Source organism: Microcebus murinus, chromosome 4 (assembly GCF_040939455.1).
Source record: "Microcebus murinus isolate Inina chromosome 4, M.murinus_Inina_mat1.0, whole genome shotgun sequence".
In the NCBI taxonomy this organism is placed as follows: Eukaryota; Metazoa; Chordata; class Mammalia; order Primates; family Cheirogaleidae; genus Microcebus; species Microcebus murinus.
This window is the reverse complement of record NC_134107.1, coordinates 96852976-96994820: the sequence shown is the minus strand read 5'-3', so window position 1 is coordinate 96994820 and position 141845 is coordinate 96852976. Positions and strand designations below refer to the sequence as shown.

The 141845-nt window shown below is 44.4% G+C and overlaps 5 protein-coding genes and 1 pseudogene across 6 annotated transcripts in view; 5 read left to right on the top strand and 1 right to left on the bottom strand.

Annotated features, from left to right (window-relative positions):
• The window catches only part of CD3E (CD3 epsilon subunit of T-cell receptor complex), a 10279-nt gene extending 3161 nt beyond the window's left edge, over positions 1-7118 (bottom strand). Inside the window, exons 1-6 of one of the 2 annotated variants that reach the window (XM_012773628.3) lie at positions 6831-7118; positions 6609-6716; positions 3932-3952; positions 3132-3146; positions 1169-1186; positions 536-754 (exon numbers count right to left, since the gene is read on the bottom strand). In XM_012773628.3, the coding sequence (XP_012629082.2) occupies positions 536-754; positions 1169-1186; positions 3132-3146; positions 3932-3952; positions 6609-6657 (322 nt within the window). In that variant the 5' untranslated portion in view covers positions 6658-6716; positions 6831-7118. The remainder of the gene's footprint in view (positions 1-535; positions 755-1168; positions 1187-3131; positions 3147-3931; positions 3953-6608; positions 6717-6830) is intronic. The other variant, XM_076002556.1, reaches the window with a different exon arrangement.
• A 37746-nt stretch (positions 7119-44864) lies between these two features.
• Positions 44865-56765, top strand: MPZL2 (myelin protein zero like 2). Its single transcript, XM_076002555.1, has 6 exons — positions 44865-45102; positions 46125-46291; positions 46559-46769; positions 49994-50141; positions 52772-52847; positions 54922-56765. Exons 1-5 carry the CDS (start codon positions 45045-45047, stop codon positions 52833-52835), a joined length of 648 nt encoding a protein of 215 aa, XP_075858670.1. The 5' UTR covers positions 44865-45044; the 3' UTR covers positions 52836-52847; positions 54922-56765.
• Positions 56766-57888: 1123 nt separating this feature from the next.
• MPZL3 (myelin protein zero like 3) lies at positions 57889-83534 on the top strand. Its single transcript, XM_012773626.3, has 6 exons — positions 57889-58294; positions 69265-69431; positions 72686-72896; positions 74409-74574; positions 76542-76605; positions 80115-83534. The coding sequence occupies exons 1-6, from the start codon at positions 58222-58224 to the stop codon at positions 80139-80141; spliced, it is 708 nt and encodes a 235-aa protein (XP_012629080.2). The 5' UTR covers positions 57889-58221; the 3' UTR covers positions 80142-83534.
• A 1188-nt stretch (positions 83535-84722) lies between these two features.
• JAML (junction adhesion molecule like) lies at positions 84723-111444 on the top strand. The gene is made up of 10 exons (XM_012773631.3): positions 84723-84896; positions 89952-90014; positions 93957-94099; positions 95392-95617; positions 100042-100154; positions 102185-102440; positions 104593-104731; positions 107563-107623; positions 108788-108874; positions 110944-111444. Exons 2-10 carry the CDS (start codon positions 89972-89974, stop codon positions 111034-111036), a joined length of 1161 nt encoding a protein of 386 aa, XP_012629085.1. The 5' UTR covers positions 84723-84896; positions 89952-89971; the 3' UTR covers positions 111037-111444.
• LOC142870638 (10 kDa heat shock protein, mitochondrial pseudogene) lies at positions 96609-98473 on the top strand (annotated as a pseudogene).
• A 7187-nt stretch (positions 111445-118631) lies between the features above and the next one.
• SCN2B (sodium voltage-gated channel beta subunit 2) lies at positions 118632-132559 on the top strand. Its single transcript, XM_012773635.3, has 4 exons — positions 118632-118913; positions 128281-128447; positions 128667-128877; positions 129565-132559. The coding sequence occupies exons 1-4, from the start codon at positions 118844-118846 to the stop codon at positions 129762-129764; spliced, it is 648 nt and encodes a 215-aa protein (XP_012629089.1). The 5' UTR covers positions 118632-118843; the 3' UTR covers positions 129765-132559.
• Positions 132560-141845: the final 9286 nt, after the last annotated feature.

The window sequence follows — 141845 nt, the reverse complement described above, 5'->3', positions numbered from 1 at the left end:
TGGATTGCTCGAGGTCAGGAGTTCAAAACCAGCCTGAGCAAGAGCGAGACCCCGTCTCTACCATAAATAGAAAGAAATTAATTGACCAACTAAAAATATATATACAAAAAATTAGCTGGGCATGGTGGCGCATGCCTGTAGATCCAGCTACTTGGGAGGCTGAGACAGCAGGATCGCTTGAGCCCAGGAGTTTGAAGTTGCTGTGAGCTAGGCTGATGCCATGGCACTCACTCTAGCCTGGGCAACAAAGTGAGACTCTGTCTCAAAAAAAAAAAAAATAAAATAAGATAAAATAAAATAAAATATTAGATCTAGCACAGATTGAGGCTACCCAGACAGCCCCCATTGGTGTTCTATCATATTCCAGAAAACGCTGATGCTGTGTGGCTCCAGAGTGTCCCAGGGTTGAGCATAGGAGGAAGCACAAAGATGCTAGGGGACTGTGAGTTGGGTCAGGGGAAATCATTGAGAATTCCCCTTTGAAATGGTCCTCCCTAAGGGGCCTACTGGGGCCTTTTCTGGAGACCTGTATTACCTCTTGCTTTCAGGTAGAGATAGTGGTTCTTTTTCTTCGAGTCTGCGTAGCAGGTATAATAACCGCTGTCCTCCGTTTCTGAAAATTCCTTCCACAATAGCTGCTTTTCGTTCTGATACTCGGATAATGCTTTACCATTTTTTTCCCAGTGTATTTCAGATTCAAGATCCAGAGGGCATGTCAGTTCTACTGTGGTCCCTGAGATGGAGACTTGATATGCTGGGGAATAGGAGCAAAAGGAGGGAAATTGGAGGGAGAAACCAGGGAATTTTCAGAAAAGGCAAATTAGTGACAAAAGAACCAACCAAATGCAGGAAGACATCTGTCATGCAGGTCTTAGATTTGCTTGTCAGAAGGGTGTTTTACTTGCTGGAGAGTGTGAAAAGGGGATGTGTGGGGGAAAGAAAACTAGAGAACATTTTGAAGGTGGCTTCAGGGTTTAGGCAGGGACATGGGGACTTGGGAAGGGGAGGATGAACATTAGTATCTGGAAACTTTCTGAAATGGGTGATGAGCATGTAAAGTTGGGAGGACCTCAGTTCTTGGGGTTAATCTCTCTCAATCAGTTCTTTCTCCTTTACCCACCAATCTGTATCCTCAGACAGGGAGTAAACAAAAGATTGATAAACTCACGTTTCAGCATAAGACCATCTGAAAATGAAAAAAGGAAAGAGCGGTAAGAAAATATTCTGGTTTAAGTTTAAATAGTAGGTAAAATTTTTCTAGTGGGACTAGACACTGCCTCCAAGAATTCCCAAAGTGGGTCTCATCATTTAGGGACCCCTAAGTCTTGAAGGTGAGGTATGTACCTAGCCATGAGATTTAGCTCAGAGATGTAACTTAGCTTATAGATATAACTCAGGTACATCAAATTAAGACTATACCAGCATGTGCTTCTACACCCAAACCCTCTGAAGATCAGAAAGTCTTAAAGTCCTAAGGCTGAAAAATTCTAGAAGTCTCTTGCCTCTAGCATTAGCCAGAACTGTATTCCAGATATGAAACAGCCTTCTCAGGGACAAAGACCTCTACACCACTGCATCACTCATTCTTGGGCTTACCTATTTCTCGTAAGCCCAATAATAATTTCTCCGAAATTATTTCTTATAGCTAACAGAGTCCCTCATAATAGAGAACAAACATCTTCTTATTCCGTATAATTGTCTCTGTTATTGCCTTTAAATGATGTAAAGCACCTATACATTTTGAGGAAATGGTTCTTTCAATAAAAATTGGCTTTATATTATCTTTGAACATAATCAACTCTCAGTTATTTTTTGTCAGAGGGAAGGCCCATTGGTGTGGACGGATGAAATCAACTCATAATTCACTAATGCTATCTGGGGATCTAGCCAAATTCCGCACAGCAGCTAGTTTTGCGCTGGGAGGTAAAGCTGAGTCCATCTTTGTTTCCTGGAAACCTTGTGGCTGAAACACTGGGCCCTGAGGAGCCTGGGCATGGCCGCTGGAAGACGGGAGAGGTGGTGGTGCTCGGAGACAGCACGCTACTGCGGAAGGAGCACTGGACTCAGAGTCAGAAGCCTTGTGTTTGAATCCCAGCTCTGGGCAAATCATTTACCTTCTCTGAGCCTCAATTTCCTTATCAGGGAAGTGGAACTAAAACACCCACCTCACAAGGTTTTTGTGAGAATTAAAGGGATAAAGAGGGTGAACGTGAATGGCACATAGCATATGCTCAAGAAAGATGTCACTTCCTTTCCTCTTTTCCTTCTTGGGGTCTTGCTGCCATGGAAAACAGAACTGAGCTCTGACCCAGTTGCTCAGGCAGCCCTCTGGCCGAGGCGGAAGACAATGCAAATTATTCCCCAGGCTTTCTACTTGCTAATAATTGGGAGTTGAATATGATGACCATAGATACTTGATATTATTTTGACTCATAAGTAATTTTTCAGCACTGATGTTTCTTAGAAATGTTAAGTGAACTAGATATCATAAATAAAATGGCTTAAAAGCAAATAGACATTATATTCTGCTTGGTATGTTTGTTTGAAAAAAAGGAGTGTAAAGAAAATTGCTCACAACTTTAATTGGCATAAATTCAGTAGGAGAGCTTAGACTTTTTCATGCTCATACAAGAGTCTAGATGTCTATGCTTAGACATCAGTGTTCTTACACAAGACCATTGGCTTCTTGAGAGGAGGGAATTAGCAATGGGTTCATATGTTTTGTTCATTTATTCATTCAAAAATATTCATTGAACAGCTAATATGTGCCAGACCCTGGCCTAGGTATATGAGACATTGTCTCTGCCTTCAAGGATCTCATGGTTTATACAAAAACGCATGGTAGCTCCAACCCACACCTACATTTGTGTTCTCACCTGACTGACTGTGTGCTCAGGAATACATATACACATAGCTATAACAAGACATGACAGCAACAAATACAGGCATGTTTCATACAGATTCCATTGAAAGATAGCTGTATTTTCCTTTTACTAGTTCTAGTTCTCAGTGCTTATTACTGTTCCTGTCCTCTATGATCATTTTGTCTCCCATTTTTTTTTAATTGGCTGAATTTAAGTAAAATTGTTCCACATTTGAAAAGAGTTCATATAGAGTGAAAATCCTCTTACCAGTTTCTTCATTGTCTGAAAAGGAAAATGACAAGAGGCCATTAGTAATATTTCTATCAGCAGCTAAGATCAGACCCTCCTCCCATGGGTTAGGACTCTTCCCTCAACCTTTTGGAAACAATGGATCTTCAAATTTTCTTGGCTGTTCATGAAAAGCTGTTTTGAGCCTTATATCTTCTATTAAATATCTGAGGGCTATTTATAAAAATGGCTCCACAGTGCAATGTAGATGAGCAGTGTTTGCATTTAAATACACCATTGGTTCACTCAGTTTGGAAGAGCTGATTGGATAGAGAGGCTTCTTGTGTTGCAACACACGGAACTCTTACCGCTATGATTGAGAAAGTAAGTCCAGGGTAAGCACACTCACACATGTGCACACACATGAACACACATGGAGGCACATTCAGAGTATTCAGACATGTGATTCTGAGTATGTACCCAAATATTTCCCCAGAGGCGTATCCAGAGTAACCCTGTTCACGTATTCTTGCCACATAACCTCCACAAAACCTCACAGCAAATGTAAAATGCAGACAAACGAGAATGGTTGGCATTTTCAACTTAACAGTCGAGATTTTGCTTTTGAATAATTAAGACTTGTTATTTCCTGTGATCTCTGTTGCTTCACTTGGCTAGAAATATCTCTAGATTTATGAGAAAAAGGCAAAGGAAAAGATGGGAGCAATCCCTTTCACTGGTCTCTGTGGAAGTTCTGTGAGAGGCTGAGAGAAAGTTCCACTCATAAATACAAAGAATGTTGGGCTGATTTTATAGCAAAGAAAGAAAGGGTATCTTACCTTCCTGCCCCCAAGTGCCAACTAGAAAACAAATAATAATAATAAAAAGTTAGTAAATATTGTGGGTGCCTGCAATTCCAAACACAAAGAGGGCTGTGTTATGGCTCCTGAAGTCCCTCTCAACTACGGTTAGATCCTAGCCATTTCTATACCCCAGGAAAGTAAACTTATTGCTGGGTATTGACCAGGGGTTCCTGGGCAGTTTGGGAGGAAATAGAGCAAGAAAGCATCTAGCATTAAATATGAGATTAGAAGTGTTTGGCAAGCAGAAATCAGAAAAAGTTAGGACTGCTTTTTGGGTGACTGGAGAAATATCAAAAGAATTTTGCAACCAAGCCTCCATTTTGAAAGTTGGTCTCTGTGAAAGAAAAACAAGCCCTTGGTTGGGTATAAATGTTGGGATTCTTGTTTCATCTCTAGCTCCTGCTTGTCTGATGGTTCAGTTTTTCCATTTGTTTTCTGCTTGAGACAGAGGTGGAAATATTTGAAACCCTGATTACTCATCAACTAGAGCCCGTGCGTTGAAGAGCTCGATCACATTTCCACAGGGCCCTCCAAAGTCTCCTCACTCAGCATTAACTGAGGTTTCCCTGGCATTGCCTGAAAATTTTCTGTATACCTAAACTGTTCTTTTAGCAAAGCCTCTACTTTGGTGAGACACGCTCCCTACTGCCCTATCCCCAGAGCAGACTGGGTATGTTCTTTTTTTTTTTTGAATTTTTTTTTTTAATTTCGGCATATTATGGGGGTACAGATTTTAAGGTTTCAATAAATGCCCATTTCCCCCCTCCCCCCACAAGTCTGAGTCTCCATCATGACCATCCCCCAGATGGGTATGTTCTTATGATGTTAAAATTCTCGGGGTGCTGGGTCTTTGATATTCTACTTTTTCTTTTTTTAAGAAAAAGCATAGTTTTTCTTAAAACTGCCCCTGCTACTCAATATGTTCCTTGGACCAGTAGCAGATTAATAACTTTGAGAGCTTATTAGACATGTGGAATCTCAGTCCCTGCTGCAGGTTTCCTGAAACAGAAGCTGCATTTTTTTTTTTTTTTTTTTTTTTTTTTTTTTTTGAGACAGAGTCTCACTTTGTTGCCCGGGCTAGAGTGAGTGCCGTGGCGTCAGCCTAGCTCACAGCAACCTCAATCTCCTGGGCTCGAGTGATCCTTCTGCCTCAGCCTCCCGGGTAGCTGGGACTACAGGCATGCGCCACCATGCCCGGCTAATTTTTTTTTTTTTTATATATATATCAGTTGGCCAATTAATTCCTTTCTATTTATAGTAGAGACGGGGTCTCGCTCAGGCTGGTTTTGAACTCCTGACCTTGAGCAATCCGCCCGCCTCGGCCTCCCAAGAGCTAGGATTACAGGCGTGAGCCACAGCGCCCGGCCCAGAAGCTGCATTTTAACACGAACCCCAGGTGATTTGTGTGCACATTCAAGTTTGAGAAACCCAATGAGTTAGGGGCCCCTGTGATGGCCTTGTCTAGGTTTTTGAAATAAAACCCTCATGAGCCATTTTGCCTCATGTGATGCAGTCATTCAAAGCACAGGCCCTGCAGACACACAGTCCTGATTTCCCAGATCAGCTTTAGCACTTACTGTGTGGTTTTAAACAAGTTATTTAACATTTTTGAGTATCAATTTCTTCATTCGTACAATAGAGGATATAACACCTTCCTTCCAAGGTAGAAGTATGGTGTTATCAGTTAACACACATAAAGACTTTTTTCTTTTTTTTTTTTTTTTTTTTTTTTTTTTTTTTTTTTTTTTTTTGAGACAGAGTCTCGCTTTGTTGCCCAGGCTAGAGTGAGTGCCATGGCGTCAGCCTAGCTCACAGCAACCTCAAACTCCTGGGCTCGAGTGATCCTTCTGCCTCAGCCTCCCGGGCAGCTGGGACTACAGGCATGCGCCACCATGCCCGGCTAATTTTTTATATATATCAATTGGCCAATTAATTTCTTTCTATTTATAGTAGAGACGGGGTCTCGCTCTTGCTCAGGCTGGTTTTGAACTCCTGACCTTGAGCAATCCGCCCGCCTCGGCCTCCCAAGAGCTAGGATTACAGGCGTGAGCCACAGCGCCCGGCCTAAGACTTTTTTCTTAACATAGTACCTGGCACTCAGTAAATGGCAACTTTAAAAAAATATATTATTTATCTCATATGAAATATGTAAATGGTCTTAGTTATCTGTCAATTTATATCCCACCTTGATTCAAAAAGGACAAAACTAATTGAAAGCTCTTGATCACCTAAAAAGGCCTGAAAATTATGAGGCATTTTATTGTCTCAAAGATACTAAACTTGCTGTGTATACCCTGTGCAGTTTGGGTCCAACTAGCTGATCTCCCCAAAACAAGGAGTGGAGCTTTGCTCTCTAACCTCTTTTCTGTTAGTTCTTAAGGGCTCAGTAAATTCACCAACAGAATTTGGTCAATACATAGGATCATTCCCACCTCTTTTCTTTGACTGCTCTTGGAAGGCTCCCCCAGGCACCTGGGGCATATCTTTCTCGTTAGCCTCCGGCTCCAATTCCCCACCCTAATGTAGCACAAACAGTTCCTTACGTCTTCTGTTAGATTGAGGCTTCTTGGTGCCACTGGGCAGTGCCAGGTAATGCCGTGAGCCTTCCAGTGGTCTGGAGACACATCACCCTTTTTCATTCCCTCCTACTCACCTGATAAGAGGCAGAGTCCCAGAACTCTCCAGACAGTGCCCGACTGCATCTTCCTCTCACAGGACGCTCACTCTACTAAGATGGCGGAGACACGGCAGCTTATGACTGCTGAAAGAAGAAATCAGAGGATTTTTTCCAAGACATCTGCTGGAGATAAGGCCCCTGGGGCCGTTGTTTGCAACGCTAGCATGAAAAAGGGGTCTTCGTCAGAGGGAGACTCACCATTTTCCTAAGCAAGCACCGGAGGCTGGGAGGGGAGGCGGGTTTTTGAACCCCACACAGGAAGTGTCGAGGGGCCTGGTGGTTCTACCTCTCTTGGAAACGTTCAAGGCACAGGCCTCCACCTGGCTGGGCTGAGGAGAGCTGCTGGGCCCCACAGCCTTCCTATAAGGACAAGCAAGAGGATTCTGATGAAACCTGAAGGTGCCGTGAAAAACACCTGCCACTTAGCGGCCCAGGCCATGAACAATGCTCCTCCACACTGGGGCTCCTTTCTCAGATACCACCCCCATGCCCCCCCCCCCCCCTCCAAGCTGTAACAGGAAGAGAGAGGAGCATTGAATATTTGCTTTCTTTACGGTGTGCCCGGTGTGGAGCAGCAGGGTACAACCATCTTATTAGCAAAACCTGTTGGCTTGAAAATACATGTTGGCTTAAAACCATGAGATGTCATTCTTTTGGCCTATAAACTTTACAAAAATACTTAAAAACACAGTACTCAGGCCAGGTGTGGTGGCTCATGCCTGTAATCCTAGCACTCTGGGAGGCTGAAGTGGATGGATCATTTGAGATCAGGAGTTCGAGACCAGCCTGAGCAAGAGCGAGACCCCCCTCTTTACTACAAATAGAAAGAAATTAGCTGGAAAAGTAAAAATATATAGAAAAAATTAGCCAGGCATGGTGGTGCATGCCTGTAGTCCCAACTACTCGGGAGGCTAAGGCAGAAGGATTGCTTGAGCCGAGGAGTTTGAGGTTGCTGTGAGCTAGGCTGATGCCATGGCACTCTAGCCCGGGCAACAGAGTGAGAATCTGTCTCAAAAAACAAAAAACAACAACAACAAAAACAAACAAACAAAAACACCGTACTCAATGTTGGAAAGGTAAAGAGTGATGGTATCAAAGTCTACTGGTGTGAGTGCAAATTGATGCAGCGTTTGTTTTTAAGCATGCATGAATTGATGGGTATTATATGGGGTATTATAATAAATAATAATAATAATAAATATAATAAATGGGTATTATATCCAGGCACTGTGCTAAGGGCTTTACTGACATAACTCACTTAATCCTGAAAACAACCCTCTAAGGTAGGTAGCCTCATTTTATACTTGAGCAAACTAAAGTCCAGACAGTTATATAATTTGTTGCAGATCACAGAGCTCGGACTCTAGAATACATTTTGGCAAAATTCACTTATTTAGTAAATATTTTCCATCTACTATGCCGTTGTTATATGCTGGGTGCTAGTAATGGAGCCGTAACAAGAGAGAGAGCCCTCGTGCCCAAATAAAGGAAATGTAGACATTAAGCAGGTAACTTCAGGAGGCTAATGCTGGGAAAGAAGGTACACAGGTGCGGTGGCGGGAGTGACAGAAGGGGGTCTCAAGATAGTCTGGGGGTAGAGAAGGCCTCCCTGAGCAGGTGACATCTAAGCTGAAATTTGATTGAGGCACACAAGTGAGCCAGGTGGTGCGGAAGACAGGCAAAGGACTCCAGACAGAGGGAGCAGTGTGTTTAAAGCCCAGAGATGAGGAAGAGAAACAGAAACTCCAGATGAGCAGGTAACAGAGAGTGTGAGGAGCGGCAAGAAGTACGATAGGAAACTCAGCAGGGCCAGATGGGCAGGGATTGACAAGCCATGCTAAGGATTCTTAAGGACTGTTGAAGGGCCATAGGAAGCGATTGAAGGGTTTAAAAACAGAACAGTGACGGTATTAGATTCTTATAATTTTTAAATGAAAAAACTTTTAATTGTGGAAGTAACACATGAACATATTAAAAACAACAAAGACACAGAAGGGCTGTGTGACAACAGTCCCCTGCCCCACTTTGCCTCGCCCCATCCTCTCCCTAGAGAAAACCACTTTAAACTTTTTAAACTGCTCTTTTTTTTTTTCTGGCGGTTACCTTCATAGCTGTAAATGTGCATTGTCATCCGTTGGGCTTTCTGGGAAGCAAACTTTCAGATGGACATTTGTGCAGGTGGCTCGCTGAGGGAGGGCAGGAGCAGCACCTGTAAGGGAGGGAGGAAGCAGGATGGGGCAGAGAGAGAAGGTGAACCATGATGAGGTTGCAGCGGGAGCCTCAGCCAATGCCACAGGCAGTTCTCAGGCCTGGGCGACCCTCCAGGGTTGTCCTGAATGGAGGCAAAGGGCACATCATCCAGTCGTTGGATGTGAGCTGTTCCCACAGAGGAGAGGTGAAGGTGGGTGAGTTTGCTGCTTCCCCTGAGCACAATGCCTTTGACAGGGCTCAATTGTGAGTTTTTGGGGGATGAGAATCCCAATCCCCCAGAGGAGTGAGCAGTCCTTAAAGGGACCTGGGTGGTGCCACACAGCACCCCCGCAGCTCACCCCCTTGCACTGCTTGGATCCATTTGCTTCCTATAATAATTTCATCCCACCCTCGAATAGCCTATTCAGGATTCTGGTTGCTTTCTTTTCCTGCAGAAGCTTATAAAAGGAAAGTCAGCAGGACACACTGCAGGCCCACTGCCACTGCTGCCTGGGAGTTCCATCTTGTCGTCACCACCTCCCTCCTTTGTTACCCATTCTGGATGGCTCCCAGCCCCAGCTAGCACCTCTGCTGACATAGCTTGAGCAGTCTGAGCCCCTGGTCACCATGGCCTTTTCAGGTTGAGGCTGCTGTACTTGTCTGTTGACCATTAAAACTGCATGGTTAGCCGGGCGTGGTGGCTCACGCCTGTAATCCTAGCTCTCTGGGAGGCTGAGGCGGGCGGATCCTTTGAGCTCAGGAGTTCAAAACCAACCTGAGCAAGAGCGAGACCCCGTCTCTACTATAAATAGAAAGAAATTAATTGGCCAACTAATATATATAGAAAAAATTAGCCGGGCATGGTGGCGCATGCCTGTAGTCCCAGCTACTCAAGAGGCTGAGGCAGAAGGATCGCTTGAGCCCAGGAGTTTGAGGTTGCTGTGAGCCAGGCTGACGCCATGGCACTCACTCTAGCCTGGGCAACAAAGTGAGACTCTGTCTCAAAAACAAAACAAAACAAAACAAAACAAAAAAAAAACTGCATGGTGGGACAGTAAGAGGTGCCCTGGGGGGCCTTGGATTCTGTCTGTATTGTCCCAGCTCCCTGCAGCCCTGCCTCTTCCTTATCAACAGGTAAGGAGAGATTCTCTCTGCTGGGAAAGTGAATAGTGTTTTGTGCTTACTGGTCTCTTGGCAGTGGTGAGGCTTAAAGTTTAATAAGACTCTTGCTGTGGACTATGACGGAAACATTCTGCCTCTGGAAGCCATGGACTCTAGAAACTCAGAGCCTAGAGTGCTGGGGTAGGAAGGACAAGTGTCCTCAGTGGGCCACTGGGAGTAATGGTAAGCATGGGTACTGCTACTTCTAACCCTTAGTTCCTGGACACATGTATTCTACCTCTTGGGGACACAGTACCCCATAATGGTCATTAGTTTAAGATGTATCCCATGTCCTGAAGATACCATGCTATCGTGCCCAATCCTAGCAGGGTGTCATCTCTAAGTTGATACCTTACCTATGTCTTCAACAGACTATTCCATTGATCCATCAGGCTGGCAGCTTCAGGGTGGTGTGGTATATGCTAGGACCAGTGGATCTCACGGTCATATGTCCATTGACACACGTTTGTTGTAACGTGGGTCCTGTGGTCTGTTGTGATGCTGTGGAAAACCCAATGCCGATAGGACAGGTGGTATGGGAACTCTTGGATGGTGGGGCTAGCTGAGGCACTGCAGGCAAGAAAATCAAACTTCATAACCAGAACATGTCAAATTTGAATTGAGCCCTTTCCAGGTTTGGTTTGGAAAGGGTCTGAGGTAATCCACTTCCCAAGAAGCAACTGGTTGGTTTCTTTCAGGGATGAGGCCAGATCAGGGGCTTCGCACTGAACTCTGTTTAGGCCACTTCTCTTTCCACATAAAGTAGATGACCAGGTGCAACCCCAGGAGCCCTGCCCTTTGAGAGGATTTCCCTGCACTACTCCTTCAAGACCATCCCCGAGGGGAGCTGCAGGGCTGCAGCATTCTCTTTGGGGCTTACATCCACATACCAAGCTGGCATCTGCTAAGGAAGCTCAGGCGTTAGTCTCCTCTGTCAGGTCCTCAGGGATGGCCTACCATGCAGCCACAGGTTAAGCTGAAGGTGGAGTATTGGTGCCCCAGGGGTGGATGATGGAGGAGTCAGGGCCATTATTCCTGCAGTGGCAGCTTTATTCTCTGGTGCTGTTCATGCCTGACCCACATTGTATTCCTTCTGTCTTACAATAGATTGTTGTTGTGCCCACCCAACCTTAAGAGTTGGTGGGTCTGACAGTGCCTAGCTTATAATGGGCACTTCTGGATTAACGGTCAATTGATGTCCCATAGTCAGTCACTCAAATTCTACCAATGTATCTATCTACTCTAGTACATGCCAGGTGCTGTATTTTGTTGTTGTTGTTTTCATTGAACCAGGTAATAAAGAGATGTTTTTTGAAATATATATAATTCTCTGCTGTAGATGGGATGGTCTTGCTCCAGAAGCCTAGGAGTCAACATTAAGATTCTCCTTCTAGAGCTTGCATGAACTCCAAAAGGCATCTTTCACCACCACAGATACTTCTAACTGCCAGCAGGTATGCTGGTGTGTAGCAGAGCTGCCCCACTCAAAGCTTGACAAGTTTCATGTCACTTGGAAATGAAGAGGCCTATAAGGCATTTGCATTTCTTTCTTAATGGCGGGGATAGTTCAAAGTACAATAACATGTGCCCTACTTTTGGAAGGAATGGCCTGGCTGGCCCAAGACCCTGGACTCCTAAAAAGGTCACTAATGTAGCAGACCCCTGAGTCTTCATAGGGTTTATCTCTCATTCTCCAACGCCTCCAAGTACTTGCCATTTCTTGCTCATTTGATTTCATTAATGTGATGTCATTGATATAGGGGACCAATGTAATGTTTCACAGACTGTCCAGAGCCCTTCAGACTGTGACAGAGAATTGGCAAGTTAACACAGCCCCAGGAAAGACAAGGAAAGTGTATTGTGTATTACCTGTGTGTGAATGTTCAAATAAAGATATTATGTTTGACATAGCTGCTGCAATTGAGGCTACTATTGGTTAAGTTTGCAGTAGTCCACTCTCATCCACAGTGATTCCTCAATTTTTGCAAAGGCCAAATCAATGAATTAAATAGGTAATGTAATGCAACCACTATTCTTTAAGTCTCTGAAAGTGACGCTATCTCTACTATTCTCTTTAGGTTGCAGTATTATTTTTTTATTTACTATCTTGTCTGGGAGTCATGGAAACTTTCAAGGACTTTCACTGACTCTTCCTAATACAATAGCTCTTACCTGTAGGTCAAGCAGCTGAGGTGAGGGTTCTGCCAACTGCTATGTCCATTGTTACACATATAAGAACCAGGAAAATGGTGAGTGGGTGTGTTAGTGAGGGACTCGGGTAGAAACTCCATTTGTCACCTGACCTTCATGGGCCCCTCCTCTAACAGCCATAATAGCACTTTGGGACCCTGGTTATAACCATCAACTTGAGCCCTATATCTAACAGCTCCAGAAAGACCTGGGTATTCTCCTTTCCATAGTAAAATGGCTCTAGGTTCTTGTGAGGAAGGAGTGGGGGAATCACTACTTTGTGTACTTGCCATGGTGTTATAATGTCTGTTCTTATGAGAACCTGGCCTTTCTTTCAGTTGATGGCTTCTGGGTTCTGGGTATGAGGATTGGCTAAGATCTCAAACTCTGAAGGGAATTGTGACTTTCTGCTGGTGAAGCTCACTTCACCTGTCTGCCCACTCATTCTTGGATGTCTTTGGGTTAAACACACAGACATATACACACACACACACACACACACACACACACTCTCTCTCTCTCTCTCATACACACACAGAGCCAGATATGTATGAGACATACTTACACTAAAAAATTATTTGTTATTTATCTGAAATTAAAATTTACCTGGACAGGGAGGGCGCGCGAGGCGGCGGTGGCGCGCGGAAAAAAAAAAGAAAAAAAAAAAATTTACCTGGACAACCTATATTTTTATTTGCTAAATCTGGCAAGCCCGTCTTATGAATACCATTTTCTATTAGTCATTTCCACAGATCCCTGTGAATCAGGCCTACTGGCTGGTGGTTAGACTTTATAGCCAACTTGTTCCAGGGGTTAAGTGCTGCCAGCTGGCCTCTGCTGTCATTCCCATTACTAACTAGGAGCCAGGTCTGTGATCACATCTACCATCAGTCCAGGCTTACAGAAGATGACCAGTATTGAGCGTCTCAACAATGCTGGTGCCCACTCACCAGAAGGCACTTGGCAAGTCCTCTAGGTCCTCCTGAGGGACAGAGTCAACTGGAACTGGTGAGTTTTCTGCTACTCTGTAGGAGATTCATTCTGTTCACTTCTCTGAGCCTTTTCAATCCTGTCTCCATAGTCTGCCACAGCAGTTCTGATTGCCTACTTCATTTAATGTAGGCCACCAATTTCACCAAACTTTTAAGAGCTTTCTGAGCAGCATATTAAATCAATCTCCCAGGGCCCAATCCAGGTGTTAAATCCTGTGTCCTGAGAGAGTGCCCCCACATTGACAAGGCCCCCTCTACCCAGCTTTATATTCTACCCTACTTGAGCCATATGCCACTTGCAGGCAAATTCTCCCCGTTCTTGCCAGTACATTTCAGCCAGGTTGTGCAACTGCGTTGGCATGTTACTCTCTCTCTTCTTTTAGCAGGCCTAGCACTTCCTCCGTTGGGTCATCTTGATATTTGATCCTAGTGATTGATCTGATGGCCAGGAGGGGAGGTGGGGGCAGATCCTGAGGCAAGCTCACAGTGGCTTGGAAGGCACCTCCTTTCAGGAGGCCTCTGACAAGGGGGTCCATTCTGCAGGCCCAGAGGCTTCAGGTTAATCTGCAAATTCCAGGGTCTCAAGTCACATTTGCTCAGTCTTTGGGTCCTATTTTCTTCTTATCATGGCTCTTACTTTGACATCGGCAACTTGCCTAGGCTAAGAATTCATTCTTCTCTGAAATTCTTCCACTTTTACAATTGAGACCCATGCCTGAGCTTAGTCTGCCCTCTGGCTGCGGGACAAAAGATCTTTAAATGCTGCCCTCTGACTCACACTTTGCTTTTAATTAGTGAGTAACTGATCTGAGCCTGTCATTTTTCTCTAACCCATCAGTGGTTCTAAGCAACGACCAGCCAATTTCACAATCCTTTTTTTCTATCTTTTTTTTAAGATGAGGGTCTTAAAAAAAAGCCTGTTACCCAGGCTAGCCTTGAACTCCTGGGCTTGAGCAATCCTCCTGCCTCCTGAGTAGCTGGGACTGCAGGCACACCACTGTGTGCCCGGCTCATAATCCTCATAGAGACCATTTATCTGAACTTCTCACATGCCAGGGACATTTTACCAGCAAGTGTATCCCTTTCCACCTTAATCTTGTCCCAGTTCACCCCAGGGACTGTCACTCCACCTACCACTGTCGATAAGGTCTTTGTTGCCATCTGTTATTCAACTCCAGAATCCCATCCTTAAAATCTGCTTTTGAGGACTACTTCTGGTAGCAACTATTTTAGGATTGGTCTCCAGCCGCAGAGCTTGAGATGGCAATTCTTGTTCAAGTGACGTGGTGAGGAAGTGCCCTGGTGAATTCCTATAAGGGGGGCAGGGTGGCACTGGATGGCACTTTAGGAGAAGAGAAGTTAGTTCAAAATATGGGTTCAGCTGAAGTCTAGCCTCAATCTGGTCTCCAGGGGAGCTCTGGAGCAAGAATGCCTTCACGGAGTTGTCCCCCATTGAGGCAGGAGGCTGAAGTTTGATATTCCCATATTTGTCAGTCATAGGCTGCAGGATGCCTTGGGGACAGGGTGTAACCTCTCATAGCTACCTGTCAGTGGAGGGCAATTCTCAGGTGAAGACTTGCTGGGAAGCTATTAGCATTCAATGCTCTCAGAACCTGGGGATGGGTGCACTCACCAGGTGAATGAGATGGGGCAGGGCACCAACTGCATCTACTACAGCATGCCGTGTCTAAATACTTTCACACTTTGACACTTTCACAATACTGAGTCTTCCATTCCATGAACATGGTTTTTAGAACCTCCTTTTATTTCAAATGTCTTTCATATATTTCAAAAATGTTTTATAGCCGGCAGGCATAGTGGCATACGCCGGTAATGCTAGTACTTTGGGAGGCCAAGGCAGGGGGATCGCTTGAGGTCAGGAGTTCGAGACCAGCCTGAGCAACAAGTAAGAACCTGTCTGTACAAAAAAAAAAAAGCCAGGCTGGGCCCGGTGCCTCACGCCTGTAATCCTAGCACTCTGGGAGGCCAAGGTAGGTGGATTGCTTGAGGTCAGGAGTTCGAAACCACCCTGAGCAAGAGCAAGACCCCGTCTCTACTATAAATTGAAAGAAATTAATTGGCCAACTAACATATATAGAAAAAAATTAGCTGGGCATGGTGGCACATGCCTGTAGTCCCAGCTACTTGGGAGGCTGAGGCAGGAGGATCATTTGAGCCCGGGAGTTTGAGGTTGCTGTGAGCTAGGCTGACGCCACGGCACTCACTCTAGCCTGGGCAACAAAGTGAGACTCTGTCTCAAAAAAAAAAAAAAAAAAAAAAGCCAGGCACAACAGTGAGTGCCTATAGTCCCAGCCACTAGGGAGGCTGAAGTGGGAGGAACACTTGAGCACAGCCTGGATGACAGAGTGAGATCCTGTCTCAAAAAAGAAAAAAAAGTTTTATAGCTTTCTGTGTAGAATTTTCATATATCTTTCTTTTGTTAGAATTGGGCCTAGGCATATTAAGTTTTTGATGATATTATAAATTTTATTTAAAATTTTCCATTTCCTATTTGATACAACTGTGTAGAAATAAGTTGAAATTTTGTATATTGAGTGTAATGACTTCTGGTTAGGGCTAGCCATAGGAGAAGACTGTCCCAAATTTGGAAGGCAAAATAAAAGCAGTGGCCATGCTTACTCCCTAAAGACTGAGGTACGTCAGGCCTTTTTGTAGCTCTGCTGGCTTCCCCTGTTGGTGCGGGCAGTGGCTAGATCCACAGCTCCTTGGGTTCCTATGAGATCTTTTCCCTCAGCTTCTTCAAATACTGGGCCAAGTATGACTTTGGTTCCATGGCAAGTCCATGGCAGTGAAGCTGGAGGCTTGGTGATTGAATAAGGCCAGTGTGGGTTCTGGTGACAAAGAGATAAATAGGCTCCAGACTGATCCTCATGGGTTCTGGTTGTCCTTTTTCTTCCCCACTTCATGCTCATTTTTCCTCTCTGACCACTTGTCTTGTAAGTACTGGCTCAGCACCAGTTGTAGAAGCAGCGGCCAAACTGACAGTTTACTAGCTCACAATTATGTAAGGTCAAACCTCTAAATTAAATCCTTTATTCTATATCACTCCTGTGGTGCTGGTTCTCTGATCAAACTCCTTCTGATATATTGACCTTATATCCAGAACTTTGCTAAATCCATGTACTAATTCTCATAATTTATCTCAAAATTATTTTGAGTTTCTTAAATGAATAATCATATTATCTGAGAATCTTTCCAATCCTTACACTTTAATTTTTTTTCTTGCCTTATACTATAGGCCAGGACCTCCAATGTTGAAGAGAAATGATGACGGTGGGAATTTTTGTCTCATTTAATCATTAGATCTGATGCTTACTATAGGTTTTTCTCCCTTCTTTTTGTAAATATTCTTTATCACAGTAAGGAAGTTCCATTCCATTCCTGGTTGACTAAGAGTTTTCTCATAAGTACTTGAACTTATTAAATGCATTTTTCTGTACCAATTAAGATAATCAATGATATTTCTACTCTACTCTGTTAGTGAATTATATTGTTTGATCTTCTAATGTTGAACTAACCTTGTGGTCCTGCAATAAATTCACTTTGGGTGTTACCATATTGTTGTTTTAATGTATTACAGATTTTGTTTTTAATATTTTAAAAAATACTTTTCATGTACATTCATGTGTGAGACTGGCCTGTGATTTTTTTCCTTGAGTATCTTTATTAAGTTTGGTATCAAGGCTACACTAGCTTCATAAAGCTAGTGGAGAAATGTTTTCTCTTTTATTAAGGTCTGGAAGAGTTTTATGAGATTATTGCTTTTCCTGACTACTTGATTAACTAACTATCGAGGCCACTAAGCCCTGGGATTTCTCTATGTGAAGGTTGTTTCCTAATATATGCATTTGAACCTATAAATAAGTATTGCTTTGGTTACATTCCACAAATTTTAATATGTTATGTTTACTTATTCAATTAAAATACATTCTAATTTCCATTGATGTATCTTTGACCCATGGGATATTTTGAAGCATATTGCTGGAGTTAGCATAAGAATAGACATAATTCAACAGAACAGAGTAGATAACCCAGAAAAAGACCCTAAAATAACCAATTGATTTTCAAGGAAGGTGACAATAGGGGAAAGGATAGTCTTTTTAATACACGGTCTTGGAAAAACCAGATAGTTATCTGTAAGGAAAAAAAATGAATTTTCTCCTTGTAGAACTATTGGCCATGATTGTAAAAAAAAAAGAAAAGAAAATAAATAAGAAAAAAAAGAAAAAAAATGAATTTTCCTCCTTACCTCAAACCATGCAAAAAAACCCTAACTTGAAATGAGTCAGACCTAAATGTAAAAAGCTAAAGCTATAAAACATTTAGAAGAAAACATAGGATAATATCTCTATGACTTTGGAGTAGGCAAAGATATCTTAGGACACAAAAATAGTAATCATAAAAGGGTAAAAAAGAATAAATTAGACTTCATCAAAATTAACAATTTTCTGTTTTTTTAAAGACTCTGTTGAGAAAATAAAAAGATAAGCCACAGATGGGAAGAAAAAAGTCACAATGCCTGTATCTGACAAAGGACTTGTATTCAAAATATACAAATAACTCTTACAACTTAATAAGAACACAAATAAAACAAAAAAAATGGGCAAAGGATATAAATAGATACTTCACAAAAGAAGACATATAAATAGCCAATAAGCACATGAAAATATTCTCAACATCATTAATTAATTATCATGGAAATGCAAATTCAAATCACAGTGAGATACCAGTATATACTTACTAGAATGGCTAAAATTAGGATGACTGACAGTAGTAAGTGTTGAAGAGGATATGGAACAACTGGAACTTTTATACATTGATGGTGGGAATGTGGAATGGTACAACCACTTAAAATAATGGAAAAACTGTTTGGCAGTTTCTTACAAAGTTAACATACTCTTTTTTTTTTTTTTTTTTTGAGACAGAGTCACACTCTGTTGCCTGGGCTAGAGTGCCGTGGCACCAGCCTAGCTCATAGCAACCTCAAACTCCTGGGCTCAAGCAATCCTGCCTTAGCCTCCCAAGTAGCTGGGACTACAGACACGCACCACCATGCCTGGCTAATTTTTTCCATATATTTTTAGTTGACCAATTAATTTCTTTCTGTTTATAGTAGAGATGGGGTCTCGCTCTTTCTCAGACTGGTTTCGAACTCCTGACCTTGAGCGATCCTCCTGCCTCGGCCTCCCAGAGTGCTAGGATTACAGTCATGAGCCACTGTGCCTGGCCCAAAGTTAACATACTCTTACATTATAACTCAGCAATACTATACCGAGGTATCTGCAAGAGAAATGAAAACATGTATCCACAAAGAGACATACATGAGTGTTCATTGTAGTTTTTAATCATAATAACCAAAGCCTAGAAACAGCCTAAATGTCCAACAATAAATAAATGAATAAATAAATTGTAGTATACTCATATAATAGAATACTACTAAGCAATAAAAAGGAGCAAATCACTATTATGGATGATTCCATAAACTTTGTTTTAAGCAAAAGAAACCAGACAAAAGACTATGTGCAGTATGTTTTCTTTTATATGACATTTTAGAACAGCAAAATTTAATTTGTAGTGACAGAAAGAAGATTTTGGTTTTTTTTGAGACAGAGTCTCGCTTTGTTGCCCAGGCTAGAGTGAGTGCCATGGCATCAGCCTAGCTCACAGCAACCTCAAAATCCCCGGCTCAAGCAATCTTCCTGTCTCAGCCTCCTGAGTAGCTGGGATTACAGGCATGTGCCACCATGCCTGCCTAATTTTTTTAAATATATATATTAGTTGGCCAATTAATTTCTTTCTATTTTTATAGTAGAGACGGGGTCTCTCGCAGGCTGGTTTTGAACTCCTGACCTTGAGCAATCCGCCCGCCTCAGCCTCCCAGAGTGCTAGGATTACAGGCGTGAGCCACCTCTCCTGGCCAGAAAGGAGATTATTGGTTGGTTGGGCCTGGAGGCAGGTAGAAGATTGATGGCAAAGAGCCTTTAGGGAACTTTTAGGGTGATGGAAATATTCTCTACGTTAACTGGGGTGGCAGTTACATGAGTGTATATGTTTGTCAAAATTACCAAACTGTATACTTAAAAGGGTTCATTTTATGTATGTAAATCATATTTCCACAAATAAATGCACACACACATATACATATAAACATACACAGGGAAGTGACTATAAAACAATGTTAAAATAAAGAGGATAGAGTTGAAGGAAAGGGGCATGGTTTAGGTTTTGTTTTTGTTTCTTCTTTCTAAACCTTCAGCAAATTGATTTTTAAAAACCTTATATGTCTTTACTAAAAAAAACCATTAGGGGTGCAGAATCAGCCGTGGGGAAGAGTAGGAGAGGGCGAGTGGGAGAGATAATGGGAGAGCCAGACCTAGACTTTTACTCTGAGGGAGACAGAAAGCCCCCGGGGGGTTCTGAGCAGAGATGTGACGTAATCTGGTTTATGTCTTATAGATATCACTGACTGTCCCTTTGGGTACCATCTGTAGCAAGGACAATGGTGGAAGCAGGAGACCATTGATGAGAGGTGATGGAGGCTTGGACCAAGGTGACAGCAGGGCAAGTGAGGAATAGTGGTTGGATTATTGATACGTTTTGAAGTTACAGTCTACAGGACTTGATTATATACACAGGATATGGGGTAGGAGATAAAGAGAGTAGTCAGGAATGAATCCAAGTTTTTTTGGTTTAAGCAACTGGTAGGTTGGAACTGTGTTATTTGAGATGGGGAATCTATAGGAAGATGAAGTTTGGGAGGCAATTATCAGGAGCTCAGTTTTGGACATGCTAAGTTTGATATGCTTATTAGTCATTCAAGATGTTTCCCTAATGAGAATGCATTGTTTTTGAAATTAGGCAAATACAATAAAAATCATTTTAAGAAGCAAAAAAAAAAAACATTAGGCATAAATGAGAGGTAAGGAGGTAGATTCAGAATGTAGACAACTCTTTTGAGAAATTTAGCAGTGAAGGAGAGCAGAGAATTGGGCTTTGGTTGGAAAAAATGTGATTTCATGGGAACTCTTTTTAATGATAGATTCATAAAACTGAACATGAAGCTATTATGCTTATAGCTCTTATATAATTATAGAACCAAAAGGAATTAGCAAATTAAATCTAAACAAAATTCCCAAACCAATTCAATTTAATAATATAAAAAGACATAATTGCACACTATAATCTTTGCCATGTAAAATGTGAATATATATTTAGAAAAATGGCTAGAAAAAAACCGTAGCAAAATTCCTACAAAGATAGCACAGGAATATGAATAAAACAATTTAAATTTTCTTCCTATACTTTTCTACACATTTGAAATTTTCTGTAATGAATATTTATTACTTATATAACCAGCTAAAGACAAGTATTTTTAAAGAAGAGAATAATTGATGCTAATTTTCAAATAGGTATGAATCTAATGGGCATGTATTTTTACTATCTGCATATAGAAATACCCATCCTGCTTTTCCCATTGTTCATGCTTCTGTTCCCAGGTCCTCTCTTTCGCTTGGGGTCCTTTCCCTTCCAGCACCAAATAGTTCCCAGTCTGTTGAGATGGCACAGCCTAGAACAATAACTGGCCATCCTAGTGTAATGTAGTGCTTTTCAACTCATAAGACAGATGCCTCTTTTGTATAACAATTATTTTTGTCACATCCCCTTTGTGAAAGGAAATCATAGAAAATGATTCAGCCTTCCTTTCAAGGCTGAAAGGAAATCATAGAAAATAAAGCCTACCTGCACACACAATTTCCCCCCAAATTAATACAATGCTCTGTGTAAAGAAGAGATACAAGGAACGAAGCGTACAATAAAATAAATCCTTTGGAATGACTACATTAGAAGACAATAGGAGTCAGATGCTTGCCTATGTCTATGTCTATATAATCAATGTAAATGCTCAGCTTCAAATACAGACTAAAACCTCTCATTGGACAGTGCTAGTGAACCAACTCATCATTTTCTAAACTACTGTATCCTATATGGACTCTTTCAGTGAGTAACCATTTGGTAGATGAGGCAGTTTTTCTGCCTAGAAGTAGTCTAGCTCGTAAATAAAGTAGGAAGAATACGGTACCACCTTTGAGGCAGTACTGCTTTAAAAAACTTAAACCTGATTGAGCCTCAGTCTAGTCTACATCAATGGCTCTCAAGGGGTGGTCAGCATCACATGGGACTTGTCACAAATCCAAATTTTGGGGACTTATCCTAGCCAAGAATCAGAAACTCTGAGGGTGGGGCCTGACAGCCTATTGTAATAAGCCATTCAGGTGTTTTTGATGCCCACTGAAGACTGAAAACCACTGCTCTAAATCCAAAACCAATTTATAGGAAACACAGAGGAACATACTAAACAAGACCCTGGTGATGCAGGAGAAAAAAACATACCATGGGAAACTCTGTCAAACAATCCAGTTCCTTTAAATGTAAATTGCAAGGAAATAAAGAAGAAATGAAGGGGAAAGTCTCTTATCAACTGAGAGAGACTTAGGAAACATACCAACCAATTGCAAATTTTAGACCTTATTTGGGCCTTAATTAAAATAAACAAATTGTAAACACGTTTTATAACATTTTTGAGATAGTTGGAAATTTTAACACTGGTTATTTGATATTTAGGAAATGTTAGTTATTTTTAAATATGATAATGGCATTGAAGTGTTAAAATAATTAAATGGGAGACCATTAGACTGAGGTGGCTAACCCCTGAATTTCTGTAATATTAAGGAAACTGACACTTAACTCAGGTCATCTCCTATTAACAACTAATTTAAAAGACACTCATTCATTCAATCACAGGAGGCCAACTGGGTATTGGTTTGTCTTGAACTTTCCATTGGATAGTCCAAAAGGCAATCACTCAAACCTTAACCAATCAAGTAATTTCTTTGCTCTGCTTTCACATTCACCCTATTAAAACCTTCCTCTCTTGCTCTTTTGGCAGATCCTGAACTAACACCAGTTTGGAGCTGCCCTATTTATATTAATACATTGCTGTCTGCTCAAATAAACTCTCCAAAATTTTAATGTGCCAAATTTTCTCCTTTTTTTTTTTTTTTTTTTTTGAGACAGAGTCTCCCTTTTTTGCCAAGGCTAGAGTGAGTGCCGTGGCATCAGCCTAGCTCACAGCAACCTCAATCTCCTGGGCTCAAGCGATTCTCCTGCCTCAGCCTCCCGAGTAGCTGGGACTACAGGCATGCGCCACCATGCCCGGCTAATTTTTTCTATATATTTTTAGTTGGCCAATTAATTTCTATTTATAGTAGAGATGGGGTCTCACTCTTGCTCAGGCTGGTTTCGAACTCCTGACCTCGAGCAATCCACCCCCCTCGGCCTCCTAGAGTGCTAGGATTACAGGCATGAGCCACTGCGCCCGGCCCAAATTTTCTCTTTTAACGGAAGTTAAAGTTATTGGCAAAATGATAGGATATCTTCAATTTGCTTCAAAATTATATTGGGTGGGCCAGGCGCGGTGGCTCATGCTTGTAATCCTAGCACTCTGGGAGGCCGAGGCAGGCAGATTGCTCGAGGTAAGGAGTTCGAAACCAGCCTGAGCAAGAGTGATCCCCCATCTCTACTATAAATAGAAAGAAATTCATTGGCCAACTAATATATATAGAAAAAATTAGCCGGGCATGGTGGCACATGCCTGTAGACTCGGGAGGCTGAGGCAGGAAGATCACTTGAGCCGAGCAGTTTGAGGTTGCTGTGAGCTAGGCTGACACCATGGCACTCACTCTAGCCTGGGCAACAAAGCAAAACTCTATCTAAAAAAAAAAAAAAAAAAAAAAATTATATTGGGTGGGTGGACAAAGGTATAAATGAAAAAACTTTAGCCGGGAGAGGTGGCTCATGCCTATAATCCTAGCATTACAGGAGGTTGAGGCAGAAGGATTGCTTGAGCCCAGGAGTTGGAAGTTGCAGTGAGCTATGATGACACCACGGCACTCTAGCCTGGGCAACAGAGTGAGATTCTGTCTCTCTCACACACACACACAAAGTTGACCATGGAATGCTGGTAATTAGGGCTGCATGACAGATACATGGGGTCCATTATACTATTTTGCCTACATTTGTATATATTTGAAGTTTTCCACAGTAAAAAGCTAAAAAAGAAAGAAAGAAAACATTGAGGGGCTTTGTGAGAAGAGTTTTGCATTTAGAGACAGAACCCCCTGATTGATCCCTAATTTTTCTGTTTATTTTCTAGCCACAATGCGCTGGGGATCTGGATAAATTGCTTCATCTCTGTCATCCTCATTTTCCTCATCTGTGAAATAGAGTTTTGAGAATTAAATGATACAATGTACTCAAATGGTTTGCAAAGAGGTTTGCAGATAGAAAGTTCCATTATCCAGACTATGAGTTCCTTGAAGCCAAATATGATATCTTTGTGGGTTTTTTTCTTTGTTTTTTTTGAGTCAGAGTCTCACTCTGTTGCCCGGGCTAGAGTGCTGTAGCGTCAGCCTAGCTCACAGCAACCTCAAAGTCCTGGGCTCAAGCGATCCTACTGCCTCAGCCTCCCGAGTAGCTGGGACTACAGGCATGGGCCACCATGCCTGGCTAATTTTTTATGTATATACTTTTAGTTTTCCAGCTAATTTCTTTCTATTTTTTTTTTTTTTTTTTTTTAGTAGAGACAGGGTCTCACTCTTCCTTAGGCTGGTCTTGAACTCCTGAGCTCAAATAATCCTCCCACCTCAGCCTCCCAGAGTGCTAGGATTACAGGCGTGAGCCACCATGCCCAGCTTATCTTTCAATATTTTTTCAGCAAAGTGTTGGGCATATAACAGGTGCTCCATAAGTGTTTAGCACTTAAATTCAATTAGAACATTATTTATTAAATAGATAACTGAATGAATACATTCCAAATTCCAGGTTGCAGACTTCTACACAGTATCATCTTTATCATTCATTCAATGATTAAAACTTATAATGAATGAATAAAAGTAGGAGACATAATTTGACAATTATTATTTAGTTAATAATATATATTTAATAATATATTATATATTAATAGTTAATAATATATTATCAATTAGTTTAATTTGAACATGTTATATTCCTATTCAAATAAAATCTATCATAATATACTGTGGATTATATTTTCTTCTTTTCCTTCATGGTTGCTCCTAGGCTGAAAACAATGGAAGGTGGGAAGGCTGAAAACAATGGAAGGTGAGAAGCTCTTGTTCAGTGTAGATATCTCAGTCTTAGAGATATAAAAATAAGCCAAGTTAAAGCAGGGACTAAGTTTTAGGTCTTTACCCCACTTTTTTAGTAAATTCCTTTAGACTCCACCAGAGGGAGCGCCATAGTGCTCAGCCTCACTGAGGTGTGGGGTACACAGGAGATGATTCAGTAAGTATGTGTTCACTCAGTAAGCAAATGTGTATTGAGCACCTACTATGTGCATAGCAGTTTTAGGTGCTGGGGATACAGAGACAAATAAGACATGCACCCTGCCTTGAAGGGACTCAGTTTAGAGTGGAGGCAGACATGAAACAAAAAATGACCCTATAGTGTAGCAAGGGCTATAATGTGCCCCAAGCTACTAAGAGAACTATTAGCTCTGGCTCTAGGGGTCAGGGAAGGCTTCACAGAATGCGAGCTTAACTTCTTCTTCTTCTTTTTTTTTTTAGACAGGGACTGGCTCTGTCGCCCAGGCTGAAGTGCAGTGGGTACCATAGCTCACTGCAACCTCAAACTCCTGAGCTCAAGTGAACCTCCTGCCTCAGCCTTCCCAGTAGCTGGGACTACAGGCGTGCGCCACTATGCTGGGCTAATTTTTCTATTTTTTGTAGAGATGGAGTCTTGCTATATTCCTCAGGCTGGTCTTGAACTCTTTGGCCTCAAGTGATCCTCCCACCTTGGCCCCCCAAAGTGCTAGGATTATAGGACCCTGCCTGGTATGAACTTAATCTTGAAAGGCGATAAGAGTTCATCAAGTGGACAAAGTAGACAGAACAGTATGCAAAATACTTATGTGGAGGTAAGAATGAGCATTCAGTTAGTTTGTCGTGGTGAAGAATAAGGCTTAAGGGGCCTGGAAAATGGGGCACGAGGGGCTGGATAGTTGGCACGGGGTAGATCATGAAAGGCCTTAATCCATGAAAAGAGAAGAGCTGGTTAATATACATCTACAACTCACAAAGATGAGAGATGTAAAGTAAACTCTGTGGAGGACCATGCCCCTACCATAGTATGCACAAAATAGTTTTCCAGGGAATTTGTTTTTTAAGGGATCCTCAGGGACCATTTATGTACTTCACAGGATCTTCATGCTCATGATTTTATAATCTGTGCCCAGTTTGGTCATTCACTCTCTCATTTTCTTCGGATTTGATCTATGTGACTTTTACATGTGTCCAAAAATCAAGCCTACTGTCAAAAGCATGAAGACTTACCATCATTAAGGATCTCAAAAATATTATGATTCAAGTTTCTAAGGCAATTCTAAAAATGTTCTAGGAATGTTTGGAAATGTCAGCATCATTAAGAATAAAAGCCATACCCAAGGTGACAACTTTAAATGACACTTTTTTGTTCTGTCTTTCTTTAAAAATCTCCTTTCCAACCTTGGTACCTGCTAGTGTAGCTCAGCAGATCTTGACAGTCAGAGGGCGTATAACATTGGGGCAAACTGGAGGACCAGTGTTGCTCAGACATTTGCTCGAATCTTCCCCTTCCTGAAGCTGGCGGTAGACACCCCACTGAGCTAGGCGGGAGGGCTTTTTGGCTCTGACTCATATGAGAAGACTCACGTCCTGTTCTGTTCGCCTGGACAAGCAGCTAGCTGCCCTTTCCACCCAGAAAGGCTTCTGACCTGACAAGTCCAACCTGCTTGGTCCCTTGAAGGCATGAGGCCGCAATGGGACACAGAGGCGAAGCTAGGGAGGTGAAACGCCTGAGCTAACTCAGCGCCTTTCCTGCTTTTCAGCATTTGACAAATCTATGACGAAAAATGTGGCATCTGCAGGATTTCTGAGTATGACTGAGTTTCAAGGGTGCTATGGGTTTCTAGTCTATGAAGCATTTTAAATCAGAACAATAAACTCTTAGCATCTAAAGGGCTAGAGGGGTCCTTAGAAGTTACCTTGTCCAATCCCATCGTTTTATAAATATGGAAGCTGAGGATCTGAGAGTTTAAAATAGGGTGACCTTGGGACAGTCCTGGTTCGTGCTTGTTTTTCCAGTGTAAATATCAGTAATGCTACTTTCACTCTCAAAAGTGTCCCAGTTTGGAGAATAAATTGTATGGTCATCCACATCCTACCTTAGGAGAAAAGAAAGGGTATGAATATGTGGACAGCACTGAAGAAGGAATGTTAGAAGGAAGAAACAGTATGAAAAAAATACATAGCTACATATAGTGCAATATATATATTGCTTCTCAAGGTAAAATAGGGAACGATAAATGTACATATAAATATACATTTTAAAATCTTGGTTAATTTGGAGCTTCTTATTAATAGTACTATGGTTAAATTCTGTTTTGGCAGTTAAAAACAAATTATTACAAATCATTCATATAAAAATACTAAAGAAACAAAGTAGATTAGGGAAAAACTCAAAACGGTAGTAGTGTTTTGGGGAAAACCAAACCAGACTTTGGTTTTGTCAAGAAGATTTTTAGTCAAAACTTAACGCTTTCACCATTATCCTAAAAGTACTCACTCCTGCTAACCCCAAATCAGTTTCCTCACAAATGTTTACCGAATGCCTACTGTCTGTCAAATACTGTGTTCTGTCAATAAGACAGGGCGCCTCTTTTCTAAAAGCTGATAAAGTTTCAGTGACTGTAACTTTTTTTTTTTTTTTTTTTTTTTTAAGACAGAGTCTCGCTTTGTTGCCCAGGCTAGAGTGAGTGCCATGGCGTCAGCCTAGCTCACAGCAACCTCAAACTCCTGGGCTCAAGCGATCCTTCTGTCTCAGCCTCCCAAGTAGCTGGGACTACAGGCATGAGCCACCATGCCCGGCTAATTTTTTTTTTTATATATATTAGTTGGCCTATTAGTTTCTTTCTATTTTTAGTAGAGACGGGGTCTCGCTCTTGCTCAGGCTGGTTTCGAACTCCCGACCTCGAGCAATCCACCCGCCTCAGCCTCCCAGAGAGCTAGGATTACAGGCGTGAGCCACCGTGCCCGGCTGACTGTAACTGTTTTAGTGAACTATTACAGATATTTTAAAAGAATGTTGCATCTGTCTTATGGCTTGGAATTCTCTTTGTTCTAGTGTACTTTCAATTAAAATGTAAATCATTAATGTAGAGACTCCATCTTTTTTTGTTTCCAGTCAAATTTTCATTCACATACCTAAGAAAAGCGTACAAATCAGAAGCGTGCAGCCTGAACCATTTTCTCAAAGTGACCATACCTATGAAACAAGCACCAAGATCAAGAGATAGTAGTTCAAAAACCCCAGAAGCTATCCTGTGTCTCCTTCTGGTCACTGTCCTCACCCAAGGATAAACACTGTCCTAACCTTTTACCACCATAGATTAGTTTTGCCTGTTGTTGAACTCACTATAAATGAAATCGTATAGTGAATATTCATTGGGTTTTAAAAGCATGTGAATCATTGCCAATATTTAGAGTGGGATATTTCCCAGAAAAGTCCAGATTTTCTGTTTCTTTTTAAAATACCTGCTTGCAAATTGACCAAGGGGTTGACCAAAACAAAGCAGAAGAAGGAGATGGAGGAGGAGGAGGAGGAGGAGGAGGAGGAGGAGGAGGACGAGGAGGACGAGGAGGAGGAGGACAAGGAGGAGGAGGAGGAGGAGGAGAATTAAAATAGCTGCAACAGGATCCTTATGGTGCTGAAATTTTCTGTGTCTTGACTGAATCAATGTTAACACCTTGGTTGTGAAATTGCACTAGGGTTTTGCAGAATTGGGGGAAGATTGCTACTGGGGGAACTGGGAAAAGGATACAGAGAATCTCCCTGTATTATTTCTTGTAGATGCATGTAAATGTGTAAGTATCTCTAAATAAAAAGTTTAACTAAAAATAATTTACTAAAAAGTAAAAACAAAACAAAACAAAATGATGTGAAAATACTAGACTTGCCATTCTCATGGCAACAACTGGCTGGAGCTGGGGAGCGGATGGGCCTGTGGAGGCGGCCGTGCTCCCTCTCACTTGCAGCAGTCCTCACTCACTTTTTATTTATTTATTTATTTATTTTTTGAGACAGAGTCTCACTTTGTTGTCCAGGCTAGAGTGAGTGCCATGGCGTCAGCCTAGCTCACAGCAACCTCAAACTCCTGGGCTCGAGTGATCCTTCTGCCTCAGCCTCCCGAGTAGCTGGGACTACAGGCATGCGCCACCATGCCCGGCTAATTTTTTATATATATATCAGTTGGCCAATTGATTTCTTTCTATTTATAGTAGAGACGGGGTCTCGCTTTTGCTCAGGCTGGTTTTGAACTCCTGACCTTGAGCAATCCACCCGCCTCGGCCTCCCAAGAGCTAGGATTACAGGCGTGAGCCACAGCGCCCGGCCTCCTCACTCACTTTTTAACTGTCTCACACTTGGCTAGCTGCACTCATTTATTATCCGCCTACTCCCAGGTCTGAGTAAATGCCAGACAGAAGGGGGAGCTACAAACTGTTTTCCTACTTTTTTCAGGGATGTACGTTTTCAAGATTGAATTTTCTCAATTCAGCTCGCCATGGAGGGTCTCACAAGATTTTGGCATTAGCCTTGTCTATTGACTTAGTTTTCTTTTCTTTCTTTCCTTTTTCTTTTCAGAGACAAGGTCTTGCTCTGTCACCTAGGCTAGAGTGCAGTGGCATGTCATAGCTCACTGCAGCTTTGAACTCCCGCCTCAGGCTTCCCAAGAGCTAGGACTACAGGCATGCACAAGTGCCCCAGGCTAACTTTAAAATTTTTTGTAGAGACAGTCTTGCTATGTTGCCCAGGCTGGTCTCTAATTTCTGGCCTCACGTGATCCTCCCACCTTGGCCTCCCAATAATGCTGGGATTACAGATGTGAGCCACCATGCCCGGCCTGATTTCATTTTCATTTTACTTCTTTGTAGGGATCCTGGGAGGGGCCACATAGAGCTCTGCTAGTTGGATGACATTTAAAATCAAGATTATCATCATAAAATGATTTTCAGTAACATTATTCTCCTATTTTTAAATTTTTCTAGTTTCTTAACTGCCTCTTCTTCTATCTGGACCCCCAGTTGACAACCCTTAGGGTCAGTCCTTTGTTACTGACACTTTGTGACTTTGAACAAGTAACTTTCTCTCTCTCTGGGTGTCAACATGCCATTTGTACAATAAGAATTGGGGTCATCTGTGTTTCCTAAACCAGTGCTCAGTAAACTCTGGTGTAGGACTAAATTTTTTTGGTGTAGGACCAAATGGATTTTTTTCAAATCCATTGTGGTTTGATATGTAGTTTTACTGTGTGGGACTAGTACAAGGCCCATACTATACGCCTCCTGCTGTGCAATTTGCAACACCTGCACTGTTCTATACCCTGTCCAGTGAGTCCTCTGATCATGGCCTTGGATGTGGTGGCAATGCCAAATTATCTATAATAACTTTAAATGCTTACTGTCAGGTTTTTTAAAATTATCTCCTTGAGGACCAGTGACAGTTTCCAGATAGCCTTTGGAGATGTATTGTCCCAAATTTTTTCAGTAAACAGAAAGTTTTAGAAAGATTAACAGGTAAGGTATAAAAAACCTGGTTCCCTGTTAGCATGTTAAAGGCCCTGAGAAGTACTGTAGCTAAAAACAAAACAAAACAAAAATATGTTTCATCTTGTTTTCTATTTCAGCATATTATGGGGGTACAAATGTTAAGGTTACGTATATTGCCCATGCTGCCCTTCCCACCTGGAGTCAGAGCTTCAAGCGTGACCATCCCCCAAACTTTGCACATCTCACTCATTGTGCTTCTATATACCCAGCCCCTCCTACCCCCTCCCTCCCCACACCTGCCTGACACCCGATAAATGTTATTCCTATATGTCCACTTAGGTGTTGATCCGTTAATACCAATTTGCTGGTGAGTACGTGTGGTGTGTTTCATTTTGTTTAACCTAGCATTTCCTCTTGAATACAGAATCTTTTTTGTTGTTGTTGTTCGATACCTATTAATATCTTGAGGAGGGGTGTTTGCCCAGATGCCAATTTAGGGGATGTTAGTGTAACAGGTCTCCAAGCTTTCTCACAATTCTGAGTTTGACCCCCATATCCTGCGCACTCTTTCTTTCCACCTTTACCCCTTGGCATGGGCCAGCCCTTTCTATTGCTTGAGTTATACGTTCCATACTTTTCTTGCTTATGACGTCATCTGAAACTGAGTGTGTCTGCAATCCCTTTTTCTCCCAGGACTGCTGTGAAAAGAGCAAAGAAGGAGAAATAGAGTTAAAGTAAGTCAAGGACTCTGGACAGAAAGTTGCTGAGGGTGAGGCCAGGGCAAACAAGAATCGCTGATGAGGATTGCAAGTCAGGTCTTGCCTTGGGCTTCTAAGCCTGCACTTGCTGTTGTTCTACAAGCAGGTTAAGTGCAAGTTCAGCTTTCCTCCAAAAAGCTTATGTCTGGTTTCAAATGTAAGTGTGCTGTCTCAGTGGTGCTGCCGGAGCAAATGTTTGATAGTGTTGGAAAAGGTGAAGCCTTTGTCCACTCTGCCCAGCATGGCGCGCTCTGCAGACTCCATCCAACCATCAGGTTCTCCTCCATCCCTCTTCCTGTTCTATTCAGTGAATGCTTCCTGCAACCACTTTTGCTTATCTACGCTTAAATCCTTACACGTCTGTAAAACCCTTAATAATGCCTATTATTTAGGGGGGAAAAAGTAAAACCTTTTTAGCATTCCTGACAAGTCTCTGTTACCTTTCTCTTACTTAAAATTTCCATTACTTATTAGAATTTCCCTGACATTATTAGAATTTAATGAAAAACCCTTGGAACACAATGGAGACAAAAGAATCTCACCTTTAATAGCCCCTTTCCTGCTATTCTGCCTCTTCCATCTTAAGCTTGTTTTGTGGATGAAGGATCACAGAGTTTGGAATTAAAATCCAGTTATACGACTTACTAGCTATGTAATCTTGGGCAAATTACTAAATGTCCCAGTGTCATTTTCCTCATCTATGAAATGGAGATATTAATAAAGTACTTTCTAAGGTTGTTGTGAGATATAAAGACATTAGGAGAAAATTATTTGAAAAGTGGCAGTTATTTCCTACTCCCAGGCTCCAGCATCCTACGTGGAGTTCCTGCCTGGGCCACGCTGTTTCACCTCTAACTCCAGGACTTAGCTGGAGTACCCTGTTCTTTAGTCAACTGGTCTTCATTTTTCAGGATGCCATGTATATTTGGCCATTTCGGAGAAGGCTTCCTTAGTGCTCCCAGGCAGAGTCTGTCCTTCTTCTAGCGCTATCGCTTGTAGCTGCTATGTCCTTTACTATTGCACTTTGCCCTGTGTTGCTACTAATTTTATTTTTTTAGCCTGAGAGCTCCTTTGAGAGCTAAGATCTTATTTTCACTCTTGAATTCCTGAGGATAAGGCCTAACAATTGGTAGTTGCTCAGAAATATTTAAAAGAAAACAAGAGTAACAGGAGGCAGAAGGAACAAAATGATGAGTAACAGGAGGCAGAAAGAACAAAATGATGAGATTTGGGCATAATCCAAACCTCATTTTAGGTAAAATTTCCAAGTGTTTTGCCGTCGAAGCTTTTCTTTCAGGAGAGATGCTGATAAGAGGGTTCCTGATGTTTATTTCATTTACTTTTTTTTTTTTTTTTGAGACAGAGTCTCGCTTTGTTGCCCAGGCTAGAGTGAGTGCCATGGCGTCAGCCTAGCTCACAGCAACCTCAAACTCCTGGGCTCAAGCAATCCTCCTGCCTCAGCCTCCCAAGTAGCTGGGACTACAGGCATGCGCCAACATGCCTGTAGAGGCTAATTTTTTGTATATATTAGTTGGCCAATTAATTTCTTTCTATTTATAGTAGAGACGGGGTCTCGCTCTTGCTCAGGCTGGTTTCGAACTCCTGACCTTGAGCAATCCGCCCGCCTCGGCCTCCCAGAGAGCTAGGATTACAGGCGTGAGCCACCGCACCCGGCCTATTTCATTTACTTTTGCTTCGAAAGACTTCCTGAATGGTGGAGGCGGTAGTGGCGGGGAGGGAAGGAAGGTACTGCTGGTGAATGAGTGCCCTGTATGTACAGCTGAGGGCTGACCCTAGACACATCTGGCAGATTCTTTTTTTTTTTTTTTTCCCAAAGGTCCTGAGCTATCATCTGGCAGATTCTAATGAGGAAGGGAGACTGATGTTGTTGAAGGGGTTAAAGTTGGCTCTGGAGTTGACCTGTGAGTTAGGCAGGCCTGGTTTGGAATGTGACTGTGTCACTAGCTAGGTGACCTTGGTTATGCTGCTTGATCTTTAAGTCTTAGCCTTTGGCCAATTTCTTCTTTCCTTCCTGTCAACAACTGTGTCAGGTCTCCTCTTTCTTCAAGATTTCTGTTCCTCCTCTTCTCTCACAGTGGCCCTCCTTCCCTACTATACAAAAAAAGTAGAAATCACTAGATGAAAACTCCCTCATCGGGGAGGGGAAACCTCTATAAAATCACACAGAAACACACACACACACACAGAGGAAAACTCCAACTTTCTGCTCCAACCCTTTTATCTTCAAAGTAGTCACACCTCTGCCCATCCTGAGGTTCCTCTTTATATAGATTGAACATATGAATTATCTTCCAAACTGCAGCACTGGAGTGTGAAAGGGGTCCTATTAAGTATTACAGTGGACGAACAGGTATAAGCCTGGGCTGTCATAAGAAGTCCAGAACATTCTTTACCTCTTGTTAACAACAAAAGAGATACACTTCCTCCTGTCCATAGCCTCATTACTATAAACATTTTAACATGATAAAGTCTTTCCCTTCTTAAAATCAACAAATAGACCAAGCTCTCTGGGAGGCCAAGGCAGGTGGATTGCTTGAGGTCAGGAGTTCGAAACCACCCTGAGCAAGAGCAAGACCCCGTCTCTACTATAAATCGAAAGAAATTAATTGGCCAACTAATATATATAGAAAAAATTAGCCGGGCATGGTGGCGCATGCCTGTAGTCCCAGCCACTTGGGAGGCTGAGGCAGGAGGATTGCTTGAGCCCAGGAGTTTGAGGTTGCTGTGAGCTAGGCTGACACCACGGCACTCACTCTAGCCTAGGCAACAAAGCGAGACTCTGTCTCAAAAAAAAAAAAAAAAAAAAAAAAACCAAATAAACCAGAAACTGAAAATCCCCTTTCTACATGGGTTCCCTTCCAGCTGCCTGCCTCTCTGTTCCCCTTTATAAAGCCTGTCCCTTGAAGAGTAAGCCACTTCCTCAGCTCCCAAATACCCCTCAATCTACTGGGAAATGATATCTGTCTTCTCAACTTTTCTGGTAAAATTGCTTTTGCCAAGATCACCAATTGGGGGATCTGGTGGACACTTTCAGTCTTTATTTTATCTGACTTTAGCAGCATTTGATATTTTGTATATTTGCTCACTTTTGAAACAACTCCCTCCCTTGCCTTCCATGACACCACTCTCTCCTGATAATTTTTCCCTCTCTTGACCTTTCTTCTGCACACACTTATTCAGTGTCTTTAGACATCTCCTCTTCTCCTTGTCCCTTAGGCATTGCTCAGCCTGTGTTAGGACTTTGTCCTTTCCCACTCTACTGTGGTCTCAGGACATCTCATCTACTCTCATCCTGCAATTACCTTCTAGAAGGTCTAAAGACCTCAAACTGAAATCTCCAGTCCAGAACTCTCTTCAGAGTTTAGATCCATCTGTCCCATTGGGTCTTGTCAATAGACAAAATTATCACAAATTTAGTTGAAAAATCCAATTGGCTTTTACTTGAGATTCTAGAATCAGGCAGCACCTCATTCTACGAGATAGAAAGAGTGTTCTTATGAGCTGAGCAGAGAAGCTTGGCTTTATAGGCAGAAAAGGGCTGAAGAAAACAGAAACAGACCGCAGAAAGTAGATGGGCGATTTTAAAGTGACTTTCCTTACAGGGTTAAAACAGAGGGGACTTCCTTATCGTGCCAGCTCAGATGAACTGGGCCCCTTTTGATTGGTTGCTGTGAATACCTTTGGTCTTGTTTGTTTGTTTCTTTTAAATTGGCCCATTTCATAGCCCAGTTTGATAACAGCTCCATTCTGGTCTGGTCTGGTCTGGTCTGGTCTGCTGGGGCCCAGTTCAGGAGGCTAGACCAGAAGAATGGGCTCCCATAAGCTTTGTTTACTAGTATTGTGCTGAACATCTCTGCTTGGCTGTCCCGCAGGAACATCAGCTGTAACAACTCTTCAGCTATTTCAGAGAAAGGCAGCACCCTCCACCCAGTTACCTATGCTAGAAATTTGAGAATAATCTTCCAATACTCACTTGCTCTCACTTTCACGTCTAGTCATGTACCAGCCTCCTCCCATTCTCTTGAGCTCTCTGAGCTCCTCAACTTCTCTCCATTCCCTCTGCCACCGTTTCGGTTCAGGGCAATTCATCTCCTGCCTGGGTTCCCAGAAGCAGCCTCTCGCCTGGCCTTCCTCCTCTCCAGTGTCTTTCTCCACACTGTGGGAGCCGAGTGATCTTTTTAATACATAAATCTGATCAAGTCACCTTCTGCTTAAACATTTTCAGTGTTTTCTCTTTGCCCTCAGGACAAAGTCCAAACTCCTTAACCCTTATCAAGGGCCTTTACGTTCCGGCCCTTGATTAGATTTTTCAGCCTAATCTCTGGTCATTCTCTCTTCTTTGTATCCTTTCTCTCTATCCACAACTCAACTTTTTTTTTTTTTTTTTTTTTGAGACAGAGTCTCGCTTTGTTGCCCAGGCTAGAGTGAGTGCCATGGCGTCAGCCTAGCTCACAGCAACCTCAAACTCCTGGGCTCAAGCAATCCTCCTGCCTCAGCCTCCCAAGTAGCTGGGACTACAGGCATGCGCCACCATGCCCGGCTAAATTTTTTTTGTATATATATTTTTAGTTGGCCAATTAATTTCTTTCTATTTATAGTAGAGACGGGGTCTCACTCTTGCTCAGGCTGGTTTTGAACTCCTGACCTCGAGCAATCCGCCCGCCTCGGCCTCCCAGAGAGCTAGGATTACAGGCGTGAGCCACCAGGCCCGGCCCACAACTCAACTTTTTTAATTGCCAGAAAGGCCATGCTTTGTCTTCTTTCTTGGGCTCTGTACCTACTCTGTCCTCTACCTGGCATCACCTCACAACTGCCTACCTTGTATGTGCCTTCAGAATTGGACATAATAATTATTGCAAGAATCGGTAATATTGGGCCATTAAATATAAAATGTCCAATTTCAAATCAAAAGTGCAGTTTATTATCAAACAAGAAGCAGTACAATGAATCAATGTATGCGCCTAAACTATCGAGACAGTTTTTGCCATCTTAACAGTAGCTGTTTATGGCAGCAGTGAAGAAGCCTGCAGAGCGAGCAGCCAGGAAATCTCAAGAGGCCTTTTCCACAGCTTGTTGAGAAGTGAATATTTTTCCTTGCAAGAAATGGTCCGCAGCCTGGAAGGAGTGGTAGTCAGTAGGTGCAAGGTCTGGTGAATACAGTGGATGACGGAGAGTTTCCAAGTCCAGCCTCTGTAGTCTGGGCAGCGTTGTTTGTGTGACATGTGTTTGAGCATTGTCTTGCAAGAGGATGGGCCTGTCTCTATTGATCAGTCTCAGCTGCTTAATCACAAACATTCTCATCATTTCATCCAATTGGTTGCAGTAGACATCCGCTGTAATCAATTGACCAGGTTTCATGAGGCTATAAGTGAATAATACCAATGCTGGACTACCAAACGGACACCATTAGCTTTTTTGGATGAATATTTGGTTTGGGGCCATGTTTTGGCACTTCATCTTTATCCAACCATTGTGCTGAATGCTTGCGATTGCCAAAAAGAATCCATTTTTCCTCACATGTAACAATACAGTGTAGAAATGGTTTGTCTTTATGTCCTGATAGCAAATAAAGGCAAGCCACAAGAGGATTTTTCTTCTGTCACTCATTTAATTCATGCAGTACCCATCTGTCCAGTTTCTTTACCTTGTCCATTTGCTTCACATGGTCCAATATTGTCGGAATAGTAACGTCAAACCTTGCTGCTAATTCATGCGTAGGATGAGATGGATTCGCTTCCACTACAGTTTTCAGCTCATCATTATCCACCTTGGTCTCCACGTGGCTCATTTTCAAGATTAAAATCACCAGAATGGAACTTCTCAAACCACTGATGTACTACTGTGTGTTCCTTAGCCACATCCTTCCCAAACACTTCATTGATGTTTTGAGCTGTCTTATGCTTCATTGCTTCCATGTGGAACTCATATTCGAAAATAACACGAATTTTTTACTTATCCATGGTTTCAGAAAAATGCTCTAAAAAATTTTGAAAGATAACCATAAGCCAAACTGTGAGTTTGAAAGAATGAGGATGTACATTTACAATAAAAATAAAACAAGAAGTGTCAAGTGAAATGTGAGAGATAACAACTGTCAAATTTAGTACTTAAGAAAATTGGACATTTTGTTGATAAGTAATTTACTTGCATTGTTTTATTCAATCCTCACAAACACCCCATGAAGAAGGCTTCATTATTCTCATTGAATAGTTGAAAAGATTGAGACCCAGATACCCATGTAGTACTCAGATGACCATTTTAATCATGAGTCAGATAATTTTACTCCTTGTCCCATAACCTTTCTTTTTTACATTGTAATAATAAATATATACATGAAATTTACCATTTTAACTACTTTTTTTTTTTTTTTTGATACAGAATCTCACTCTGTTGCCCGGGCTAGAGTGCCATGGCATCAGCCTAGCTCACAGCAACCTCAATCTCCTGGGCTCCAGTGATCTTTCTGCCTCAGCCTCTAGAGTAGCTGGGACTACAGGCATGCGCCACCATGCCCAGCTGATTTTTTCTATGTATTTTTATTTGGCCAATTAATTTCTTTCATTTTTAGTAGAGATGGGGTCTCACTCTTGCTCAGGCTGGTTTCGAACTCCTGACCTTGAGCAATCTACCCGCCTCAGTCTCCCAGAATGCTAGGATTATAGGTGTGAGCCACTGCGCTCAGCTCATTTTAACTACTTTTTTTTTTTTTTTTTTTTGAGACAGAGTCTCGCTTTGTTGTCCAGGCTAGAGTGAGTGCCGTGGCGTCAGCCTCGCTCACAGCAACCTCAAACTCCTGGGCTTGAGCGATCCTTCTGCCTCAGCCTCCCAAGTAGCTGGGACTACAGGCATGCGCCACCATGCCCGGCTAATTTTTTTTATATACATATCAGTTGGCCAATTAATTTCTTTCTATTTATAGTAGAGACGGGGTCTCGCTCTTGCTCAGGCTGACCTTGAGCAATCCGCCCGCCTTGGCCTCCCAGAGAGCTAGGATTACAGGCGTGAGCCACCGCGCCCGGCCCATTTTAACTACTTTTAAGTGTACAGTTCAGTGGAATAAAGTCCATTCACATTCTTGTGCAACCATCACCACCATCGATCTCTACAACTTTTTCATCTTCCCAAGCTGAAACTCTGAACCCATTAAACAATACTTCCCATTTTCCCTTTCCCCATTCCCCCAGCCCCTGGCAACCACCATTCTACCTCTGTCTTTATGAATTTGACTATTCTTGCTGCCTTCATGTAAGTGGAATCATACAGTGCCTTTGTAACTGTCTTATTTCAGTTAGCATGTCTTCAAAGTTCATCCATATTCCTTTCTGAGGCTGAAAATATTACATTGCATGCATATACCACATTTTGTTTGATGGACATCTGAGTTATTTCCACCTTTTGGCCATTGCGATTAACGCTGCTATGAATATTGGTCTACAAATATCTGTTTGAGTCCCTCCTTCCAGTCCTTTTGTATATGTACCCAGAAGTGGAACTCCTGGGTCATATTGTAATTCTACGTTTAATTTTTTAAGGAATTGTCGTACTGTTTTCCATAGCAAGTGCATCATTTTACATTCTCCCAGCAATACACGATTCCAATTTCTTCACATTCTTGGCAACACTTCTTTCCTTCCTTCCTTCCTTCCTTCCTTCCTTCCTTCCTTCCTTCCTTCCTTCCTTCCTTCCTTCCTTCCTTCCTTCCTTCCTTCCTTCCTTCCTTCCTTCCTTCCTTCCTTCCTTCCTTCCTTCCTTCCTTCCTTCCTTCCTTCCTTCCTTCCTTCCTTCCTTCCTCTCCTTTTTCTTCTTGTACAATAGCCATCCTAATGGGTGTGAAGTAGTATTTCATGGTGGTTTTGATTTGTATTTCCCTAATGATTAGTGATGTTAAGCATCTTTTCTCTGTGCTTATTGGCCATTTTATATCTCTTTTGGAAAAATGTCTATTCAAGTCCTTTGCCCATTTTTAGTCAGGTTGTTTTTTGTTGTTGTTGAGTTGAAGGGATTCTTTATGTATTCTCTAGCAGAAATATGATTTACAGATATGAAATATGATTTTCTCCCATGCCATAGGTTGCCTTTCTTAACCTTTTCATGGCTGCCCTGAATAAAGGCAAAGTCCTTTCTGAGGCCCACAAGGTCTGGTGTGGCCTGGTCTTCCCTGTACTCCTCCCTCCTCAGCCCCTAGCCACTGTCCCTACATTCTGTTCTAGAAACACTGGCCACTTTGTGTTTCTTCAAACACTCCAAGCATGCTCTCACCTCAGGGCCTTTGCACTTAACCTTTAATCTGCCTGGAATGTTCTTCCTCCTGCTCCACATGCTTTTCTACTCTACTTCATTCAGATTTTTCTTTCTTCTTTTTTTTTGAGACAGAGTCTCACTTTGTTGCCCAGGCTAGAGTGAGTGCCATGGCGTCAGCCTAGCTCACAGCAGCCTCAAACTCCTGGGCTCAAGCAATCCTGCTGCCTCAAGCCTCCCAAGTAGCTGGGACTACAGGCATGCACTACCATGCCTGGATAATTTTTTCTATATATATTGGTTGGCCAATTAATTTCTTTCTATTTATAGTAGAGACGGGGTCTTGCTGTTGCTCAGGCTGTTTTTGAACTCCTGACCTCGAGCAATCCGCCCGCCTTGGCCTCCCAGAGTGCTAGGATTATAGGCATGAGCCACCACGCCCGGCCCAGATTTTTCTTAAGTGTCATCTTATCAGAAAGGTCTTCCCTGACCACCCCCTGCCCCTTTGTTCACTACTCTATTCCTTGTGCCTAGGAAAATGCCTGGCATGTCCAAAACATGCTTGTTGAATGAATGAATGATGTAGAACTGTGATCCACACTGATGTTTATCTGACTCCAGAGTGTATAGCTCCTAGCCAGCTATATGGGGTGTTTGGGGAAGGCTTCCTAAGGCCTGCAAGGCTGGCTGAAGGACCCTAGTTTCTGTGTTTCTCTTATCACAATTCATTTGTCACACTGTACTATAACTATTTATTTGACTGTGCTTCCCAACAGATACATAACAACTTGTGGGTACAAACTAATTTCTTGTTTAGCACCTAACACGCACGGTATCTAACAATAGGTCTCAATAGCTATTAGAATGAATCAATCTCTCTGAGCCTCAATTTTCTTATCTATAAAATGGAGATATCTGCTTATCTTATAGGTATGGAGATCAGAAATAATATACATGCCTACCACAGTGCTGGGTACATGGTAGTCATTTGATAAATGGTAATTTAAATTTATTAATGGTACTTTTTATTTGTTAACAACTATCAGTATTCTGAGGAATGATGTCTAAACTAGAAAGATATAAATCAATGAATTGTAATCACTTTATTATTAAGTTTGGTGGTGTTATTTCCTTAAAGCTGAAGAAACTTGATGAATGAGGGAGCAGATTTCCCTTCAATATTTTATTATGAAAACTTTCAAACATGCAGAAAAGTTGAAAGAATTTTATACTGAACACCTGTACACTTCACCTAGGCTCTTCAATTAACATTTTACTAAACTTGTTTTATAACATATCTATCCCTCCCTCCCTCCATCCATACATTTATCAATGCATCTTATTTTTGATACATTTTCAAATTAAATTGCAGACATCAGGATGCTTTCCCTTAAATACTTCAGCATTAGTGAGCATTCAGTATTTGTTTACAATTCTGTTTTTAAACTATTTAAGTAAAATTTATATTCATCAAAATGCATAAATCTTAAGTGCATACCATGTGAAGTGTTTTGCCAAATGCATAATCCAACCCCCTATCAAGATGCAGAACATTAACATCATTCTAGAAAGTTCTCTCCTGCCTCTCCTGTCAATGCCCACTTGCATTCCCCCAGGGGCTAACACTGTTTTTATGAGTTTTATACCAAAGAGTAATTTTGCCTGTTCTAGAAGCTCATATAAATGGAATCAAAGAGTTATACTATTTTGAGTGTATTTTTGCTCAAGATATTTTTAGGGTTCATCATGTGGTTGTATGTACCAGTAGCTTGTTCCTTTTTATTGCTGAGTATAGTATTCATTGTACGAATATTCTATAGAGTATTTATTCTTTTGTTTTCCCTAGGCTGTTTCCAGTTCAGGGCTATTATGAATAAAGCTTCCATGACTATTCTCCTACAAATATCTTTGTGTATATAATTTCATTTCTCTTGGAGTGGAATTACTAGGGTGGTTGTATGTTTACCTTTATTAGAAACTGCCAGACCTTTTTCCAAAGTGGTCATAGGAATAGTTTTTCAACATCTTAATTAATGTAGCCACAAACAACTAAAATTTACTGAGTTTTCTGTTTGTGCTGAGCACAGAGCTTTACTTGAATACCGTATTTCACCTGATTCTTATAGCAAGCCTATGAGGCAGATATTATGCTTCCTATTTTACATGGGAGATAATTGAGGCACAGAGAATTAAATAACTGCCCGACATCACACTGCTGGTAACTGGCTGAGCTTGGATTTGGATATAAGCAGGTTGGACTCCAGCTCCTATGCCTCATGCCTCCTAGAATATAGTAGTAAAAAAAAAGTGGCTATTTCTTTTATTAGTAAATGAATTAACTTTCTAAGAATGAAAATTGGTATGGTAACCAATTTTAACAAGAGATAACTGGAACAAGAGTAATGAGATACTGTGTTCATCAATAAACACAATATAAATGTAAATTCTTATCCATTATTTAGATGTGGTCTGTATGGTTAACAGGGAGTTAGAAATTTCATCTATGAAGGTCTCTTTATCCTCCTGAAAGATTTTCAAAGTTATCTTCGAAGAGGCCCCATCTCTCCAGCCCTGCACAATCTATGTAGCTTCCCTAGAGAACAAGTGAAGGGCTAAACTTCAGAGTCTCTTCTTTGGGCAGGTTAATAAGGGCGTGATGTCTCCTCTCTAATCAAGACAGGAGCCTGAGGCTTTACTGGAGAGGTGTCTGTAAGCTGTAATGAGGTGGGGAGGCGGAAAGCGTTCTCTCCCACACCTTTTCTAAACTCATAGCTCAGTCTTTGTTTTGGGCTGTCTCTAGGACACCTGAAGTGAGGAGGAGGACCAAAGGGAACACACATATTCTTTTGTGCTGAGGGTCCACCTCTCATCCAGGACTTTGACAACCTAACCTCCTTTTCTCATGTTTGAAACGCTCTCTACACCAGAGGAAGTTTCAAAAAAGGATGTGACAGATTGGAGTTGTTGGTTAGAGAAGGCGGGGAGTCCCTGAGTCTTCTGAAAACAGGTATTAGGTCTGTAATTTCATTCTGGCTCTTGAGTCAGGGGCCCATGAAAAAGCCAGGAGAATAAGTGGTGGTTGATCTCAAGGCTTTCCTCCTCCTTTTTAAAATGGTTCTGGGAAGTACCAAAGTAATTCCACTCTAGGGAGACTTTTCTCAGGTAACATGTTAGCCACCTTCAACTGGTATAGTTGTCAGGATCAAGTCCACACTTCTTAGGATGGCAAACGAGGTGGGCCCAGCCTCTCACCGGGCCTACCACCCCTCCCTGTGCTCCAGATTTGAGGACTTTCTTGCTGGCCCCTTGGATACCATATTCCCACCCATTTGCTCAATAGGAAGGCCTTTGTTTCTCCTCTCTCTTTCCAGAATTCCTATATATCTTTTAAGGACAGAATTTAAAAAATCACAAATATGGCAATTATTTATTTACAAAGACACTGCATCTCCCCATCCTCTTTAGATTATGATTTCCTCCCAGACAGAAATGTCTTATTTTACTTTGTATGTCTAAATTTTTTCCTAGGAAGACATATGGTCAGAAACTTTTGAGTAAACAAATGCCTTATTCTAACCACCCTAAAAGCTAAATTATTTGTTTTACTTGGTTCAGAGAATGCTGATTTCATCTTGTGGTAAAAACAACACATTTTTTGCCTAGGGTGTTGAGAAGGACAATTTTTACAAATGTTGATACAGGTCAGCTGTCCTCCTGAGCCCCCCAGTGAGTTTCTTACTGGCCAAGGTCTAGAAATGCACTAGAAATCTTTTTGGGAAATGTGTAAAGGGTTGGGACAGAGGAGGTGCTTTCAAAACTACTGGCGTGTCATAAATTTTTTTTTTTTTTTTTGAGACAGAGTCTCGCTTTGTTGCCCAGGCTAGAATGAGTGCCATGGCATCAGCCTAGCTCACAGCAACCTCAAACTCCTGGGTTCAAGTGATCCTTCTACCTCAGCCTCCTGAGTAGCTGGGACTACAGGCATGCGCCACCATGCCCGGCTAATTTTTTCTATATATATTATTTGGCCAATTAATTTCTTTCTATTTATAGTAGAGACGGGGTCTTGCTCTTGCTCAGGCTGGTTTCGAACTCCTGACCTCGAGCAATCCGCCCGCCTCGGCCTCCCAGAGAGCTAGGATTACAGGCGTGAGCCACCTCGCCCGGCCCATAAATTTTGATGCCAATCAGCATTTTTCTCTGGACAAGTTCAGAAAGAAAGTGGTGTCTCTGAAAACTTTACTTCTTGTGAATCTCTAGAACTCCTCTTCCTTTTCTCTCACCTGCCCAGACACAAACTATAACGCAGGCCTTACTGTAGATGCCTTCAGTTGTGATCAAAGTCCTGCTGGTCGGCATCCAGGGAATTCTTAGGGGCAAAGATCCTTTTTATTTTGTGTTTTCTCTTCGTAACAAGTTCTGCCCTTGGCCTCATTCCTCACCCAGGGAGGGGAACCGGTGACTCTGGAGCCACTCCTGCTAACTGGAAGGAATGGGGTGTTGCCCGGCACAAAGTCAGGAACTTGAACTCCGCTGAGGAATGGGATCTGGGCAGCGGCTGCCCCTCAGAGCGAGGCTGGCAGCCAGCTCTCGGGCGGACCGATGTCTGACTACCTGTGGAGGGATCCTTCTGCTCCTGACAACGGGCAGTTTATTCAGCTCTTCCTGCCCTCACTCCTCTCCTGCTACTTTTCCCTGTATCCCTGAGCTCTTTGGTAACTCTACCTCTCACCAAATTTTGCAATTTGTCCTAAACTTGAAAACCAACCCCAGGCCTCTACCTAGCATTCTTCTGGAGCTGCGCACCAAGATTGAGTTTCCTTAACTCTTTGTCCGCCAGGCTCCTGGAGCTGAACTCTCTGACCTACATACCAGGAAGGCTGTATCTTCTCCTCCCTCTCCACCGTTGGAAAGGTTCCCCCAGCAGTCTGATTTTAGGCTCCTCTCTGGCCTAGAAGCTGACAAGGAAGCCACACTGTTTTCAGAGACACGCATCATAGCAATAGGTTCGTGCTAACACACACAGCTTGTGTTCCCTTGGGGCACCTTCTAGGTTCCAACAACGGATTTTCGTGGCTGTCTCCTAGTTTTTGTTCCATGCCCTCGCAGTCTTTTTCTTGTTGCTTCTCTTTTGGTGGAATTTTCTCTTTTCTTCCCTATTTGCGATGGTTTTTTTTTCTACTCAGCCTGCCCCTTTCTCCCGCACCTGGTAACTTCTCTGATCCAGGGTTCTGCCATGAGATGTTATGAATCACTGGAGAGTTTCTAGGCTGCTAATTTGGGGATAAGGGCAATTCTTGGCCAAACCTACTTCTTAACTGCGTGTGTAATCTTCATCCTGCTCCTACTGCAGTCTGGCCCCAGTTTCAGTAATCCGTAAGGATGACCCACCCTCTTCAGGCAGGAAGGCACCTTTTCTCATTTAAATTCCTCTGCTCTTTAGACTTGTCAGACAGTAGGCTGCCCTAAAAAACAAAAACAAAGAAAACGGCAGATGAAGTCTTAGGCACCAAAAAGTTAAACGCTGAGATCTGATTTGGTTCGTTTGTTTCTGCTGGGTCTCTAGGAAAGGTGCGGAAATCCTTGTGGTAACCTGGCGCTAAAACTGAGGGCGTCAGCTGGAGGACTTTTTGTCACAGGAGGTCCTGGGGAGTTCCAATTCTCGTAGGGGAGTTGCAGTGAATCCAGTCCCAGGCCGATATGGCCCTGGGGCAGTGCTTTGGGAAGAATCACTGCAAGGTGGTTTCAACACTCACTTCCCAGGCAAGTCTAAAGCCTCTTTTAAAATGGGTGTGTGGGGGCCAAACCCAAAGCAGCCTGGGACATTTCAGGCTGGCACCACCTCCTCTGGCTGTTTCTGAGGCCATCTAGAGGCCAGAGCCCAGTTAGATTAACTGAAAAGTAAAGAGAGGACTGCAGAGTTTGGGACTTTGTGCAGAAGAGCTCCAGTGTAGAGGGCGGGAGGGAGGGAAAGAAGGAGGGCGTTGGGAGCTGAGGCCCCACCTTTCATTTCAGCAAAGCGCACCGGCAGAGCAGGATGAGTCACGGGCATAGGTGAGGGACTTGGACTCCTCTGTCTGGGAAAACGCTGCGCTCGCTCCTCCTGCAGTGGCCTTGGCAGGGTGTTGGAGCCCTTGGTCTGCCCGGTCTGGTCTCTGGGGCCAGGGCTGGGTTTCCCTCATGTATGGCAAGAGCCCGACTCGTGTGGTGCTGCTTCTCCTTGGCATACAGCTCACAGGTAAGAGCCGGCAGGCTTCTCTCAGCATTCCCCCCTGCATTTCCTACCCTGTAAAGTTAGCTAATTGTCTTAGAAGTTACAAAAGTTTTGTTTAGGAGCCTGAGCCATAGTTGCAGTTTGTTTTAGTTTGGATTTTACTGAAACCAAAGTTGGTGGGTTGTTTTGGGGGAACTGCTTTTGGACAAACAGGTTTAGGTGTGTTTGGCTGCCAGTGATTCAGGCACAGAGAGAGCTTTCTAATCTCAGGTTACACACATTTTTTTTTTTTTTTTTTTTTTTTGTGGCTGCTCTCAACCTCCCGCTACTGGCAGGGCTTGGAGCTTGTATTTCTGTGTGTGGGTCTTGTCTGGGACTCTTAGCAGTACTGGGAAGGCCAAGCTTGTTAAAGAGAGAGGCCCACTGTGGTTTTGAAACTGTCCCAACACACACATTCTAAATGAAAATATGGTAAAAAAAAAAAAAAAAAAAAAAAAAGCCACGCAGTATAAAAGTTCTGGGTGCAGGCAAGTATAAGCTGTCTGGAGTTGATTAATTCAATTTCTGCAGAAGACTAGTAACAGTATGAAATCCACAGAAGGACCCTTTATGGAAAACTTACCTGCTAGGAGACCATTTTCCATACAACACATAATGCTTAGTCTTAATACATAATGTCTGGTCAATGTTATGATTCATTTGAGTTTTTTGTTTCTGCTTTCAATTCTATTTGCTGATGTTTGTAGTTCATTATTACAGTTTTGAAGTTGGTACCATGAGGCTAGCAGATCATGCTGCGGAGAAAGTAAGAGAAGGCTGGCTGTGTGGTATTTTTAGTCACCGTATGGAATGGGAGGGTCAAGGTTGCATATGGGTAGGAGTATGCAGACTCTGGGTGAAGTCCGTTGGGAGCTGGGGCATCTCAGTTCCACTTTATGCTCTACTCAGATCTTTATTTTGGAAGTGTCAGCAAAAGTTCTCACAATACTCCATACCCTTAACCATGCCCTGTTAACCCTTCTTTTTCTTTTTCTTCTTCATTGCAGCTCTTTGGCCGATAGCAGCTGTGGAAATTTATACCCCCCGGGTGCTGGAGGCTGTTAATGGGACAGATGCTCGGTTAAAATGCACCTTCTCCAGCTTTGCCCCCGTGGGTGATGCTCTAACAGTGACCTGGAATTTCCGTCCTCTAGATGGAGGGCCTGAGCAGTTTGTAAGTAGATTATTGTCATTTCCAGGGGGCCCTTGGTTAGGAAAATAAGCCAGTCCATCTCTCTTTGTTCTTCCAGTATTATTCTTAGCAACAAGCCCAGAGTTAAGTGGGGAAACAATTCTAGGGACAGAGACTGGACAGAACTGAGTGGCCTGGCAAGGGGGAAGCAAGTGAGACAGCTGCAGACACGAAGTTAGGCTCACCCCATCTCAGCCTCCTTGCCCAGGGACTGAATAAGAAAGACCTTTTGCCGTTTCTCCTCTCTAGGTATTCTACTACCACGTGGATCCCTTCAAACCCATGAGTGGGCGGTTTAAGGACCGGGTGGTCTGGGATGGGAACCCTGAGCGGTATGATGTCTCCATCATCCTCTGGAAACTGCAGTTCGATGACAATGGGACATACACCTGCCAGGTGAAGAATCCACCCGATGTGGACGGGGTGATAGGGGAGATCCGGCTCAGCGTCGTGCACACTGGTAGGTTACGGGGAAAACGGTGGTTTGGGGAAGTGTGAGAGCTTATAGAGGAGAGAAGGGCAGTCTTTTGTGATGGCTGAAAGGGGTAGAGAGGGACTAGCCCTTCAATGCTAGGAGCCTCAGAGGGAGACTGAAAAGTCCTGGGGTAAAAAAGAAAGGCTTTGTTTGGTTGTGGAAAGAAACAGAGAGTAAAGCACAGGGACTCGGACTCTGTTACAAAAATGGCATTGAGATTGTGAAAGGGAAAGGAAGCAACTCTCTGATAAAAGGCTAACAATAGGTTTGTTCATTCACTTAATTATTCAAGGTACTGGTTGAGTACCTACTCAGAGCTAGGCACTGTCCAAAGTGCTTGACATGCACTATCTCATTTAATCCTCACACCACCAATAATGGTAGCTAATGTTTCCTGAGGACCTCCCAAATGTCAGGGCTCCATGTGGCAGGTTTAATCTTTACATATCTTATTAGTTTATCACTCATTTAGTGCCCTCCATTTTACCAACGAGGAAACTGAGGCTCACAGAGGTTAAGTCACTTGCCCAAAGTCATGGAGCTGTAAATGGAGTAACTTAGGACTTAAACCCAATCATCTTTGACTCTAAAACTGTTCTCCAAGCTGGTGCATTGCATTGTCTGCATCCCTTTAAAGGACAACCTGGAGGACTATGCCAGGTAACAGAGAGCAAAGTACGTGAAACTTAGGAGTTGTTGACTTAGCTTTGAGTCACTGTTACCATTTGCTAGCTATAAATAAACCTAAATTTTTCTCATCTGTAAAGTGAGAATAATATAGCAAGGAATATGGTGAGGAAAAAATAATACATGTGAAAATCCCCCAAGCTCTGAATTGTACTGAAAATTATAATAGCTACCATGTACTGTTTTTTTTTTTGTTTGTTTGTTTGTTTTTTTTGAGACAGAGTCTTGCTTTGTTGCCCAGGCTAGAGTGAGTGCCGTGGTGTCAGCCTAGCTCACAGCAACCTCAAACTCCTGGGCTCAAACAATCCTACTACCTCAGCCTCCCGAGTAGCTGGGACTATATAGGCATGCACCACCATGCCCGGCTGATTTTTTCTATATATTAGTTGGCCAATTAATTTCTATTTATAGTAGAGACAGGGTCTTGCTCTTGCTCAGGCTGTTTTTGAACTCCTGACCTCGAGCAATCTGCCCGCCTCGGCCTCCCAGAGTGCTAGGATTACAGGCGTGAGCCACCGTGCCCGGCTCCATATACTGTTTATGTACAGGCAGAGCCTGGAACAATTTACCTGAATTATTATTTTTAATAAGAACTCAAGAAATGAATATCATCATCTATTTCATACATGAGGAAACTGAGGCTCAAAAAAGTTAATTGTTCCAAATTACACAGCTAGTAAATGGTAGAGCTGATATTTCTTATTGCTCTTTTTAAAAATAAAACTATTTTATTCTATCCATTTCAACCTTTTTCTTTAATTTCAAAATATAAAAGGGGTACAAATGTTTTTGTTACATGGATATCTTGTACAATGCTTAAATCAGGGCTTTTAGTGTGTCCGTCACCAGAACAGTGTTCATTGTGCCTGATAGGAAAGTTTTTATCCCTCGCCCCTCAAAGTTCATATTTTAACCTAACACTCTCTGATGTGTACTCTTAACCAATGCAGTATTACGATCCCAAACGTATGGGCCTGTAATGTGGTATGATTTCCTCCTTTCATTCCTAGTACAGTTTAAAACTATTTCTCAAGGCCCTAATAATTGAGAATTGCGTGACCCTAGAGAAATCATTTGAGTTTTAAAGATGTAGGGAGCATGGGGGGCATGGGAAATATATGTAACCTTAACACTTGTATCCCCATAATACGCTAAAATAAAAAATAAAATATTAACTCAGTAAAGAAAAAATATTTCATACCAAAAAAAAAAAAATAAAGAAAGAAGTAATGTAATGTTTCTGGACCTTAGTTTTTTCATCTGCAAAATGAATAGGCTGGACAAAAAAAAAAAAAAAAAGGAAATCTTATGTGCAGATCATTATTCTTTGAGAATTGAAAGACATAGCTCTGCTTCCCATAAAAAATGGAGATACACACAATTAAGATGCGGATTTTGTGGGTTTGTGGACCACCCCCAATTCTTCCCCATCCTATTTCATGGACTCAAGGGTAAGAACTCTTGGTAGACATTCTCTAATGTCCTGACTCTGAGAGCTTACTGAAATTTAAATGAGAAATCAAGCTAACAGACAGGAGAGTCAGGGTCCAAAGACTCTAGTCTGGGTTTCCTCTTTCATTATTTATCCACTAGACTGCAGTTGCCCATTAACTTGCCTAAATTCCCAGGGGGAATGAGCTCCTTTTTTTTTTTTTTTTTTTTTTTTTTTTTTTTTAAGACAGAGTCTCGCTTTGTTGTCCAGGCTAGAGTGAATGCCGTGGCGTCAGCCTAGCTCACAGCAACCTCAAACTCCTGGGCTCGAGTGATCCTTCTGCCTCAGCCTCCCGGGTAGCTGGGACTACAGGCATGCGCCACCATGCCCGGCTAATTTTTTTATATATATATCAGTTGGCCAATTAATTTCTTTCTATTTGTAGTAGAGACGGGGTCTCGCTCTTGCTCAGGCTGGTTTTGAACTCCTGACCTTGAGCAATCCGCCCGCCTCGGCCTCCCAAGAGCTAGGATTACAGGCGTGAGCCACAGCGCCCGGCCGGGAATGAGCTCCTTGAGGATAGTGTTTTTGGTTTTGTATTTCTATCACAGTGCCTGGAACATAGTAGACCCTTAATAAATCTGAATAAATAACTAACTGACAGTGGTGAGAGGGAGTTAGGGAAAAATTGGCTGGGCACTAGGTTTGATGAGGTCAACTATAACCTTACCCCATAGATAGTTCGACCCACCCAGTGGTTTTCAAAACTGCATCAGAATCACCTGGATGAAATGTTAAAACACAGATTGCTGGGCCCCACCCCTAGTGTTTCCAATTCAGTAGGTTTCAGGTGGAGCCTGAGAATTTACGTGATATTACTATTGCTACTTCTAGGACCACACTTTGAAAATCAGTAAAGTATCTGTACAGTTTTCCTACGGCTTCTAGGGTTTACAAGGTAATATAGTGTTCTATGCATAGAGGTAGGAGAAAGTAAGATTCCATCTACTGATGAAATGCATCCCTATTATGCCTGATTTCATCATAGTCCTCTTTTTAGAATCATAACTTGATCTTTTTCTCCTTACAGTTCGCTTCTCTGAGATCTACTTCCTGGCTCTGGCCATTGGCTCTGCCTGTGCAATAATGGTCATAATAGTAATTGTGGTGGTCCTCTTCCAGCATTTCCGGAAAAAGCGATGGGCTGAAAGAGCTCATAAAGTGGTGGAGATAAAATCGTAAGGCTGGGCAGTTCTGGGAAAGTCTTCCAATACTCTGATGGTGACACTTAGTGTTATGCAATGGGGCTAAATAGTTGTTGAACAGATGTTCTTTCCTCTGAGTAAATCCTATATAAAAGAATTCAAATTCACAGGATAAATTAGGCATGAATTAGTAATTTTACAAAAGATTTAATTACAGGACTTCTTTGTGGGATTTGATTTTATAAAAATCTGCTTATGTAAAGTTTTTCTAAAATATCCCTTAATACATTTTAAGTGAAGCACATATTTGTAAGAACCACTGGGCTAGGAGCCAGCAGGGCCACTATGAATCAGTGACTAGAAAAGTCTGCTGTACTGATAGTAAGTGCCCATGAAATATATTTTAAAATTAAGATAAAATTTACATACCATAAAATTCATTCCTTTTAATAGTCACAAAGTTGTGCAATAGTCATCATTAATTCCAGAACCTTTTTAACCTCCCTTCCTCAAAAGATACCCCTAGGGAGCCATCACTCCATATTTTCCCCTCCCACCAGCCCCTGACAACTATTTAACCATTATTCTGGACATTTCATTTAAATGAAATCATATAATATGTGGCCTTCTATGTCCAGTTTCTTTTATTTAGTATAATGTTTTCAAGGTTCATCCCCACTGTAGCATGCATTAGCACTTCGTTCCTTTCTATGGTTGCATAATATTCCATTGTATGAGTACACTACATATTTAACCATGCATTAATTGATGGGCATTTAGGTTTTTTCTACTTTTTGGTTATTATGACTAGTGCTGCTACGAACTTCATATACAAGTTTTTGTGTAGACATATGTCTTCAATTCTCCTAGGAGTGGAGTATTGAGTCATATGGTAACTCTGCTTAAGTTTGGGAGGAATTGCCAAACTGTTTCCCAAAATAGCTGGACCCATTTTACACTGCCATCAGCAATGTAGGAGGGTTCCAATTTCTCCACATCCTCCTCAACACTTGTTATTGTCTGTCTTTTTTATTATAGCCATCTAGTGGATATGAAGTGGTATTATCACTGAGGTTTTGATTTGCATTTTCCTAATGACTAATGATGTTGAGCACCTCTCCATGTGTTTATTGGCCATTTGTATATCTTATTTGGAGATTTTTCTATTCAGATTGTTTCTCCATTTTAAACTAGGGTTGTTGTCTTTTTATTGTTAACTTGTAAGAGTTTTTTAAGGGATGCTAGTCCCTTATCAGATATACAACTTGCAATTATTTTCTCCCATTGTATGGGTTGTTCTTAATGTTCTTTGAAGAACAAAAGTTTTAAATTTTGATAAAGTCCAATTTATTTTTTTCTTTTGTTGCTACTGCTTTTGTATCTTAGCTAAAAAAAACTCCACTGTCTAATCCCCAAAGTCATGAAGATTTATGCCTATGTTTTTTTTCTAAAAGTCTTATAGTTTTAGTTCATATATTTAGGTCTTTGATTCATTTTGAGCTTTTGTGTATGGTTGCCCAGGCTAGAGTGAGTGCTGTGGCATCAGCCTAGCTCACAGCAACCTCAAACTCCTGGGCTCGAGCAATCCTTCTGCCTCAGCCTCCCAAGTAGCTGGGACTACAGGCACGTGCCACCATGCCCGGCTAATTTTTTCTATATATATTAGTTGGCCAATTAATTTCTTTCTATTTATAGTAGAGATGGGGTCTCACTCTTGCTCAGGCTGTTTTTGAACTTCTGACCTCGAGCAATCCACCTGCCTCAGCCTCCCAGAGTGCTAGGATTACAGGCATGAGCCACCGTGCCCGGCCCAAAGTCATTATTTTGCACATGGATATCTAGTTGTCCCAGCACCATTTGTTTCTTTTCCTTAATAAATATTTACTAAAATAAATTGAATTGATTTTAAGAAGTCTAAACAAACCCAACTCTGAGGTTCTGGTGTGAATAGACTATAATCAAAACAGATGGGCCGGGCGCGGTGGCTCACGCCTGTAATCCTAGCACTCTGGGAGGCCGAGGCGGGCGGATTGCTCAAGGTCAGGAGTTCAAAACCAGCCTGAGCGAGACCCCGTCTCTACCATAAAAATAGAAAGAATTTAATTGGCCAACTAATATATATAATATAAAAATCAGCCGGGCATGGTGGCTCGTGCCTGTAGTCCCAGCTACTCGGGAGGCTGAGGCAGTAGGATCGCTGAGCCCAGGAGTCTGAGGTTGCTGTGAGCTAGGCTGACGCCACGGCACTCACTCTAGCCTAGGCAAGAAAGCGAGACTCTGTCTCAAAAAAAAAAAAAAAAAAAAAAAAAAAAACCAGATGAATTCTAGGTCAACACAAAACTTTTTTTTTGAATAAAGAGTGGACATTAGAGGTAGGATACTAATGGTAAAGTATCTGCTTTAAGCCTTTGGAGTTCCCAAATCAGAACCTTTACATTTTGAAACTGTCTGAAGTTCAGATAGCCAGGGTCATGTAGTGGAGGCCTATTATTAGTTAGATGGTACTAGTTTAGCTCTCTGTAAGCTTCAATCTACTCCCAGGTACGTGTAATTATTCCCAAAATATAGGGAAGAAAATACCTTACCTGAAACTCCTGTAGGATTTGCCTCCTTTGCTTCTTGTCTTGTTCACCTGACATTTGGTTTCTGCTTTTTTGTTACAGAAAAGAGGAGGAAAGGCTCAACCAAGAAAAAAAGGTCTCTGTTTATTTAGAAGACACAGACTAACATTTTTAGATGGTAAGATGCAAAAATAGGTTGATTTCTTTCTTCAGCTTCCTGACCTGTCTGGTCCATCTCTAAAGTGAATCTGGATCTCTCAGATTATAAGGTTGAGAGTTTCCTATTTGAAATTAGAGGAGCTGGGTCAGGGAGATAAAAGACTTCTATTAGTCTTATGAAGCTAGATTCTACTGCCATTAAAGCTGAGAGAATTCTAAGGTTATTTGTGGCTTTGTGGTTATATTTATCACCACCAATAATGATAAATGTTTGACATGTAAATAAATCTTTTTTTAAGTGAAAAGATTAATATCTGCTTGTTTTGTTTTTTTATTTTAAGCAAATCATAGCATTAGGAGAGTGACTCAATTGATATGCTGACATTTTGACAGAATTTTTGTATTATCTGGAATTGATTTCAATTCTCCTGTCACTTGTTATTGGGACTGTGAATCCAGTTTTAGCAGTGTATAAGTTTATTTTTCCAGTTTTCAGGTTCATCAGGCTTAAAAGGTAGGATGATTTATTTTTCATATGCTCAGGATTTCTCCCATTCTCTGTAGTAGGTTCACACATTTAATTTCTAGATGTTGTAAATCAAGACATGCAAACTTAAACTTTATACTGATTATAGAGAATGTAAGAAAATTCTTGACATTAATGACTTTTACCTGTAAAATTCTCTTTGACTCTTCTAAATGGGAGGATTTTTATAGACTACTGCTAGTTGCAAAGAGGGTCACTTTTTTTTGGCTTATAAACACTGGAAAGTTATTTCTCACAGTTCCAGAGCCTGGGAAGTCCTAGATCAAAGCATCAGCAGATTCAGTATCTGCTGAGAGCTAGATTCTTGGTTCTAAATGGCTCTCTTCTCACTGTGTCCTCACATGGTGGAAGGGATCAAGGGTCACATTTTTATAGGCTAAAGTGACAGTGAAAGATCTCAAGGATTTATAAAATAGACTATGGAGAAAAATGATCATATTGTAAAACCAAAAACCAAAATTTGGTATTAAGGAGTTTTTACCAAGGGTCATTGTCTTTTAAAAAATAAGTGGATTCTCTAACAAACTGGGGTCCTACCAAATAAAGATGGGAGCTGTTTCAGATTGAAAGAAACTTAAGAGACTAACACAATCAAAATGCAATGTGTGATCTCTGACTGGATGGATAGCAGTTTGAAAAAAAACTATTTGTTAAAAAACTTGGAGGGGGGCTGGGTGCTGTGGCTCATGCCTGTAATCCTAGCACTCTGGGAGGCCGAGGCAGGAGGATCGCTCAAGGTCAGGAAACCAGCCTGAGCAAGAGGTAGACCCCCCGTCTCTACTAAAAATAGAAAGAAATTAATTGCCCAACTAAAAATATATAGAAAAAATTAGCCGGGTATGGTGACATGTGCCTGTAGTCCCAGCTACTTGGGAGGCTAAGGCAGGAGGATTGCTTGAGCTCAGGAATCTGAGGTTGCTGTGAGCTAGGCTGATGCCACGACACTCTAGCCTGGGCAACAGAGTGAGACCCTGTCTTTAAAAAAAAAACTTGGAGGGGCAATTATGAAAGTCTTGAATGTGAAAATGTTGAATATATGAATATAGTAGGGAATTACTGATAATTTTGATTATGTGTAAGGAAAATGTCCCTATTTTAAAAATGTACACTGGAGTATTTCAGGGGTAAATGTCAGCAATTTGCTTTAAAAACTTTAGCCAAAAACAAAAAGTTTCAAAATTAGGTGATGGGTGAATTCTATACACTCTTCTCTATTTTTCTGTATGTTTGATTTTGTTTATACTAAGAGAGAGAAGTGGGAAGGATATGGAATGTATGTATGCAATCAAGTTGTGGTCATCCAAGTGTCTATGCAAGGCACTTGGAGGCTATGAAATAAGGATATTGACACTGAGAACTATGTAATAAGAGTTTGGAAACTTCTTTTAAAAATTAAATTGGGGGAGAATAAGTTTAGGAATATTTTCCTTTAGAATCTGAAACAGATCTAATAATACATATATGCAATTCATAATGCCAAATAAGTACTCCTTATTGCACTCTTCCCAAATATATCATCCATTTAAACTTTTGTTTTGTGTTTTAGGAAGCTGAAGATTTCCAAGAACAAGAACTCTAATATTTCTTGAAGTTAATGGAAGCTTTTCTTTGGCTTTTCCATTTGTGACCTGTCTTCCAACCAATTCTGCAGCACATATCCACCTAGATAAGCAACATTCCTCTAGAGCCAGGGTAGAGTTATTCTCGGGCAGGTACCGCCAGATTCACACACAACCTCATTATTAAGGTTTTGTTTAATTTCAGAGTGCAGATATTTTTCAAATGCTCATTAGCTTTTGTAAACTAAGAAACTACATTTTTGCCCTTAAACACTCCTTATAGATTATGACTTGTATATACATGTATTGGCATTAAAAGGGATAGAAGCCAAATTGTCTGTCATGACATTTCCTTTCACATATTAGTTTCTTTAGAGCAGCACTCTTATTGCTAAAGTTAATGTGTTTACTCATTTCTTCCTACATTTGCAAATAAAAGGTGAGCTAAGTCTCCCAGCTGTTTTTGATTAACAGTAAATTTTAAATTCAAACTGTTAAACAACATTTTGATTTTTATGGCTCCCCTTAAGTATGGTACGCATCTTGTATTGAATTTCTTTTAATATCCCAGGTGATAGGTTTTGCTGCTGTTGTCAATTAATCCAAGGTTTACAATAGTACAAGGCTAAATCATAAGTAACTACAAAAGGTCACATAAATGCTAAAAGACTGGCAAATGCCACCTCAGGATGTTACCTTTTTTCTATGTTGCAAAAAATAATCAACAGTGTATGTCTTCCATGAGCAGTGATTGACTGTTTAGCTTACTATATTTTCCCCCCAATTCAATGATCTATAACAACAGAGCAAAGTCTATGCTCATTTTCAGACTGGAATCATTAAGCAGTTTACCGTAAGGATTCTGAAATAGCACATTACAATTTTGAAAATTTAGGGTTGGTGAAAAAAAATCAACCCTAAATGATAGCTTTGTACAGTATTATATAAAGCTCTGAGAACTGAAAGACATTAAGTTTTTTCTTCTTTATTTTTTTGGTTGTAATTCACTTGCTTATTTTGCGGGGAGGGGGAGAATTTGGTATGCAGTAAAGAAATACCAAAACTACTTAAACTGAATGAAACCAACTTTATTCTTTCCTCCCTTATACTGGTAGATAAAGCAAACTCTATAAGTAAATATGGAAGGAGTGTCTTTTAAAAATTGTGTTTTCTAGCGTCTTTCCAAATTTAAGCTACAGTAGCATTTGTTCAAAGGATAGAAAATGTCTAAAAGTTTAGGCTCAAGATCAGTCTTCACAACCTGATATCTTCAGACCCATCAACTGGGCTGCAGATGTTACTTCTTTTAACAAACTGGAATTTTCAAATAGATTATCTGTATTTAAAGTTAATGGACCTTAATATTTTTCCAGTACTATTTTTTAAAAGTTGTTATTATTTACATAGAAACCTTGATTCTGAAATTCATTGCATACCTGTCTCATTCTGACTTTTATACTGTCTAAAAAAGTAAAGTTTCAATATTCAGTTTTAAAACTAAAAATTAGATTTGAAGTCTGTATTACCTTTAATCCACATCTTGTATTTTTCTTCAAAATTCAACCTTTGAAAATATAATAACTGGATATTTCTTCAAACAGATGGCCTGGAGGATGTTCCATAAATATAATGAAGAATTAGTTAAAACTCATGGACAGTTTTTCCAGGAAAACCTGTACTCTGTGTCTTGGCTAAATACTCAAGGGATAATACAGTTTGTTGTTTAGTGTATCCTTCCTAAAGAACACTTTTGTATTGTAATTTATTTTTTATTATGCCTTAAACATTATGTAAATAAACCTTCGGTAATAAAGAATTATCAATTATATAACTTGCTTACATACAAATCTAAAAATTCCACACAGCAGGTAACAGAAAACAGATGGATATATATTTTATCTTCCCTGAAAAGGTTTTTTAGTAGAGACAACCTGGAAGTCAATAATGGATACCATTAGTTTCTACTGGATAAATAAATGTATAGGGATTTCCACAGAATTTTCACATCACTTTGGATAGCTGGGAATTGGGCATACCAACACCACTTAAATTTGGGGACTCTTTCAATAGAATGTATCAAAGATTCTATTCGGTACTCTTGCATTACAGTTTGAATAGGGAAAACTACCAGCTTTTTAGTCCAGTCAAGAGGTGGGAGTTGAAAAATGGATAGTTATTAATTCTTCCAAAAAGCTGAAGCATACTTTTCATCATGCTTTCATTAAATATGTGGCAATCCTGGAGAACAGGCTTCCTAATGACTAAAGCAAGGTACTGTACCATTTCTTTTCCAGAAAAATGTGACACCATCTCATTTCACTTCAAGTACTGTGATGACTTTCTTACTTTTCCAACCAAAAGCTACACAAATCCCAGTTCTTTTTCCTTTATTATAGGCTGTAATGATTTGATCATTATTGCCACTGTCAATAACAATTTAATAAACACCCAATTCTGGATGTTATAATAGCTACACCAAAGAAGACAGGAATCAAAGACTTGTGGCACGCATCACCACCTAATACATATTTATCTACTGATTGAGTGTTCCGTATGACTTCCTAGGTATCTTTGAACTCTAAATTTATGTAAATCTATTCTGAGAGCATAATCTCTAGAGATAAAAGCAATGTCTGGGCCGGGCGTGGTGGCTCACGCCTGTAATCCTAGCACTCTGGGAGGCCGAGGCGGGAGGATTGCTCAAGGTCAGGTGTTTGAAACCAGCCTGAGCAAGAGCGAGACCCCGTCTCTACTATAAATAGAAAGAAATTAATTGGCCAACTAATATATATAGAAAAAATTAGCCGGGCATGGTGGCACATGCCTGTAGTCTCAGCTACTCGGGAGGCTGAGGCAGAAGGATTGCTTGAGCCCAGGAGTTTGAGGTTGCTGTGAGCTAGGCTGACGCCATGGCACTCACTCTAGCCTGGGCAACAAAGTGAGACTTTGTCTCAAAAAAAAAACAAACAAAAAAACAATGTCTGGAATACAGAGGATAAAGATCATCTAGTCCTGCAGAATTCCATAAAAACAAAATTAAAAATTTTCCAAGTCTGTAGCTTACGTCTTTTCAAGCAAAAGAGAATAATTAGCTCCCACTTGAGAGTTAAGAAATCGATGGTCAGTGAAACCAGGTGCGGTTCTGGAAAGAAGCCATGTTTCTATGGCAACTTCGGATCGCCATTTACTTTTCTGGCTACCTCCCGCCCCGACGTCACTTCCGGTGTTACCTGTGTCGTTACTGGGGCTCGTAAACAAGGTGTGCAAGCATCTACAAAGTTGTCGGGATGCAGCAGAGCGGAGCAGCTGGAAGCCGTGGCTGCGCTCTCTTCCCACTGCTGAGCGTTCTGTTCTTCCAGGGTGAGTGAGCCGGCTGGCTAGGCTCCACTTCCGGCTGGCGGGGGGGGGGGTGTTAGGGAAGATGGTCGCTTTTCCGGTTCCGGGTGGGGGGTCTCCGGAAAGCCCCTGCTCGGCTCAGGGAAGGAAGGAGGGGTAAGTTGTGGGGAGGATGTTACCTTCCTGTCATCACCACCCACTGGGGAACTGGTAGCACGTCGGGCCTTTGCTAAACCTTGGGAGCTCGACCACCTTGCGTGACTTGGCATTATATTCTGGTGATGGCATACCTTGATGGAACCACAAGAGCTCTGGCTTTGGGGGCACCTGGTGTTGTTAACTTGTGATGAGATAGTGGTTGACTCTGCTGTGGTTTTGTGTGCTGTATTCTAGTGTTCAGTAGTTTGTCCCAGTGACTTTGGGTAACAAAATCATGACTGTTGGTAATTTTGGTTTTTGTAGGTGATTATCGGGGGCTGTGAAATAAAACGTTCTTTAGTCACAGAAGGGATGTGATATGATTTTGTTATAATAGAGAAGCATAATGTGGAGCAAAAAGCAAAAGAGTGAATTGTTAACTTTATGAAATTTCTCTGTGAGTAATGGGGGTTTCTGAAGGGACTTTTAATATTATATAAAGACTTTAGGGCCGGACGCGGCGGCTCACGCCTTAATACTAGCACCTTGGGAGGCCGAGGCAGGAGGATTGCTCAAGGTCAGGAATTCGAAACCAGCCTGAGCAAGAGCGAGACCCCATCTCTACTAAAAATAGAAAGAAATTAATTGGTCAACTAAAAATATATGGAAAAACTTAGCCGGGCATGGTGGCACATGCCTGTAGTCCCAGCTACTCGGGAGGCTAAGGCAGAAGAATTGCTTGAGCCGAGGAGTTTGAGGTTGCTGTGAGCTAGGCTGACACCATGGGACTCTAGCCCAGGCAACAGAGTGAGACTATGTCTCAGAAAAAAAAAAAAAGACTTTAAAGACTTCAAGTGTCCTAAATCTCAGCAGGTAAGGCTGGGGAGTTTTTATTTAACCAGTGACTAATATGCTGCTGGCACACTCCCTGATCCCTCCCAGGTGCCTGTGTCATTATAAGTGTCCAGTTTTTTAGCTAAATTATTTTGCAATATAGTATTTAGACTGGCCTACTGTCACTCCAGATAAACTAGTTCTCTCTCTATCTTTGTCTGTTTCACTCTTGTGGGCACTGCACACACATATATGTGGGAAATGTTCAAATATTGTCCTATTGAGAAAAAATTTCTAGAAATAGTGAATGTTTTCTTAAACCTAATGTTATTTTGCATTGGAGTATCTGTCAAATCCAGCAGTCCAAATCATCCAAACATTAAAAGCTGATTTTATGATCTCCATGTACTAGTTGAATAGATCTTTTGCCTTTTAAAAAATAACAGCTTTATTGAGATATAATTTACATGCCACACAATTTACCCATTTAAAGTATATACTTAATTGGTTTTTCGTATATTCAGAGTTATACAATTATTACCACAATCAATTTTAGAACATTTTCATCACTCCAAAGAGAAGTCCCATACCGATTAACAGTCACTCCCACTCCCCATTTTCCCCCGCCCCTGGCAACTACCAATCTACTTTCTGTCCCTACAGATTTGCCTATTCTGGACATTTCTTACAAATGGAATCATGCAATTATGTGCTTCTTTGTGACTGGCTTCTTTCACTTAGCAAGTTTGCAAGGTTCATCCATTTTTTGGTTTTACTTTTGAATCTATTAGGTGATAGACTGTGGTTTCATACCAGTGTGTAATTGCTTTTCACTTTCAAAGATAGGCCCCCCCCCCCTTTTTTATTTTTTGAGACAGAGTCTCACTTTGTTTCCCAGTCTAGAGTGAGTGCCCTGGTGTCAGCCTAGCTCATAGCAACCTCAAACTCCTGGGCTCAGGCAATCCTTCTGCCTCAGCCTCCCGAGTAGCTGGGACTACAGGCATGCGCCACCATGCCTGGCTAATTTTTTCTATATATATTAGTTGGCCAATTAATTTCTTTCTATTTATAGTAGAGACAGAGTCTCGCTCTTGCTCAGGCTGGTTTCGAACTCCTGACCTCAAGCAATCCGCCCGCCTCGGCCTCCCAGAGTGCTAGGATTACAGGCGTGAGCCACCGCGCCCGGCCTGATTTTCTTGTTTTTCCAAAGATTAAAAATTTTTTTGTTAATTACTATGAATATTTCTGTAGCTGGCTGTTTTTATCTGGCAAGAATGCTTTTTTATTCAGATGAAAAGATAAATGTGTATAGGGACATTAGGCCTACCATGGACATTTCTGAATGAATTAACACTGGAATGGTATTTTTTTCTTCTGTTTTGTTTTTGTGAGTGGTGGAGACAAACTGTCTTATATCTATTGATTTTAAAACACTTTAATTTCTGTATACTATATATAGAGAAAAGTGTACATATTGTAAGTATATATAGCTGAATGAATTTTCAGAAACTGAACACACCTGGGTAACCAGCGCCCAAATCAGGACATATAAAATATTCCTGACATCCTAGAAGCCTTCCTTGTGCTTCTTTCCAGGCATTATCCCTTCTCCTCCAAGAGGGCCAAAATCCTGATGTCTAACAGCGTAGATTAGTTTAATCTGTGGATCTCACTTTTTTGCTACTGTACATTTAAGACCCACTTATCCAGTGTTTAGATTTCAACAAAATGATTTTGAATATTGATTACTTTGTGGCATAATCATGCTCATAAATATGGAGTTGAGATATATTGACAAGGGCGACGTTGGTAGGTAGTGGCTTAACTGATGATACTTGCTATAATTCAGCAACCAAAATTTGCTCTGAATGTATAATTCTTATGATTATTTTGTGACAATTTTTATTTTATTTTTGTTGGTTTTGTCTTGTTGAATAAATATTGCTAAGCATCTGCAATGTGCTAGGCTCTGTTTTGATGAGCTTAGGTTCTATTGGAGAGGATAGATAAGTCAACAGATAATTTTAGAATTTGGTACTAAGAAATGAAGGTGCTAGAAACCACGGGCATGTGGAGGAGGTGCCCTTGATCTGCCATGAGGATAAAGGATAGATTTCCTGGAGGTGTAACCAAAGTTAAATCTTGAAAGAGGAATAAGAGTTCATGAGAGGTAGGGAGAGAGGAAAATTCTAGATAGAGAGGAGCATACATGAGGCCTAGAAGCATTAAAAACTTTCTAAGCAAGTTTTCTGAAACTTGCTTTGATTGAATTAGCTTAGAGCACATATTGACCCCAAACCTATCTCTTTGATCAGGAGAATGTGTGCTGGAGCCAGTTCCTCTGACTCTCAAGGGCCAATTAAGTGCATTCCTTCCTAATTCAGCATTCAGGGACTTTATCTTTGTAGCTGGAAAATAAACATGGTAGGTGTATTTGCACCATAGAAATTGTCCAACTCTACATATTTGGGCTTTTTTGGTGGGGGGCAGGGGGTAAAACTTTTTAGCTGTTTACCAGGAGACTACTGGATGTAATGATTGGTTTAGGTCAAGCTCTCTTAGCTTCAGCTGTAAGTAGGATCAGTTGCTAGTTATTCACAGTTTGCTTCCCCCCACCCCCCAGCAGGTTCATTCATTTTTTCCCCTCTGGTCTTCTTTACTCTCTGGTAAGCTGACTCTGCAGAGTGTCATTTAGCCTCTCTTCCTCTGGCTTCCAGTTAGGTTTGGCCAATGGGAGGCATTGGCAGGAGACTGGAGAGCAGGAGGAGAGGAGAGAGAGGCAGGTATTTCTTCCTTACTCCCTCCCTGTCTTAATGCCATGGTCTGTTGTGCCTATATCCATCTAAGACTATAGCTCCTACTCTCACCAGGATCCACTAACACCATTTCTTCCCTTTGCCCCTTCAGGCCTGGGGTTGGTAAAGGTTTTGAGCCTTTATTGGTTCCCTTGACCCTGGGAAAAGTCCCTTTGAAAAATGACCCATGCACTTTTCAAAATCTCAGCTGATTGTGCCTTTGATTGTACCTGGACCCTGATTATAGGGTTATTTTCCCTCTTGCTTGGTCTACATGGGAAAGGATAGATATGGTAACCATCTAAAGAAAATATTGATATTGTTAGGAAAAGAGATGAGGGGAAATGGACATTGAGCTGGCAACAAACAAATGTTTACTACATTCAATTTGAGGTTCTGTGGTGGTGATGTTCAAGTGGATATATCCAGTGACATTTGGGCACTCAGGGGCAGGTCGTGGCTAGCAATATAGATTGGGAAATCATTAGCCTATTAGTGGTTGCTAAATCTATTTTTAATTATTATGGATATATAATGGTTGTATATTTTTATAGAGTACAGGTGATGTTTTGATAAGGCATACAATGTGAATTAATCAAATCAGAGTAATTGAGGTATCCATCACCTTCAGCAGTGGTTGCTAAATTTATAAAAGTGGATAAGATTGTCCAAGGAGAACACGTATAATGACCATGGGCTTAGGATGGAGCTCTAAGGAATACCAGTGTTTAAAAGATAGGTAGGAAAGGAGAAACCTTGAAAAGAGATTTGCTTGAAACTGTCAAAGATATGGAATTTGCGTGTGTGTGTAATACAATCAGTATGGAGAGTTGGTTGGAGGGAGACTAAGGAGATTCTGATTTATAACTCTAACCCAGATCTCTTCTTTTCTGTAAATCAGAAGTTGGCAAATCTTTTCCATAAGGGACCAGAAAGTAAATTAGGCTTAGTGGGCCACATAGTCTCTGTTGCAAATACTCAATTATACAAAAAGTACAAAAACAGCCATAGATAATAACATAAACAAATGAACATGAGATGTTCTAATAAAACTTTATTTACAAAAAGATGATGTACATTTTTTTAGCTGTTTGCCAGGAGACCACTCGATTTAATGATCTTTTTAGGCCCATGGTTACTGGCAGAGCTGAGAGTAGGGTCAGTTGCTAGTTATTTTTAGTTTGCTCCCCTCCTACCAGATCCATTTGCTTCCATTTGGCCTGTGGGCCATAGTTTTCTGGCCCCTACCCTAAACCACTTGCTTCCTTGTTCTTAGCCCTTGGGTCTCTCAAAGGCATCTTAACCTCATCCAGAATCAAACTCATGTTCCCTTGCCAAGCCTGCTACTTTTTTAGTCTCCCTCTCTCAGTGAATGGCATCGCCAAGTAAGTAACCTGGGAATCATCCTTGACACCCCCTTTTCCCAACATTCCACATCTATCTGCTCTATCACCAATGCTTGTTGATTTTACTTTGTAATTATTGTTGCCTTCTTAGTTCTCTCCATGTCCACTGTCACCAACTTAGTGCAAGTTTCCCTTCTTTCTCACGTGACTATTGTAGCAGCCTCCTAAGTAGTCTTCCCATATTCACTCTTGACTCCTCAGTGTCTTCCCTAAAGTGATATTTTAAAAATGCAAATTTCATAATTTCATCCTGTCTTTTCTTTCCTTTTTTTTTTTTTTTTGAGACAAAGTCTCACTTTGTTGCCCAAGCTAGAGTGAGTGCCGTGGCGTCAGCCTAGCTCACAGCAACCTCAGACTCCTGGGCTCAAGGAATCCTGCTGCCTCAGCCTCCCGAGTAGCTGGGACTACAGGCATGTGCCACCATGCCCGGCTAATTTTTTCTCTATATATTAGTTGGTCAATTAATTCTTTCTATTTATAGTAGAGACGGGGGTCTCACTCTTGCTCAGGTTGGTTTCAAACTCCTGAGCTCAAATGATCTGCCCGCCTCAGCCTCCCAGAGTGCTAGGATTACAGGCGTGAGCCACCGCGCCCGGCCCTTCTGTGTGTTCAGAGGCCAAGAGAGAGAGCCCCTCCTAAAAGGGAGCAGTTGAAGATGGGAGAGGATTTTTCTGCTGAAGCAGGGCTTGGAGGGGTCGGATCAAGGGGAGAGTGAAGAGGTTGGCCTTGCATTGGAAAAGGGACGTCACATCCTTTCAGATTGGAAGTAAGGATGGGTGCAGGTGCAGGAAGGTGTATAGCTGGGCAGTGTTTGTATGGCCACAAGTTTCTTAAAGAAATAAAAGGTGACATTTTCTTCTGACAATGAGGAGTTTGGAGGTTGCATAGACTGAGAGAGAATGACAAGAGCTTGAGGCATCATGGAATGGAAGCTAAGCAAGACCAGTTAAAGATTTGCCAGGTCTCCTTGAGGACTTGGCTGTGGGCAAAATTCATGAATTTCTGATGGTCACTTTCTGTGCAGTTGTGTGATTTTTCTCCTTCAGGATATAGCAGCCCAGTGTAGGAGCAGTCACCTAGAGCTGAGCACTGCCTGAATGGATGCGATGGAAAGAGGAGTGTAGGGGAGTTAAGAGTGTCGAAATACTGTAACAAAGGTGATAGGAAGAGAGTGGGTGGCTAATGAGCACACTTTGTTTCTATACTGGAATTTTTGGTGACCTGTCCACCTTTCTTACTTCTCAGTCTCTCTCTGCCTGTTCCCCTCCCTCTGAATTTTTGCTCTGAAAGTGTTTGCATTTAATGGAGAAAATAGCCCTTAAAAATTAGGTGCAATTGATGGCATGTGTGCTTGAGTAACGTCATGTACTTAGGAGAAGAAAAGCAAAGAACTGTATCAGGGAATTTGGGAAGGCTGAGTTGCAAAGGGGGCTGATATTTGAGCTGAAATTTGAAGATGTATGAGCACCAGACGTGTGCCGTGGTGGGGAACAACCCAGGCAGGATTGGTAAGGATAGGAAGGACCTTCCAGGCAAAGCCATATTCAAGGAAGGCACAATGGCATGGAAGAACAGTACATTTGGGAAATGGCAGGACATTCCAGGCACAGGAAGGAGATGGGATGAGTAGGTGGGCAGAGTGGCGGAAGTTTGGAGCCATATTGTCACTGTTTGGATTTTATTTCATAGCCCAATAGGGAATTATTGAAGGCTTTTGAATACGTAGTGTTCATTTTAATAATAATAGCTAACATTTATTGAAAGTGTTTATTCTAGGTGCTGTGTTAAGCTTTCATTTGTTATCTTTTTGAATTATAGTGGATCTTCACAGTGATCCAAGGAAGTAGGTCTTGTTATTATTCCCATTTACCAAGTGTGGAAATTGAAGCTCAAACAGGCTAGGTAAGAGCAATCGAGGACTCACAGCCAAAAACTGGCTGAGCTAGAACTCAAGTCCAGGTCTGGCAAATACTAAATCTTTACTTTAAATCTCTTTAAATTCACTTCCACCTTCCAGTTTTTAGAGCTGGATCTTGAGTGATGAATAATGATTTTTTTTTTTTCACATTGATGGCTTAGGAGTGAGGGCTTAAGAGAATGGGGACTGGGGGACAAAGGCTTTTCAGGCAGAGGAACAGTGTTTGGGAAGATGTAGAAGGAATGTCAAGTTTAGCATGGCAAACTCAGAAAGGGTGTGATGGATGAACCAGAAGTAATCCTTGTCTTTGGGATGGGTCAGATTCTTATGAGTTCTTATTAGTGAGTTCAATCTTGGGATCCTCCTTTTAAGAGGAATGTGAACAGACTAGATTATCTAGACAGGAGCTGGAAAAATAATTCAAAGCAGGCAGAGGTAAAGGCAGTAGAACTAATGACTCATAACTGCCGGAGACAGGAAAGGTTTGAAAGAGTGTAGGCAGAACTGAAGAGGTGGCAATGATGATGATGCTATCTACCATGTTTCCCCAAAAATAAGACAGGGTCTTATATTAATTTTTCCTCAAGAAGACACCCTAGGGCTTATTTTCAGGGGATGTGTTATTTTTTTTAAGTACGGTACAACAATCTACATTTATTCAAATATAGTTAAGTCGTCTTCTTCTGGAACATCATCATAACTCACCAAACCCTGAATTCCATCCTGAATTTCTTTCGACTCTATTTCGTTTAGAACCATTGGCCCCGATCTCTCATGTCGAGCAATAGAGCTCTCATGGGGCAGGTGAGAAGGGCTGCTCATCGTCTTTACCGCTCGGCAACGAAATGCATGGGTTGTGCAGATACGCTGCGTAGCCACGCCCATCACTAGGTCTTATTTTCAGGATAGGGCTTCTATTGCGCAAATGCTTAGAAATCCTGCTAGGGCTTATTTTATGGGTAGGTCTTATTTTTGGGGAGACATGGTAACATGCATTGAGAACTTACTCTGGGTTAGGTAGGCTTCTCCATGTTGTCCGTGTTTTAACTCTTTTAATCCTCACAGTGACCTTGTGAGGTAAATACTATTATTGCCGTGAGGGAGAGGAAACTGAAGAAGTACAGTAACTTGCTAAGGCTGCAGAGCCAGCGGGTCATGGCGCTGGGATTTGAATCCAGACTCCCTGTCTTAGGGGGCTGTGTGCTCAATCACTACACCATCTTGTCTGTGCCAGAGGGACTACTGGTTTTCAGGACAGTATGTGGGTTTGCTCTTTTCAGAAACCTGGCTGCTTTGTTTGCTTTTGGCAACAGAAGGCACCAGAAAAATTGTGGCTTACTGAGGTGGATAGGAAGCAGGAAAACAAATATGGTTCCTTAGTGGAAGATAAGGTTCTGTTTATTGTTCTCTGAAAGCAGAAGAGATTGGTCAGAAGAAAGTGCCAGTGACACAGGAAAGTGACTCCCAATGCTGGGAGCTACTTGAGGTCCAAGTGAGTCCTTGGCTTCATGCAAGAAAGAATTCAGGAGCGAGCCAACGGTATAAAGTGAAAATGAGATTTATTCAGAAACTATGGAAAGTCTACTCCACAGACAGAGTATAGGCAAGTTCTCTTTGCAGAAGAGAACCTGCCCCCAAGTTCCTGTTGCCCCTCTGTTTAAGCTAAGAGGAGGGATATTCATGAAAGGGGCAGTGCTTTCCTGAAATCAGGGGGACACACTCTATTCCTCCACCATCTTGGTTCTAACCAGTTGGGACTTGCCCTGCCTCCATCCTCCATCAGGGCAATTTGAAACTTTGTTTTGAGACTTCATGACTCAGTTAGGCAATGCTGCAGCAAGGCCCAAAGCAATGCCTAAAGCAGTGCCTGCCAGTGTCTCACTAGCTCTTTTGGGAGAGATGGAGTGTCAAGTTGGATATATCAGTGGTTTTGGAAAGAATAAGTCTAGAGATGTACTTGTAAATGCTCTAGAGAGGTTTAAAAGTGATGTCTTATTTTTTACATCGTAGAATGCATTTATTCTATTTTCCTTCCCATGATTTAATGGATGAGTGATTCATTAACCAGCTTTAAGAAAGTGAGGAACTCTGGCCCGGTGCGGTGGCTCACGCTTGTAATCCTAGCACTCTGGGAGGCCGAGGCGGGTGGATTGCTCAAGGTCAGGAGTTCAAAATCAGCCTGAGCGAGACCTCATCTCTACTATATAAATAGAAAGAAATTAATTGGCCAACTAATATATATATATATATACATATACATACATATATATATATAAATATAAATATAAATTAGCCAGGCATGGTGGCACATGCCTGTAGTCCCAGCTACTCGGGAGCCTGAGGCAGTAGGATTGCTTGAGCCCAGGAGTTTGAGGTTGCTGTGAGCTAGGCTGACGCCACAGCACTCACTCTAGCCTGGGCAACAAAGCGAAACTCTGTCTCAAAAAAAAAAAAAAAAAGAAAGAAAGTGAGGAACTCTATAAAGATATACAACTACCATGTTTCCCCGAAAATAAGACCTACCCCAAAAATAAGCCCTAGCAGGATTTCTAAGCATTTGTGCAATAGAAGCCCTACCCTGAAAATAAGACCTAGTGATGGGTATGGCTACGCAGCGTATCTGCACAACCCATGCATTTCATTGCCCAGTGGTAAAGAAGATGAGCAGCCCTTCTCATCTGCCCCATGAGAGCTCTATTGCTCGACATGAGAGATTGGGGCCAATGGTTCTAAATGAAATAGAGTCGCAAGAAATTCAGAATGGAATTCAGGGTTTGGTGAGTTATGATGATGTTCCAGAAAAAGACGACTTAACTATATTTGAATAAATGTAGATTGTTGTACCATACTTAAATAACACATCCCCTGAAAATAAGCTCTAGGATGTGTTCTTGAGGAAAAATTAATATAAGACCCTTTCTTATTTTCGGGGAAAACATGGTATTATGTACCCATAATAATTAAAAAGAGGAAAACTATTACCACTTAGGATGCTATTTTAGCCTAATAAATAAATAAATAAATAAACAAATAAATAAATAAATAAATGAGGAAAACTAGATAGAACCTTGGGGTAGTTTAAAAAATTCTTTGAAAAATATTTTGCCATTCTTATTTCCTATTCTCATTTTGCTGGTGATTGAGGCAGTGGTAGCTTCATGTTGCAAGCATCCTGTACTTAGGGTAAGTCCCTTAGGCCTGTGTGAGGTCCCCAGGCCTGCGACCGGTACTGGTCTGTGGCCTGTTAGGAACCGGCCGCATCACTGCCTGAGCTCCAATTCCCAGCCCTCCCACCTCACCCCCACTCATCCCCACCATGAAGAAATTATCTTCCGTGAAACTTAGGAACTCGGCCACACAGCAGGAGCCAAGCTTCATCTGTATCTGCAACTGCTCCCTATCGCCATGCTCCCTCCCCTCCCCATCCGTGGAAAAATTGTCTTCTATGAAACTGGTCCTTGGTGCCAAAAAGGTTGGGGACTGCTGCCTTAGACGACTTCAAAAGCTGACAGATCCCCAAGTGTGTGTGTGGGTGTATGTGTCTGTGGGAGGTAGAAGAGGGTGGGTGACGTTGCCTTTTAGCTTGCCGTGGGCAGACCCACTTGCTTGTACTTAATTGAACCACAAGTCTGTATTTGGAAAAATGCTGGTATGACCAGGTTTTAAATTTCTATCCCAGCATTCAGTCTGTGATTTATGATTGCAAAATGATAAAAATACTATCCCTGATTAATGCATATATCAGCTCCTTGTTCTTTGTGGGCTTCGCTCAGAAATATTTATTTCTCTGGCTCTTTGATGAGGGTCCTAAAAATGATAAATAGCATCTCTGTATTGTTCACTCACGTCTGTATATTCCACCCAAATGAATGCATTTTAAGCGTCCGGGCTTGCTTTTATTAGGTGTTTATATCGTCCTTTCCTTGGAGATCAAAGCAGATGCCCACGTCCGAGGTTATGTGGGAGAAAAGGTCAAGTTGAAGTGTACCTTCAAGTCGGCTTCAGCCGTCACTGACAAGCTTACCATAGACTGGACGTACCGCCCTCCCAGCAGCAGTCGCACAGAATCGGTAAGTGTGTACTTGTCAGAAAGTTCGAGTCTCCTGTGGTCAACAGTTGCAGAATCCTTTTATTGGAAGTCACGTGAGGCTTTCTCATCTTAGAGTAGAAGATGGGCTTCAATCTAAAGAGAAGGAGCTGAGCTTTTACCCCATGTGACATTTTTTGGGTCACGCATGGCTTTTCATTCTTCTATGTTAGAAGCTTGCATATAAGCTGTAAAAAAAATTGTCAGAAACTCAGAGGAAATGTGTTCTAATTTTGTTTCCTCTTTGCCATTGCTTTACATGGTTTCATAGATTCATTTTCAGATTTGATGTGCTAAAAAGGGCACCTCCAGGACTGTTAGATAGGAAAATTCTATAGGTCTCCGTGACAGACATCCTTTCTCTTAAGGCTGCTCGTTTTCTGTTATAAGTAGTCTCAGTGGGTGTGTCTGTTTGTATATCTGTTCTCTGTAGATTTATCTTGGCATCTTTTCCTGTGTGTAAACATCTGCATTGATTTATACAGCTGCTTTTGAAGGGAATGGGGGCACTTTGTGTTGGCATCAGATGTTGTTGGTGACAGATGGCCTTGCAATATACTTTAGTCATACATATAAAACACATTTATAGCCGGGCGCGGTGGCTCACGCCTGTAATCCTAGCACTCTGGGAGGCTGAGGCGGGCGGATTGCTCGAGGTCAGGAGTTCGAAACCAGCCTGAGCAAGAGCAAGACCCCGTCTCTACTATAAATAGAAAGAAATTAATTGGCCAACTAATGTATATATATATAAAATTAGCCGGGCATGGTGGTGCATGCCTGTAGTCCCAGCTACTCGGGAGGCTGAGGCAGAAGGATTGCTTGAGCCCAGGAGTTTGAGGTTGCTGTGAGCTAGGCTGACGCCACGGCACTCACTCTAGCCTGGGCAACAAGGGAGACTGTCTCAAAAAAAAAAACAACAACAAAAAAACAACACATTTATGGTCCACATCCCATTGTGGGCTTCTAATTGAAGATTACAATGCTATAAAAAACTCTTTCTCTTTATGCTTCCAGTGGTATCCTTAGCTCAGGACAGATGTTATTCAAGAATGTGAACCTCAACACTGTGTATAAGATTATATTTTTGAAAGTAACCTTCATTTATTTATCCTGTTTCCTTCATTGGAAAAACTTTGTCTTTGATTGTAATGTGTAAGCTTTGAATTCTCTTTTAGGAACCATTATGGGATGCCACATAGCTCGGAGCTAGGTAGGCAACTCCAGGGAAGGAAGCTAGGTTGTATTCATGGTCCCTTTTTCATTAGGCTTGAAATAGTTCACTTTATTCTGAGTGGTCAGGAAACTGTGGCCTTATTTGGCTCTGCCTCCTTGGTCCAAAGTAGGACACAGCAAGCACTGGGGGCACTTGTTGTGTCAGAAACCTTAAATGCAAACAGTAGTTCTCTTCTGGTGCTACTCTCTGTGAGGCTGGTCAGAGAATCAGCAAACTCACCCGAGTTGGAATGAAAGTCACATAACACGATGTTGTAGTTCTGTGGTTCGTCAGTCAGGATTCTGTCAGATTAATCAATTAGCAAGGACTTGAGTATCATGAATTTAACATTAAACTTACAGGTTTAGATTCATTTTAAAGATACACAATAGGCTTTGTTTTGTCAACAAGGAGTTTCAAACCCTTTTACATTGATGCTGATCACAATGGTAGGCTTTCTTCACCTTCCTCTTTGGAACAATTATCACACATATTATTTCTTATTATCTGTATTTACCACAAGAATGTAAGTTCTGTGAGTGTAGGGGACTGTGCCTGCGTGGCTCCCACTATATTCTTTTGCTTAACACGGTGCCTAGCACATTATGGGTGTGTAGCAAATATTTGTTGAATGAATTCATGAACAACTCAACCAATAAGTGATTCAGCATCCTCTCTGGGAAGTGGCTCTTCAAAATTGAGCAATTCAGTGGTTATAAATGCCTGGGTTTTTAAGTGGGAAGGTCCCAAGTAAACAAAGAAAGAGGAAAGCCTGTATCTTGCATAAGAGAAAAGTCATTGTTTTCCGTATCTGCCCAGCCTATCTCCAGATATAATTAGGTGCTTTTGGTGATGAAGTGTCTGAGGTCACCAAGTCTGAAGCAGCTTTGTTTTAATTCAACATACATTCATTGAGTACTTATCATGCATTTGACTTAGGGTTTATATTAATTGCCAACATAGATCACTTGAGAAAGGCTGAATTGTATTATACCCTCTTGATTATTCTAAGAATAAAAAAAATCTCCCATTTGACACTCACTAGTTGTGTACCTTTGAGTGATTCACTTAGGTTTTCATTTTGAGCTTGTTTCCCTTTCTACGAATTTGGAATAATCATACCTGTCTCGTGTATTTCGCTGTTGTTATGCGGCTCAAGCAAGTAGACATGTGGAAGTCATTGCAGACTCTAAAGTGCTATACAAATATTAGATGTTACTTTAAAACAAAGTTTCCCCACCTTGGCACTGTTGACATTTGGAGCCAGGTGACTCTTGTTGTGGGGAGTTGTCCTCTGCATTGCAGGACACTAGATGCCAGAAGCTCATCTCCCTAGTTGTGACAACCAAAAATGTCTCCAGATATTTCCAGATGTCTCCTGGTAGGTGAAACTGCCTCTGGGTGAGAACTAGTGCTTTAGGACTTCAGGGAGAACTTAGAAGAGATTCAAAGGTTAGGATCCCAGGATTCTCTCCTTAGGCCTTTTTCTGATGCCAGTCTTATTGAGTTGTCATTTTACCTGTAGGATGGAGGTGGAAAAAGCATTAAAAAATTGCCCAAATGGGGCCGGGCGCGGTGGCTCACGCCTGTAATCCTAGCTCTCTGGGAGGCCGAGGCGGGTGGATTGCTCGAGGTCAGGAGTTCGAAACCAGCCTGAGCAAGAGCGAGACCCCGTCTCCACTATAAATAGAAAGAAATTAATTGGCCAACTAATATATATACGAAAAATTAGCCGGGCATGGTGGCGCATGCCTGTAGTCCCAGCTACTTGGGAGGCTGAGGCAGGAGGATTGCTTGAGCCAGGAGTTTGAGGTTGCTGTGAGCTAGGCTGATGCCACGGCACTCACTCTAGCCTGGTCAACAAGCGAGACTCTGTCTCAAAAAAAAAAAAAGAAAAAAAAAATTGCCCAAATGAAAAAGAAAAAACGATGATACAGTTGTATTTTTTTTTTGGACCTGCTTAGCTTTACTTTTTCATTGCATTCTTCAAATTAACGTTTGCTGTCATGGTGTTGCTTTCTTAGATTTTTCATTACCAGTCTTTCCAGTACCCAAGCACAGCGGGCACGTTTCGGGATCGGATTTCCTGGGTTGGAAATGTATACAAAGGGGATGCGTCTATAAGCATAAGCAACCCAACCATCAAGGATAATGGGACATTCAGCTGTGCTGTGAAGAATCCCCCAGATGTGCACCATAACATTCCCATGACAGAGCTAACAGTCACAGAAAGGGGTAAGCTACCTGCCAACAGCCTTCTTCTGCAGTGCTCTGTGTCTATTAGGGAGCTTTCTGGAGAGCCCGGTGATAAGCAAAGCTATCTGTCTTTGTAAGCCACTTGGGTCATTGGATCATTGTGTCAGAATAATTTTTCTGCCATCCTGATATGTCTATTAGGATGAATTATTTTTATTCTTATTTTGAAAACTGAATTTTACCTTCAAATATTGTCATAGTTTTTCCATTACCCTTTTTTCATTTTATCTTTAGGTGACCAAATGTCTTGTGGAATGTATGGCAAATGCCTGAGTAAGTGTAGGGTTGTTGTCTCTGTGAAATAGACGTCATTCCAGTTTCCCAGCTTTGAGACAGTGTTCTTGCCTATGTCTTAGAAGGATATCCCTCTAAGATGGAGGTAGTGCATTGCTTTTATGCTACAAAGAGCAGCAGATTCCTTTTCGAGTGAAACAGGAGGCAAATACGTTAAGGACTGACTTTTTTTCCTGCATTATTCCCTGGTGGCTATTAAGTGGTCATTCTAGTGCTTAATTGGCTTTGAACCAAAGATTTAGAGATACACTATGGTTCCTTATAGATGTCTTTTTTTTTTTTTTTTTAACCTTGGTCACTCTTTGATAGATGTCTTATCAGTTCTCAAGTCTTGAAAGTTTTCATCCCTCCCTCCTTCCCTCGTGCCCGCCCGCCCGCCCGCCCTCCCTCCCTCCCTCCCTCCCTCCCTTCCTTCCTTCCTTCCTTCCTTCCTTCCTTCCTTCCTTCCTTCCTTCCTTCCTTCCTTCCTTCCTTCCTTCCTTCCTTCCTTCCTTCCTTCCCCTCTTTGTCTTCCTCCTTCCCTCTCTTTCTTCCCTCTTTCTTTTTTTTAAAGACAGTAACTCATAGGTTTCAAAGACATGGGCGATTCATACAGCTTGCAGGAATAGAAACTGATACAGTTTCTCTGGAAGACAGTTTGTTAGTGTATGTCCTTTGATCCAGTAATTCCATTTTAAATTTTATCTTAAAGAAGTAGGGCTAAACATAAAGATTTATGTACAAGGATTGTCATCCTAATATGACTTATAGATTCAAAGAATTCGAAACAACACGAATGTCCAGCATTAGGGGATTGATTCAATAAATTATTCAATATAGTAGAATGATATGCAGCCATCCTATCTGAAGGAATCATTAAAATATTTATCATATCATAAGTTTAAAAGGTTAAAAATAGTGTATAAAATATGATCCGTATTTCCAAAAATACACACCCCACCCCCACATGCACACCCACACCCAATACCCCTTGAGAGAAAATCAAACAGGTACATGCCAAAGTGATATTCTTGGATAGTGAGATTATGGGTAAACTTTTATTCGTCATTGTACTTTTGTGTTCTTCTGTCCTTTCCAGAATGAATACATTCCTTCTGTAATCAGAAGAAATACAAATGCAAAAGTAGAACATAGCTCATGTTGCAGGAAGCACTTGGACATGTCCCCCTCCTTCACCTTCTGTCTCCCCACTCCCAGGTTTTGGCACCATGCTCTCCTCTGTGGCCCTCCTTTCCATCCTCGTCTTTGTGCCCTCAGCAGTGGTGGTCGTTCTGCTGCTGGTGAGAATGGGGCGGAAGGCCGCCGGGCTCAAGAAGAGAAGCAAGTCTGGCTATAAGAAATCATCTATTGAGGTTTCAGATGAGTAAGTACAGCTGGTGCCCGAAGCGGTGAGCCCAGTTCCTCTTCAGAGCACTGCTTTGTACCCAGTACCCAGACCCGGACATCCATGCTTCCTTTCTTCCAGGACAAGCTTAGTTCTGCTGGTGAAATTTCCTTTTAAAAAGAATAGTTCTGCCAAGGAGTAAGAAAAAGGAAGATTGAAAGTGAAACTGTGGCTATTAATTTGGAGAGAGAAGGAGGAGTTGATAGTATGGTCCTCATCTTCTTCTTTGGAAATCAAATTATACAATGTCATGGTTCTGAATATAAATTCTGAAGTAGATATTTCATTCTTTCAAGATTAAAAGGAAATTCCAACTCAGTTATTTTCCTTTTCTCTTTGCTCTTGGCATTGAGCTGATATCTCCTGACAGAAAATGCCTAAGCAATGAGAGAGGCTTTAAGAATAGCTGTGGAGGGCAAAAAACGATTTGAATAGCAGGATCTATTCTTGTTCAGCATATGTTCTGAAGGGAGGGGCGAAATGGATTGTGGTTATCAAAAGGATTTATTGAGTGTTGTTCTGCCAGTGAGCAGGCATGATCCAGTGTATTCTCTAAAAACAAACATACTTAAAATAGTAACAAAAATCTATGTAAAACCCCTGTTGGTTCTCCATTGTTTATATCAGGGGTTTTTGACCTGGAGAGGAAAGGTCTACATTGAGAGATTGCAACATTTCTTTTGTTTGTGTGTGTGTGTGTGTGTGTGTGTGTGTGTGTGTGTGTGTGTGTGTGTACAGCCATTTATTTAATGGAAAGAGTGCCCTGTACCCTTTACAAGGAATCTGTGGCCTAAAAAAGGTGAAGAACTCTTGATAAAAATACTAATGTCTATTTGTAAGCATGGTTCACAAAACTTTTATGGTCTTATCCTAAGTCACATTGTTTCCTGATATTTCTTTTTGTTTATCCCACATTCTAGTTAACAGTTATTTCCCCCCCTAAAATCATATTATACTCATTCAAATCATTCCCCCCTCCCCCCACCATACTTTTCTCTTGCTTGGAATGCCCTCACACCCTCTCTTGCTTGCCTGGAAACTCTTCCTTATTCTTTAAGCCCCAGCTGAAATAGCCCCTTCTCTTGAGTTTCCCTGAGTCTTCCAGGGAGAATTAGTCACTCCCTGCTCTTTGCTGCCACAGAGGCTTGACCTTAACTCTATTAAAACATTTATCACATTGTATTATAATGTACTGGTTAGATTTTTTTTTTTTTTTTTTTTTTTGAGACAGAGTCTTGCTTGTTGACCAGGCTAGAGTGAGTGCCGTGGCGTCAGCCTAGCTCACAGCAACCTCAAACTCCTGGGCTCAAGCAATCCTTCTGCCTCAGCCTCCCGAGTAGCTGGGACTACAGGCATGCACCACCATGCCCAGCTGATTTTTTCTGTATATTAGTTGGCCAATTAATTTCTTTCTATTTATGGTAGAGACAGGGTCTTGCTCTTGCTCAGGCTGGTTTCGAACTCCTGACCTCGAGCAATCCGCCCGCCTCGGCCTCCCAGAGAGCTGGGATTACAGGCGTGAGCCACCGCGCCCGGCTTTACTGGTTAGATTTTAACAGGTCTCATGAGATTGTGAGCTCTAAACAGGCCCAAGTTGATCTATCTCTTTAGCTCCAGCCTAGCACAGTGCCTCAGACATTGTTGGTGCTCAGTACCTTTCTGAAGGAAGGAGTATGGCTAGCTCCTATTTATTGAGCACTTACTATGTGCTGGGCACTATGGTCTGTGTTTCACGCGTGTTTATTTTTCACTTACTCCTAACAACTATGCTTTAAGGGTAGGTAGTAGTATATGCATTTTATAGATGAGGAAACAGGCTCTGGGAACTTAGGTAATTTGCCCAGTCACCTAGCTACTAAGTGGCAGAACTGGAATCTAAAACCAAACCTGCCTATACTATACTGAGGACAGTGATGGTTCAGATTTGGTTTGTCCTCTTTCTACAGCACTGACCAGGAGGAAGAAGATGCGTGCATGGGAAGGCTTTGTGTCCGTTGTGCTGAGTGCCTGGTAAGTCCATGCCATTCCTTCTGTTTGATGTTGATATCTCACTTTCCTGCTTGCTTAAGGGGATTGATCTTTTGCCCTCCAAGGCAGCAGAGGATATGCAGGTAGCTCTCAGCAACGTATGAACCAATGTCTTCCCCTAAAGCATTTTGGTCTCAGGGGATCCCTACTGGTTCTAACCATGACTTTGTTTTCTGTCCCATGGGCATAGAGTGGTGTTCTTAGGTTAGGGAAGGGGGCTATGTAGAGCAGTCCATGCTGGGTAATGGAAAATCCTGAAAGAGTAGAGTCTTCTGCAACTGAATTCATACCAGGAGACTTCGACTGGCTGGACCCAGACCACAAATTTAATTTTTCTGCTGAGCCTTGGTATTTTCCAGGGAGTTAGAATGATATAACCTTTTAGGTAACTTGATATCTTTTATCAGTAAGAAATACCACATTGGAAGGCCCAAGTTTTGACTTAAATGTCCGAAAGGCTATCATTCCTCCCCCTTTGAGCACCTGCTGTGACTAATAGGCTTGTGTGGCTGTCCTAGGATCCTAGGAGGAGGAAAAACTCTCTGATGTGGTGAAGTTGGAAACAGGTCAAAAGCAACTTATGATCTAATATGAAGTATACCTGTCATTGCAGGGTTTGAACTTGAGCCCCCTTTGTACTTACTGCCAAGCTCAGCACTGGCCAGATGACCCCAGCCCAATTACTCATTGCAATGTTCTTTCTTTCTTTTTCTCTCATGCACTTGAGCATCATAGGTAAGAGGAGAGAAAGGTTGATAGTGCCAGTGGAGAGGGCCTAATGCCAACCCTTTGGGGTTTGAATATATTGGTAACACAAAACAAGTTAATGTTCATGTGTCTATTATTCACATTTCAGACATTAATTCATCCAACGGCTATTTATTGAGCATCTGACATGTGCCATAGTCACTGTTCTAGGTACTTAGGAAACAGCAATGAACAAAACTGACAAAAATGTCTACCCTCAAAGAACTTAACATTCTTTGCCTGGGATACTCTTTCTCATCTTTTAAGAACCATTTTAAATGTCACCTTCTCTTAAATTGAAGTACAAGTACTAACCAAATTTTAAAAAATAAGTAAAATATATAGTGTTGATATATCAGATTGTGCTTAATGCTGTGGAGAAAAATAAAACCAAAGGGGGAAGGGATTGCTGGGTAGAGGGGGTATGATATTAAATAGGATGGTTAGAGACCTCAGTGAGATGATATTTGAGCAAGCAGCTAAAAGAAGCAAGCCATATGGTTATTGTGGAAGAGGATTCTAGGCAGAAAAAATGGCAGGTGCAAAGGCTTTGAGGAGGGGCCATGATTGGCATGTTCTAGGAATAGCAAGGAGCCAGGCAGTGTGATGGGAATGAAGAGAGCAAGTCAAAGAATAGTCTTTGTTGAAGTCAGAGCGATAATGAAGCATCTAGATGTTATAGAACCTTATAGAAGATGGTAATGAGCTGGGCCTTTACTCTTAATGAAGTGGAATCCATTGGAGGCTTTGAGAAGAGAAGCACTGTGAACTGATGTATATTTTAAAAGTATTATTCTGGCTTTTGTGTTGAGAATGAGTGGTAAGGAACAATGACAGAGACAGCCCAATTAGGAGGTGTTTGCAATTATCTAGGTGGGAGAAGATGCTGGCATTTTGGACCAGGGTGGTGGTGATGGTGTTGGTAGAAGTAGTAAGAACTGGTTGTAGGTAAAGCCAGAAGGATTTACTGATGTTGCATGTATATGTGAAAGAATGAGAGGAGTCAAGGATAATTCCAAGATTCTTGACTTGAGCCATTGGTAGAAGGGAGTTGCCACTTTCTAATATGTGGAATTCTATGGTAGAACAAGTTTTAGGAGGAAGATCAGGAGTTGGATTTGGACATGCTAAGTTTGAAATACTTATTAAACTTCCAAGTGGAGATGTGTAGTAGACAGTTGTGGGTGTAGAATTCAGAAGAGAGGTATAGGCTGGAGATATAAATCTAGGAGCCATTAGCAGATAAAGGCTGATAGAGACATTTCCACCAAGGAAATGAGCGAAGATAGAGAAGAGGTCAAAAGACTGAGCCTGGAGCTTTCCAAGGTTTCTAGGATGGGAGGCGAAGAGGAATGAGTGAAGGAGGCTGAAAAGGAATGGTCAGTGAGTTAGGAGGAAAATCAGGGAGTTTGGTATTCCGGGAGCCAAGTGAAGGAGTATTTCAAGGAAAAGACAGTGATTAACTGTCAGTTGCTGCTGAGTCAGGTGACGTAAAACGAGAGCTGAGAATGGATTACTGCGTGATCTGGTGATGTGGCAGTCACCAGTGACCTTGGCAAAAGGAGCTTCGGTGGAGTAGTGGAGATTAAACCCTGACTGGGGAGGGTCAAAAAGATTGCAGAACGATACTTTGGAGACATTGGGTATAAACAGCTCTTCCAGAGTTTTGCTGTGGAGAGATGCAGAGAAATAGGGTGACAGGCAGAGGGGAGTGTGTATCAAGAGTAACTTTTCTTTTTAAGATGAGAGAAGTTGAGCACATTTGTATGCTAATGGGAATGATCCAGTAAAGAAGGAAAAATGGATGCTGCAGGAGAGAGGGGAGGATTGCAGGGGCGACACCAGGCTCTAGTGCACAAGAGGAGACGGCCTTAGGTAAAGGCAGTGTGAGTGCGTAAGAACAGTAGGGAAGGCCAAGTAGATGGGCCCAGACGCATATGAGTGGGCAGAAATGATGATGGAACTCGTGCAAATTCTCTACCGACTGCTTCTCTGTTCTCAGTGATGGGAGAGAAGCAGGGCCATCAACTGAGAATGATGGGAAGAGGAGGTGCTGGAAGTTTGGGGAAAGAGGGGAAGGTATGAAATAGTCATCTAGGAGAATAGCAGAATGAATGGACTAGAGAAATGTGGTATGCCAGGTAGAGCTACTAGCCCACTTGAAGTTAGAAATAATGAATATGGGTTTGAATAAGAATAACGGTAATAGGAGATAATCTTAAATGAGTGCTTATAAAGTACCAGGCACAGTGCTAAATAATTTACATATATTGTCTCATTTAATTCTCATAACAGTTCTATGAGACATATTTCTATTATCCCCATTTTATAGATGAGGAAACTGAGGCTTAAAGAAGTAAATAACTTTACCTAAGGTCACACAGCCAGCAAGAGGTGGAACTAAGAGGCAGACTGACTCCTAGCCTAAACTCCTAACCACGATCCTGCACATTCTGTCGTAGACAGTTACCCTTTCTTGTGTGTTGAGGTTTTAAAAAACATTCACCAAGGAAAAGGAAACCACTAGGGCTTCAAAGCAGAAATTCGCCCAATATGCACTGATTATATTGAGGTCCTGTGATGCTTCATGGGAATTCAGATGTGTTGAGCCAGTGGCATTTCACTGTTGTTGTCCCCCAAGCCAAGTTCCATTTGGAGGATCCTAACATGTGGTCTTTGCCTAAATTCTGACTATGGTATTGTACTTCTCATACACACCACACCTGCTGTTCTTTCCCCTCCAGGATTCAGACTATGAAGAGACATATTGATGAAAGTCTGCGTGGTATAAGAAGAATCACATAAGAACAGAAAACATCCCATTCCACTGGCAGCTAAAGCCTCTCAGAGAAGTGAAGTTGGCCTGGACAGCAGTGATGGAGGATTCTGGAGGTCATCAGTAAAGACTTTAGGAACCTTTTTTTTTTTTTTTTTAATAGGGCTAGAATGTAGTGGTGTCATCATAGCTCACTGCAACCTCAAACTCTTGGGCTTAAGTGATCCTTCTGCATCAGCCTCCTGAGTAGCTGGGACTACAGGCATGCACCACCATGCCCAGCTAATTTTTAAATTTTTTTGTAGAGACAGGGGTCTTGCTATGTTGCTCAGGCTGGTCTCCAACTCCTGGCCTCAAGCAATCCTTCTGCCTTGGCCTCTCAAAGTGCTAGGATTACAGACGTGAGCCACTGTACCCAGCAGGAACCATTTATTTATTGAAGAAATGTTCTCGTATTTATAAACTGTTCAAAAACTCTCAGAAGAGACTCATGACTTCCCCTTTTAATAAGTTATGATCTGACTGAATGAAGTTACTCTCTTCCTGAGCAAAAAGATACTTTTTGGTTCGCCTTGCTCTTGAATGTATTATATGTTTTCTTCCAATTATTTGAAGGAGAATTCCAAATGTTTGCCACACTACTGATGCCAAAATAATTTTTTTTTTTTTTAATAAAGTGGAGCTTGTATAGCTTCTGGATATGCTACTGAACAAAATGTTTGTTTGGGGATGGATGTTCTTTGTTTTTTGCTCCATGTACATTTTCAATTGTGAGTTAGTATAAAACATATACTTGTTGGTTTCATGGTCTCATCCTCAATTGTATTTGGATGACTTGGAGTGTATAACCTTAACACATTGACTGCCATATGAGTTGTATTTAACTCAGGCTGGTTTTGAGCCAGGGGCTGCATGAAGCAAAACCCTGCAGTTGGTTTGTGAAAGTCTTACTCATTGATCTTCTTATTGTTATGATTAATATTGACAATTTAATTCTAAAAACGTGGATTGGATTGCATGTAACTCACACACAGAAAACAATAAAATATAACCAATTAGAAAGGATCGTTTTGTTAATAAAACACCAGGGCCCCAGGGGAAAAATTTTTTTTTCTAGTGTGGCAGTCAATGTGTTAATTTCCTTACACTTGGTGAGATCAGGAGTCATTGATTTGCTTTGACTAGGTTTTTAAAGTATTAAATAAATGTCATCAATTTACAATTAGGGAAAGGAATGATTAGGTAGAGGAATTATTTTCTCTTGTTATGTGCAATTTGGGCAAAGGAATCTTTGTTATTTTACTTTCTTATAGCTGAAAAATTTGTGGTTTCCTTCTTCACTTTTCAGGTTAGAGGCAAGAAAAATTCTTCAAAAGGTTTTTAGTGGGGGCTTATGGAATACTTTAGCAATTCGTTGCAATTAAATCATCGTTTTACTTGTTCTTCAAAACTTTTTTTTATTTCTAAAATGTACCAGTTATGAGTAAACTATGATATGTGCAAGCTATTTTTACATAATATTTGAGATGAGGAAGTGAGGTCATACATAACCTATACTTCTCCCTTCTGTTCTCTCAATGCTTACAATAGGTTCTTTCATTCTGCTACATTAACCTAGCTCAAATTTTAATTTCTATAGGATTTTCTATAAGCCCATTAAGACACAGGTATGACATGTCAGGAAGGATTGACAGTCTGTACTTAAGAAGTCCTCTGTAATAGTGAGAGGGTTCACATCTCAATGGTGAGAGACAAAAACTACCCCTCTCCCATCTTTATTTTTTCAACAGGATGGTCCCTTTCTACGGTTCTTCGTTAGGTGGCTCAAGAGGTTTCCATATTACAGCAGTATAGACTACATATATTATTTTAAGAATCGCTTTTCTTTTATATTTTTTGCCAAGATCCACTTTTTAAAATTTGGGTTGTTAGATCTGTGTGGTAGATTTGGCCTGGCCTCTTTGCTAACCTAGTCCACAGATCAGAGAATCTGGTTAGTTGCTAGACATTGTCATTTACCTCTGGTGACATAAGGAGGCAGAGGAGGCAGAGACAGGATCAGCAGTTTACATTTTCCAGTGGTTAGACCTCACAGTTCTTTGTGCCCCTTGTGATATATGTGGTTGTCTGAGGCCAATCTAACACAGCCAGTGCTCACACCTGAACTGAGAGAAGAAAACAATTTGAGCAATGACAGTAAATAATTTGAGCTCTCAGAGATTTGAAGATAGAGATCGAATTGTGAGGGTGGCTTTTTGTGGGTCCTTGTTTCTCTGAGAAAAGGATATTCCGGGAACCCATTGAAAGCCACATCCCATTAATTTAGGAACCAGTTTTGGCCAGGCCTTCTTGTAATTTCCTCACAGTGTGCTCTGAGGATTAGTGCAGTGTGGTATGTTTGTCATTTTAGGTAAATGGTGCTCTGTGGATACTCAGTCATGTTAGTGATTTGAACCAGTCCCTTCCTTTTTAAATGACGGAACAATAGAGTCCTTCATGATAAGGGCAAAGTTGATAACTTATTAATAGTGTCTTCCATGGGTTTGTGGTCACATCCCAGTCATAGGCTGATGTCAGTTTCCTTCTTGATCCCTTATATTGGGGTTTGGGTGACAGTTTTTCCTTCAAAGGAGCACAAAGCAGTGTGTGGACACCTGCATTCTTAAAGGACAGAAGGAAGAGAGAGTGTTTTTTTTTTTATTTGTTTGTTTAACCTACTGTTTTAATATCTTCTAAGGTGCTAGTCTCTTTCTCTTTCTTTTTGCTACTCCATGAGCTCTTGTCACACCATATGGAGATCAGCCTTGTCTAGAAAGGGAATTTAATTCATAAGGGGTTAGGGGTTAAAAACCTTTCAGAATTTTTCTTTGGCTGCTGAAGTCTTTACTTTTGGTTACATTCCCTTATGAGCTTTATGCATTAGGCTCTTAATTCTGTTACAAAATGTGAGCTTATAAAGTGCTTTGTGTTTCTCATGTAACCTCTTCTGGCTACTTGGGGAACATTTTAGTCCTCTGCAGCTTCTGAATTGGTCACTGACACTTCAAGAGGGAAGAGGAATTTTTAAAAATTTTTGTTTAAAAGAATTCTGGAGCCCAAATCCTGAATATGAATGTTCTACTGTGTCACTGAGTTATGGTTCTAAAGGGAAGCTGTAAGAAGACCCTTAAGGAGTGGAACAAGACTGTTATTTAATTGCACAACTCAAAACTTCGCTGCCAGATGAGGCAGCTCCGTTCCTTTGACACCAGTGTTGGACTGCTAACTGCTGCATCTCGTTGATTTTTTGTTTTTTGTAGGAGGGTATGTGCTATTGGGCCATGTACACAGACACTGTAACTCTTGTATCTTTACTACAGTTAATAAACTTCCTTGCATCTTCTGGCTACCTTTTGATGTATACTTATTTACATATAAGATGGGAGTTGTCATGTGAGAGAGGGGGATTGTGGTTTTCAGCTCACCCAACTAGTCATGTCTGAGCTGTACCCCAGCAAGAACCTGCGTAGATTCGGTGGTATGCTGGAGCCAGCACACACGTAGAGATAGCTGATTACAGGTTGAGTAGCCCGCATCTGAAAACCCAAACTCTGAAATGCTCTGAAATCCCAAACTTTTCCAGTGACAACATGACACTGAAAGGAATTGCTCGTTGGAACATTTCAGAGTTCGGATTTTTCAGATTAGGAATACTGAACTGTTATGTACTCTGCAAATATTCCAAAATCTGAAAACATCTGAAATCCGAAATAGTTCTGGTCCCAAGCATTTTAGATAAGGGATACTCAACTTGTATTAAATTTTTAGGAGTTTTGGGAGCTAGTTGTTAAACTGTCGATAGCTCAAAATAGGCCATGATGGGAGTATTTACATGGAAATTGCTGATTTACCAGCATGCCACTTCTCAAGGACAATGCAGCATAGTCCTTGGGGACAGCAAACATTCCACAGCTTTTCAAATGATACAGGCAAGTTCCATAGGACTAGTCTGTCCATGCCTGTGTCTAGCCAGTGTTGAAGGCTAGACTTAGTGCTGAGAGCACTTATTTTGAAGTTGTGACTTAAGACCGAATGGTATCATGAAGTGAAGAAGCTATGAGTTCTTATCTAGGATGTCCAAGTCTCCCAAGGGTTTCTCTAGGGGGAGTAAAGTGCTGGATACATTCTGGAAATGCTGATGTCACACAGTCAGAGGAAATCTACACATCTAGTGATGAGTTGGAGGACGGGGCAGGCGTCTTTGGAAGCAGGGATTGGGTGGTTGCCTGGCTATATTGTACCTCTGCATTGAGAGAAAAAGTAAGAGAAGTTCCTATATCTTAAACACAGAGCCAAATGTTTTGTGTTAATCTTGAATTTATTGTATTTTGTTTGCATGATGCTGACTTCTTTCTCAGCAAATGTTTGCCTGATGCCATTCAAGATCCTACCCTCAGAGAGCTTGCAATCTAGAACGGGAGATGATACCTGCAGAGGTCTGGAGTGTGAGGCTTGCCCCAGTAATTTGAATTTGTTACCTCTTTTTAGAATGAAAGTATAAATAAAATTGGGTAACGGGGCCAGACCACTGAAACGAGAACCTTGATTTCGAGGTTCCTGTTTGCATCTCTGCAGCCACCTCAGAAGGCACGCATTCCGCTTGCTCTGAGCCTGACCCAGCCTGCTGGCAGAAGTCTCTTCAGCTGGGCTTGGGGACTGCAGCTGAGGAAGATTTCAGCACATTGCCCCTCCTGGGCACTCTTCATTGTGGGTAAGTAATTGCTTTTATTTCTCAAGCCATTGTTTGGACTTTTCTTGCTCAGAAGAAGGCTGGTTCTGAAGCCTGGGTCTCACTCAGAGGAAGGCTGCTTTCATTGGCAATCCTTTAGGAGTGTGAGGGCACAGTCTCTGCAGGGGGCCTGTCACAAGGTGGTCCAGTGTGTGCAGTTCTAGTTTCTGTAGAGTAGGTTAAAAACAGAGAAAAGAGGAGCCAAGGTTTGCTCATAATAAGAGTATGTGATGACAGGAGGATGAGCTTTAGCTTTTAAGTCTACTGTGGCTTTTGGTAGAGTGGTGACTGGCTGCCCTTGAGCTTGTGGCAGAACCTGTTTCTTCGCTGTGCTTCTTTTTTATTTTTAGAGAGTATTTTGTTTTATTTTTAAGTAAGTTTTATTGTATATATGTAAGGTATAAAACATGATGTTATAGGTACATATAGATAGTCAAAAGCAGATCGACATATCCATTGTCTCACATAGTTAGTTACCCTGCTGTTTTCCTTCTCCTCGTTCTAGACAAGCCAACATTTAACGTTTAGAAGCCAGGAACTTAAGTCTCCCAAGAGAACTAGGCTATTGTCCATACTCGGTACACCTGGACAATAGCCCTGACCTCAGGAAAAACCGATTCAGGGCTGGGGAACCTGCGGCCTTGGGGCCACATGTGGCCTTTTGCATCCTTGAGTGTGGACTTTTGACTGAATCCAAATTTTATAGAACAAATGCTTTTAATAAAGGATCCCCCTACATTATTATTTAATTGACACATTAATTGTACACATTTATAGGGTACAGAGTGATGTTTCATTACATACGATGTGTACTGATCAAATCACGGTAATTAGCATATCCATCATCTCAAACATTTATCATTTCTTTGGGAAACATTCAATATCCTCCTCCTGGCTATCCTCCTTCTAGCTACCTCCTATCTAACTGTAATTGTGTGTCTTTTGACAAATCTCTCTCTAGTCCCCCCCCCCAGCCTCTAGTATCCTATGTTGTGTTTTTTTTTTACTTCTGGGAGATAAACTTTTTTTTAGCTTTCACATATGAGTGAGACCTACAGTGTTTAACTTTCTGTTCTCAGCTTATTTCACTTAGCAGAATGTCTTCTAGTTCCATCCCCATTGCCACGAATGACAGGATATCATTCTTTTTTAGTGGCTGAATAGTATTACATTGTGTGTGTGTGTGTGTGTGTGTGTGTGTGTGTGTGTGTGTATGTATCACATTTTCTTTATCCAGTCTTTTGTTGGTAGACATTTGGGTTGATTCTATATCTTGGTTGTTATGAATAGTGCTGTAATAAACATGTGGGTGCAGAGGTCTCTTTGCTATACTGATTTCCTTTCCTTTGGATAAATGTCAAGTAGTGGGATTGCTGGATCCTATGGGGCTTTTACTTGTAGTTTTTCAAGGAATCTCCATACTGCTCTCCATAGTGGCTGTACTAGTTTATATTCCCACCAGCAGTGTATAAGAGTTCCCTTTTCTCTGCATCCCCACCAGCATTTGTTACTTTTTTCTGTTGGATCATAGCCATCCTAACTGGGGTGAGATGATATTTCATTGTGGTTTTGATTTGCATTTCCCTGATTAGTGATATTGAGCATTTCTTCATATATTTCTTGGGCATTTGTGGGTGTTCTTTTGAGAAATGTTTGTTCAGATCATTTGCCCATTTTTAATCCGCTACACTATTAATTATAGGATAGTTACAAACCCCCAGAAGTGATAGTTACAAACCCCCATCCTGATAGTTACAAACCCCAGAAGTGAGAGAAGATATTTGCCAGGAGTTATATTATAAAAGAACCACAAGCTCACATCAAAACATTTGGCCAACATAGGAGATAATTTACTATGCAGTATCATCTCAAGAACATCTACTGATGAGATTAAATCAGGATCTTTTGGAAAGAGAAGGAAGCAGGGTAGAAATTGAGAATTTAAATGATGTCTATTTTCAAGATGCTTAAAGTCCTTCTGAAAGCTTTTGTTGGATTTTTAAAAATAGAGATTCATTTTAATTACAGATATGAAACCACAATTTTATTATTCAGACATATATATACATATAAAGTTCAGAATTTGTGTGTCTGTGTGAATAGATATATAGATAGGAATTTCCAAATATTTGCCAACTAACTAGGAAATTTAAACTTGACTAGTGTTCTTGGTAAATGTCCAAGGTATTATGAACTCAGCTGACAAGTAGTTGCTGAGTGCTTTCTGTACCTTTTCCCATGCTGACCATGGAGATGTGGTGGCCCATTGGCACCCACCCCTCTTGGCCTCCTGGAGCGTGTAGTCTTGGGGGTGGGGGTGGGGAGCAGGACCTTAATCAAATGAGCACACACAAAAAATAAATAGATAATTAGAAGTCTAGAAGTCTTGACAAATGGCCTAAAGGAAAGGAGGACAGTACTATTAAGACGTGTGGCTAGGGGACCTGACTTGGGATGAATGGGTGAGGACAGGTTTCCTGAGGACAGGACATTTAACTTGAGACCTGAGTGATCAGTAGGAGTTAACTGGGCGAAGGCATGAGCAATGGGGATCGGAAGAACGTTCGGTCAGGTGGAGCAGATTTATTTTGTTTTGACAGAGTCCAGAGAAGCTTTGCTGTAAAATATTGATTACTTTCACAAACATGGAGAAACAGTATGGTATGGCAAAGACCCAGGCTCGGATCCAGAATGTCTGGGTCTAATATCCCGGCTCTGCCACTTGCTATGTGTTCTTAGGCAAGTCACTCTGCCAATCTGTGCCTCGGTTTCTTCATCTGTAAAACTTCACAGGGTTACTGTGAGGATTAAATGAGTTAATGTGTAGAGCACTCAGACAGTGTCTGGCACATGGACACCTCTGGTTTATCACGTATCAACTGCTGATTTTCTAGTGTGCCGCTTTATTAACTAGGGGGGAAAAACAGTCTGATCCTTTAATGTTAAAAACAAGGCCCAGAGATGTTGAGCAGTTTTCCCAAAGATCAAACAAAGAGTTAGTTAATGAAAGATTGGAATCCGGAAGTGAATTTTTTTAAAACTCCAATTCAGTGCTTTTTCTGCTAAAATCATTGTTTCTCTTTTCATTCACAGAGTTCTAATGGTGCATTTGACTATTCAGGGCAGAAAATGGGTACTTTCAATTCATCAGATTGCACATTTCTTAGAATTTGTTTGAAGATGGTTTGGGTGTGGCTCTGAGCAACTCGGGTTTCGTGCTGAGATTCAGAATCTTTTAAGAGTCACTGGTTTCCCCTTAGAATGAAGCGGCGGAGTTGCAGGGTGACTTTAAGTTGATTTTAATTTAATGGTCACATTGGCAGCTATGAGCATTCATCTAGTATGTGCCAGGCACTTTGTAGGTACTGTAGCAGAGGAATGGGACACAAATATAAAGAAGACACATCTGGTGCTGCCCTTGAGCACATGCAGACTTGAGCAGGGGCTGATGGCAGACATGTAAGTCAGTGGTTACCCTTCCATGCAGGTGGCAAGCTGCTGGGGGGAATGCCCCAGTGCTATGTGCCATTTGCAGGCAGAGAAGGGAGCACAGCCAACTCCCTGGAGGTGTTATCATCCTCATGTTATAGACGAGGAAACTGAGGCCAGCAAGCTCAACTGACCTCTTTGCATAAGTGGGAACCGTTTGACCCCAATTTCCAGGTGAAAGATTTTGTTGATTTGAACACAGGTAAAGAATCTCTCAGGTGATCAATTTTTACAAATTCGAATGGCCACCATATGTACCAGATGTCCCAACAGAGCCAGGTGGGGTACCTTGATGTTAATGCAATAAAGAGACCTTTCCTCTTAGCAGATTCTGAGGTGGAATTCCTCCAGTGGCAGGGTGGCTAGGGGTGCAGGGATGGTGGCTGAGAGCAGCACAGTAGTAGGTAGGAACCTAAGACTGGTTGAATTGTAACTGCCAGAGCTACGGTTCTTCTGTTGGGCTAAGAAAATGTGGGGTCATTGTGTAGATCAGTGAACCCCTTTCCAGGAGCCAGTGAATGCAATGAAATTAATACCACAGAGATAATATAGACCTTAAAGAAATACTTTTGCCCCCACACAGCCAAATTCTCATTCTCCCCATACTGCCCTTCCCTAAAAAAGTTAAAAAAAAAAAAAACCCGAAAGTTCACTATGGACCTTTCATGTGGCTTTCTGTGTCATGGATCTTGGTTAATACCTTAATTGAGTTTAAAAATTTCCACTTATCGGCTTGGCGAGTGGCTCACACCTGTAATCCTAGCACTCTGGGAGGCTGAGGTGGGAGGATCACTTGAGGTCAGAAGTTCAAGACCAGTCCGAGCAAGAGTAAGACCCCGTCTCTACTAAAAACAGAAAAATTAGTTGGGTCTATAGTTCCAGCTACTAGGGAGGCTGCGGCAGGAGGATCACTTGAACCCAGGAGTTTGTGGTTGAAGTGAGCTATGATGATGCCGCTACACTCTACCCAGTGTGATAGAGCGAGACTCTGTCTCAAAAAATAAATAAATAAAAATTAAAAATGTCTCCTTATTTGTTATATCTCCTTTCCAACATGGCCTGAGCATTCTTTATGTGTTTAAAGTAGTAATTCTAATGTAGTTGGAGAGATGGGTGAAAATTTCAGGCTCGGTTTCCGTGATTTTTTGTTTGTGTGAAATGTGGAGGTTGTGGAGAGTCTAGGGTTGTCCTCTCAAGGGTATCCTGTAATCATTTGCTATTTTTTTCTCTTGAAAAGCAGTTTTTACCTAATCTTCCCTTATGGCCAGTCTAAATTGGAGCCCCCAAGCGCCTTTCTGAACACCACTGTTTTGTTTCGTCATAGCACTTACTGACATCTAGTATTTTCGTATTCATTCATTCGCTTGCTTTTTTTCCCATCTCCCCCTACATGTGAACTGCAAGTGAGCCAGGACCTAGTCTTCCTTGTTCAGGGCCGCAGCCTAATGCTCAGACAGAGGCTGGCCCACATAGACCCTCACTGTTGGTTCGTTAAATTAATGAACTCATCTTGACATGATTTTCTGATTGCTTTTCTTTTATCTTAAGATTGAAAAGTGGAGAACAGCATGTTTTGCCCACTGAAACTCATCCTGATTCCAGTGTTACTGGGTAAGTAGAAGCCAAGGGACCGAGGGGGGTATATGATTTCTTGTAAGTCTTATGTGTTTTTAAAAGCCAAGTTCACATATTTTCAATTCCCCTGAGTTTGTTGAAAATGGAAACCCTAACGTGGAACTTCACAGTTTTGCCGAAACAGCTATTTTAGAAGCCAGTTAACATACATGTTCTTGGACAGCCGAATCTTCCTCTGTTTCTATTGGAAATAAAATGCTTTTGGGTCCTTATCAGGTATTCTGGGACCCTCTTCTGTGACACAAAGGAAGTTTCTCTATGGCGTTCCTGCAGTTTAAATTGCTGTCTTTAAAACCACAGCTGGTTTCAGATCAGGAACTGGAATTGCCAAAGAGAGAAAGAGAGGCCCAGAGCCCCTTTCATTGTTTTTAGGCTGTAGTCACGTGGGCCTTCTTGCGGTTCCTCAAACGCACTGAGCTCTTTCCCAATTTGTGATGGTTTGCCTGGAAACTTCCTTCCGACACCTCACCCCAGCAAGCCTGCCCAGGGCTTCCTTATCCTTCGGTTTCCCCTCGCACTCACTTCCTCCTGGGCAGCCTCTCCTGGCTGCCGGCTCAGACCAGGTTGCAGTCTCTTGTTCGCACCTGACCTGAGGGTTCAGGCCGCTCGCTACAGCTCATCTCCACTCCTTCCTAACTCTTTCATCCTTTCCCTGCCTTGTCTTTCTCACTATTCCATGGACATAGCTCTGTGGGGAGAAGAAATTAGTAGGTGCTTTGCTCACAGCCTTTTATTTTTCCTCTTTATTATTATTTTCTGAACTGTGGATGGGGACCGAAACACTGACTCAGCAAAGTACACAAAAGGCTTGCCTTTGCTCCAATTCCAGGAGCAAAACACACACACACGAAAATGGTACGTATTGGAGAACTTTTCCCACACAAGCAGGGGAATGATGATCTCAGGGTATTTAGACATTTTCCCAGAGGTCTGGGAAGCAGCTGGCAGGGTTCTGCAATCTCTCTTCTATCCAGAGAGCTAGCCCACCTGTGTCTACAGCAGCGTAGTGGCATCGGGGGTTTTGTGCTTCTTTGTGGAGAGATTTTCCTTTTCTGTAGAAAGTCTCGTGTTCTTCAGCCATATCTCTGTTGAGGTTGCCCTTCAGACATCAGGTTTTCTTCACTGAGGTTACTGCTGTTGCTTTCTGGCTGTCCTCCGTTTAATTTTTTTTTTTTTTTCTTTTTCTTTTTTGAGACAGAGTCTCACTCTGTTGCCCGGGCTAGAGTGCCATGGCGTGAGCCTAGCTCACAGCAACCTCAAACTCCTGGGCTCAAGCGATCCTCCTGCCTCAGCCTCCTGAGTAGCTGGGACTACAGTCATATGCCACCATGCCGGCTAATTTTTGCTATATATTTTTAGTTGGCCAGTTAATTTCTTTCTATTTTTAGTAGAGACAGGGTGTTACTCTTGCTCAGGCTGGTCTGGAACTCCTGAGCTCAAACGATCCTCCTGCCTCGGCCTCCCAGAGTGCTAAGATTACAGGCGTGAGCCACCACACCCGACCCTGTTTCATTCTACATACGGTGCTCTTAACGTTAAAATAAATTTGCTTCTTCTACTTTTAACTACTTTCACTCACTTGTTTCTCATGGAAAATTCCAAAGAGTTGTTGGAGCTAATTTTGATTTCTTTGAAAATAATTCCCTCCAAAGGCTTTAGAGTTCATGTTTTCTTTTGCGTCCTCCCTGCTGGGTGAGCCTGCTGTTGGGCAGGAAGTGAACTCGCTTCTCTCTGGGAAACAGCTTGGATGAAAATTCGGGCACATTTTCTGTTCATTCCTAAATGCCTTCCCTTGGCTATTCTTTGATATGAACTGGGCAGCATCTAAATGTGTCTTTCTTGATTTTATTGTCTCTTTGCATGAAAACAGAAATGGAATGGTTTGCTCTTTTAGTGACCTCTTGAAATTGATTGGGCAACATACAGATAAGGACGGAGGTCCCTGTGTGAGCTGCCCGAGGCTGGAAAGCTGCAGACTGTTGGCAAAGCTAGAGGGGAACTAGGCAGGAGAGGGACAACACAAAAGAAATTCACGGAGAAAGCTGCACTCTATGTTGACCTAATAATTACAGGGAACTGTACCACAGCCAGAAGCAGCCAGCAAATGCAGAGATAAGCTTTTTTAACATTTTTATTTTTTATTTTTTTTAAATTTCAGAATATTATGGGGGTATAAACATTTTGATTACATATATTGCCTTTGCAAGCTTTTGTAAAGGAACTAAAGAAAGGAAAAGGAGGAAGTAAACAAAAGGTACCATGAATTGGCTTTTCAAATAGGGAACCAGTGGGAAAATTAAGAGCAAGAAACACCTCATTTCCTGTTTATGGTGAGAAGATGTGGGTATCTAAATTGATGAGCAGAAAGGAGGGACTTCAGAGTTTCCCTTCTTTCTTTAGAAAGGTTGGGAGGAGGAATTCTGGAAAAGGGGAAGGGTTTGGATAGGAGAAGGGAGACAGACAGCATTTATTGCAGGATGAAGATTGCAGAACCCTCTGACTTGAGCCAAATAAATAACTAGAGGATGTTTCTCTTAGCCTGGGGGATGTCACGTTGGTTTGAGTGAATGGCCTCTGAGTACTTTGTCTATGTTAGATTCTCGAGGGAAGAGGGTGTTTAGTACTTGGTGATTGATTTATATTGTTGAAGGTATTTGTCTAAATGATATGTGTTTTTTTTTTGTTTGTTTTTTTTTTGAGACAGAGTCTCGCTTTGTTGTCCAGGCTAGAGTGAGTGCCGTGGCGTCAGCCTAGCTCACAGCAACCTCAAACTCCTGGGCTCGAGCGATCCTTCTGCCTCAGCCTCCCGAGTAGCTGGGACTACAGGCATGCGCCACCATGCCCGGCTAATTTTTTATATATATATCAGTTGGCCAATTAATTTCTTTCTATTTATAGTAGAGACGGGGTCTCGCTCTTGCTCAGGCTGGTTTTGAACTGATATTTGTTTTTGACTTTGACTTCTATAGATTATTCCTTGGGTCTGTGAACTAAAATAAAATCTTTTTTTTTTTTTTTGACAAATTCTTACTCTGTTGCCCGGGCTAGAGTGCCGTGGCGTCAGCCTAGCTCACAGCAACCTCAAACTCCTGGGCTCAAGCAATCCTTCTGCCTCAGCCTCCCGAGTAGCTGGGACTACAGGCATGCGCCACCATGCCCGGCTAATTTTTTCTATATATATTTTTAGTTGGCCAATTAATTTCTTTCTATTTTTAATAGAGACTGGGTCTTGCTCTTGCTCAGGCTAGTTTCAAACTCCTGACCTTGAGTGATCCTCCTGCTTCGCCTCAGCCTCCCAGAGAGCTAGGGTTACATAAAATAAAATCTTAAGGCTCCTCGTCACTGGCCGACTGAATGGACCCCCTCTTGGCCAAGGGGATATCCTAAAACTAAATTGCCTGCCATGTGAGAAGGGAGATCAGACATGCCACATCATGCCCCTCTCCCTTCTTGGAGGTATCCTCTGTAACCTATTAACAGGCCTAAGGGTATGCAAGACAAACCCGCAGGTCCTCAATTTACACACCAAATATGTGCTACCTGGTTTGTCTCTAATTATGGAAGCTGCTAATCTTAAAACACTCCAAGCCTTTAGACAAAGCTTCTTGTCTTTAACCAATTATAAGTCAAAGAATCTTTAAACCCGCCTATAACCTGTAAGTTCCCCGCTTGGAGATGGCCCATCTTTTTGGGCCAACATATGTACGCCTTCCAATGTGTGTCTTCCACGTATTGATTTATGACTTTACCTGTAATCCTTGTCTCCCTGAAATGTATAAAACCAGACTGTAACCAAACCTTAGTGAGCCCACTTGCTCAAGGCTTCTTGGATGTGGCTCCGGGTCATGGTCCTCAAGTTTGGCTCAGAATAAATCTCTAAAATTATTTTACAGAGTTTGGCTTCTTTTCCGTTGACAGGCCTGAATGACTTGACTGTTTCCTCCTCTGAGCTAACAGTCCACGTGGGTGATTCGGCTCTGATGGGATGTGTTTTGGGGAGCACAGAAGAGAAACGCGTGACCAAGGTAGACTGGATGCTGTCATCGGGAGAGCCTGCCAAGGTAACGAGGAGGAAACACCGCTGTGCAGTAGAAGCCCCTGGCCTATGGTGTCAGGACAGAGGGGAGAGAGAGAACCAGGCATCAGGTGCCATGGGGAGGGTGGTGTTGCAAGAGTCTGGGCTTTGGAGCATGTCAACTGGGCCTCCTCCTGGCTCAGCCACTTGGCTGCCTGATCAGCCCGGCAAGTTACTCAACCTTGCTGAGCTTCAGCTTCCTGATTTGCAAAGAGAAAGGTAATAGTAATGCTGTTGCTGCTTCACTTTCAGGAAGCTGGGGACCTAGGGACATGCACATGAAGTCCCCTTAGTTTCCTTCCTCCATCTCCTGCCCTTTCTAGGGTAGCATAGGTGGGTGAAGGGGGTGATTACCAGGGTCTAGACAGAAGAGCTCTCACCTAGGCATAAGAACAATGTCACAATTATCTACTTTTGGATGGGGAGGAGGATGGGTTTTCCCAGCATTCTACTGCCCCATGTATGTGCTGGAGAATCATCTTTTTCTCTTTTGTGGCTGCTTGAATTGTCTGGATTAGCAGATGCAGCGTGGCTGGGGGAGGTTCTTTCATAGAGCTCTTTGGAGTAGGAAACAACGTAGTCAGCCTCATCAGAGATTCTGTGAAGATATGTGTATATCAGGATCGTTTGTGAAATATGTTGCAAGTACTTTGTTACTAACAATAAAGTCCAACATTTGCAAATAAAATATTGTTTTTGTAGTTTAGAGCATATTCCATGTTATCCCTCTAATGCTATTCTCACTCAAATTTTTATTTCTATTTATTATTATAAGAGGAATAGGCCTGTGGTGCAAGTAGACATAAGAATTGCCCAGGACTCCCCTCCCAGCCTGGAGCCATTTCCTGTCGATGACTCCTTCTTTCATGGTAATGACACACTGCCAGCAGGCCATGCCAGGGGTAGATCAAGCATTTGAATGCCATCTGAGCTGGGGCCATGGCAGAAAACAGGGCGAAGACTAGAGTTGGTTTTCAAAGGCTGTGAATTTGAAATCCCAGAGTGATCTTCAGAGTGGGTATTGCACTGAACCTTAAAATGTCAGAAATAAAAATGTGTGGGCCATATTTCACCATTTGTCTTTGTAGAAAATGAGTCACAGACCTTGTGCAAATGAGAATACTGCCTGGCACATTATTACTATCAACTGAGTACTGACTATTTTTGATCGCGATGACGATGATAGCTATGCTGCCTCCGCAGAACAGGGTCTCTTGGATCCACACTCCTAGGTGTGGCACCTCTTTTGATTTTCTCCAATGTCGTGTTGCCCTCCAGGATGAATATGTGCTATACTATTATGCCAACCTCAGCGTGCCTGTGGGGCGCTTCCAGAACCGTGCGTCGTTGGCGGGCAACATCTTGCGCCATGATGGTTCTCTCCTGCTCCAAGACGTGCAAGAGGCCGACCAGGGCAACTACACCTGTGAGATGCGTGTCGACAGGGAGAGCTCGGTGTTCAAGAAAGCAGTGGTGCTGCACGTGCTGCCAGAGGAGCCCAGAGGTGCGCATGCTGCCTTAGACAGGGGCCGGGGGGCAAGAGGGTGGATGTGCAGGAGCAAGGGGGCTGGTTCCTTAAGCACGTGCCAGCCTTTGGGCTAAGTGCTCACCACAGAGCGAGACGATAATTATTTTATTATTTTATTTTTTGAGACAGAATCTCACCCTGTTGCCTGGGCTAGAGTGCCGTGGCGTCAGCCTAGCTCACGGCAACCTCAAACTCCTGGGCTCAAGTGATCCTCCCGCCTCAGCCTCCCGAGTAGCTGGGACTACAGGCATGCGCCACCATGCCCGGCTAATTTTTTCTGTATATTTTTAGTTGGCCAATTAATTTCTTTCTATTTTTAGTAGAGACGGGGTCTCGCTCTTGCTCAGGCTGGTTTTGAACTCCTGACCTTGAGCAATCCTCCTGCCTCAGCCTCCCAGAGTGCTAGGATTACAGGTGTGAGCCACCACGCCTGGCCTATTATATTAAATAACAAGAATAATTACTATTTCAGTATTACTTTAAACATACTTCCTCCTCACGAAAGCCCTGTGCTGTGAAGGGTGCATTGTTCTTTCCATTTTACAGATGAGGTAATTGAGGCTTGGAGAGGTTAAGTGACTTGCTTAGGGACACGTATTTATTAAATGGCATAACCAGTACTGGCAGCCTGGCTCCTCTGACTGCAAAGTCCATGGTTCTTTTTGCTATACCCTGATACTGCCATCAGTTGTTCACACTGATGCCGCATCCATGTTTTACGCCACATACCTGTGTTAGATGTTCTGGGGGTTATGAAAGAAATGAGCAGATCTTTCTAACTTCTTTGCACCTCACTTTCCCATTTGTGAATGGAGGGTGTGGCGCTGGTAGATGGTTGGTTTTAGCATTGTGCTCTGCACCACCCTTGAGCTCCAAGGAACCTCAGGGGGCAAAGGGTAGGTAGGGCAGAGTGGGTAGAAGACTCAGATAGGACCCCACGCTCCCACCTCCATTGCAGCCAAAGTCCTTTTCCTTTTTCCTGTTTAATTCACTGGGGTATCAGTTGAGATTCTGTTTGAAGAAAGGATTCGTGCTGCTTTACAACAGTTTAAAAGTGAGCGTATGAGCTGTGGTGGCCTAAGTCATGGCAGGGCAGGATAGGCCCAAGTTCTTTGCTCTCTTTGAGCATTAGTTGAAGGGAATGCAGCTGAGACTGTAACCAAAAGGGGTGTGATGCTTCCAGAAAAATCTCAAGGAAGAGTATTACAAGCCACAGTAGGAGCTGTTGGATCAGGCTCTAAAGGAAAGGGTGGGGAGATTCAAACGGTTAGTGTGGAAGTTGGAGATCAAATTCTTCTCTCAGAATCCAGACTATGGAGGTACCAAAGTAGTTCTAGGTGACAGTGATCATTTCTTATTTAGAGATGGTGACATTCTTGGGAAGTATGTAGACTGAAATAAATCACTATTGAAATGGCCTCATGTGAAGCCCTCCATTCCACTGAAGTTCTGAAATCTTTCATCATGTAAATATTTCCATGTCTGTCTTTTATAATCAACTAGTGACATCCAAATTAATGACATCCAGTGTCTCTAAAGTTTAGTTTTGCCTTATTGATATAAACATTTATAATAAAGATATTATAACTGAAAAAAGGGTTTGCAAGCCACAGAACTAGATGCATTCTTTTTATTTTTTTCCCCCTGAGACAGAGTCTCTATTGCCTGGGCTAGAGCGCTATGGCATCAGCCTAGCTCACAGCAACGTCAAACTCCTGGGCTCAAGTGATCCTCCTGTCTCAGCCTCTCGAGTAGCTGGGACTACAGATGTGCACCACCACACCCGGCTAATTTTTTCTGTTTTTAGTAGAGACAGGGTCTCGCTCTTTCTCAGGCTGGTCTTCAACTCCTGACCTCAAGCGATCCTCCCGCCTTAGCCTCCCAGAGTGCTAGGATTACAGGTGTGAGCCAAGGCACGCCCAGCCTAGATGTATTCTTTAAGGGTGTGGAATAGAAGGAATGGTCCATGGCCTCAGCAAAGCTTTTAGTCTAGTTAGGGAGCTAGAATCTGGGGCCTCCTCTTCCCAGCTAGCTTAGGGCCTCAGCCTCTCAGCTCGATTGCTGAGGCCCCCCTGGAGCAGCCTGACCTCCTCTTCTATGACACTCCTCACATGTTCGCAGTTGTGTCTTCTCTGCTTGCCTAGAGCTATGTTCTTGTCCCTTGGCCAGCTCTGGCTACAGTGCCTGGTACAGAGTAAGCAATCGATAAACATTTGTCTAATGAATGAAATTCTTGAATCATCATCCTTCACTTGAATCTGATTTCTAAAAAATGAGGTATAGAGGGTAGCCTTGGCCCTCTCTGAATCTTTCCTTTTTTTTTTTTTTTGTTGCCATTTTTCTCTTAATTCCAAAGCTGTGGTTCTCCAAGAAGAGGAATGAGATCGGATGCCTTTGTTCTCCCAGGGAGTGTCGTTATGCTTCCTTTTTCTGCCTTTGTTGGTGCCTGAACACCTGTCTTTACAAGCATAGCCTTTTCTTGCTTAGAAGTGACACAGAAGAAACCAAAAGGAGCCACTTTTAAGAGTGGAAGAATTCATGGAAGCAGTCTAGAACAATGTTAGGGGTAATTAGACATTTCCTCAGTAGGCTAGTGAGCGATCTGTATTTATTTTTTTCTTCCAGCCGGAATGGGAATAGATCTTACCCCTGACAATTCTGCCACATGGCCCAGCACAAAGTTGTTCAACCTCCTTTATGTAGATAGTCTCCGTCCTTGTGGAAACTCCATTTTTACAGTCATCTATAATTTTCTCTGCAAAGTTTACCCTTCAGTGTATAATTCTCCTGTGATTCTACTACTTTAATTTCTTTTTCTTAGTTCTTATTTTAAATGCCATAGATAATAATAATAATAATATTAACTTCCTATACTTTTGCTCTGCAATCAGCCATCCTTCTGCTTATGTGGCATGGTACATTATAGCGAGTGAGCAAACTTGGGCTTTGTTTTTACTTGGGCCTGGGTTTGAGTGCTGGCTGGCTCTACCTTTTACTGACCACGTCGCTTTGGGCTTTTTCACTTTCTTATTCTGTAAAATGGGAGAGTAGTAGTGCATACCTCAAAATATTGTGATGACTAACTGATATACTGTGGGTAAGGTGTCTAGCACGTGCCTGGTGCTTTGAAAGCACTCAGAATGTTCAGTTATCATTATTGCATTTTAAAAATAGAGATTAGTTCTTAACGTGCTGGTGGATTTAGAAGGATTTCTTTCCTTCCTTGTATTCTTTGGAGTAAATTTTTATTACTTTCAAAGTAATTCCCTTCATAGAATTTAGAGTTCATAATATTTTCTTTTGCTTTCCTCTCATTTTACATCTTTCCTGCTGGGCAGGAAGTTAATGTTCTCTCAGGGAAACAGGTTGGGGGAAAGCCTGGCTTATGTACTCTGTTTTTTCCCTCATGAGCTTTGCTGCATGCTCTTTTGAAGGAAGTCTGTCCAGGTAAGACCTAGGCCTGTATCTCCCTATACACCATTCTTTCCTCTCTTAATCAACTTTAGGGTTGATTTGTGCAGAGCATTACTGAGAAGTCAGAACCCTCTTTCTATTTCTTTTTGTTTTCAGGGACCTCCAAGTTATGCATTAAATACACGATGGGTCAGCAGCTTATACAAATGGGCAGCGGGAGAGGCTAGGAGTTGGGAAGCCAGAAGTAAGCAAGGGGTCATGTGGGGAGGGTGCAGCAGGAGAGGGAAGGGTTGGAACAGAAAGAAGAGTCAGGAGAGAGCTGTCTGCCTTCTTGGCCTAATTAGCAGAGAGTCTTATGACCTGTACCGAAGCCAGAACTAAGTCTTAAGCAAGTCCTAAGACAACTTGTAAAAGGAATAAAAGAAGTCCAAGAAAGTTACCCATGATTCATTATTTTCAGTTAGGAGAATTGGTGAGTTATATATAAGAATGAGAGTTCTATAACTTTCCACTTCCTGTTTATGCTAAGCGGATATGGGTATCTAAGTTGATGAACAGAAAGTGGGGGCTTTGAGATTTTTCATACTTCCTTTAGTACAAACGGGATATGGAATTGGGGTTCATGAGAGGAATTCCGAAGAAGAGGAAAGAGGAGGGAATTAAAGGGGATCAGAAAATGTTTATTGCAGTATGAAGACTGCAGAAACCCTCAGGCTTGGCATGTGTGGGCATTTAAGGGTATTCTGGATCCTTTGGGATGGTGCCATGTTGGTTTGAGTGAGGAGCCTCTGAGTACTTTGTCCACATGGATTCATCTGGATCATCTACGGAGGGAATATGTGCAGTGTTTGGCAGCAACGGTGATTTTTGCTGCTGAGGGTCTTTGGCTAAATTATCTTTTATAGAAATTATTATCTTTTATAGAAATTCTTTGACTTCTCTAGATTACACCTTGGGCCTCACTTGATTTTCTCTTTTATCCTCAGAGTTCACGGTCCATGTGGGTGATTCGACTCCGATGGGATGTGTTTTCCGGAGCACAGATGAGAAACAAGTGACCAAGGTAGACTGGATGTTCTCATCGGGAGAGCCTGCCAAGGTAACGAGGAGGAAACATCACTGTGTCGTCGAAGCCCTTGGCTGGTGGTGTCAGGACAGGTGGGAGGAAGAATCAGGCATCGGTGCCATGAGGGGTGTTGCAAGAGCCTGGGCCTTGGAGCTTGTCAGGACTCGGTTTTCTCCTAGCTCAGCCACTTAGCTGGGCACCTTCAGCACCTGGTTAGAAAGATGACTCTAATAAAGATGATGATGATGATGATGATACTTAACTTCTAGATGCTGATATGAGATTGTACATGTAAAACATTTTGTTCATGACTTGGCCACTGCCTTTTAGTTTCCTTCTTTCTCCCTTTTCTCTTTATAGAGTCCTTGGAAGAATGAGGGGAATGATTTTTGTGGCCTAGCCAGGACAGCAACGGGCGAGGCGGAAGAATTTCTATATGCTCTCCGAGTGGGTCAGAAAGGGTGGCGTGATGGTGGAATCTGGGGAATTATATGCAGTTCCAAGTTCACCCCTAAGAGCTTGTCATGTATTTAAATGTCAGCCATCAAGTGATTCACAGCAGAAAATAGGATGAGGGTTGACATTTTGAGGTTTTGAATTTGAATCACAGGAGACAAAAGGTTAGGGGTGAGGTCTCCCCACTTGGGTTTGCATCTGCATCTGCAGTACCTTATCTTAAAAGCCGTTTTATTTATTTTTTATGTCTTTTTAGAGATGAGGTTGCGTTGTGTTGCCCAGGTTGACCTTGAACTCCTGGGCTCAAATGATTCTCCTGCCCAAGTTTTCCCAGTAGCTGGGATTGCAGGTGCATGCTGCTGCCACTGCACCTAGCTACAGCTTTTTTTTTTTTTTTTAATCTGCATACCTTTATAAAAATTCCAATACTCATTCATTTGGCGAGTATTTTTTTTTAAGCATCTGTGATATGAATGACTACTCAAAGCCCCTGTCCTGATAGGAGGCTTACACTCAAAATGCAGGGAGATACACAGTAAAATAATAAAGAAATAAACACACTATTACATTGGGTAATAGTCAGAGATGTGGAGAACAACAGGCAGGGCTTTGTGGTTGTTATTTTATATAGGTGGTCAGGGAGGCCTCGCTGAGGTGACACTGATCAGAGGTGTGGAGGGAGTGAGGGGGTGAACCTGTGTATGTCTGGGGGGAAGAGCGTCCCAGTCACAGGGAGTAGCAGGTGCAAAGGTCCTCAGGCCAGTATTTAAGGAGCAGCAAGGAGGTCGGCGTGGCTGGAGGGAAGTGACCCGAGCAGTGAGAGAAGAGCAAGTAGAAGATACGATGGAGTCAGAGAGGAAAAGGAGCCTGGGGTGGATCAGTAGGGCCTTGTACTTTTAGTAGAAATGGGGGGCATTGAAGGGTTTTGAGTGAGGAGTAACATGATGTAAGTGACATCTTTAAAGGCTCGTCAGCTGAGAACAGGCTGGGGCAGAGCGAAGGCAGGAGACAGTCAGCAAGCTGTTGCAGGGCCCCAGGTGTGAGAAGAGGCGGCTCGGACCAGAATGCTGACAGCAGAGGAGGGAGAGGTGGCTGGATTTGGGACGCATTTTGAAGGTAGAGGTGATAGGATCTGCTGAGGGGTTAGATGTGAGTTGCTCAAGAGAGGGAAAAATTAAGGATGTCTTGGCATTGCCATTTACTAAAATGGGATGGACAGGAAAGAACTGGTCTGGGGGATAATGAGTTCAGTTTTAGACATGTTTCAGGTGCCTGTGGAACTCCAACTGGAAATGTCATAAAAAGTAAAAGTGTACTTTTCCTTTTTTTTATTGGAGAAGCGCAAAAAGTGAAAGCCCCTCATTTCCACTTTTCACTCCTCTCTCCAGATGGAACAGTTGTTCATGGCTTGGTGATGTCCTTCACAAGTACACGTGCATGCACACACGTGTGCGTGGTGACCGTGTGTCACCTAATGCTTTCTGATGACACCGTTCCTGCCTTCACACAACAGGCCCTTGTGCATCCTGAGATCTCCCCTCCGCCCTCTCTTCCCTGCTCCCCCGTCTGGTCATCACCATCGCATACCTTTTGCCTTTCCCTTCTAGGAGGAGGTAGTGTTACGCTACCACCCCAAACTCAAGATACCCATGGGGTCCCCCCAGAACTGGGGCAACTTCCAGAACCAAGGCCGCTTCCAGAACCGTGTAAACCTGCTGGGGGACGTCTCCCACAATGACGGTTCCATCATGCTTCAAGGAGTGAAGGAGTCTGACAGGGGGACCTACACCTGCAGCATTCACCTGGGGAACCTGGTGTTCAAGAAAACTGTTGTGCTGCATGTGATTCAGGACAGGCATCACAGTATGTACATTTGGTTGCGGAGGGCTCAGGGACCTCCTAGCTGGTAAGCAGGGCCAGGACTAGAGTGAGGCCAGAGATGCTTCTAGGATATAGAACGGAAGGGGGCAGCACTCAGATGCACAACCCTGAGAGTGAGGCCTGCTTATATTTGGCTCCGTAGGTGCCTTGCCTGCCTCCCTAGTTCTGGCCCTGCTGCTAGGCCAAGGCAAAGGGAGCTAATATTTAGTGAACACCAACCCTCTGCCAGATGCCACTCATTGCCAGCGTAGACAACTGATGTGAAGACACAGGAGCTCAGAGATGGACTGGAGTTGATGTCCAAAGTCATTTTACTCGGCATTAAGGGAGGCACTGTATGCTCTGTAGTGGAAGGGAAAACGATCCTGGTGAGAGACAGCAAAGAACAGAGAGAAAACTGGAAGGTACCAGAACCAAAAATGGAGGGGTTTTCTGGCCAAAGGTTCTGTATTCTGGCAAACAGTGTGCATCAAGGCCAGTAGCATGTGGGAGAATAGACTCAACTGTGTTGACAGAGAGAGGTTGATAAGTGAGGGGTTAAAGTTAAACCACAACCCAGTTAGCAGTCAGGATGTGGCCTGTGGACTTTGCCTCTCTCTAGGGCCTTCAGGGGTTGGCTGTGCTTGGCTGGGGGCCGGGGAGATGGGGGTGAGGATGGAACATACCTCGGTCCCCCAGGCCAGAGACTGAAGTCTATGGAGGCACCTTCTTGTTAATAGCAGAGGGAAGCAGGACAGGCGGATATCTTAAAGAACTGTCGTCTCTGTGTGTGCTTTACTCTCAGGAATCCTCCCCTCACTCCACAGAGAAAATACTCCACCCACAAACATATCCACACCTCTCCCATTCCTACCTCTGTCCCTTCTGCCCTGGGCTTATCTGGTCCCCGTGCTCAGATGGCATCATTCTCAGGAACCTCACAACTTCATTCCTGCTACTCACTCTTGAAGCTGTCTTCCTTCCAGTCTGCTGCTCCTACCTCGGTTCTGTCTGTCTTTGTCTCTGTCCTGGACTGTAGGCCTCTAACAAATCTCTGCCTTCATTCTCAGCCACTGCCCCTCGTTCTTCCTGCCATTCATCCTGGCTCTTGGTGCCATCTTTCCAAATCACAAATCAGAACTTTCTGTTCCACAGCTTATAATCTTTCAATGGTTTTCCCTTTGCCTACAGAGAGAAAGCCAAACTCTAGGTTGAGATAATCAAGGTCCTTTCTAACCTGGATCCTGTCATCTCTTCAGCCTAATTCCCCATCCACCATACCCGCAGACGCAGCCTTTGTGCCAAACGCACTGAACTATTTCTCATTCCTAAAAGCGCCACCCATCAGGCCTCCAGTCCTTGTTTATAACATCCCCTCTGTCCTTCCCCATATTGTCCGCCAAAAAAACTGGATGTTCCCTTTGAGATTCAGGTTAAACTTTAAAATCTTTGCTGGCAAATTCTCATCTTCTGCTCCATGTAGAATTGGGCACCCTTTTCTCCGTGTCCCTCTGTGCCCCATATGGACCTTTGTCATACCTATGGCAGCCTGTGGTTTTCTGTTCACATGTTTGTCTCCCTCCTTGGAGGCAGGGACCAGGCATCATTCATCTTTGAATCCTCTGTGCCTAGTGCTGTCTGCCACTGAGGAGGCGTCATATATATATATATATATATATATATATATATATATATATTTAGAGTGAACAGAGGAGATGAGTAAAGGGTACCATATGGGCAGAAGTGCCTCTGAAGGCTTTACTTGGTATCATGACTACGGGGCTGAGAGTTGTAGCACATGTTCTTTTGAATACAATCACTTGCCTATAGAAAGATCAGCAGCCTCTAAGAGGCCTGTTATTTCTAGGCCATTTGGTAAACCAAATTTTAAAACAGAATTGTTGATGTCAAAAGAGGCTCTAGTATAGATGAAGGGCTAGCCTCTTCTCCCATCCACCTTAGTCTACATTTTAGGGTAAGCAAGGGAGTCAGACTTTTGGTTCTCAAGGTAATGAAGACAGTGTCCCCACTGTCCTGATACAAGGTGGAGTCTGGCCTTTTGACCTGGTTGTTGCTACTTGGTGTAGAATTAATGGGGCTCCCAGCTCTTTTCTGGGATATTGAGACCCTCTTGTTGCTTTTCTCCTTTCCCAAGCATTGGTGACCCCAGCAGCCCTTGGACCCGTGGTTCTGGGTGGTGATCAGATGGTGATTATCGTGGGGATCCTCTGCGGCACCATCCTGCTGCTCACTGTTTTGATCCTGATCGTGAAGAGGACCCATGGGAATAAGAGGTACAGGGCTGCCCTTGCCCCTTGGGTTGGGAGGCTGGGGGTACAGGGCTGCCTCTAACGCTAAGTAGAAGAGAGTATAGGGTCCTAACTGTGCCATCCTCACAGAATGGAGATTTTTAAATGGAATCATCTGTGGTTGTCACATTAGATGTCATTGTATAGTAACCCCACCCTCTTTGCTCACTGTGCCCCTGAAAATACTTGGACGTTCCTCCACCAACCTCATTCACTTTGGTGTTATGCAAAGATTACAAACTCCCTTACAAGTGGGGCTATATGTAGAACATAATTAAGATATAAATCTTATGCAAGAACTATCATGGAGTTCATGTAAGAACTTCATTGCCTGAGAGAAATGATATTTGAATTATCCACACTGTATGTTTCACATAGAAGCTAAGATCTTGAGGGTTGCCAGTGGTTTGATTTAAAGCACCACATTCCAATTATGAGAGGCTATTTTTGAATGGATACCCTCATGTTCTAAATGAATTATTGCTCAAATGTGGTGTTGTTTTTTTTTTGAGACAGAGTCTCACTTTGTTGCCCAGGTTAGAGTGAGTGCCATGGTGTCAGCCTAGCTCACACCAACCTCAAACTCCTAGGCTCAAGCCATCCTCCTGCCTCAGCCTCCCGAGTAGCTGGGACTACAGGCATGTGCCACCATGCTCGGCTAATTTTTTCTATATATATTAGTTGGGCAATTAATTTCTTTCTATTTATAGTAGAGACAGGGTCTCCCTCTTGCTCAGGCTGGTTTCGAACTCCTGACTTCAAGCAATCCACCCACTTCGGCCTCCCAGAGAGCTAGGATTACCGGCGTGAGCCACCACGCCTGGCCAGCTCAAATATGTTTTTAAAGGCCTGAATTTCATCAATAGTTCTCCCAGGGTCTTGGAGACACCCAGATGCTCTGACATGGACACTAGTATTTCACTGGCTGTTGGCAGATCCTTGTCCCTCAGTTGACCCAACTGTTGATGACATATGCCGGTAGGGGGGATTGACCCTCTTGTTGAAATGTGTCAATGGGAAAGGAACTCCATGAAATAATGCTGACCTTTGAGTGTCCTGATTTGCTCTTGGGTTTGGTTTTGAACTTGGTTGGCCTCTCTGAGGGATCTTTGTTCTGGGCATGCTGAGAGCCCTGAATGGAGAGCTGGAAAACTTGGTTCCATTATTAGCTTACTTGCCCTCTCTGGGCCTCAGTTTCCCTCAAAAGAAATGGCAGCATTTCCATGTCTGGTAGGTTATACTAAAGAAATAATCAGCCGGGCACGGTGGCTCACGCCTGTAATCCTAGCTCTCTGGGAGGCTGAGATGGACGGATCGTTTGAGTTCAGGAGTTCGAAACCAGCCTGAGCAAGAGCGAGACCCCGTCTCTACTATAAATAGAAAGAAATTAATTGGCCAACTAATATATATAGAAAAAATTAGCCGGGCATGGTGGCGCATGCCTGTAGTCCCAGCTACTCGGGAGGCTGAGGCAACAGGATCGCTTGACCCCAGGAGTCTGAGGTTGCTGTGAGCTAGGTTGACGCAACAGCACTCACTCTAGCCTGGGCAACAAAGTGAGACTCTGTCTCAAAAAAAAATAAAAATAAAATAAAATAAATCAGATAGATACACTGAGATTTGTGCATAAACATGGTCACTGCAGCATCGTTTACAATTAAAAATTGGAATCGTCCTCAGTGCCTGTCAGAGAGGCAGTGATTCAGTGAATCAGTGTCTCACTCGATGAAACACTGCACAACCCTGTACGTAATGACATGGCAAGATACCCAAGGGGTAATAATATAGAATATACAGTATGATCTCATTTTTATAAAGGAGAAAAATAACATAGTGCTCACTTCAGCAACATAGATACTAAATATATTTCATGTGAGTTTACTTATGCTTGCATTGAGAGAGGATTTAGAAGGATAATTCTAAAATACGAAGAGTGGTATTTGAGATAAAGGAGAAGGTGGATGCCATGAGGTGAGGGGTTTAGTGGGAGCTTCAACTTCCAACATTTCTGTGTTATCTAGATTATCTTACAATGAGAATATACAACTTTATAATCAGAAAATATGGGGAAAAAGTCCACTTTGAGACCCAAAATAATATGGTTTCTTTTCTAAGCTTTAACCCTGATTTTTCCTCCCCTCCCCTCCCCTCCCCTCCCCTCCCCTCCCCTCCCCTCCCCTCCCCTCCCCTCCCCTCCCCTCCCCTCCCCTTCCCTTCCCTCTCCTCTTCTTTCTCTTCCCTCCTCTCCTCTCTTTTCCTCTCCATTCCTTTCCTGTTTTTTCCTAGCTTTGCCTTAGGCCAAAAGCTGGCCTATGCAGAAGGTGGCATATGGACAAGAGATCAAAGGCCAAGGGCCCCAGGCGGAGAAGGGGCCAGACTTCCAGTTAGGGGGGTGTTTGTAGGGATAACTCCGCTTGGCCCCAGGAGAGGCCAGGAGCTCTTTGGACTGGGGTCCTGCTGAGCCTCTGCTGCCCCCTGCTGGTTCGGCCATATCTCCTCATCCTCATAAATGCTTCTCTACTCGTTCACTTAAAATGACGTCTTCCTCTATGGACTAAAGGTTGTTAGAGCAGTAACAGAGAACTGGAAGCTGTTTTTCAGCCTAAACTATCACCAGAATGGCTTCTTGTTCTTCACTAGAAGAGATGCACTTCTCAGGTTTCAAGGTGAGCCAGGCAGCACTGGCTGTAGGAGTCTGGCGAGAACAGTTCCTTTTCTGGGACCACTCTTCACAAAGCCAGGTAGGGGTCTCAGGTAGGCGCCCTCGAATAAGCAGAGCCGGCTGGTTAATTCCATATACTTTCCACGCCTTGCAGGTCAGTATATTCTACAACCTCGCTGAATAGCCTGGAGAACACGAAGAAGGCTAATCCAGAGGTAGGTGGCAACTCTGCCCTCTTGCTGCGGTGCCCAGTGTGGGAGAGGCGGACACATGCCCCAGCACCAAACTCTCAGTAGATGCAGGCCTGGGCCGTCAGCATTCCCTGGGAACTGTGTCTTCCTCAAAGTATGTCTCAGCTCGTAGGCCAGTGCCGGGCACAGAGCAGGGACGGAGGAAGGCTTTACCACTGAAATGAGAGCCTCTGAGGAGTAGAGGGGTGGCAATGGGCGGGGCCAGCCCAGCCCCGGGCAGCAGGTCCTGGTAGTGGGCTGCAGAAAGAGCACTGGACTAGGAGTCAGAAAGCTCAGCCACCTCCCTGAGCCTCGCCAACAAAATGTGAGTGAGGACAAGCATATTTGCCCAGCCTGCCTCACAGGGTTGTTGTAAGGTTCAAATAAAATGATACGCAAATGCTTTGTAATCTATGAGGCACTGTGTAAATATAATGAAGAATCATGCTACATTGAGGAGTTAAGAAGTTAATGGTTAAGATTTAATATTCAGGGACTTTGCAACTAGTGACTGAGAAATGGATTAATTTCCTTTAACTCCGATTCCCTTTACTTTTTGTAATTTTTTAAAAACTCCTCTGTGAATATTTCCCTATCTTTTGGGCTATGTTTGTCCCAAGAGTAGGATTTTCTCCCAACATGGTGTGGGGGCCTCCAGAAGCCTGAGAATTGGGCACTGAATAATATTTCTTTCCCAAAGAGTGACAGAACCATGAATCACAAAATGCCACCGACCTCAGACATGCCAGGTTCAGCCCAGACATGTAAACCCTCTGAGGGGAATGATGACAATTAGCTGCTGATTAATGCCATCCTGCCATGACTCCAATTAGAAGGAAATAACCACAGAATACAAGTAATTTAGCAAGATAAGGATTTCCTGCTGCTACCTAAACACCCATCTAAACAAAGATATTTGGCTTTTGAAGCACCAACTTTGATTCTTAAAATAGTGCTCTTTGCTGACAGTTAATTTTCAAGAAGACTGAAGGCTGAATTATCATTATTGATGATAATTCTGTAGCTCTCAGTAACCCTCTGAACTCACCAGTTTTGGTGGTTGATGCCCAGTGAATAGGAGGAGCCTTTTCTCCAGTGTGTAAGATTCACTTGATTTTTAGGAACTTTCGTACCATTTTTTCCCTCTAGAAACACATTTATACCTCGATAACTACACGGGAGGTGATCGAGGCAGAAGACGAAAGCGGAAAATCAGAGGCCACCTACATGACCATGGTGAGGATGATTCTGGCCCCAGCTGAGCCAGGTGTCTAGAGGTGGGGGAAGGAGGTGGAAAGGACATGGCAAAGTCATTGGTAGTGGATGTGGCCAGGCCACCTGGGGAGGCGGCTGAGGGCAGAGATCTTCCTAAGTAGTAGGAAAGTCTGAGAAACGGAAGCTCTGCTGGAGAGAGGAGTACTTCTCTCAAACTTGTTGCCTTCATACCCAATCTTGAGGATTAAAGGTCGTCTGCAGAGATTATTGACTTTAATGGTGAAAGAGGTGAACAGTGGCTTTCCCACGGGGAGGAGGAACACCTCTGCCTCTCCAGTTAGTTCAACCCTGATTAAACAAAACCTAATACAGAGAGTACGATGAGATCCTGGGGCAAGTGTTGTGTTGCCAGGGATTGTTTTCCCTCCCGTCAAAAGGTCAAAGTAAAGTTCCTTCCAATTCTTAGATCTTTTAGAATCTGTGACTTGTTTTTTTGAGACAGAGTCTCACTCTGCTGCCCGGGCTAGAGTGCCGTGGCATCAGCCTAGCTCACAGGAACCTCAAACTTCTGGGCTCAAGCGATCCTCCTGCCTTAGCCTCCCGAGTAGCTGGAACTACAGGCGTGGGCTACCATGCCTGGCTAATTTTTTTTCTATATATTTTTTAGTTGGCCAATTAATTTCTTTGTATTTTTAGTAGAGACGGAGTCTCACTCTTGCTCAGGCTGATCTCAAACTCCTGAGCTCAAACGATCCGCCTGCCTCGGCCTCCCAGAGTGCTGGGATTACAGGTGTGAGCCACTGCCTAGAATCTGTGACTTTTTATATCCTCATATAATCTAACTGCGGGGCAGGGCTCATGCTAGATTTCATACCATAATAGGGAGTCTGATTCCTACTTTCACTTTGTTCCGACTTCTGTAGCTCCCCAGGGAAGTACAGCACCTCGCAGCCGTGCAGTGAGTAGGGGTAGGGACAAAAGGAGTGAGCTGGCAATGAGCTCGATGCTATTTGTAGACTAATTATAGGCACGCAGCCCACTAAGGAGCAGCGTTCCGCTGGGTTCAGGAAGGCTGTCTCCTCTACTTGTGGAGGGATGGGCTGTGTTTGTTCCTATTGCACCAGGGACACATGACTCCCAGCTGATGGCAGCAGCGGAGAAAGGTCTGCCAGGGAGGTGTGAGCTCAGAGACCTGGCCTGGAGCCACCAAGTGAAACATGAGCTCCACTCTGAGGTTGCAGTTGAATAGAGTCATTTCCCCCCTGCATCCCTCTCTCATCATTGCCATGTGATGCTGCAGTCACCTGGTAGGCCTCATCCTGGCTTCTAGAAACCTGCTGATACAGCTGCCTTGTGGCTACTCCTGAGTGTGTCACCAGCCAGGGTGACACTGTTTACAGAAAGTCTCTGAGCTAGATATGACATAGGAGTAACACTTGTCTTCCCAGCTACCTCTCCCGGGTTCAGTGCTAGGTGCTTGTGGTTTAGACTCTGAGGGAAACAATATCTCTGTCCTCTTGAACTGGATCCAATAGAGTGAGTGTGGTAAGAGGCCCAGGCCACAAACTCAAAGGCCTTCAGGGGCTGGCCAGATTATTTTAAAACATTCTGTGCAAAGTTAAATAAGCCTATGGGTGAATTCGAGACTGCAGGCTGCTTGAGACTTCGGGTATAGGAAGTCTCTGGTAGGGAGCAGGGGTAACAAAGGACCTTTCATCTTTTTTGTGGTTGAATTGATTGAATAAATATAATAATAAATTACATAAATGTAGCGAGCACCTTGCTGTTTCTCCTTTCTGAAGCTGTATATGCAATGGCTGAGAACACAAGCTTTGCAGCTGGGCAGACCTGGGTCCAAATCCTTAGTCTGTGACTTGGCAGCTAGATGGTCTTGGGCAGGTAGCTGAGCCTCTCTGAGCCTCAGTTTCTTTATCTTTAAAATGGGAATAATAATACCTGCAAATGAGACAGTGCATGTGAAATTCAGAACTGGGCCAGGCTCATGAACAGAGCTCAGTGAATGGCGCTGCTGTTACCGTTGCACTGCTTCTTACAAGTGTGTTTTGTTTCTTTCTCCTCTTCCCCCACAGCACCCAGTTTGGCATTCTCGGAGGTCAGATCTGAACAACCCACTTGAAAATAAGTCAGCTGGGGGAGTGCCAAAAACAGAGCGAGCATTTTGAGAAGAAAGGAGAGTTCCCTTCATCGTAGTAGTAGCAGAGACTCTCTCCTCTGTGTGTCCTGAGCTGCTCTGCCCATTACTCTAGACTCTCTGCCCTCCCAGCTGTCCTCCTGTCTCCTTGCTTGGTCAGAGGGCTGAAGATGGAGAGTTCGGAGCCTGCAGGAAGACTGGACGGCCCTGGAGGAACAGGCCCTGATGAGGGGAGGGGAACACAGACGTGGCCCCTCTGGAATGGGACACTAGCCTGGGGGGACCTGGCTGACGGTGGCCTCAAGCACTCCATCTGATCAGACCCTCTGTGTGGGTGGTGTTCGCTGTGTATGCGTTGCTGGGAAGAGTCACGGATGTAGCAACCAATCCAAACAATTCCTTCCGTATATTATCCCTAAATAAATGTGGTTCGTGGAAATGTTTATGCCCACTTTTATGCCCTGGCTGAGGGGCAGATGGAGTCCTGGTGAGGAATTTGCAGTCAGGCACTCCTGGAACAACTGAAGTTCCTGGAGGAAAGCCGGACGGTGACTCGATACACTCGAGGCCGGTTTGGGTCCTGGGAAAGGTCCGGGGGTGAATGGGTTGGAAGTGGGGTGTGAATACGGCTCTGGGATTTAACCCGGTGGCCCTTCATTCCGGGGATTGGTTGGCATCGCTGGGGGCCCCTTGCAGGGCCTCCCCACAGCCTCCTGATTTGGAATTTCTAGGTGGAGGTTAGGCATCTGTCTTTTTCAAAGGTGGTGTTCATGGGTTGTCAGAGTGGACAGCCACTGATTTAGTTCTTGGGTCTGAAATGTGAGGCTGCTAAACTTTCTGGTTACTAGTTTAAGATTTGATAAGGTTAGTCTTAAAAATCTTTTGGTTCTAAATGACTTCTAGCCTGCAGGGTTCAGCCTGGACTCAGCGCCAGCCTCCTTTCCCTGACTGCTACAGCTCGCTCTCATCTTCCGCAGCCCTGTCTTCCCACTTAGCCATTTGGGGCCACATGGACAGGAGGTCTTTTCTGGTTCTCTGATTTCTTATCCGGCCTCAAGTGGGGCTACAGTTTTGAACAATTCCCTTAGCTCTCAGAAACCTTAGACATCAGAAACCTCTCATAACACACCCATTATGAACTCTTTCTCTTTTACCAACTCTTCTGGTTTAGCCATGGGTAAGAGTCATGAAATGTTTCCTTCTAGAACCTGTTCACTTTAAATGAGGAGCATGTGTCTTGAAGGCAGTATCCTATCTCAGACACACCAGGGACACATACTGGTGTGATAAGTAGAGGGGGAGGAGGGCTCTTTCATATCCTAAGTGTTTGTGGAGAGGAAGTGGTTTTATTTCTGGGCTATTAAGTAACATTCTCTCCTGGATAAGGGGCACTGCCTTTCTACTTCCTCAAATATATACATTGGAGGATGGCCTTCAGGGTACAGCGTTGAGTGGATGGATGGTGATTTCACATCTGTTCTTCCGGGTCTAAGAAATTAGGTGGGATAAGAGCCGGAGGGGGTGCTGGACAGCTTACCCTCATGATCCTCAGAGGGCCCTGTGGCCATGGAAATGTAGGCATGCACAAATTTGAACTTGATTCCTTCAGCGTTGAGTTCCCATTCTGGGTTCAGCAGTTGTGACTGAGGAGGGGGAGGAGGAAGCCTGCCTCTCCGCTCCAACCCTGCCTCCCCACAAACCTTCCTCTTACATACAGGTGTGAAGTCAAGGTTGAGGGTGCACAGCTGTTAAATACCAGCTGTGGCTAAAGGCAGAACAGCCCTGCAAGGGACCATGAAAAAGACCTGCTTGCCCTCTCCCACCCTCGTTCTGGAGATGGTTGTCTATGAAATCCAGCAGTGTGCAGGTGTATGGTGTAGGCAATGGGCTTCAAGGTCAAACAGGCCTGGTTCAAAGCCTGGCTCTGCCTCTTACTCTTCACTAGTGCAGTTTACTTAAATTCTTTGAGGCTCTTTTCCCTATACATAAAATGGAGATTTAAAGGCTTTTTTTTTTGCAAGGACTAAATGAGGCAGTTTGAGGAATAGTGCCTGGTCTGAGTCCTCCATCCCTTTCCAATGTGTTTTCCCAGTTGGATTTATCTTCTCAGCTCTTGGCACTGCCACTCAGGAACTGGTTCTTTTATCTTCTGTTTAATGCTAGCCGGTTTGTGCTATTCAATCTTAATAACATAATTAAGCAGTATGGGGGACAATATCTTCTGGTGAGTCAGTCCCCATCTCTTGTTAGTTTTGACTTCTATGGGCAGGAAGCCCTTTACCAAAATACCTAAGTCCCTCTTCCCATCCAAAGAGAGAGGGAGTTAGGAAGCTGAGCTTAGACAAGGGCTTTGCAGGACTCTGAGGGTTGAGAAAGCTGCTGGGGATTCTTGTAGTAGATCTTTCAGCAAGCAGTTTTGGTACTTGCATTTGCAATATTTTAGGTCTCTTGAAAACCAGATTTGAAGGTTTCCAGAAATGCACAGGCCTTTGCCAACAGAAAGCAGCCCCAAGGGTGGAGGGAGTGGGGCTGCCCATGAATAATGGAGACTCTAGTAGCTTCCAAATTTGGCTATTGGAATTGAAAACAGTTCAGCCTGTCCACTGGGGACCAGTAGAAGATGAGTCCCCTTTAATTTAGGGTGCAGGCTTCTGCCAGCCCTTTAGTCATTTGGTGCTTATTGCCACTCCATTTGTAGCCCTCTTGACTAGTGATTTGGCAAATTTCTTTCATAAGACACTAGCTGTGTGTGTGCGTGTGTGCGAGGAGGTCATGCTGCCACTGAATTAGCTCAGTTAGAGCTAAAGAGCTTTGGTTGTAAGTTTTACTTCAACACAGACCCGTTATCTTCTTACTAAGCACAAACAAAGTTTCTCAGGACCACTGACCTTCTGATCTGGCCAGCTGGTTTGCAGATGTGATCCGGTCTTCTTCAAGGGTGGTCAGACAACCCATTACCACTTCTGTAAAACTCAACTCTCAAAACATCTCTTCTTCATCAAAAAATAAAGGAACTTAGAGTTTTCTCAGAGAGCTAAGACGTTTCCTCTTTTATAGATGGTGAGAGCAATAGTGACTTACCTGTCCTAGAACTTTCAACTTTCTGAACTCTGTGTCATATGTTCATGGCCTTCCATTTGCTGGTGCTATCTTGTCTGCCCATCCATATTCCCCTTTTCTTTTTTTTTTTTTTGAGACAGAGTCTCGCTTTGTTGTCCAGGCTAGAGTGAGTGCCATGGCGTCAGCCTAGCTCACAGCAACCTCAAACTTCTGGGCTCGAGCAATCCTTCTGCCTCAGCCTCCCGAGTAGCTGGGACTACAGGCATGCGCCACCATGCTCGGCTAATTTTTTTTTTATATATATATCAGTTGGCCAATTAATTTCTTTCTATTTATAGTAGAGACGGGGTCTCGCTCTTGCTCAGGCTGGTTTTGAACTCCTGACCTTGAGCAATCCGCCCGCCTCGGCCTCCCAAGAGCTAGGATTACAGGCGTGAGCCACCGCGCCCGGCCTCCTTTTCTTTTTTTTTTTCATGACAGGAACACTGTACTCCATATATTTTTGTCTTTCCTGCTTTGGCGCCTTTGCTCTTGGTGCATTCTTGCCTGGGATGCCCCTTCCCTTCTTACCTGCCCAGTTGACATTCCTTGAAGGCCCTTCTTGAGTAGTCCCTCCTGGGTAAGCTCCTATTTCTCACATCTTCCTAGATGTCTCTACACTTGATCAGATTTTATCTTCCATTGCTCTCTAATTATTTTATGGGTATGATGCTTTATTTTCTCTCAGAGATCTTAAGCTCTTAGAAATCTTGCTTTAGGCCTTTTATGTAATCCTTGCAGCATCTGACCCATATGAGTTAATTTCTTGTTGAATGAAATTCCCAGGGAGTGGAGTGGAACAGTATGCACAGGGAGCTGCTAGACCTGGCTCCCTCTTCCAGTTCTACCACACCTTGGCTGGGGAAGGTCAGGCTGATGGAATTTCTACCCTTTCCCTGGATATAAAATAGACATTCATCAGTCTCCTCCACTCAGGACCAGTAGAGGCCCAGCACATGCTCAGAAGAATAAGATCCAATCTCTGTCCTTAGAGAGTTACAGTTTAGTAGGAGAGATCAGGTGTATAAATAATGACAACACTGTCTGACTCTGTTAGCGCAGAGACCCAAGCAATACTGGGTGCACCTTTGTTCCCATACCTCCTGTAGGTGGGATTGTGCTCATGATGTTGTATTGTGTATTTATCTCCCTATCTAGAATGTGAGCTCTCAGTGGGTTAGCTGCATCTCACTTATTTCTGGGTCTCTAGTTTCTAGCCCAGTGTCTGGCACATAGGGGGCTGCTAAACAGATATTTGAGTTTGTTGGAGGAGAGACTTGACTGATAAATGAGTGAATGTTCCCAGGGTTACAGGTGCACAGAGAGAAGAGACATTTAGATCAGGAATAGGTGGCTTTGTAGCAGACTTTTGAAGAAAGACTACGAGCTTGCTGAGCAGGCCAGAGAGGAAGGGCCTTCCTAGAAAAGGAAACTGCAGAGGCAAAGGCACAGAGATGTGAAGCTGCACGTGAGGTCAGAGAAACCTCGCCTGGTATGGAATGGCTTGAAAAGGATACAGGGCAGAGCAGAGAGGTGCGTGCCCTGAATCCCTGCCTTGCAACCCATGAGCAGGCTGCTGTGTGCTCTGCTGACCACTCCCCTCTCCCTGAGTCCCTGAACCTGGCTTCTGTTGCCTCTTGCTCATGTATGCAAAGCCTTTTAATATTGGCTGAAGGCAGTGCTTCTCAAACTTTAATTGCTCAAGAATCACCTGAAGATCTTGTTAAAAATGCAAATTCTGATTCCTTGGGACTGGGGTGGGGCCTGCAACTATAATTCCCACCAGCTCCCAGGTGACACCTATGATGCTGGTCTGGGGACCACAATTTGAGAAGTGATGCTCTAAAAGGCAAATAACTGTAACTAAGGAAGCCCTCTACAGCCTCAGCTAGGCATTCCAAAGGCAAAAGGAAACTACCTTCTGTTGGGTTATCTGGGTTATCCGGAACACTGCTTCTCCCAGCGGCATAGGTAACTGAGAGTTGTCTAATAACATCTTCAGTGATCAATGGCACTGGGCAGAAATGCCAAAACCACAGGGCTTCCCTCCCCAAAAAGCCCAGCTTTGATGTTGGTGGTGTCTTCATTCTACAAAACACCTCTGAGTTTCTGCTTCCCAGACTTTTGTTGGCTCCTGGCAAAGAAGGCTTACTCTTTCATAGTAAATAGTCATCTGGAGGTCCAAGTGGATTATGGGGAGGTTTCCGGGTGGCTCTCCCCTTGTCTCCCCCTGCCCTCTCCCCACTGCCTCACCCTGCCAGGGCCCTGGCCTTGACCTGGCTCCTCCTGACTCTTGCTTCTGAGGGCTGAATTGGACAAAAGCTGTTCTAAGTCAGGATACCTAGTTTCTCTTAGCTGAATTCTGGATAGAAGCGGAACTTCTGGATCCATTTCTTTATTCAGATGCCTCCAAATTAGAAGCTTCTGGATCCAGTATGAGACCAAATGAGAAAGGTAGGCAGCTTCCTTCAGTTTCTGGGCCTCACAGGCAATCCTTAGCTGCATTAAGAAAAAAGGAGGAGGCCGGCTACGTCAAACCAAAAATCCCTGGCAACAGGCCTGGGCTGACATGTGTCTGCCGCAGCATGGATGGCTGTGCTGCAGCCTGGGACTTGGCAGCAGGGCTGGAGCAGGAGCGGAGGCCTGGCTTGTGCTAGTCTATCCCTCTGGGCACACCTATGAGCTGCTGACAGTGGAGGAGGCCTCAGAGCCCCAGGGGTGGGGGCCTGGGAGTGGATACTTTTCTCCCCAGGCAGCCCCTCTCCTTCCCTGCAATTCCATCCTGTGGGCCCTGTGCTCTCTGCTGTCTGGATAAGCCAGCCGGAGCCAAACCCTAGCAATGTGACAGAGGCACTGGGGCACAGAGTCTGCATGACCTGGGCATGGATGACCACAGAGGGCTCCTAGACTATCCACACCCTAGACTACCCACCCTGCCTTCTGGCTACTCTCCCCAGAAGCTCTGGCCCCTCTGCTCTTCCCCAGCCTAGAACAGCTTCAGAGGCCTCAGCTAGAGTTCACTACACTCCCCGTGTCTACTTTCCCCCACTCCCTCTCCAAATTCACTAACTCATTCAGGCATGCCCCATGCAGTCATTCACTGCCTGTTTATGGGGTGTCTGCTCTGAGCAGGCACTGTGCTGGACTCCCTTCTTGTTCCTGCCCCTTAGCACCTTCTTTTCTGTCTTCCCAGAAGCTGATGGCTTTACCTGTCTAGCTAATCTCCTCTTCCTAGTGCCTCTCTAACTGACCTGAGGGTAGGTAGGCTCCATGTCTCCTTCCCTAGGTGGTAAGCAACACGGAATACTGGAGACACCCAGGGTTTCATGAAAACCTGGGTTTGAATCCTGACACTGACTCTGCCCTTAACTACCATATATAAAATAAACTCGGGCAGAATGAACTCTAAGGGCCTCTGTTTCCTTATCTGCAATTAAAAAAAAAAAAAAACAAAGAAAGAAAAATCACTTATCCCAGGATTAAGATTAAATTGAGATATCACATGTAAAGTACTTGGTACAGAGTTAATACTCAAAAATATTAGTTGCTCCTTCTTTGGTGCATAAATGGCCTTTTACCAGTGCATGTGATTGCTGCATGAGAACTGGAGGATGGGGTCACCTTCTCTGCTTAGGGGTACCTTGGTCCTCTACCTCCAAGTTCTCCTACTTGTGGCATTAGCTGATTTTTTCTTCCTTCTTCAAAAGGAAAAGTTTCAAACAATAGAAGAGAGAACTGTATGATGGACCCTGATACTCATCAATTAGTTTCAACAGTCAACAATGATGTTTAGTCCTGTGTCATCTAAGTCTTCTACCTTTTTTTTCCCTTACATACTTCAAAACCAATTTCAGTCCTTATATCATTTAACCTATAAACAGACTCTAGTGTATATCTTTAACAGATAAAGATATTCAAGAACACAACCACAATATTTTTATGACACATGACAAAATGAATAATTATTCATTAATTCAATCTAATGTCCAATCCATCTTTAACTTTCCCCCAATTTTCTCAAAAATATCTTTTTCCTGTGGATTTGTTTGAATCAGGATTCTCCCAAGGTTCAAGTTATGTTGGATTGTAAGATCTCTTTGGTGTTTTCACACCAGCCTGTTTTGACACGTTCTGTTTTCAGTGGAAATGCTAGAATGAGGAAGTCATCACTTCCCCAAAATCTCTCCAACTCACTCCCCTGAATCCTTTCCAAATAACACAAAAACAAGCATCTCTTTTTTTTTTGGGGGGGGGTGCTTTTTGCGGGTATCTTTAAATGACAATAAGAGTTCCTCCCTTACGACAGCTTTGAAATAAATGGATTCCTCGGATAACTTTGCAAATTCAACAGTCATCCAAATGTAGTAGGAAGGCAAGCTTTGCTTTAGAGGGTAAAAATTTCTGGGGATTTTATTCTTTTCAGAAAGACTTTTTTTATGCCCTCCCACCTGCTTTTTGAAATCCACCAACCACAATGTTTACTCCATTCCCCCTTTTCTCTCACTCTCCCTCTCTCTCCCTCCCTTATCCAACTCCCTCTCTCTCTGCTTTTAGCCGCTACCTATAAGCCGGCCATATTAGAGAGATGGAAATAAAGCCTCCTTAATGTTGTATATGTCTTTGAAGTACATCTGTGCATTTTTTTGTTTTTAGCATCTAACCACTCCTCCCTCATTGTCCTCAGCCCCTCAAATCACGCTGTCCCCTAGCCCACCCGACTAACATCTCAGTCTCTGAAAATGCACAGAGATGCCTGGCTACCTCGCCCTGCCTTCAGTCTCACGGGGCTCAGTCTCTTTTTCTCTTTGGGTAAGTTAAACTCACATCTGCATGCGCCCGAGGGTTCAGAAGTGCAGCCGTGGCTGGGAGCGGATGGGGGCAGGGGACAGGAAAGAAGACATTGCTAGCGCTTCCCTCCGTGTCCTTGGGAAGGGAGGTGCTGGGGGCCGGAGGGACGTAGCTGGGGACTGCATAACGCCGGGACGACTTGGTCCCAGAATTGTTGAGTCAGGGCATCTAAGTGATGCTCTGGGGATGAAAATTGTCAAGGGAGGTGTTTTTCTCCGGATTTCCCCGAAGTGGACCTTCGCGGGGGTGGGGTAGAGGGCAGACTGATCTGCAGGGTCTCTTCCCGGATTTTTTTTTTTTTTTTTATAGTTGTTGCAAACGTGGGGGCCTGGGATTTCATGCTCCCTTGAGGGGCTTCTGTTGCAAGCCTTGATACTTGGAATCTGGTAGATTTAGGGTGTTAAGAGAGAGAGCGTGCGTGTGAGAGAGCTGGGGCCAGAAAGTTGAGTCTGGGTCTGTCTGGTTTCCTGGCAATCCTGGTCCCACTGATTTGCAGAAATGTGTGTGGGAGGAGGAGGGGGGAAGCAGGCTTGGGGAATGATGTCTGGGTTGGGGGAGACATGCTGAGGCAGGCACTGATGGAGAAGGTACCTCTGGCTTGGGCCAGGTGGAGTGGAGGAGGGGTAGGGGTGAAGGGACTCAGGGAAAAAAGAAAAAAAAAAAAAAAGTAAAAACCATGGGCTGAGCAAGGCTGTGGCCCTTTAAAGCCAGTCTCAGAACTGCCCAGCCCAGCCTTACAGATTGCCTTGTCAAGTGGTTCCAAATATTAATTTCATATTTGACCACTTTCTGGGGGGTTGGTGGGCTAGAAAGTTATTTGCAAGCTTGCTGTATCAATAGTTTCGTTCTTGCTCCTAAACTTACTCATTGCTGATGCAGCAACTGAGGGTCAAAGTCCAGGGATTGTTGGTGGGGATATTCCCCATCTCCAAGTGTCTCTCTCTTTTTCTGTGGTGTGATGTGCTGGGTACTGGGCAGGAGTTCCTGCACAGAGACAGCATGGGGCCCCTGGCAGCCTGCATGGTAAGGCCTATCAGCTTTGCTCCGCTACTTGGCATATGAACAACAGAGAAGGAATGGAATCTCCTGTAGAAAGAGCATGAGCCTTGGAATTGGACCTGGGTTTAAAGCTACTTTTGTCATTTTTAATCAACCCCTCTGCACTTCAGTTTTCTCCCCAGGAAATTGGAGAATGCCTACTGCCTGGCTTGTCTGGGGTCTGGCACATAGTGGGACTCAACAAAGGCTAATTTATGAGGGCTTTGTCATGAGCACATGCACTGTGTATCTCTTGTTTAGTCCTTACAACCATGGCATGATGCAGATACTATTGTTATACTAATGTTATAGGGAGGAAACAAGATGCGCAGAGAAATTAAGTAACTTGCCCAGTAGGATCACATGACATAGTATAAGGGGAGCTGAGATTTGAACTTCATTTGTTGGACGTCAGCATATTCTCTTTGATGTTGGACTCTACTGCCCCCAACATTCAAGAAATGGTACTGTTATATAGACTGCAGGTAATTGATCAAAGAAGCTCAAGTACAGGCTCAGAGAAGGGGAGTTGGGTGTGTGGCCTGCCTGTAAGCCCAGGCTGGAGGACAGGCACCTCCCTCAGGAGTTAGGGAGAGCTTCCTGCGGGAGGGGAGGCAGCCTGGTGAGAGCTGTATTTAAGTGAAGAAAGTAAGGGGGCTCCAGGACCAGGAGCCCTGGGCTAGGGTGTGGCTTAGGGGAATATGGAGTCTGCCATGGAGAGTTCTGGGTGAAGGGGCTGGGAAGTGGTGGTGGGGGAGGATGCAGGAACAAGGACCTTGAACTTGAACTTGATTGGTGCTGTAATGAGGCATGCCCCTGGCAGTCCATGGCTGAGTGGACAATGGAACTTTTGTGGTTGTAGTAGCATCGATCCCCAGGATGGAGGGATGCCACAAGTGACAAGGGAGGGGACAGTGTTAGGGCTGGGCTTGGGATGACTATAGAGCTGGCAAAGAGAAAGGAGAAGTGGGCAACCAGTTGCACGAATGACAGAAGAATGTGAAACTAGGTTTTAGTTAGAAGCGATGAATGATTGAGCTTCCCTAGAGTTTATCTCAAGACTGTTGACTTTGAGGTCACTGGCCTGGTTACCAAAGTCTAAATTGAGTTAGGGGAGGCTCAGTAAGTGGAACCTGGTCCACACTCAAGCCCACTGTACATATCTGCTGCTTGGGGCAGGAACCCAGACATGGTGCGTAAGGTTTCTTCCCTTCCTTCGATAGACTTTTAAAACATATATTTAAAAAATATTTTAAATTTTAATTATTTTTCATTTCACCTTAATTTTTAACAGCTTCTGACCAAATAAAATCATCCTATTTTGGCATATTTTCTGTTTTTAGATCGTTAGTTATTATATTTTCTGAAGTTGCTATAAGCAAAGTATGAGAGTATTATTTTATCTCCATTTTAACAGTAATTAGGATTTTCTTTTGCCTCTACCAAAATTAATAAAATGTTTTACCTTATTGTCATTTTAATTGGCATTTCCCCGTCTACATTTAATATGGCTATTAAATACTGGACTTTTTTTTTCTTTTAATGATTTTCCCATATTCTTTTTCCATTTTTTCAATTGAGTCATGTGCTTTCTCTTCTTAATATTTTGTTCTCTTAATATCATTGTAAATAAACCTTTTTCTGTCAACAACATTACAGATTTTTCCAGGCTGATTATTTATTTGATTTTGTTTATTTTTTGCCAAATGAATTTTTTTTTTTTTTTTTTGACACAGAGTCCTGCTTTGCTGCCAGGCTAGAGTGAGTGCTGTGGCATCAGCCTAGCTCACAGCAACCTCAAACTCCTGGGCTCAAGTGATCCTCCTGCCTCAGTCTCCCAAGTAGCTGGGACTACAGGCATATATCACCATGTCTAGCTAATTTTTTCTATTTTTAGTTGTTTTGGCTAATTTCTTTCTATTTATAGTAGAGATGGGTCTCACTCTTGCTCAGGCTGGTTTCAAACTCCTGACTTCAAGCAATCCACCCGCCTCGGCCTCCCAGAGAGCCATGATTACAGGCGTGAGCCACCGCGCCCTTGCCAAATGAATATTATAAAATTTTAATAGTTATATCAGCCTATCTTCTATTTTTAAATTTTTTAATTATTGGTGCATAATAGTTGTATATCTTTATCGGGTACATGTGATGTTTTGATACAGGCATACAGTATGAATTAATCAAATCAGGGTAATCGGTGTATCCATCACCTCAGGCATTTATCATTTCTTTGTGTTAGGAACATTCCAATTCCACTGTTTTAGTTATTTTAAAGTATACTCTAACTTATTGTTGATTATAGTCACTTTGTTGTGCTATCAATATTGTTCATTTGTGCACCCATTAACTATCCCCACTTTATCCTTGCCTTCCTGCTACCCTTCCCAGCCTCTGGTAACCATCATTCTATTGTCTGTCTCCATGAGGTCAATTGTTTTTAATATTTAGCTCCCACATTTGAGTGAGAACATGTGAGATTTGTCTTTCTGTGCTTGGCTTGTTCACTTAACATAATATGCTCCAGTTCCATCCATGTTGTTTCAAATAACAGGATTTAATTCCTTTTTGTGGTTATATAATATTCCATTGTGTATATGTACCATAATTTCTTTATCCATTCATCCATTGATGGACACTTAGGTTGATTCCAAATCTTGGCTATTGTGAATACTGCTGCAATAAACATAGGAGTGCAGATACCTTTTCCATATATTGAATTCCCCTCCTTTGGATATATACCCAGCAGTGGGGTTGCTGGGTCATATGGTAGTTTTCTTTTTAGTTTTGTCAGCAACCTCCATACTGTTCTCCATAGTGGTTGCACTAATTTACATTCCCTCCAATGGTGTATAAGGATTCCCCTTTCTCCACATGCTCACCAGCATTCATTATTGCCTGTGGTTTTTGATAAAAGCCATTTTAACTGGGGTAAGATGATATTTCATTGTAGTTTTGATTTGCATTTTTCTGATGACTAATTATGTTGAGTATTTTTTCATATACCTGTTGGCCATCTGTGTATCTTCTTTTGAGAAATGTCTATTCAGATCCTTTGCCCATTTTTAAATTGGATTATTTGATTTTTTTCCTATTGAGTTTGAGAGCACCTTATGTATTCTAGTTATTAATGCCTTGTCAGATGGGTATTTTGCAAATATTTTCTCCCATTCTGTGGGTTCTCTTCCTTTTGTTGATTGTTTCCTTTGCTGTGTAGCAATAGACTTTTATTGAGTGCCCACTATGTGCCACATATTGTCCTGTATGCTTGGGCTACCAAGATAAATAAGAATTAGTTCCCCAGAGCCTCTTGAGAAACATGGGAACATAAACAAATAATACAACACTGTATGTGCTGTAATAATGATAACAGTAATAATGACAATAAGAATAGTAGCTAACTCTTGTCAAGGGCTGACTGTGCTAGGTATTGCACTGAGGTTTCTATCCGTAGTAAGTCGTTTAATCCTCATAACAGCCTTATGAGGTAGTTCTTCTTATTGTCCCCTATGTTACAGATGAGGAAACTGAGGCACTGGAATGTTAACTATCTGGCCTAAGATCAGGGCATTAGAGCCCTGGTCTTGGCCACTATGCAGTTCTGGCTCCAAGTCATGTGGAAGAGACAGGAGCAGGACTAGGGCAAGGACAAGAACACTGGGGAAACTGTCACCGGGGCTATGCCTTATGAGCTGGGACCTGAAGGACAAGTGGGTGGTCCCCAGGGGCAGCAGGGTGAATGAGCTTCCCAACCTGAAGCAAACACACGTGCGAAGGGATGGAGGAGGGAAAGAAGGCATTGCTTTCAGAAAAAGCCAGAGCCGGGTCCACTGGAGTGAAGGATGGGTGGAGGGATGGGATGCGGCTGGGATGCAGGCAGTTCCCCGATGGCAAAGGGCTTGGGAGGCATGCCCAGGAGCCTGGACTGGATCCTGAAGGCAACAGGAGCCGATGGAGGTGTGGAGTGATGAGGATGGGTTGCTCCTGGCTGCGTGGGGGTGGACTGGACCGGGAGGGTCTGCTGGTGAGGCAGGGCAGGTGAGGAGATCGGGCTGGATGCCACTCTCACCTGGGAGGGGGGGGCTTCTTCTGCCGGAGAAATTCTCTGTTTAAACATTCTTTGTTTTGTTTTTTAACCAAGAAGAAAAGAATCTACCTCATAGGTTGCTGCAGGGTTAGAAAGAGGAGTTATGAATAGATTAACTTCCAGTCTCTGCAAGAGATGATGTTTGGCAGATGAGCAAATTTCATGATTTCTGCATGGTGGGCCAGTTAGAACAGTGGACGACATGGGGCATGTGGGGCCAGCTGCGCCTTGGAGAGAGAGGGGGGACCCGGCACTGGTGATGTTTTGGAACTGAGATCGGAAGCCACGTTCCTGTGCACCCCTGTTGAATATCGTTTCCTTTCCTTGAGTTGGCAATCAAAAGACACAGGCCCCAGACGCGGTCCCGAGTGGGACAGCCAGGAAGACCGTGGGCTCCCCTTGGACGAAGGCTTCCTTCAAAAGGACCGTTCCCTGCTGGGCAGCCTGCCTGGAGCTGGGGGCTGGAAGTGATGGGGCTGGACCTGCCATGTAGATGGCAGGAGACCTGGTCCCTGGGATGCCTTGGAATGACAATCACGTCCCCACCTACCTTTGACCCTTCAGCCGCATCTGGTGTCCGGCAGCCTGGCTCCAAATTCTAGCTTTGTCTCTTATGAACTTGGGCTATTCATTTAACTTCTTTGTGCTCCGTTTCTTCATCTGGAAAGTGGAGGTGATAACAGGGTTTTTGTGAGTATTAAATGAGGTAATACGTAGGTGGCTTAAACAGCGCCTGGCACATGGTAAGCACCTTGTAAGAGTTTGTGTTTGTTATGAAGTTCTTTCTGTGGCCTTGGCTGTGGATTTGGCTATGTTCCTGAGACAGCAGAGATAATTAAGAGGCCAGGATCTTGCCTGCTCCTCTGACCCTGCTGAGCAATGTTTTGGGCATCTTTTTTTTTTTTTAGACAGAGTCTCACTTTGTTGCCCAGGCTAGAGTGAGTGCCGTGGCATCAGCCTAGCTCACAGCAACCTCAAACTCCTGGGCTCAAGCAATCCTGCTGCCTCAGCCTCCCGAGTAGCTGGGACTACAGGCATGCACCACCATGCCCGGCTAAGTTTTTCTATATATATGAGTTGGCCAATTAATTTCTTTCTATTTATAGTAGAGACGGGGTCTCGCTCTTGCTCAGGCTGGTTTTGAACTCCTGACCTCGAGCAAGCCTCCCGCCTCGGCCTCCCAGAGTGCTAGGATTACAGGCGTGAGTCTCCACGCCCAGCCCGGGCATCTTTAATGAAGGCCTGTCAGCCTGGAGCCTCTAGGGTTTTGGGGAGGCCTCAGATTCTGGGATTCCGAAGTGGGGCTCGCGGTCAGGAGCCACGATTCGGGCCTCAGCTTGTCCCTTTCTCTGTGTGTCTCTCTCCGGGCCTCTCCTGCATTAGAACAATGGGGCTGCCCCACTCTGGCTTCCTCGGATGCGGCGACTCCCCTTCCCGTCTCCGCAGCTGGGACTTGACGTCTGCCCCCTGTGACCACTAGGGGGCGCACGCGCCCCACATGGTGTCTCCTGCAGGAGCCGCGCTGCAGGGTGGCGCGGGGGAGGCCGCTTTGCACCTGTCCGCCCCGCTCCCGCCAGCCAGAAACGGCCCCGCGCTCCCCCTGCTCTGTCCTTCCCCGCGGCAGGGTGCGGCTGTCCCTTTAAGATGGTGCGGTTCAAGTTCTAAGCGGAGATGGGCCAGGCCCGCAGAGGACCGCAGCCTTGATGGGCAGCCAGGCTTCACTGGCACCTTACTTTTTTTTTGGTGGTGGTAGTGGGGACTGTGGGGGAAGGTGGCAGACCTTCCAAAGGAAGGGGCTAGAACGACACAGCACTCCTGGGATGGGAGGTGAGCTCAGGACAAGCTGCTGTCAGCGCCTTCTCTCAGATCTCTCAGCTTCTGCAGAGTGGGGGTGGTGTTTGCATTTTCTGCACACCTCCTCCTGGCCTGGCACTGTGCCAGGCGCTTTCAGAATGGACGGCGGAAGTGCAGGTGCTGGGCACTGGGCTTTGCTCTTCCTGGCAGGGCCCACTCAGCCTCCCCAGTTGGTACCACCCTAATGAGCACTTAAATGCACACCTGGACTCCTCAGCCCTGCAGGTGAGGTCTGCAAGCCCATCCCTCCATCTAGAGCAGTTCGGAGCATCTCCTGTTCCTAAGTCCTGCCACTTGCCCCCATCACTCAGCTCAGAGGCTGGGCGGAGCAGGAGGCTCTGAGCAGAGTTTGACTTCCCTGCTTGCAGGCTGCAGGGCTGCTGCTTCTGGCACGGGGCTCAGCAGCTCTGTACAACAAATCAGCTTGAAAACCAGGAGCCCTGCAGGCCTGGGGTGTTTGCCAGATTTGGGGGAATTCCAAGGGACTGGCTTGAGGGGTCTGTCGCCAAGGTGCCCTCAGGCCCTCGAAGCCCTTCCTGTGTACAAGGCAGAACTTGAGGAGAAGTTAGGATAATAACAGCTACCGTTTGCTGAGCACTTATTGCTTATATTAATCATCGTGACAACCCTGAGAGGTGGGTGTCATCGTCGGCGTTTCACAGAGGGGGAGACTGGGGCTCAGGGAGGAGCTTGCCCACGCTCTCACAGCGGGTTGAACTCAAGTCTAATCGGAGCCCCTGTCTATGCTATTCCCACGTCAGCAGCCATAATTCTTGCCCGGACAGCCTCCTAGCCGCGCCCTCTATCCTCGGTCCCTCTAGTAACTTCCTGTCACACTCAGAAGAATAAACTGCTAACTCCACGTTCCGGCCCGCAAGGCCCTTTGTGGCCAGGTCCCTGCCTACCTCTCTGACCGCAGGTCTCACCACTCGCCCCTTTGGCCACTCTGCTCCTTCTGCCTCAGATGCAGGAAGCTCCTCACTCCAGCCACTGGGTCTGTGCCCCGCCCCCAACTCGATTCCTTCAGAGCTGCGAATGGCCGGCTCCCTCCCTTTAGGCAGGTGCTGCCTGAGTGTCACCCTCAGAGCAGTCTTCCCTGGGAACCCTATGTAACCAACAGCCTTTACTTGGCTTTCTTTCTTGTAATTATGCATTGCTACCTACAATTGCATTGCTTTTCTCCTTGTTCATGTCTGTCCCCAGAATGCAGGCTTCCTAATGTGGTGACTCTGCCTGTCTTGTTCATAGCAATTAATCCCTAGGGCCTAGACTAGGTACCTGGCACATAGTGGGTGATCTGCAAATATTTGGTAAATGCGTGAACGAATGATGCTGAACATTACCATTTATCCTCCATACAGAAAACTAATATTTTGAGATAAAGTTTTGACAATATTGGCAGAGAAATCTTGGAGTAAAGCCCAGGGCTGGGGTGAGTCCAGTGAGGTGCCTGGGGTGTGATATTTAAGGAGGTGTTCACATGACCTTAAGAGTAGATGCCCCTGAGATGTCATGTCCTGGGCACCTTGCTCGCCTCCCTGTAGACTCTGCCCTGCCCAGAATGTCAGTGGGACAGGCCTTTCTCAGCCCCAGCTCCCAGGTCTCCTCAAAGGACTCCACAGAGCCTACAGTTCCCACCCTGCCAGCCTGCATCAGCTCCCTGCTGTGGTGTTTCCAGGCCTGACATTTCTAAAAGGGACTCCTGTCCCTGTAGACCCATCAGCTGGTGCTTGGAATGGTGCCTCTTCTTTTGGGGCACTGCTTCCCTCCCACGGCTCATCTGCCCTCTTTCCTGCCTGTCAGAAGCCTGGAGAAGATAAGGGGGCTGGGCTGGGCTGGGAACACAGCTTTGCTCTGTCCCCGGCTGTGGAGAGTGTGGCCTTCTGAATCTCCTTCTGTCTTCAGGCTGCCTGCCCCATGCAGGGCCCTGCGGTTTTCAGCTGGAAGGGCTTAGGCCCAGCACAAGTGGCTGACAGTGGTGGAGAGGAAGGGGAAATAGAGGCAAGCACACTGAAGCCCCTTGTCCATGGTCTTTAGCTAGCAAGTGGCACTGGCAGGTCTGGGGCAGGTGGAGGTGCTGCCCGGCAGTGATCCTGGGAAAGGGTTGGGGCCATTTGGCTGTCCCTGCTTGACAGATGACTTGGTCTCACTCCACTGCACCTGCCACATCTGGGGCCCTTATGTGCTGTGCCCACTCCACCCTACCCCCTCCCTGACTGTGGCTATCAGGAACCCACCCGCTGCCCACAGCTCTGCTCTGCCTCACTCCCTACCCTCCCATTGGGTACAGAGGCTTGCTTCTCCCTGGGCCTGTCAGCAAGAACCCTCACCAGCTTGTGGCTTTGTTTGCAGTGCCACCAGGGCAGAGCATGGAGGTCACAGTACCTACCACCCTCCATGTCCTCAATGGCTCTGATGCCCGCCTGCCCTGCACCTTCAACTCCTGCTACACAGTGAACCACAAGCAGTTCTCCCTGAACTGGACTTACCAGGAGTGCAGTAACTGCTCCGAGGAGATGGTGAGTCCTGGGGTGTGGGTGTGGGAGGAGGCAGGAGCCTGCCCCTGCACCGGGCCAGCGCCCCGGAGGCCTCTGGCTGGGCTGTCTGCTCCAGAGGGCTCTGGCACTGTGTGGTTGTGCCTGGGTGGCCCTTCTGGAGGTAACTGCCTCTTCTCCCTGGTAAATGGGTGCACGGGAGGGAGGAATGTCCTCACTGTCCTTCCTCTGCCCCACTCCCAGTTCCTCCAGTTCCGCATGAAGATCATTAACCTGAAGCTGGAGCGGTTCCGCGACCGCGTGGAGTTCTCGGGGAACCCCAGCAAGTATGACGTGTCGGTGACGCTGAGGAATGTGCAGATGGAGGACGAGGGCATCTACAACTGCTACATCATGAACCCGCCCGACCGCCACCGCGGCCACGGCAAGATCTACCTGCAGATCCTCATGGAAGGTGAGGGCTGGGGAGCAGCTGCCGTGGGGACCCTGAACTTTCCCACCCGCCCACGCTCCGTGGTACTAGCCCAGGGCCCACTGGGGAGGCTGCGCCCTCCTGAGGCTGGGAGCGGCAGCGTGTGCTGGGTGGAAGGCACCCACTCTTCCCTCCCATCCCTGGGCACCTGGAACGTGTCCCGGAGAGGCCTGGTGGTGGTATCGATTGTGATCACACCTTGATAATAATAATGGCAGCTTTCATTTGCTGGGCACTTACCACATCTCAGTCTTTATAGGGCTGAACTCTGTTCATGTGCTATTTCATTTCATCCTCGCAAAAACCTCGTGAGGGAGGCACTATTATTATCCCCACTTTACAGACGGGGAAACCGGGGTTAGAGAGGGCAAGTTGCCTAAGGTCACACCATTCACAGATTGTACAATCAGGACTCAGAATGGATCTGTTCGATCTCCGAGTCCACGCTATTAAATACTCCATCATACCGCCTCTCCTGGGGGCTTCGTGGTGCCCTGAGATTTTAGGGTGGGGGTGCTCAGAGGCCAGTCGCCTGGGCTGCTCTTTGGCTTTGACAAAAGCCCTGTCCTCGGGGGAGAGTGAAGTTGGGACCACCCCACACACGCCGCGGGGAGCAGGGGCCCCCCGCAGCCCTAGCGCTCAGTGGCTCTGCTTCCTTTCTTTCCCCAGAGCCCCCCGAGCGGGACTCCACGGTGGCAGTGATTGTGGGTGCGTCCGTGGGGGGCTTCCTGGCTGTGGTCATCTTGGTGCTGGTGGTGGTCAAGTGCGTGAGGAGGAAAAAAGAGCAGAAGCTGAGCACGGACGACCTGAAGACGGAGGAGGAGGGCAAGACCGACGGCGAGGGCAACGCGGAGGACGGCCCCAAGTAGCGGCAGCCGCCCTGCAGCCTCCCGCGTCCGTGTCCTCCCACTCTCCGCCCTGTACAGTGACCCTGCCTGCCCTCTCTTGGTGTGCTTCCCTTGACCCGAGACCCCCGGGGCTGGCCTGGAGCCTCCTGAACCTCACACTTCGTATCCCCCGCCCTGCACCAAGAGCGACCACCTCTCTTCCATCTGAGAAACCTGCCATGGCATCTGGGACGTGTGGGCCCTGGGGAGGGGAGAGAAGGGGCTCCAGCCTGCCAGCCCCTGAGGGGTAGAGGAGGCGCAGGGGTGGGGGAGGAGGCCAGCTGTCCAGCCTGCCCAGGGCTTGGTCTGGTGGCGGCTTCAGAGAGGACCTGGCGGGGAGGGGAGGGCTGTCCTGTGCTGACCAGAGCAGCCTCACGAAGGCCTCGGGAGCGGCCTCACTGTGCTCCTCCAGCTGCTCCCAGTGCAGCCCCATTGGGCTGGGGGTTGGGGATGAGCTCCTAAAATTTGGGGGTGGGGAGGCATGCTAAGGGATGACTGAGCATTTCCAGGGCGCAGAAAGAAATCCAGGGCCAGGGCCTTGGCCCAGGGAGCTTGTTCTGGCCTCGTTTCCATTGCCAGCAGCCTCCTCTGGTGTCTGCTGCCTGCCAGTCCCTTGGGACTGTTGGCGAGGACAGTGCTGGGAGAACTGCTCCAGGTAGGGGTCACATTCCACCATAGGTACCACCAGCAGGAGGCCAGTTTCAAAGTCATCTGAGGACGGGAGTGGTGGGGGCTGCATGCAGACAGAGTTTGTGCAGACCACCCTCCCCAGTGGGTGTCCGCCTCCTCCTGGGCGGGGCGCACAGTGGGGCAGCTTGCCTTAGGGCTTCCGTGTGGACTTTCCCAGCTGCCCTTGGTGGGGTTTCCAGCTGGCTGTGAGCTAGACAGCAGGGAAGGGAAGGCTGAGGCAATGGCGAGGGGAGGCCTTGGAGCCCCTGAGAGCTGCAGCCAGCCCTATTCCATCTGCAGCCATATTCCACGTGCCCCTGCCCACAGCTCCCTATGAGGGGACCAAAGTCGCATTTGTGGGGAGCCAACTTTCACTGCCACCATACTCACATTCCAAGGGAACTGTTTAAGCCTGAGAGCAGGAGAAAGGCAGAAACAGAAACTGCTGACTCAGAGAATACCACCTTGGAAGACTCTCAGAGATCAACTAGCTAAGTCACTTATACTACAGAGGGGGAAACTGAGGTTCCAACTGACAGATACTGAGGGTCCTGCTTTCTTCTCTAGCTCCTCTGGCTCCAGTCTGAATCAACAGAGCCATAGTTTTCCCTGTGAGGGTTAGGGTGGGCTCGCCCAGCCCTGACCTCTCCCAGGAGCCTCTCGGGGCTGGGACAAGGAGGAGGGAGGGAGGGAGGGGGCGGGAGGGCCCCAGCATGGCCTAGCCTTCTTAGCTCACCCGCACACCTGCCCCTGCTCAGGGAGTTAGGTGCCCAGGGCAAGGAATAAGTTTGGGGAAAGGGGGTGGAAACAAGACTGTGACAGTCTCAGGGACCAATCCTGCCTCTGCCCATCAGATGGCCAATTTGGGGAGAGAGCAATAGTGTATGGGAGGTTCAGCTTAATTCACTTCAGTTCAACAGTCATTTATTGAGCATCTGCTATGTGCCAGACACCATGCTGGGTGCCGGGATGCACACAAAGCCATACTGAGTTGGAGACTGCCAGGTCAGCAATAGGGAGTAGGGACCAAGATTAATTTTTTGGTGCATCTAATTCCACCTCTGCAGCCACTGCTTCCAGGGCTAGAGTTGGGGGTGGGGAAGGAAGAGCTTCTAGAGTCTTGGCCCTGGGAAGGGAGGAAAGAAGGAAGATACAACAGGGATGAGGGTGCAGAGGCCAGGCAGCGTGGCACGGGAGACTGGGGGAGATGAGCACCCAGACTGATATCGCCTGGGTGAGGTGAGTCCAGCCCATCTGGAAGTTCTAACTCATCAGCTCAGTACCTAACTGCCAATCAACACACTGCCAACCGGGGTAGGCTAAGCCACCAGGATGCCTGGAGCAGGTGGACACTGCCCATCCTCTGAGCTGACCAGCTGGGGGCCGAGAGGTGGGTGGTGGGTACCTCATGCCAGCTGAGACCAAGGGTGGTTGTATACATTTCTGCAGCTTGCAGATTTCATTTTTTGGTCACCCCTTAAGTGCCCTCCTCTCCCAGGATGAGTGAGGATCTGTGCTGATATTTGGAACTTTTTCTTTTTCCAGGACTCATAACATTTGGGGGAACTATTTGCAAGATTCCCTAGTTCATTCTAAGAAGTCCTAACTGTCCATCAAGAAGCCCAGGACTTCTGAGGTCTTTTCCTTCTCTGCCCTGATGGAATGGGGGCCAAGGAGAGCAATGCCTCTCTAGTAGACGGGGCTGGGCCAGGAGACGTCTCCGCCCAGGTGCTGGCCCTGCCCTGGGATGTACTTTCTTCTCCAGCCTCTTGGAATCTTCTCCAGGGGTCTCACAGAGCTGCCTCCCCCAGGGCGGTGAGGTTGGGAGCAGATTGGGGCTTCTGTGAGTAGAGGTGGAAAACTAGTGAGCTGTTTCCACAGTGGCATTTCTCTACCCTGCTTTCTAACTACCTTATGCTGACAAGTTGTTCCTCTTCCTGCACCGTGGGGGTGGAGCCCCACTTCTGGCTGCATGTTCTCACCACTGTGCTCTGCTGGTTTCAGTCTGCTGTCTTCTCCACTGCCCCTGCCTCTCCCACTCTCTCAGAACCCTCCCCTGTCTCCTCCTCCTCATTAAGGGCCACTGCAAAGAGAGACAGGCTGGCTAACCCATGGGATTAAGTTTATAAGAACAAAGCACAATTTTTCAGGACTGAAATGCCTTGAGGTGCCTTGGAACTGGCTTTGGAAATAGGTATCTGCCCTCTAGCTATGGACTCATTCCAGTTATTCCCAGTTTATAAAAAGGAAAAGCTGATTGGATCCATATTTCTCTCTGCGAGTCTCCTTCGGGAGGTTGGGCTGGTAAATATTTACAAGGTCAGGTTAAGTAGAAAGATGATTGAAAACACTGGTCAGGTCCAAAAGGATAGTCCCAGGCCACAGGAATGGCTTGGTGCAGTTAACGGGTGATGAATCAAGAAGTTTTCCTTCCTACTTGTCTTAAGGATAGGCAGCCTGTGTCTCTTACTGATGTCTTCCTATATTGAAGCTTGCTGATGCACTGTACACAGTCTATATATAGAGCTATAGATATATTATATATACAAATATAAAACATCTCACTTCACCTGCCCCAAAAGTTACATTGTTGCGGGGAGGTGTAATCACTTCTCAGTGTTTTGAGTTGATTCACCAAAGGCAAATCATGGAGTGAATGTTCTTATTGCTCTGTGTGCACTTGAAGGGGAAACCCAACTACTTAAGCACTTTCTAGGTTTTATGTGCTAGGTAGTGGTTGGGAGGGGGGATTGGAAGGGGAGAGAAACTTCAATGGCTCTCTGTGACCCGATTGCTGGATGTATCTGCTTTTGGGCACAGATTGAGTTTCTTTTGCAGTTTGTCTTATTCCTTGGATCTATTGGTGATAATAAACAGACGGTCTCCCCTGAACATCCCTCACGTGTGGCTTTATCCAGGGGTGCAGGGCAGGGTAGGTGGAAGCTTGGCCAGGATCTTGATCTCTGGTGCTCCCTTCCTGGTAACTCCACATTGCACTCCACATCGCCACCACCGGGGGCTCTCAAAGCTCTTGCCTCACAACGATGAGGTCATCCTTCACTCTTGTTGCCGGATGTCTCATCCTTTTGACTTCCCCAAGCCCCTGGGGACTTTACCCACCATGGGAAGCAGCCTGGGACAGGATGGCTGAACACCTACTTCTTGGAGGACTCTTGATTATTTCTGGGATGGAGATAACCCTGCAAGCCCTCGAGGCTGTCATGTGGACATGGCCTATTCTCTCCATGGATGGAATCTTCTAGACAGCATCTGATTAGGCAGATGTTTCTCTTGCCTGCTCCAGACTCAGAAAAACAGAGGACAGCAATCAGAGTCTGTCCTTGTGTAACTTCACGCAGGAAGGTGGCTGGTGGGAAGGACCAGGTGACTCCTGTCCCACCTACATACTGCTGGATCCTATTCACGTGCTGCTGAATCAGCCCTAAGAAGTTCAGGACCAAAGCAACCCCCTGGCTAGGGGTGTCACTGTCCAGGACCTACCTTGCCCCTTTTCTCTCTTGCTCCCCATTCTTCTGTCTTTCTGCATTTTACATCTCTCTCTCTCTCTCTCTCTTTCTTGCACACACACATACACACACACACATTCACACGAAACACACAAAGACTCTTGCCTAGCAAGCTTGCCAGACAAGAAAAGCCTCAATTTGCTGAACGGCACAGAAATGCTTAAGTAGTTGGTTCCTACTTTTCTCCTGGTTTCTCTATCATTTCTATCTGCTCCCCGGTGACCCATAGCTTTCACCACTGGTTAGTGGTTAGGAATATTCCAGGAGGGTCCTGACATGGGTAGTCCTAATGCCTGCAAGGATTACAGCTACCACCTGAGAGAGAAGCTAGACAGGAGATGGTAGCATTAAACAAAGGTGGCTGGTACTTAAAAGAACCAAGGCTCCCTTGGTTTAAGAAGATGTCTGTCCCCGAAAGGCTCTGCATGCTTCCAAGGATGGGATGTCAGGGAGGATGCTTCTCTACTTAACAGATAGGGACCATGGGGCAGGAGATGTGGACTGAGCAGGAGAAGGCACCAGGGATTCTGGCTGGTTCCTCCCGGGGTGGACGCTGGCCCCTGATATCTGGCCAGGGCAGCAGTCTCTTCCTCACTGGGCTTTCCTCCAAAAAGCGAGAGCACGAGCTGGGCCTGGAGGGTTGGATTTGGCCCAGGCACTTCCCCTCAACTGATGTTCTTTGGCCCAGTCTGCTTGGGGCTGGGTAGGGTGATTTTGACTGTGGACTGAGATGCCTGGTGCGGAAAGGGCTAGCTCCACCGTGGTGCTCAGAATTATTGGTCACTGGTTTCCTACACCCATCAACTGCGGTAGAAGTACCTGTACAAGAGCCTCCCAACTCCCACTGGAGCCTCCTCCCACCCGTGGGATACCCCAGTGGGACAGCCACCGGCCTGCCCACAGCTGGCTGCCAAAAGGAGCGGACTGGGAGAGTAAGCCTTTGCAACTTCAGAGATGGGAGGACCCCAGGGAACACATGGGCAAGCCTCCTCACTGAAAGGGAAACCGGGGGCCAGAGCAGGCAAGTGACTCGCTTAAGGCCGCAGGATGAATGAGGCACAAAGACAGGATCTCGTGTCAGGCGCGGGGGGCTGCTGTTCTTCTCCCAGCCCTCGCCTGGCACGGGGCCTCATGCTCCACACAGCAGCACATACCAGGCTCCTGCCCTGGCCCTCGCCAGCTGGGCCTGAGTTGATCTAAAAGAAGCACTTGCGCTTCCTTAAGGGCTCAGTTTTCAAAGCTCAGGTTCAGAGAGGAAAGTGATTTGCCCTGAGTCACATAGTTGGCTAATAACAGAGCAAGGACTGGAACCCAAGTCTCTCTTTCCCCGGTAAAGGCCTTCCCTGGGCTGACCTGATGTCCCTGGGGAAGAAGAGTCAGGTCCTTTAGCCACTAGTTCCCAGAGTGCTGTTCCCACACCCCGTTGGTGTGACTTATCTTCTGTTGGGCTGTACACGGGCCCTCTTGGGCTACTTATCTCCCTCCCATCTTGCAGGGGTAGGGGATAGTGTGGAAAAAATTTCAGATGAGAGGAGCCTGGGGTGGTGCTTGGTGGGATGCAGGCTGGGCAGCTGGAGGCAGGACGGGGTGGGGGGGGTGAGCCCCACTGGGTCTCCTGGCCTTCTCCATATGCTCTTTGGGGGCCCAGAAGGTCCGTGCTAGAAGGGCCCCACAGGAACCCTTCTCAGAGAGCCTTGGTATCGCTGCCCCCCACCCTTCCCACAGACTTTCAGCCCGAAGCCCACCAGGTTCCAGTCACTCCCGGCTGCCTGCTCCCATGCTGATGTCCCGGGTGCCAACCACTTCTCAGGATGGGCTCCGGACACCCAGTGGATAAGAACTCCAGAGTGTCTGGGGGGAGGAAGCCCAGCTGAGAACCACAGCCTGGCGTCCTGACACAGCACATGGACTTGTGGGGGAGGCCAGTGGGGTCTAGCTTAGGAGAAAAGGGAGACAGAGACACCTGGGGACAGACATGTGGGCATAGATGAGTTGGGGGTGGGGGGATGGGTGTCTGGTGAGCCTGCTCTCCCTTTTCTCTGCTCTAATGACCTTGAGAGTCCAGAAGGTGTTGGGGGGGACAAGTGGACACTGGACACTCATCTTGGCTACTTAGGATTCCACGAGAGGGGCTTTCCCTTATAGCCCTGGTGAAGTCACCTTTATCCCAACCACAGTTGCCTCTGCTTCTCACTGGGACATATTCGTCGTAAACAGGTGGCAGAGGGACTAGGAACTATTTGCCTCAGCATATCGAGAGCCTTTCCTGTGGGCAGATGGACAGAAAGAGTATGTGTTCGGCCAGGAGGGGAAGTGCATATCATAGCTGTTGGCCAATACAGTAGCCTGGGCTGTGGCCACAGGGAGAAAGATTAGACTTGTCCCATTCTGTTCCAGGGCAAAACATTAGGACTGGCAGGTGGAGACAGATATTGATCCAATATAAGTCAGAGAGGTGCGGAGGGTTGAGTTTCTTGAGGTAATGAGATCCCCATCCCAGAAGATATTCAAGCATAACTTGGGGGTGTTGTCAAGAAGATTCATACATCAGGGCATAGTTTAGATGGCTTTTAAGTTTACCGACAATTGTCCTCTGCAATCCTTATTTTAGGGCTCAAATGATAGAAGTGGGATTAACTCTTGCTTGGCTGAAGATAAATATAACACATGCATGGGCAAACTCCAGACCCTCTGCCTTCTTACTCAGTTAGTTTTCCCCAGACTACATCAGTTCCCTGGGACCCCTTCACCTGATTTATGGACAGTGGGGCATGTGGGGGGGGATGTTGGCAAGCCCCTGTGAACAGCGGGAAATCGGCTGGGAAATGAGAAGCCAGGTGTCCTTGGGGAGCTTCTTTCCAAAGATCAGGGCAAGTCTAATGGGCCTTCCTAGGCCCAGCAACCAGGGCAAAGTTTCCCCTGTCTTTCCAGTCTCTTTGCCTCCCTCTCTCTGAGCCCTCCCAGCATTGCCAAGTCTGCAGCACCCCATCCCTGCCCATAGCATGCTTGTGCCCACGCTCTCCACAGGAGCCTACCCCGTTGGAAGGGCTGAGGGGCGATTTTCATGTCCAGCCTGAAAGGGCCTGGAGGGCATGGGGGAGGGGCAGCAATCTTTCCTATGTATGGACTAAGTATGCCACAACAGGGTGACACGGCTAGGAAACAGCAGAGCCAAATTCACACGCATGGTCAGGTGGAGCCAAAGCCATCACATCACACTACAAGAAAGGATGGTGGACTGGCCTCTTGCAGTGCCACGGCTTAGGGATGGCTGGGGAAGGGTGACTTGGAGCCAACCTCAAAATGACCATGGACAATAACGTAAAGGCAAAAGTGTCTGGGAGCCCAGGCTGAGCTCTCCCAATGGGCCCCTCACGTCCCACCCCTGCACGACCTGGCCTTGACTGCACAGCTCTGTGCAAACACTGGCAGCCTCTGTTGGCCACCATGTGCCCTGCTGGCTTCTGGCTCCTCTCCCTTCGGAAGGAAAGGCTGTGAATCCTTCTCTTCACCTACTGGCCAGTTGTCTCCCTGTCCCTACCCCTGCTTCTCAGCCTGAGTCACACTCCAACTCCTTCAAGTTGTTCTTTACCCCAGGACAACTCTCTTCTGCTCCCATGTCCCCTCCCATCCCTTCCCCTGCCCCTGCCACATCTGCTCACCCTCACTCTGCAGGGCGCACTGCCCCCACACCGAAGTGTTCCCTGGGGTCGAGACCAGAGCCCTTGGGGAGTCCCGCCTGGTACTCCACGCTGTTCTGCACTACTGGCTTGGTCTATCTGTTTCAGGTGCCCCTTTCAAGGGCAGGACCAGGTCTAGGGGTCCAGGAGGACATCTGGCCTTTCGACTGACAAGGCCGTCCCGTGAGCAGCAGGCTGCAATGAATGACAAACCTTCCCAATGCCTCCAACCCCCAGCCCTCCTGAGACCCCATGCTCCTTGAATGGGCAGGCAGCGAGGCATGGTGACCCGTGGCCCAGAACGAAGAGATGGCCCGGACTCACCCATCTCTGAGCTGCAGCAGGGGAGGCATATGCCTGTTCCTGGAAGTGGGCACACACCCGCTCCAGCTCGGGACTGTCCGGTGAGCATCTCTCTGATCCAGATATTTCAGCTCCCTCCTCCCTCTGCCCTCCTCCTCCCAATGAGCTCATCTGTCTGAGGCTCCCTAACTCCCTTTGCCTGAAAGGATGTTTGGACAGAACCTGGCAGAAAACAGAAAGAGAGGAAGGGAGACAGAGGAGGTGGCCGCCTACCTGCCTGTGTCCAGAGGCTTTAGAAAGTGGAGACGAATGAGAAGTGATCGACTCCCCCTGGGAGGAGGGTTCAGAAAGTTTATCTCTAATCCAACTCGCTGATGTGAGGTCTGGGGAGCCACCAGGCTGAGGCGGCCAGTGACTGTCCCTTGCTGGACCGCTAAGCCACGTGCCTGCAGGTTGGTTTGGTGCATGCTGTCCTGTTAACCCCCTCGGCACCTGCCAAACTTCAGTGGATGTTGAGACTATGGCTGGGGACAGGTGGGCACTCTGAGCTCAAGGTAGGGGGTGGGGCGTAGGGGAGGGCAGAGAACAGACCTAGGTGCCCTAGAAGGAGGCTCCCAAAGTTCCAGACAGCATCCACTGAACCCCAACCCAAGAGGCAGAAGGATTTGAGGGCATTTAACTCTAAGTTAGCGAAGGCAGAGAATCTCCTGCCTGCAGGCCCACTGTCCTGAGACTGAGGGTAGCTCAGGGAAGGTGAAGAGCAGATGCTGCACTTGGTGTTGGTCCGAGAGGAGAGCTGTGAGGTGAGGGGGGGAAGGGGGGTGGGTGCTCCCTGCAGAGCCCGGTGTCCTCTGGCTCCTGGAGCCGAGTCTGCTGCATGGAGCTCCTGCTGTCACCTGCGATGCCCCCACAGGAGCGCAAGGGTTTATGGGGGAGGAGGCGGGAGAGGGAGGCGGGCAGGCAAGGGCAATGGGGGAGGGGGCAGGAGGCTCCCTGCCAGGCTCTTGTTACTTAGGAGGAACTCCTCTCAAAATAGCTCCGGAGACCTCATCAGCGCTCTCCTTTCCCTTCCTGCCCCACATGGGGTCTTGGCCGCTTTCAGAGAACTGACAGAGGAGGGAGCCCTCCACACACCCACCCTGGGCATCTGTACAAGGTGACCCCCCTCCAGGGGGGAGTGCTTTCCGGTGTAAGGGCAGCTGGCAGAGGCAGGAGCTGGAGCTCTGCCTCGTTCCCCACCACTCGGTGACTCCTTTCTAGGCTGGACCCTCCTGGGAAACAGGACCTCTCCTTCCCAGCGCCAGCCCCGCTCCCTAGGAGGGCAGGACAAGTCGACCAACTGAGTCAGTTGCCTGGTCCCTTGGTTTCTGAAAAGTCTGTTGGGCTAACTGCTGCGAAGAACCCTGCACGAATCCCCAAGGAAACAGTCTCCTTTCCCCTAAATCTAGGTCCTATTTCTCCAGAGTGGACAGTCTTCTGACAGCTCCTTGGCACAGGGCCCAGTCCATCTCTGCATCCCTGAAAACTTGCTCTTCAAGGTTTTTCTGAGCCAGGCCACCCAAGAGCCATCCATCACCAGGAATCAGGGAAGCTACACCTGGGGGCTATGTCCCAAGGCACCAACCTGCCCTCACTCAAGGGACTTCCAGCAGAACGGAGGGGCCGGAGCAAAGGTGTGGTGTCTGCTTCTTCCTGTCCCCACCCAGGGACCGTGGGCTTTTAAGCTGAGTGAAGAGGAGCTAACTCAGGGAGAGTTCCTCCAAGAGATCGTTTCCAAAAGAGGAGAGAGCAGGGGAACTCAGACGTTTTGTCACCTCCACCCACATCCTCGCATCCTTGGGAGGAGCCTCTGAGCTAGATCAATGGCCTAGGATTTTTGGAGACTTTTTGGAGAAAGTGCTCTATAAATGTAAAAATCCTCCAGCCACTAATGCATTTCTCAAGCACTCTTTCTGCCCTGCTGCAGAGCCATCTGAGTGTTCTTTAGAGGAAAGCTGGGGGTGTGACACCGGGAAATCAGATAATGGGGGGAGTTCCAACCCTGCATTAACAGTAACTCCAGGTGACCTTGAGCCACACATTCTGCCTCTCTGAGCCTCTTTCTTCCTCTGCGGGGCAGGGGGCTTTCCCAAGGACCCTTCCAACTCTAGGAACCGGTCAACAGCAAGGCAGCAGGGAAGGTGGGGCGAGGGCACCGAGGAAACTGGCCACCCTCTCTTGTCACTGGGATCTAAAGATAGCCATGGAGCTCAGTCTGCCTCTCCCCCTTCTCTGGGTAGGGGTCACTTTCTTTCCCTTTGGCTCACCTCAGCCTATTGCTCTGGGAAACATGACCCATGCTGCAGAAATAAAGTGGGCAGCACGGATGCCAGGCCAGTTAACTCAGTACAGGGACCTCCTGGGGGAAGGACAGGGTAAGCCTTCAAACTTGGAGGGAGGGGAGAGGCTTAGCCTTCTAGGGCCACAGACCTCTTTAAGTTCAAAAGTACTGTTTACCCGGTGCCTAGCACTCTGCTGAGCACTTTTACATGCAAGGATATCTTATTCCGTAGCACAGCCAGGCCCACTTCTGACACTGCAAGGCCTGGGGCAAGGGGGCAAATGGAAATTAAATATATGTCTAAATATAAGCTATAAATCAGGATAACAAAGTGTTAAGATTGGTCTTTTATTCTCTGCCATTAAAGACTTTTCCTTCATGATGACCTGGAAGACCAGGTCCAAATGGAATTTCCAGACCATTCCCTGGCCCATTCTCTTATCTGTCCTGCAGCAATAGAGGCTCTTGTGCATGCCTGGGGTGCATGTTGAACCCCAACCATTCCCCATCATCTGCAAACAGTTGCCCTTGGCTACTTCCTGGGCCTCTTTGTGGTCAGCTCTTGAGAGGCCAACTCAGGGTCCCAGATACCCAGAGCATAGTCTAGAATCAGGGAAGTGCATACCCTCTCCTTGGTCTTATGCACTCATTCTCCAGTGAGGATGGGCACGGCCAGTAGGAGGGCCCGAGTGAGGCCCCCTAAAATAGGGAGCCCAGGGCTGGGGTCCCTGTTGTCCTGGTCCAAGGGCAATATTGCTTTTAACAATCCTATGAGGTAAACATTCTTTTCATCATCATGCAGATGAGGAGCAGAGGCTTTTCCAGAAAATTGCATAACTTGCTCAAAGTCACAGTTATAAATGGCCAGAGCCTCTATACCACTATAACCACGATAGTGAGAGAAGGCAGCAGCCATCCTCTCTCCAAAAAAAACAAATAGACACTCAGCATTTTGCATACAACCTCAAGGGGTCTGTGATTGCTTTGAAGCCCACCCAGGGCCCCCAGGTGCAGAAGGTGGGCGATGAGGGTGTGTTAGTGTGCCTGCAGCCGAGGCCAGGCCATGACAGGGGTTGGGGCTCCTGGTTACAGCCAGTCTCTCCAGACAGCAAAGGGCCCTGTGGTGGAGGGAGGGGCTTGGATGGGTGGGAACAGGTGCTGAGGTGGGTATCAAGGTCATTTGCAGAACCACTACTCCAAGTAGCATGCTCAGGTTTAACTCAGGACTGTTTGGGAAAAGGCTTGCGGCTGACTCAGTCTCACCCCAGCCCTCTGATCTGGAGTGACCCTTGGCTCCTCCACCCCTACCCCAAAAGGGAGGCCGAGGGAGTCTGCGGAATCGCGGGGGGTGGGTGGTTGCGGCCAGGGCGGCACAGGAAACACTTAGGGGAGGTTGAGAGCTAGGTGGAAAACATGAGAAGTAGGGGTGAAGTGGGGCGCAGGCCACAAACCAGACGCGGATTGGTGGTATCAGAGGAGTCTATGAAGACATGGGGGAAGTTGGGGGGCGGTGGGCAGGGGCAGTTTGCAATCCGAGGCTCAGTTCCCCGAGGCCTTAAGCAGG

Excerpts from the sequence above, each read along its gene's own strand:
- MPZL2 (XM_076002555.1), top strand. The coding sequence starts at position 45,045 with ATGTATGGCAAGAGCCCGACTCGTGTGGTGCTGCTTCTCCTTGGCATA. Across the intron at positions 46,770-49,993 it reads GCTCAGCGTCGTGCACACTG|TTCGCTTCTCTGAGATCTAC; the intron begins GTAGGTTACGGG and ends TTCTCCTTACAG. Across the intron at positions 50,142-52,771 it reads AAAGTGGTGGAGATAAAATC|AAAAGAGGAGGAAAGGCTCA; the intron begins GTAAGGCTGGGC and ends TTTTTGTTACAG.
- MPZL3 (XM_012773626.3), top strand. The coding sequence starts at position 58,222 with ATGCAGCAGAGCGGAGCAGCTGGAAGCCGTGGCTGCGCTCTCTTCCCA. Across the intron at positions 72,897-74,408 it reads GCTAACAGTCACAGAAAGGG|GTTTTGGCACCATGCTCTCC; the intron begins GTAAGCTACCTG and ends CCCCACTCCCAG. Across the intron at positions 76,606-80,114 it reads TCCGTTGTGCTGAGTGCCTG|GATTCAGACTATGAAGAGAC; the intron begins GTAAGTCCATGC and ends TTTCCCCTCCAG.
- JAML (XM_012773631.3), top strand. The coding sequence starts at position 89,972 with ATGTTTTGCCCACTGAAACTCATCCTGATTCCAGTGTTACTGG. Across the intron at positions 90,015-93,956 it reads CCTGATTCCAGTGTTACTGG|GCCTGAATGACTTGACTGTT; the intron begins GTAAGTAGAAGC and ends TTCCGTTGACAG. Across the intron at positions 104,732-107,562 it reads AGGACCCATGGGAATAAGAG|GTCAGTATATTCTACAACCT; the intron begins GTACAGGGCTGC and ends CACGCCTTGCAG.
- SCN2B (XM_012773635.3), top strand. The coding sequence starts at position 118,844 with ATGCACAGAGATGCCTGGCTACCTCGCCCTGCCTTCAGTCTCACGGGG. Across the intron at positions 118,914-128,280 it reads CAGTCTCTTTTTCTCTTTGG|TGCCACCAGGGCAGAGCATG; the intron begins GTAAGTTAAACT and ends CTTTGTTTGCAG. Across the intron at positions 128,448-128,666 it reads GTAACTGCTCCGAGGAGATG|TTCCTCCAGTTCCGCATGAA; the intron begins GTGAGTCCTGGG and ends CCCCACTCCCAG.